The sequence below is a fragment of the Neoarius graeffei genome, chromosome 27 (genome assembly GCF_027579695.1).
Source record: "Neoarius graeffei isolate fNeoGra1 chromosome 27, fNeoGra1.pri, whole genome shotgun sequence".
NCBI lineage: Eukaryota > Metazoa > Chordata > Actinopteri > Siluriformes > Ariidae > Neoarius > Neoarius graeffei.
Genome location: NC_083595.1, coordinates 50,081,904 through 50,224,681, shown reverse-complemented (window position 1 = coordinate 50,224,681; position 142,778 = coordinate 50,081,904). Strand labels below are relative to the sequence as shown.

At 41.5% G+C, this 142,778-nt stretch overlaps 1 protein-coding gene across 13 annotated transcripts; it reads right to left on the bottom strand.

The window, feature by feature from the left end:
* Positions 1-22,944: 22,944 nt before the first annotated feature.
* Positions 22,945-115,747, bottom strand: tjp1a (tight junction protein 1a). 13 transcript variants are annotated; one of them, XM_060911075.1, is made up of 29 exons: positions 115,263-115,747; positions 74,433-74,489; positions 67,182-67,306; positions 66,992-67,094; positions 65,758-66,028; positions 64,936-65,039; positions 64,322-64,508; positions 64,074-64,209; positions 61,767-61,894; positions 61,504-61,612; positions 59,485-59,635; positions 55,971-56,079; positions 45,877-46,096; positions 45,514-45,698; positions 44,696-44,791; positions 44,417-44,443; positions 40,646-40,728; positions 39,900-40,110; positions 38,267-38,367; positions 37,376-37,702; positions 36,624-36,764; positions 35,197-35,832; positions 33,548-33,633; positions 33,062-33,271; positions 32,508-32,587; positions 31,636-32,032; positions 31,292-31,509; positions 26,627-26,770; positions 22,945-23,785 (listed from the first exon to the last, which is right to left on the bottom strand). In XM_060911075.1, exons 1-29 carry the CDS (start codon positions 115,287-115,289, stop codon positions 23,691-23,693), a joined length of 4,764 nt encoding a protein of 1,587 aa, XP_060767058.1. In that variant the 5' UTR covers positions 115,290-115,747; the 3' UTR covers positions 22,945-23,690. The 13 variants fall into 13 exon arrangements, with proteins under 13 accessions (XP_060767058.1, XP_060767064.1, XP_060767066.1 ...); XM_060911081.1 differs by having other exon boundaries at positions 26,666-26,770; XM_060911083.1 differs by having other exon boundaries at positions 26,687-26,770.
* Positions 115,748-142,778: the final 27,031 nt, after the last annotated feature.

Genomic DNA, 142,778 nt, shown 5'->3' with positions numbered 1-142,778 from the left:
TTTGCCCCCTTTACAGAGAGGGCAGACTGACAGAAAGAAGTCCTGCATCTTGGAACTAAACAATCACCACTAGTGACAGCTCTCGTAACTCTGTGAGAACTCTGGCACCTAATGGCCAACTCAGAGAACAGTGTTGGCATATGATTATTTAAGCATTTGAAGAAGAATGTAAGAATATTAAAATTAATAAAATTATCAAAGGTAAAAAGCTTATGTTTCTTTAATATGTGGCAATGATGCCATTTCACTTGTTTCTGGTCCATGATTTTAATTGTTTGCTTAAATATTGAGACTATGGGTTTTATAGTGGTAGAGGACGCCTGTGACCATGAGGTAATACAGTATGATAAATGAGAGAAAATCCTTGCATGCATGTATAGCTTTGCAGCTTTCATTGACAGGTTTCTTCTAATAAGGCGGAAACAGTTCAGATTTGGTTTGACCTTATCACAAATGTGTTTAACCTGACTATCAAATTTTAAATATTTGTCCAGGATAATACCTAGATACCTCACCTCATTTACAGCATCAATGATTTCTCCCTTAATCATGACCTTAAATGCATCATGGTTAGAGGGGTTATTATGGATGGAAAAACATATGGTCACAGTTTTTTTAACATTAAGGGTTAAATGAGATAGCTCAAGCCACTCAGATATATGAACCAAAGCCTGCGTCAGGCGTTCGCTAGCCAGACTGGGTGTTTTGGCAGACACATAGATAATTGTGTCATCAGCATACATCTGGCAGTTAACACCTGGGCAGCAGCTTGGTAGGTCATTGATATACATGGAAAACAGCAATGGGCCCAGCACTGATCCCTGTGGTACAGCCATGCTGCTTCCATGTACATCAGACTTTACCCCATTAATCCTAACACACTGCTGTCTTCCCTCCAGATATGATTTAAACCACTTTATGGCGTCAGCTGACATTTTGAACTGATTTAATTTGTTCAGTAGAACTTTGTGATTCACAGTGTCAAAAGCTTTTTTTAAATCCAGGAACACTGCCCCTACAACATTTCCTTTGTCAAGTGAAGTTTTGATCTTCTCAATTAGATAAACATTTGCTGATTCTGTAGAATGTTTCTGTCTAAATCCAAACTGCTGTGAATAAAGCAGTTGGTTAGACTCCAGATGCTCCATTAATTGTTCAGCTACAATTTTTTCTAGAACTTTAGATACTACAGGAAGAATGGCAATAGGCCTGTAGTTGCTTACTAAGTCCTTTTCTCCTGATTTGTAGACTGGAGTGATTGTTGCCATTTTCCAGCTCTCAGGGAAAGTGTAAGTTTGAATTGACAAATTCACTAAATAAGTAATTGGTTCCACCAGACAACTGTGATATTTCTTTATAAAAGCAGTGTTTAAATTCTGGTTGTCCTTTGCCATAGAGTTTCTCAGGTTTGCAATCACCTTTTTAACTTTGTCCTGAGATATTTCTTTTATGCGAAAGGAGTCTGTGTCGTCGTAGTCAAACTGGACAGGAGGCGGACCAGTATATTTGAAATGTTTTGCTAATTCTCTTACAGATTCAATAAAAAAAATATTAAAATCATTTGCAATTGATTCATTGCTATCAGTAGGTTTATTGAATATTTTGTTCATGTTTAAATGTTTGTGCTTACTTGTATTAGTTAATCTATTTATCTGTTGCCACAATTTAGAGCTGTTTCCATTGGCCTCTTCAATAAGTTTGTGAAAATAATTGGTCTTTGCTTTGCGCAGCTCAGACACTACTTTGTTTCTTAAACTGGTGTAAGTAAGGTGGTCAGTGTTAGTTTTAGTAATCAATGACCTTTTGAGAGCAAGGTCACGCTCTTTGGTGAGCTTTAAAATATCACTGTTAAACCATGGGAGAGAGTTTTTCTTTGGTTTACTTTTCCAGGATTTTGTATGCCTGGTTATTATGTCGTTAAGGGTAGATGCAAAAATGTCCGCACTATGATCTATATTTGACTCTTTCATTGTCATCTCCCAGTTGACTTCTTTCAGATCATGTTCAAAATCAGCCATTTTTGACTTGGGGATTCCAGTTGTTGAAATTCGATTTTGTATTTTGTTGTGATGGACTAGACGCTTTTTGGTTAATTTCCTTATAATCAGTGTCATGTTGTGATCTGAAAGACCAGTAATGAGATTATACAGCTTTATTATTCTCTCTGGTCTATTTGTAAAAATCAGGTCAATAAGTGTTTCACTCTTTCTAGTAATCCGTGTAGGTCTATCAATCAGCTGTTTGTATTTAAATTTGTCCATCGTTGATTTGAGTTTTGTTTTCCCCTTTTTGTCTATCCAATTAATATTAAAATCTCCAAACAACATACATTCACAAGAGGTATCAACAACATTCAAAAGATTTTTCAGATCATTGTAAAAATATACACCGCAGGATGGAGGATTATACAGTGCAATTATGTTGAATTTCATGTTTGGTGAAAGTATTACATTTAGTCCCAGGCACTCCAAGTTCACATTCAGGTCAACCTGTAGGACCTTAAACTGTTCTCTTATGTAGATCAAAACACCCCCTCCCCTTCCCTTGTGCCTATCTCTCCTGTAACATGTATATCCTGGTACATTGACCAGGTCAGTAGAAATGTTACTGGATAACCAAGTCTCAGATATGCACAAAAAATCCAAATTTGACTCTATAAGTAAATTTTGTATCTGATCTATTTTTGGTAAAAGGCTTCTTATGTTTATATGCCCTCCCATAATTCCGTTCGGTTTTTTATCTGGATTCCAAATGATTTGGGCATGATTCACAGTTTGTAAAAGTCTCGACTGTCTCTGTTTCAAGGCTGCACGATTTGTGAGATGTTTTTTGGCACTCACAGCATGCCGTAAGTCTATTTGACATTCATTCGTTTCAGTCGGTTCATCCGCATTCATTTGGACATGATTCCCAGTTTGGAAAAGTCTGAACTGTCCTTGTTTCCGCACGGCGCGATTAATAAAATGTTTTTGGGCACTCACTTGTTGCCGTCTTAGATGACATTCGTCCGCTGTTGCAGTCGGTTCCTCCCGAGGATGATATTCCATGGCTGGGGAGATGTCACGTAATGTTAAGTCCATACGGGTCACCGAATCCAACATTGGCTCGCCGTTTCCGATGCCAGCTGGCGAATTCACCAGCCTCTCCGCCCTGGACTCGGCAAGAGAGCCCCGCCAACCGGCATTCCACTCGGTCAGATGACCTCCAAGCGCCGCAGGCCCACACGCCACTCTTCCCCCATGATAGACGCTCTCCAACACCGGAGCCAGGGTGAGTTGCGTGTGTGTAGTATCTGGAGCAGGTGTAGTCGCTACCGATGGTTCTGACCGGGATGGGGTGATATTATGCGCTGTTGGGTCAGGCTCTGGATGGCAAAGAGGGCCTGGATTTAGATGGACATCTCCTGATATTAACAGCAACATTAGTAGCAGCATTTTGGCTGATGACTGGTTGGCCTTCTTCCCGGTGTTGATTTTGCTGCTTTGCGTAAAGACCCGACCATTCTTCGAAAATCGTATGAAAACGGTATGATATCCTAATCCAAGAAAGTTCAGTTGTGTTTTCTCTGTCAGAATGCCCAGAGGATCAGCGGTATTATTATGAGCATGATGCGTACTCACAAGAAGCTTTGATTTGTTGCAGATAGAGAACGTTGGCGTTAGTAGGCCTAATAAAAGACCGCAGGTGAGCAGGTAGAGGCCAGCATTGGTTTGTTCAAGGTTGTCTTTGTTTTGACGACACCGTTTGATGGACCTATGCAATAACATTAACTTCCTGAACAACCAAAGAGAGATATTTAAAAATAAATATGAGAGATTAAAAACGGCGATGTTAAAATGTTCCTGCTCATGAGTGGAGCCTTCCAAACCACCCAGAGCTGCCGCCATCATTGCAACTCAGCGGAGCTCAGATATCAATGCGCTGCCGAAGCACCGAAGTTGGTGGTGCAACTGTAAACCAGCTCCTTGCATTTGCCACTGAGTGGTCTGTGACCACACACCCCACTCGCCGAGTGTCCGCGCCCCCCAGTTTGAGAACCGCTGTTGTCTTGGGTGACTACATAAAACGTCTCCAAAATAATTGCCATGTATAGTCTGTTCACTTTTATTTAAGACCTGTGTACTATCGAGGAAGCCAAACTCAATTAAAGAAAGAACCAAATTGTCTCTTTGTGTCTATTTCAGAGCTCCAAAGGGAGACTGAAGAACTAAAACTAAACGTTCTTATCGTCTCCGTCTCCAGTGCCTCACTCATTCATTTGCAATGTGAAGGGACTCGGTTCAGTCCCATTAAAGTCATCCATCTTGGCTATATCACTTAAAGCAGCCGTAATCGCTCAGCCGGGGCGAAGAAGCAAAGCTCGTCCGTCTGAATTAAGCACTCTGTCTATTATTTCCCGCGATGTTCAGCTTCTCCAGTAACCCAGCTAACGTTGCTAGCGGGAAAGACGTTAATTTATATACGTTTTAGATGAGCATGACTTCCATCAGAGTATGGCAGTGAGCTCATTGGACTTCCTGCTCCATCTACATCATTGATACACAGTGCTTCATGAAACGCTGTGTAAAATAATCTTTCACGTCGTGTGTGTGTGTGTGTTTTCCCAGTGAGACTAGCTGCAAGAATTACTTACCTTCATTTCAAATAATGTAGCTTGTCAAGGAGGACTGGAAAACCTCAGTCATTTCATTTTGCTCGATGAGCGCTCGAGTTAACGTTCAAGATGCTTCAGATCTCAACTTGGCTCAAGAGCCGTCTCTGAAGGACACTTCATGCTCACCTGCAGCTTGTGATTTTTGGTCGTACGACACAACTAACTTCAGTCGTGTTCAGAGGCGGCGACTTCAATCCAAAAGTTGAGTGAATATTTACTCTGGAGGGGAAATTCCTCGTATATAGAGTCAAGCTGCTTAATTCAGATTGTTCAAATCACCTGTGTGTCGGTCATGACTCAGAAATTTCCAGATTTTTTTTTTTTTTTTTTGAGTAAAAGCATCTGAGACAGGAATTTTCACTCATGTCTCCATCACCACTGACTTTAAACACAAGAAAGTGCCTTTAAACTCTTGGGAGAGAAAATGATCATGATGGATTCCGTCCATTCGCTGTGAAATGTAATGATGCAATAATTTTTTTTTTAAAAAAGGCAAGAGACTATTTAAAAATGAAAATTAAATCTAAAAAGAGCAACATAGTGCTGTGTGTGTATACACACAACAATAAATCGTTGTACACTTTTAGAAAATAAGGCACATTATCATCCATACAGGACACTTTTTCGATGGAATAAAAACACGCGTCCTAGCGGGTTTCAATCATTTGGTTTGATAGCATGCAATATTGTTAGCATATCGCTTATCCTACGTGTATTACGTCACTCTACCCAATGGAGAATGAGCATTGAATATGGTTTATTATCTTGCATGGTTGTCAAGACAACGACATCACACGTCGGAGACGTAAAACTTCCGTGCTAGTGAGAGCGCGACTGGGACAATTTGTAAACAAACATGGCCGCCAGGTTTGCTTTGTTAAATACAGAAGATTTTGAGAGAATTTTGAACGAGAAAGATGCGTTGAACACCCGAAAGGAATGTGTATGTATAATAATTAGTGCTGTCAAGCGATTAAAATATTTAATCGCGATTAATGTAGCAACTGTCATAGTTAACTCACGATTAATCGCAATTTAATCGCACATTTTTGTCACATGAAAAACCATTGTAATTCTCTTATCAGCATAAAAAAGTGAATGGGCTTGCTCACCGTTCGAACTACGGGGGTACTCGGGGGATCCGAGATCCCCTGAAACAGACATGAGATCCCTTGAAAACATGATTTGGGAAATGTTGGGGGGTCTCTAAAATATTGGCAAAATTATGTTTATTGACATAGCAATCGTGTGTAACGGGAAGTATTTGCATATCCGAACTGAGCGCGTGATGGAGAGCCGCGCTCTGAGACAAGCGCAAGCACCCCCCCAAGGGAAAATAAGGGACCCCCCCGAAAATATCGGCATAGTTCGAACACTGGTTGTACCAATGTTTTTTTTTTTTATTGCAGAGCATAACACGTCTTGTCACAGCCACTGCAAAGTGGGGCTGGAGCCGCCGATGGGAAAACGAAACCTAAGCCGAGCACCGTGGCTCTTCGGGGGAGGGCAGAGGACTCTGGCTGTGCGGGGCGTGGCATCATGTCACAGAGCGTTAATCTCGCGATAAAAAAATTATCGCCGTTAAAATTGAGTCAAGTTAACGCGTTAATAACGCGACATTTTTGACAGCACTAATAATAATAATAAAAATAATAAGCTTTTTTTTCATGGTATATCAGATATATTCCATTCAGCTACTCGTCTTTGACTTGATCAGTATCATGCTCGCTGAATGGAATATATCTGAATGACCACGAAACATGCCAGCCAATGTTATTTAAATATATGTCACTCAGATCCGTCATGAGTTTTTCAACACAAGAAGATAAACTTCATATCTTCAAGCCAATGTGTGATTTTCTTTTTATTATAATATCGACACAAACAAAAAGTCCCCAAATTTTTCAAAACAACTCGCTCACTGATTTCCTCACGAGTGACATACAGAGATTTATGTCCCGGTTTTGGTTCTCCATGTCCCGGATGGAGTTCGGATGAAAAATACACGAGTGGTGTATTGCCCAATAAAACACTCGGGCCTATATAATATTTTAATGTTACTGCAGCGTGAAAGGAAAATATATTGTGAGAGGGCGTAGAAAAATAATTCTGAAATGAACTGCACAAGCATGGGAATATTTCAGTGCTGCACCTTAAACGTAACCCATGAACCCATTCTGTACGGTAGGTCACGCCCCTGTGCTGAGAATTCACTTCTATACTTTGACATTTGTGAGATTCTTAGCTGTTAATGTGCTCTGAACCTCCAGCAGCCAGCTGGCGTCTTTATTACCATCAAGCGATCATGATGGGAAAGTGCTGTGTTGGGGTTCTTCGATGAGGAATCAATAACGGTGCCAAGCTCGAACCTCATTTATGCGTCCATCCTTTATTCCGCATGGCAGAGAGTCAATCAGTCTCTGTCTCAGATCTTGACTTTGTTGTGATGCAAAAACCTAGATGAGAGTTTTATTCATCTGAATAAATGTCTCAAACAAACAAGCAAATCACACACAGGCCCTGACGCACCTTTAATCCGGGAAATGTTTTCATTCATGTGGGTTTTCTGAGTGATTTTCTGGACTTTGACTAAATTATCCAGTCAAAGGAGGTTCAGATCATCGCGCAAAATCGCATTTAAGATTAATTGTCTGAGTCAGGCGTGGAAAAAACAAAACCAGGTGTCTTGGGATGCCACACACGGTAGAGATTTAACCCCCCTCCCCTTTTTTTTTTACTCCTCACCACCAGAAAGACAGACCTTTTTCCATGATACGACTCCAAATCAGACCTGACAGCAGCACCTGCTGCTAATTGACTTGATTAGAACTCTGGTGACACTGATGGAAATGTCACACAAAACCTTTCCTCTTTGTGCATTGCTATATAAATATTTCAAGATTTAAAAGAAAAAAAAAAAAAAAGCATTTCTTGCTAAAAGTAGCAGTAACCTGCCCGCAACCACCAGGGGGCAATGTAGATACAAATTGGGGAGAATGTTGTACATTTCAGACATACAAAAGGTTTATTTATGAAATAAATAAATGAATTTTGCGATAAGGAGAACTGTGTTCTTCAAGAAATGGTTTAAAATGCTCTGGAATTGGAAAATCTATTCAGAAACAGGTTACCTGCTGATTCTCTCTCATCATACAACAGCAACCAATCAGCGAGGGTGAAAGAGAACCAACCAACCACCTCTGTTCGAACTGCTGCCCGGCTGCATCACAGGGCTGTGTAACAGAGTCGGCGGAAAGCGCTATCTGCCCTCTTCCTCATACATGAGCTCAGAAATGCGCACGATTGGCTCATCAAATTGTGATTAACAGGCCAGAGAGCGAAATACCATCCCTCCCGCAGAGGCAGCTTTTATTTTGTCGGGAAAAAGTTTTAAACGTAATTGGAAGACACTGATCTGGCTCACCCTAATTAGGCACACAACAGTTGCTTCTTCTTCCTTGAGGGTTTGGACTGTCAGTAGACCAGCTTAAGATATATTAGCGCCACCTACTGACCCAGAGTGTGTGCAGTGGAGAATTTTAGAAATCAAGTTTTCTTTATATTGTCAAATTATCCTGTAAATTAAAGGGTAGCATGGTGGTGTAGTGGTTAGCACTGTCACCTCACAGCAAGAAGGTTCTAGGTTCAAGCCCAGTGGCTAACGGGGGCCTTTCTGTATGGAGTTTGCATGTTCTCCCGGTATCTCTGCGGTTTCCCCCACAGTCCAAAGACGTGCAGTTAGGTTAACTGCCTACTCTAAGTTGTCCATAAGTGTGAATGATTGTTTCCCAAGCCCAGAAATGGGAGGGTTGTGGCAGGAAGGGCATCCGGCATAGAACTATGCTCCAATTAATGTGACATGTGGAACAATAGTATCCACATGGACACCGACCTGGCAACAGTGCTGGACAAGGGAGATGATGATCCCATAAATTCCAGATTCTTTCAAGAACTTGAAGACAATTTTATGAATTCATGATTCCTCCATTCTACTTTACTGTACACCAGTATCTTCAGTATGAACTCAATCTCATCTTATGGTGTGTTCACATCAAAACGCCAAGAAGTTGTTCATTTTCTCCATGAGCCAGCATCTTTGAGTGGCGAGCAGCAGCATCAAGGTTGGCGCTACATCTTGAGTGAATGGGCATCAGAATAAAGTTGAAGCCTGGGCAAATTTATGGTAATGAGTGATGACCTGTTTCAGCACTAACCAATCAGAATTTAGAAGAAGTGCTCATCTGTAGAGGAGACTAGAGAACTCAGCCATGGAAATTTTGGTGAGATTCCCCCACTTATTTTTAACGTATCCCTGTTTGACATAGCCCTTCCCATGGCACAAGGCATGTCAGGCGTCGATCTCCGTTTCAGTAGCCTTCGACCTCTCAGCTATTACATAGCAAGGGTTACAGTGGGGGGGGGGGGGGGGGGGGGGGGGGTCGGGGGTCCTCTTGTAACGGCAAGAGTTTGACTCCCTACTCACATCTGTATTGTGGCTTGTCTTGCCAGATGATAGTTACCATTTTTATGACGGTCTTTGGTACAACCCAACCGCGAGTAGAACTCATGATCTCCCGGTCGAGAGGCGGACACACTAACCACAAGGCCAGCTCACGGTCGGTTTGAAAAACACCAGTGTCAGTGATGCAGTAGCTCACGTGGCCGTACCATGAGAAACCAGATGTGTTTATATATTAGCGAAGCTGTTCATGAGAACAATTTGAAACAAAAACAGTCAGAATCAAAATCCATTGAAAACTCAGGGAGGAGTAGCGATTTTTGTGAATTGTGGACAGACGGACGGCGGATGCCGCGTGATGGCGATAGTTCATTGGCCTACAGCCAGCGAGCTAATAAACTGCATGTTGAAATTCAACTTTGCACAGACACAAAAGTCACACCACACAAAGGGCTTTTAATTAGATTATGTATTAGTTTATTTTCTTCCTAACAGGCTTGTCGTACTCGAGTCCAACTCATGCCCCAATTTTACGGGCTTGTGACTTGACTTGGACTTGAGCGCTGATGACTCGGACTTTAGTGTTGTGACGTTCGCGAACGAACCGATTCTTTTGAACGGCTCCTAGGCATGAACGATGAGAACCGAGTCTCGAGCTGGGGGAGCCGTTCTTTCGGTCGTTCTTTTTCTGTACTGTGTTTCAGATAGTTTATAATGTTGTTGTGTGATATTAATGATAATATTGTGGGAAAACTACTTTGCACGGACGTTCATTTAATTTATTCTATCGTCATTTTGTTTGTTCTATTTTTGTGTATTTTATTTATTTATTTATCTTTTTGTCTAGTTGTATCTATTTTGTATCTCAGACTTAAATATTTTTGTAAAACAAGTGTTTTTCTATAAAATATTCTTGCGTTCTTGATAACTATGTTCTTGAGTGGGTACTTTTTTTTTTTCAGAAAAGCCGTTCTGCATGGACATTCATTGAAGCCCTCATTGTTTTTTAATGGTTATTTATGAGCGTTTAGGGGTTACAATAATGCAAGTCTAGGTTGCTTTATATAAAAGGTATGTCCAGAAATATCGATGTCACTGTCTAAGCAGAGGGATCTGGCTTCTTTAGACACTGTCTTCTTAAAACTGAATAAATATTTTTAAAAAGAGCCAAATGAGCCAGTCTTCTGAACGGCTCTTTTCAAAGAACGGATCACAAAGAAGCGGATCCCATCAAAGAGCCATAAATCCCATCTCTATCGGACTTGTGTGCAACGGGACGGGGACAACCTCGAACTTCATTCGTCATTTGGCGAGACTCCACCCAGAGAAGGAAGTGATACGCTATGTTAATTGCTCTGTTGATAGTGGGCGGGGCTTGCTGAGTGATGAACTAGCTAGTGTTAACCCTCTCTCATGTTATTTGCCCTGTTGATAGTGGGCGGGGCTTGCTGAGCGATGAACAAGCTTTTTATCTGTAGCCTGTTAACTAAAATGGAGCAGTCGAGCAGGAACGTTAGTCCAACACAGCAGCAGAGATGCTTTCACATAAAGGCAGCAACAGCCACCGTCAGATGGTGCAATAGGAGTCTTGTTCTCGGACTCGACTTGGACTTGAACACTGGGGACTCGAGACTAGACACGGATTTGAGGTTCAGTGACTCGACTACAACACTGCTTCCCAAACATGCACCATAATTGTTTGTCATTTTCCTTCATCAATCGATTTCTCACTTTCACATCGTGAACTTGCACTCCTTGTGGTCAGTCAACACAAAGATCCTGGTTGATGTGCATTTGCTTTGCAGCCCCTTCAAATTACATTTACAAGATGAAGTGTTCCGAAGGAAGTTGTATTTCATCTACATCACAGAACATCCATGACCTTCAACAGTGTCATCGTCAGGGCAACCACAGCGAATTTCAACACTCCTGTTATGTTTGGTGTGAACGTACCATTACACTAACAGCTTCACCATACAAGTGTGAACAATGTGTGATGTGATTTAAGGATATAGTGGAACACATGCTTGATTTTTCCTGATTATCTACATATTATAAATCATGTGATCGCTAATCCGTTACCTTTCTGTGCAGCAAAATCTCTAAATTCACTTAACGATTTCTTCAAAATCCATCTCGAATGTTTTCTTCATCGACCTGTCAGACATGAAAGTTTGGAACAGAACGCCTGATATTTCCTTTCCTTCGTCATCACCTGTGAGACGGCCAACGCCAGCTCCGGTCCGTGACACCAGAATAACGACATGAAAACTGATAAATTTAAAACAGATACATTGACAAAATATCTTCAATTTCCCGTTCCAGTTTATGAACTGTAGTTTCGGATGTTGTCGGATTGTTGGCTGTTCAAAACAGTGGAATATCCACGGACATGAAAATGGTGACTCGCACAGAGGCTTCTGAGAAACATGAACTGCTCCTTTAACAGGCTAAAAACATGCAACCTAAAAAGCACATCTGTTCAAAAAACATCCAACTGTCAATGTATTAAAAATACACTGATTATTTAATATGCAACATTCACAAGTGTAATATTCATCCATTCCAGAGTGTCTGTCTTACAATCAGCTACAGATCTGACAGTGTGGTGTTTATCGCTGTTTTCCTGCACAGCACACTGAGGATCCTGGAGATGAGAAACAGACAAACAAACAAACAAACTGATTTCACTGATAATCTGACGTGAGAATCTTCGTGCAACAGGCAGGAATGACCTGGTGTCCTCAAAAGGGAGAGGATTTTTCTTCTGCTTTTGTGAATTATTCTGCTGCAGTGGAAAGAAAGAAAGGAGAGTAAGAGAAAGTGTGTGTGTGTAGTGTGTGTGTGTGAAAAGAATGAAAGAACAAAAGGGAGAGGGAAAAAAAGAATGGGGGAGAGAGAGACCAAAAGAAGGAGAGAAAAAGACCAAAAGAAAGAAAGGAGAGAAAAAGAACAAAAAGAAAGAGAAAGAACAAAAGAAAGGAGAAAGTGAGAAAATTTACAAAAGACCGACCAAAAGAAAGGAGAGAGGGAAAAAAAAGAATGAAAGAACAAAAGAAAGAAAGGAGAGAGAAAAAGACCAAAAGAAAGAAAGGAGAGAAAAAGAGGAAAAAAAAGAAAGGAGAGAAAGAAAGAAAGGGATGAGCACACACTGTTCCTAATAGTAACTGCTCCCTGAAGATGTTCCCAGAGCCAGTCCGACTTCGCCTCTTATTATTCACCGATATTCACTTCACCTTCAGCAAATAATTGTGAAATAACACTAACACACACATAATAATAATAATAATAATAATAATAATCTGTCAATACACACATTTATATATAAAGTCAGGACAGTCACATCTATCCACATGATTTTGGCCTGTGGGAGGAAACTGGAGCACCCAGAGGAAACCCATGCAGGCACAAGAACTCACTCTCCACACAGAAAAGCCCCAGTTCACTGTGGGGATCGAACCCTGAACCGCAGTGTGAACCACCGCGTCGCCACATAAAGAGATACAAATACAAACGAGTGAGTGTTCACTCAAAGTCCTGAGAATAAAGTGATGGCTGATGGATATAAACCGTTGTGGATGTGGTGCGTTTCTGAGCAGATGACGGTCCAGGCCTGAACGTGGAAGTCTCGGCTCTTTAATGATGATCAGAGGAGAAGCAGAGAGCACGGAGAGGAGCTCATCAGATCTGCAGCACAAAGAGGAAAGAAAACAAATCAAACTCTCCTGAAGCTGGTGCACACAAACAACCAGCAGAGACACTTCAACCGTGTGGTTACGGTTTAAGATTTTATTTAACATTTTACAGTTTGTAATTGCGTGTGGATATTTATTCTACAGACGTGAGTGTTTTACTGGGAAATACACCACTCGAATTTCTCATCCAAACTACAGCCAGGACATTGAGGAACATTTTTCAATAATTTCACTCGTGAACATATCGCTGCATGTTTTTTCATTAATTTGGAGACTTTGTGTTTGTGAATGTGTCGATATAATAAAAAGAAAAATCACACACTGGCTTGAAGTTATGAAGTTTATCTTCTCGTGTTGAAAAACTCACATTTTTCATACAAAATGCATCACGGATCTGAGTGACATATTTAAATAACATTGGCTGGCTTGTTCTTTTTTTTTTGTGGTCTATCAGATATATTCCATTCAGCGAGTATAATACTGAACGAGGTGAAGACAAGTGGCTGAATGGAATACATCTGATGTATGACAAAAAAAAGCCAGCCAATATTATTATTCATCCACATTCCTTTCAGGTGTTCAACACGTCTTTCTCTTTCTAAATCGTCTCAAAATCTTCCGTATTTAACAAAGCAAACCTGGCGGCCATGTTTGTTTACAAATTGTCCCAGTCGCTCACTCATTTGTGCAGAAATTTTACGTCTCAGACATGTGACGTCATGTTGTCTTGACAACCGTGCAATATCATAAACCATATTCAACGCTCATTCTCCGTTGAGTAGAGTGACGTAATACACGTAGGATAAGCGATACGCTAACAATATTGCATGCTATTGAACCAAATGAATGAAACCCACTAGAAGGGAATAGAACACGTGTTTTTATTCCATCGAAAACGTGTCCTGTATGGATAATAATTCCTGATATTTCACTCTGATGACGTCACTTTCAGTGTTTTCAAAATGGTGAACTGGTTCATCTCATCTCATTATCTCTAGCCGCTTTATCCTGTTCTACAGGGTCGCAGGCAAGCTGGAGCCTATCCCAGCTGACTACGGGCGAAAGGCGGGGTACACCCTGGACAAGTCGCCAGGTCATCACAGGGCTGACATATAGACACAGACAACCATTCACACTCACATTCACACCTACGCTCAATTTAGAGTCACCAGTTAACCTAACCTGCATGTCTTTGGACTGTGGGGGAAACCGGAGCACCCGGAGGAAACCCACGCGGACACGGGGAGAACATGCAAACTCCGCACAGAAAGGCCCTCACCGGCCACAGGGCTCGAACCCGGACCTTCTTGCTGTGAGGCGACAGCGCTAACCACTACACCACCGTGCCGCCCGGTGAACTGGTTCAAAATTAAAATTCTTTTGATTAACTTGCGGGTTTTTTTTTTTGTGTGTGTGTCCATATAATATAAAGAACATTACACAGTGAGGCAAAGATATGAAGTTTATCTTCTCGTGCTGAAAATATTTTCCCTCATTCATGTCACTCACTCGTGATATATCCATTCACCATGCGAAGATAAACTTCATATCTTTACTCAACCGTAGAATATCCTCTATAACATTCATAAATGTACATAATTATTTCTAATTTAAAAGATTAAAAATGATTTTAAATTGTAATGCCCATTTCTAATAATCATATTTCAGTTTAACAAGATTATTATTATTATTTTTTATTATTATTACGGCATGTTTATCGGACAAAACTAATATAGTTAAACAGAAAAGTATTCCTGCTGCCCACATGGACAGATTTTTATTCACTTCAGACAATAAACGATGGTTAAAATAGGAAATGAACAGGAAATTTCATTTCAGTTTCATCTTTATTCTGGAAAACGATGATAATCTAAAGGCTGGAGCATGTGGCCTCTATCGCTGTATCTTTAAATAAAGCCATCTGAATTCATTTCCTCTCTTATCTTCCTGCCCAGACTGCACACGAATATATCGATGAGGAAAGATGGACTATCTGTAGAAGATAAGGGAAAAACGAGTGTGTGAAAGAGGCAGATGTCTCTCTCAGGTCTGCACACATTTTTGAAAGGATGCTGCTGCTGCATTTTATAAAGTTACTTTCATACACAGGGTTTTTTCCTTTAAAAAAAAAAGCTCAGAGTGACATTACAAGCTTCATTTTTACTTTCACAAGCTGGAGACAAGTCAGAAACACACACACACACGCGGTGTTCCTGACAGTGTTGTTCTTATCTACAGTTAATTAGGATGGAGGGCATGTAGGGAAGAAGGAAGAAAAAGAAGATAAATGAAAAGAAAAAATAAAAAGGGTAGAAAGGAGATAGGAAAAAACAGGCAGAAAGAAATCAAGAAAGGGGAGAAAAAGAAATTAATGAAGAAAAGAAGAGAGATAGGAAAAACCAACATGGGGAGGGAGGAAAGAAAGAAAAAGAAGAGGATATACATTAATGAAGAGAAAAAAGAAAGGAGATAGGAAAACATGGAGGACAAAGAAAAAGAAGAAAAGAAGGTTGAGAAAGGAAGACAAATTACCGTATTTAATTCATGAAGAAAACAGAAGAAAGTGGACAGGAAAAGCCAAGGAAGGAATAAATTAATGAATAAAAGAAAAGAAAAGGGTAGAAAGGAGATGGGGAAAGAACATGAAGGAAAAAAGAAAGAAGGGTGGGAGAAAAGAAGGAATAAAATCAAATTAATGAAGGAAAGAAAAAAGAAGGATAGAATGGAGATTGGGAAAAACCAACATGGAGGACAGAAAGAAAAAGAAAAACGGTGGAGAAAGGAAGAAATAAATTCATAAAGAAAACAGAGAAGAAAGAAAGTGGATAGGAAAAGCCAACATGGACAAAAAAGGATGGAAGGAAGGAACAAATTAATGAATGAAGGATAGAAAAGAGATGGGGAAAAACCAACATGGAGGAGGAAGTAAGGAAGGAATAAATGAAAAGAAGGGTAGAAAGGAGATGGGAAAAAACTACGAATGAAGGAAGGAAATAAACAAATTAATAATGAGAAAAGAAGGAAAGATAGAAAGGAGATCAGAAAAAAAACAACATGGAGGAGGAATAAATGACCTTCTGGCTCTTCCTGTGCTTGAAGTGTGCATGTGACAAAGGTTTCTTCTTCTTCTATTTTATCGAGGTCAAAGCGCTGCATCTCTGAAAACTGATCCTCAAACTGCTTCACTCATCCTCAGCACCAGTTCTGGTCTGAATCTAACCCCAGGGACTCGCACCACACCGCTGTGTCGTGGACATTCTGGCGGCTATGTCCGTGTGAGAACCTCTAAACCACACACACTCCTCCTTTACACCTTCACACAGCGACACAAAGCCCTTCTAGTAAAGTCTGTCCACTCGGCCCCATCTTCGTGTCTCAGTCAGTCATCGCCAGTCATCCAGGACAGGGCTGGGATTTACTGGAACACTGAGAAACCCACAGAGTATATTTTAAAAGTGGACCATTTCGACTCATTCTGCAGAAGAATTCATCATCCCGAGAAAATGCAAAATAAAGACAGGAGTAAACTTGGAGAAACGCACACAAAACCACGAGGAGGGACGAGTCATAAAACCTACAGGTTTCTTTTCTAACTGCGTGTTTAAAAAAAAAAAAAACCTTCAGGTTCAGAACATTTTACAGGAAACGGCACACACTCGACCTGAGCAAACTGAACACAGCAGTGTGACCTGAAATTCATCTCATCTCATTATCTGTAGCCGCTTTATCCTGTTCTACAGGGTCGCAGGCGAGCTGGAGCCTATCCCAGCTGACTACGGGCGAAAGGTGGGGTACACCCTGGACAAGTCGCCAGGTCATCACAGGGCTGACACATAGACACAGACAACCATTCACACTCACATTCACACCTACGCTCAATTTAGAGTCACCAGTTAACCTAACCTGCATGTCTTTGGACTGTGGGGGAAACCGGAGCACCCGGAGGAAACCCACGCGGACACGGGGAGAACATGCAAACTCCGCACAGAAAGGCCCTCGCCGGCCACGGGGCTCGAACCCGGACCTTCTTGCTGTGAGGCGACAGCGCTAACCACTACACCACTGTGCCGCCCTGACCTGAAATTATTTCACTCAAAATTAAGTATTTTATTCCCTCTCCCCCCCGTGCACACACGTTTCACCATCCCTGTGAGGACCTTCCATTGACAATTATTGCAGTTAATTAATACCGTGCCTACATCTCAACCCAAACCCAACCTCAGTAATGAAAACGAAACTGTTTGGCTCTGGGTTTTTTGTTTGTTTTAAAAACAGCAGCAATTTCCTTACAGAGACCATCCAAATGTCCCCACAAGGTTGAAATTCTCAGATTTTACTCTCCTTGAGGGGACATTTGGTCCCCAGTAGTATATAAACACACACACACTTGTGTTGAAAGTTTTAGAAATGCTATATCATGACAGTGAAAGCACCAGAAAAAGGTGATTTTTCAAGAATAGTGAAAGCGTGTCAGGATTTTTACATCCTTTCTTTCCATGAGGAGTCTGTTGTGTCATTCAATGACAAAAGGTGCTGTGATGACTCAACCTCCGCCTCCGGAACAGCGTCAACAGTACAGAGCCTTCAGAGAGAGAGAGAGAGAGAGAGAGAGAGATTTATTCATTCAATTATGTCTATGTACAATTTCAGCTTTTAAAGAAACCTGTGTGTGTGTTGAGACACCTAAACTAAGACATGACTATGCTCATCCAAACCTTTCCTGAAAAGCTGTGAAGGTTTACATCAAATTAAATAAAATCAGAAAAAAAGTAAGGCGGCAACAATGTCAAAGTTGATACCGGTGGAAACGCCATCGCTACTGGACTTCATCAACCTTCAACATGATTATATGGACTTATTACATCTCTAAAGCACCACCACCACCACCACCACCTCCCCCTTTCCTTTAAGTGACTCTTCCTGCCATGAAGGGTTGAAGTTTTATGGATGAACGTTGATGTTGGCTTGATAAACCACTAAACTCACCAACAGAGCTAAATGATATTAGCGTTTTGTCATCAATTTTATCCTCAATGTTCAATCTTTTAGCAGTTGTGCGTGTGTGTAGGTCAAAAGCTAAAAGCCGGGTTATGACATTAAAATGCTAAAACATTGCAGGCATGTGCAAGATGGTCACTAGGGTGTTGCTAGCACATTTTATTTGGTTGCTATGATGTTCCATTTGGTTGCTAAGGTGTTGCAGAGTGGTTGATCTGTCTAGTAGCTAGGGGATCACTATCCTAACCCAGTTGCTGCTGGGGTGTTCTTTGATGGCTGCTCGCACATTTAAGTTGGTTAACAAGGATGTTGCGATGATATTCCATCTTGACTAATCCAGCTGTTTGCTTGTTCAGGTATTGCTATGTAGCTATGCTAACCCATCTGGTTACTGCAGTATAGCTAAGTGGTTGCGATGCTAATCTAGCTGGTTGCTAGGGCATTGCAAGATGGTTGCTATGACGTTTCATCTAATCATTAAAGTGTTTAGGTAGATGACATGACGAACTGAAGTTCACACTCCCTCAATCAGCTCGTCTTCTACCAACAGTGCATCCTGGTGTTGTCACTTCTCCGGTAAACCACACACACACACACTCCCCCGGACATCCACGCGATGTAAAAGAAAACGGGACTCATCAGACCAGGGGACCTTTCGATGTTGGACACGGGTTAGCATGGACACACTGATCTGTCTGTGATGCACCGGGTGTTGCGACACGTTCCTCCTGGAACCACCATCAGAAAATTCTGTGATCAGAGTTCTTCTGTCAGTTCGGATCAGACGGGATAGACTTTGTGCTCCTCGTGCATCACTGAGCCTTAAACACACAACAGCCTGTTGCCAGGTGATTGTTCGGTTCCTCCAAAGACCAGGCTGACGGCCCGCTCCCCCCCAGACCAGGCTGACGGCCCGCTCCCCCCCAGACCAGGCTGACGGCCCGCTCCCCCCCAGACCAGGCTGACGGCCCGCTCCCCCCCAGACCAGGCTGACGGCCCGCTCCCCCCCAGACCAGGCTGACGGCCCGCTCCCCCCCAGACCAGGCTGACGGCCCGCTCCCCCCCAGACCAGGCTGACGGCCCGCTCCCCCCCAGACCAGGCTGACGGCCCGCTCCCCCCCAGACCAGGCTGACGGCCCGCTCCCCCCCAGACCGGTCAGTGTGTCCAGACCACTGCTGACTGTGAGCATCCTGCATGTGTTACTGTTTCAGAGACGCTCTGAGCCCGTTGTCTGGCCTTCACGATTTGTCCCTTGTTGATGTCCAACACCATAGAGACATATCTCTCTCTCTCTCTCTCTCTCACACACACACACACACACACACACACAGGTACAGTTTAAACCCCAAACACACTTCAGTACAGAAGTATAAACTCTAAGGCTGAGACTGAAACACAAAGCCAAAACACTAACTCCAAACTAAACTATAAAACTTGATAACCAGCAAATAATGAGCATGTACTCGTACCTCACTTTGCCATCCTCAGACAAACAAAACCCACACATTAACAATTACATTTAGATTTATTCATTTGGCAGATGATTTTATGCAAAGCGTCAGTTCAAGTTAAAGTAAGTGACATTCCATCATTCACTGCTGCAGAAAATACAGCATCTTTCATCTGTGACGCACAGATCTCTCTCTCTCTCTCTCACACACACACAGACAGGGTAGGACAGACATACAGATAGACAGGAGAGGGAGAAAAAAAAGAGAGAGAGAGAGAGAGAGAGAGAGAAAGGAAGACAAGATGATGGATAGAGAAACCGATAGGGTAGGACCGACAGACAGACAGGTGAGAGAGAGAGAGAAAGGAAGACAAGATGATGATGATAGATACCGATAGGGTAGGACAGACAGACAGATGATGATGGATAGAGAGACCGATAGGGTAGGACAGACACACAGACAGGAGAGGAGAGAGAAAGGAAGACAAGATGATGGATAGAGAGGATAGGACAGACACAGACATGGATAGACAGGAGAGAGAGAGGAAGGAGAGAGGAAGACAACCCTGATAGGGTAGGATGGATGGACAGACAGATAGAGGAGAGAGAGAGAAGCTGATGGATAGAGAGACCGATAGGGTAGGACAGACACATACGGATAGACAGGAGAGGGAGATGGAGAAAAAGAGACAGGAAGGGGAGGGGGAGAGAGAGAGGGGAAGACAAGATGATTGATAGAGAGACTGATAGGGTAGGACAGACACACAGACAGGAGAGGGAGAGAGGAAGACAAGATGATGGATAGATGATGTCTGTCTGTCCTACCGATAGGGTAGGACAGACAGACATGGATAGACAGGAGAGGGAGATGGCGAAACAGTGACGGGGGGGAGAAAGGAAGACAAGATGATGGATAGAGTGAGTGATAGGGTAGGACAGACAGACATACAGGAGAGAGAGAGAGAGAGATAGGGAAGAGAAAGAAAGCATACCTATATGAGACATGGAGAGAGTTAAATAATTTTCTCTCTCTCTCAGGATGAGGCCGTGCTGTTGGTGGGAAGGAGGGATGAATAACTGAAACAGTGCAGCAAGTCAGCATTGAGCTCGGGCCTGTACACACACACACACACACACACACACACACACACCAGCATAATAAGTGGCTCAAGTTTAAATCATGTACACAACAGACAAGTCCAAAATTACTGACACCCTCCAAAAGCAATCCCATAAACTCAACATTACACAATGAGAGAGCTCCACAGTTAAACAACTGCTTCTTCACTTTGACGAAAGGCAGACATGACTAAATTAATGGCACCCTCTTTAAATAAATCACATCCATATAATCCAGTGAGGTAATGGATATAAAACAAAACAAAGAGGCGCCTCATCAGGTGAGAATCAGCACCGTCAGTGAATTACTCATCATGTTCGCTTTGACTGGGATTCTGTGTATGGATGCATTACACCCATCTGGTTTACTACACCAGCAGAGTGGCACAAGAGTGCCCCCTGTCTGTAGATACATGAAACTTATTGGGATTTTCTCTCCAAGCCTGACAGTGTGTAAGGGAACGAGATAGAAAATTCGAGCTCGAGGATGACCCAGTGATGGTGAGGAGGTATGAAAAATCTGCAAACCTGGACAAGCAGTGGACAAATTTGGAGGGGAAAAAAGCAGACCTGTCCATGTCATCGTAAGCCGGCTACGTTCCTGGATAAACAGCAGGGTGGCTGCAGGGATCATCAGGATAAACAGAATACATTTTATTTTTGGATACACTGTAATTTTAAGATGTTTTACTTCAACAGCACAACATCTACAATCATGCAGACAAGTCAGGTGCTTCAGTGAAGGTTCACATCAAACATCAGAACGAGAACATGATCTCAGGGAGTTCGTCGGTGCCAGATGGGATAGTCTGACTGTTTCAGAAATGCCTGGGATTCCTAGAATGATGCAAAAGAACATCCAGCAAGCAGAAGATCTGTGGGCAGCTTTTTCATCATGACAGAACTCAAACGAGACTGGTTCGAGGTGACAGTAACTCAAATAACCACTCTGTACAACCGTGGTGAACAGAAAAGCATCACAACATGTAGAACCTTGTGGTGGATGAGTTACAACAGGAGAGGATCACATCAGGTTCCACTCCTGTTAATCAAGAGCTACCATACAGCAGGTGGAGGATCACCTACATGGGGCAGGTGAAGATCAGCTGGATGTTCTCCAGTTTGTTATTCCTCGGGAACCCGTAAACATTCTAGAACCGTGTTTCCACATAGAAACCGGTGATGAAGGTAAGAACCCTGAACCCTCAGGAGTCTATGGAGGGCGCTATTCAGGCAGCACAAAAATGATTATGAAAAAAAAATACAATCTTGAATATATTGCTGGTCGTGTAATTTTTCTCGTGAATCAAATATACTGTACATAAGAAAATATACACAAATAATCTAAATGCATTTCTAAATAAAGTTCTCATTTTAAAGTAAAAAGATCTTGTCCCATGGACAACTTTGCTTCATTTTATAAATATGCAAAAAAATATGCAAAAGGAAAAATCTCAGGCTTCAAGATCCTTTCTACTCAACAAGAATATTACACAAGCAGGTCCATAAATATTTGGACAGTGAGAGTTTTGGTAATTTGGCTTCCGCCCACCAAAAAACGACGGATTTTAAATAAAGCCATCGGGACGCAATCAAAGTGCAGACTCTCAGCTTTAATTCAAGGCTATTAACACAAATATAGCATTGATTAATTACAGAAATCATTTTAAAACCATAGCGCCGCTGTCCAAATACTTATGGACCTGGTTGTGGTGTTTGAGTCTTTAATAAAATCAAACATGACCTAGTCCATAAACAAACAAAACAAAAACAACGTTTATTTTAAAAATGATTTTATTAATTGATATAGTGGCATACCTGTATGGAAAAGAAGGAAAAAAAGTCACATGTGTGGAGATCTAATATTCAACAGAAGCAGTGTTATTTAAAATAGCGAGGAGAATTTTTTTTTTTTTTTTTTAAATCTTACTGGTGTGCCATAATAATAATAATAATAATAATAATAATAATAATAATAAATCATCTATTAGTAAAAAAATACATTTCAGGGCATGTAAACTGCATTACAAATAAACAAGCAGAAGCAGAGAAACACTTATCCAAAGAGCGTTTAACTCGAGCTGAGCACTTTCCTCTTGGCTTCAAAATAAAGCATTTAAAAAAATTGCAGTAAAAAAAAAATTTTTTAGACATTAGTGTGGATAAATTGACTTAAAAAAAATTTGTTAACATTGATATTAATATTACTATCAAGTCATGTTTGCAAGGCTCGAGATATAACCGGAATATAAAGTTCATCTTTGCTGCATGTATTTATTTTAATTTATTTTTTTGCCTTCATAAGTTTTTATTTTCTTACAAAATCATAAAGACGTCAAAAAAAGTCATTTACAAACCAACAACAAAGGCCATGGTTAGCTTTATATACAGTTGAAATTTTTGTGTGTGTGTTGTGTTGGAATCGTGTGCATAGCAGGTACACTGAGCCGTGTGTGTGTGTGTGTGTGTTTTTCAGGTTTAGACACACTGGCAGAACTTCATTTTGTAACTTTTATCGTTATATAACTTAGAACAAAAAGACAAACACGAAGTTGAAAAAAGTTGAATAAGGCATCGGTGTTTGAGTAGGAGTGAGTGAGAGAGAGAAAGCGAGAAAGAAAGAAAGCAGGAGTCCTGAGTCTGACATGCATAGCTCTTCACAGCGTAGGGAAGTTTGTGCTACACGTTGTGACCGGTAAAGGTGTAACGTTACGGTTATTGTGTGTGAGGAGGTTTATGAGGAACAGCAGCACCACCGGGTCACGCTAACGTCCTGTACTCCGTTTCACCTACGATTTCTTTCCTTATTTATCACGCCTGTGTCACAGTCCTTCACCTCTGTTAGACACTCTTTCTATTTCTACACTTCCTCTCATCCCTCTACACCTACTCTCTCTGTGTGTGTGTGTGTGTGTGTGTGTGTGTGTGTGTGTGTGTGTGTGTGTGTGTGTGTGTGTCTTCACTGAAATGGAATAAAGCTTGCTCTTTATATATTGCAGTCACTCTACATACAGTAGTGCGCAGACTGGAGAGTTCATATCAGCAGTTGTGGTCAATCCTGGGAAAGGTGTGTGTTGTATGCAGTCCAACGAGGAGAGAAACGAGAAAGGAGGAGGAGGAGGAGGAGAAAATAAAGAGAAACAGTACTCCAGATTATGTCGTCTTGTCTCCTGTCTCCATATCTAAAAATAATTTTTAAAAAAGCACAGACATCCTTCATTTTCTTCCAAAATGTTAAAGCGCTCACTTCTCTAATGGCAGTGCGTGTATGTGTGTGCGTGCGTGCGTGTGTGTATAAAAAAGTAACAGGCTCCTCAGAAGTGATCGATGAGCACAGACACGCAGTTCGCTCCAACCAAGTAGTTTGGATCCCCGGGAAGAGATTTATTCTGCCAGTTCTTGGGATCACCTGTGAGAGAGAGAGAGAGAGAGAGAGAGAGAGAGAGAGAGAGAGAGAGAGAGAGAGCAATAGATACATAGATAAGGAAACAGATGCAGACACAAAGAATAGAGAAAGGAAGACAGGGAAGGAGGAGAAAGAGTATTAGACAAACAGACAGACAGATAGATAAACCGATGCAGAGGAACAGGAAAGGAAGACAAGGAAATGGATGCAGAGACAAAGGATAGAGAAAGGAAGACAGGGAAGGAGGAGAGAGTATTAGACAGACACAGACAGACAGACAGACAGACAGACAGATAGATAGATAGATAGATAGATAGATAGATAGATAGATAGATAGATAGATAGATAGATAGATAGGATAGATAAGGAAACCGATGCAGACCCACAGGAAAGGAAGACAAGGAAATGGATGCAGAGACAAAAGAATAGAGAAAGGAAGACAGGGAAGGAGGAGAGTGTGTATTAGACAGACACAGAAAGAAAGAAAGAAAGAAAGAAAGAAAGAAAGAAAGAAAGAAAGAAAGAAAGAAAGAAAGAAAGAAAGAAAGAAAGAAAAGAAAAACAGATGCAGAGACAGGAAAGGAAGATAAGGGGGAGAAAGAGCAATGGATGGATGGGACCAAGCAACAAAGACAAAGGCAGTCAGAGACAGACAGAATGATAGAGGAAAAAAGTGATAGATAGATAGATAGATAGATAGATAGATAGATAGATAGATAGATAGATAGATAGATAGATAGATAGATAGATAGATAGATAGAGGAAGACAGAAGGAGAGAGAGAGGAGATTTAAACATAGCTCCACCCTGCAATAGTTTATGGGTCATGGATTTATGAAATTCACCTGGACTCTAACAAATCCTCATAAAACACAACTGATTAGCATACTCATTTGCATATTAAAATTACCTAAATACTGAGATAATGATTTATAAACTACACACAGTATCACAAACCACACGGCGTCTACACAAACATCCTTATTTTAATAAAACCCTGTGGATTTTAATCAGCAGCTGCTTTAACTGCTACTGATGAGGTACTGACAGGAAGAGAGATTTATGAGATCATCATCATCATCATCTCACAAACTTTATATTCACTCACACACACACACACGTGCGTTCCTACCACACTGAACCCCTCCGACTGAAAGCAAACCATGTTCTTAATCATGTTCTAATCATCATGATTATGATCGTGATTTGTAAAAAAAAAAAAAAAAAAAGTGTTAAACGTGACGTTGCTGTTGGCCCTTTCTCAGTCCCTTGTTAGGATCGCTCTTTCAGCTGCAACAGTACAACAGTTCTGTTTTATTCCTCCAGGATTTCCACAAAAACGTTTCCTTCGCTTCTAAGAAACAGAGTTAACTGATGTTAATTATAAAACTCGTCTAACGTTAGCAGAGTTGAATACACAGTGGGCGGGGTTTCCATTAACCTGCTTAATGCACAATTTTGGGGGAAAAATAAACGCGCAATGGAAAGACGTTAATTAAAATTGGTTTCCCAGAGGATTCAGAAATCACCGTGCCAACACTGATCAGGTCTTGGAGATCCATCTTAGAGCCATGTATAACTGGAATGACGACTGAGAGGAGAAAACCCAGCTTTACTCGCAGAACGGAAACACGGACCATTCGCAATCGTGTTTTATTGACTTAAAAAAATAATAATTACGCCAAAACTGCAATGGAAACCTGCCTACCGATGGATTTTATTCCAGATTAACCTTGTCCATTTTAACTTCAGCGCATTTGTTCAAGCAGGAAAATATATAGACGAGAGAATGGAGGGGAAGTGGGCGGAGCTTCGATAGTGTCTGCTAATAATATTGGAAAGTTTACCCATGTGTCGTCAATTAGCTTATATATTTTTATGTCATGAATAAAAATGCAGAAATGTGTAAAACTGTCAGATTTTTAGAGAAGATTCAAAAGGACAAAATAAAACAAGGACATGAATGTTCTCGAGGCTGTAAGGAAATGCAAGTTTTTTTTGTTTGGACATTCCCGTTAAAAGTATAAGCGCTCTGGGAACGCTGCTCGGCCAATCGGATTAGTGGATCAGAGCTCACCATAAGATAAAAATTCAATCCAATACAGCGTTCAAGCGCTACTGCGAACAGTAAAGAATTAGCAATGATCATCACTAATGTGCTAACAGTTCTAGTGGGTTCCCTCCAGAAGGTTATTGGAGCTCTGAGAGGAAGATGAGTGTCTCCAGCTGGGCCTCGTGGTGCCTCAAATCTCCGTTACATTTTCTAAATGAGGGATAATTAGCAGCTAATGCACAACTGGCAGATATTTCACAGGACAGTCTGGAGTACTGTGTGTGTGTGTGTGTGTGTGTGTGTGTGTGTGTGTGTGTGTGTGTGAGTGAGTGAGAGAGAGAGAGAGAGTGAGAGAATATATATATATATATATATATATATATATATATATATATATATATATATATATGAGAGGGAGGGGATGGAAGAAATCAGGTAAAAGAAGAAGAGACACCCCCTTTCTGCAGGCACCTGCTGAAAAAAAAGAAAGAAAAGGAAGCAAGAAAGCCAGAGAATTCCCAACAAAAAGCAGATGGCAGCGTACAAACATCCAGTGGAATGCAGGATGATGTGAAAAGGTGAACGTGCACAGACCTAAAGCTGTGAAAATGTAAAATAAAAAAAGAAGAAAAATCATAGATACGAAATTAACCACCAGCAAGAAAATGAACCCGTGAAAACAGCAGCTGCACAAATGGGAAAAAAAATCAACGTGATGAAACAGATTTTGCCCCGTGACCCGAGCAGAGCCACCCCGAGCCCCAAAAGCAGAGAGATTAGAGAGCGGCGTACCCGACGAGGAGTCGGAGGATTTTAGAGCAAAAGACCAACCATCAGGAGTCATAGACGCACAGTGAGGAAGACGCAGCTCCACCGGCTTCAGGAACTTCAGACCATGTGGACCACACATCACCAGGGGGCTCAGCAGGGTTTCACCTACACACACACACACAGTATTTAACACAAGCCCACTCTCTTCTCCGATCTTCATTTTAACGTCTTCATGTCTTGTACAGCCTCAGAACTACTTTTTTTAATTAAAACAATTTCTACACTTCATTATATTATAATAAATCACTATTATTAGTAATGTGCTATTATATTAACAAATATAATAAAATCAAGAATAGTCGAGTCATAAGACTGATACTTGGTTTTAAAGCAACAATAATAAAGTTCTGTAAAAATAAATAAAATATTGCTTTGAAAAACTAACAGTATTAAATTGTTTGTTATAACCTCATTATTAAAAATAAGATACCAACAATACAAAAATAATTAACTAATAAAATATATAAAATCGTTCTGGAAACTACACCAATGATACAAATAATAGCAATAAAATATTTTTGTTTAAAAACACTCAATGACGTTCATCATAGGGCTGGGCGATTTTACGATTACGATGTTATTCACGATATAAAATCTCTACGATTAGAAATTAGACACGTACGATATGCCTACGATAAGCCTACGCCTTCAATAAAATTACTTCATCCGAAGTTTTGACAGACACGCGAATAGCCAATCATAACTAAACAGTACCGCACGTAACCAATCAGTTGGAAGAGAGCCACGTCTTTTAGGTTGCGTGCACACACAAACACACACACACACGTGTAGCAGCAACGCACAGCATGGCTGTGGTGAAGTTTGCAGGAGCGCGGCATTTCTCCAACAAAGCGTGAAACAAAGCGATTATAACGGGGTTCCCGCGGGGTTTTAAAAGGTAGTTAATTAAAATAGGCTAAATTATGGCCAGTAAAAGGTAGTAAACGTAATCTGACGTGGTAGTAAATTTTTTTGACCCCCATCCAACTGGGCCTATATGTTTTCTAATTCGTTTAATTAACCTGCATGCCATAATATCCATAAATTACTACATTTGGGCGAATTTATTTTTATGTATCGAGGAGGACCGCAGTGAGGAGTTGGTGGCGCATGCGCATTGAATTCCAATAACGGTCGAATCCAGTATAAATTTATACCAGAGATTGTTTAGTACGAGACTGACTTTGTTTATACGGCTCTAGTCGAATCTATCTGTTAACCCGACTGGCGACATCTGCACGAGAATTAAACAATGGGGAAATGCAAATTTTCAGACCTCTGGCTGGAGGAACCTGATTTTAAAGACTGGCTAAAGGCGGTAGATGGCAATCGGCGAGAGGTGTTCACTGAAAAGTTGATCGAGGCACATGTAATGCGTTGTGTGTGCGCGCGCGCCTGGTGCGTTTTGTTGTGTGTGCGCGCGCGCGCCTGGTGCGTTTTGTTGTGTGTGCGCGCGCGCGCCTGGTGCGTTGTGTTGTGTGTGCGCGCGCCATTTGAGGCATCCAGAATGTGATGAGCAAATCTGTTGAACTGTTGAAATGATTAAGATTAACCCTCTAAAACACTGATCTCTGGGAGGAAGGTGTTGACTCTGCCCACGGGCCTTCACCACTACAGGACTGCTGCAAACTTGGCAATGTGTTGAGAGACTGCCAAAATAGGGCTTGGATTATGTGTGTTTTGTATCTTTAGGGTGTGTGTCTTGTCTTTGTCATGTGTGTGTGCGCTGTGTGTGTGGGTTCGTGTTTGCCATTTGACCTGATCTAAATGTAATGAGTTGATGTACCTAAGCACATAAGATTTTTTGTGCAAATCTGTTCACCTGTTCAAAAGATTATTCCACAAACAAAAGGTTGGCCATCTTGAAAGTGTTGGCCGACAAAATGTAATCAGATCTTGTACCTAATGTGAAGTGTTGACACACAAGGTTTAGTGCAAATCTGTGTACCCGTTAAGAGGTTATGGGCCACAGTTTCACAGTTCAATAAAATTATAACTTGTATGTGGAAGTTTGTTTTCTTTTATGCAAATATGCATTACTCCATGTGTAGCCCTAGCAATGGGAGGTTCTATTATGCATCCAAAGGGAAAGAGTTACACTACCGGTACGTTCAGATTTTCTTTCTATCTTGTCTCATCAATCCAGCTCTTTGGGTAGAGTTGTCACTAACTTATATGTAGCACATTCACTTGGACTAACACATACACTCAAAGATTACCTTGTTAAATTGTGAGAAAATGTCCAAATCCAAATTGTCGCTGTGGTAGTAAAAAAAATTGTGAAGGTAGTAAAAAGGTAGTAAATTCAACATAAAATATCTGTAGGAACCCTGTATAAAAATGAGCGAGAAGCCGACTGACCGGAGTTCTGAACAGGAAAGTCAGAGCACTGCCCTGGAGGACATCGTTGAAAAGAAGGGCCAGAGATCTTCGGTTGTGTGGAGGTATTTTGGATATTTAAAATCGGACATACAACAAAGTGTTACACAAAACCTTAAACACACTGACGTACAAGATTGCACTTTTTTTCTCCTTGCAGCATAAGGTTTACACGTCAATATGTCTTTTATGTTTATTTGAAAGCTGCTAGAATTTGCACAAATGATTAACAATGGTATATAGTTTTTATTTTTCAGTTTCAATTTATTAATTTGAACAAAAAGAACAAAAGAATGTGCATCCAGTTTGTTTTGGTTCTGTGAAACTTGAAGGCTTGTTAAGCTATTTTTGTTAATTAGGAAGGAACTACTAATTTGTAATGTTCATATTTTGAGCAGAAAATTAAAGAAAATACAAAAATGGTGATTTGATTTATATCGTGATATATATCGTTATCGAAAATTTTGGAAAAATATATCGTGATATAATTTTCTCTCATATCGCCCAGCCCTAGTTCATCATTCTTAATATTTTTCTTCTTCCTGCTGCAGTTTATTATAATACATAGGGCCAAATTACTCAATTCTGATTGGTCAATCAAGGAGGGATTTTTTTTTTCCTGAACACGGGGCCGTATTTCTGAAATGCTATTGGCTAGTTCGTTGCTTGGTTACGGTTACAAAAATTAGCAAATTTTGTGAACAAAATGGCTTTTGCAAAGAAGTTCCAATAAAATTTTGTAAACTACTTTCAAAATCCTCGTGTCGTGTCGCCGTGTCACGATGAAAGACGCTTTAGAAACTAATCCAAACGTGCAAGATAGTCTCGCGCCCTGATTGGTTCAGAAAACGTGAATGACAAATGTTGTGAACTTGAACGGCTTCCGAAGTATGAATTTGGCCCTGTATATTATAAACAAGTCATCGTATGGTTCCTCGTAAAATTAAGGATCAATTTCACTCGTGATTTCAAAGTTTTGAAATTGCGCGAGTTGCGAATTTTCAAGACTTCGAAATCACTCGTGAAATTAAGCCTTAATTTTATTCAGCCCCATACGATTACCTATTATTATTATTACTACTACAGTATAAAATTACTGACACTGATATATTTCTACTGAAACTGATCGGATACCCAGAATCGGAATTGAGCAGATACCAGCAAAAAAAAAAAAAATTGAATCGTGTATGGGGGTGTAAAAAAAATTATGGGATCCTGTCACGAATGGAAGAGACTCAAACTGGCTTTGTAAAATTGTGAAAGCTAGTTTTGTGCAAGTTGTGATTTTTTTCTGTAAGTGCTTTAGCTGAAATAAATCAATCATTCTGAAATAAATCAATATTCTGTAGATTTTAAAGGAAAAAAAACACATCAGGAGTATCACCATATCAAGGTTTTGATTTTGGGATTGTTATTGGAAAAGAAAGAGTGAAGTGGTCTCATGCCAGAGAGTGTCAGCGTGCTAACCTTAGCATGTTTGTATGCTAGCTGTTAGCCAATTAGCCTCAGCATGTTGGCATACTCACAATCAACATATCCATAAGTATGTTAACATGCTCACTGTTAGCATGCTAGCTGTTAACATGTTTGCCATTAGCAGATTAACATGCGAGCTGATAACATACGTATTAACTTTAAAATGTTCACATGCTAACAGTTAGCACTAGCATGTTAGCATTAATATTTTAGTGTTAACATGCTCCCTGTTAGCATGTTAACCATTAACATATTAGAATGCTAGCTGTTCACATGTTAGCCTTAGCATGTTAACATGATTGTTGTTTTGCTACAGCTCGGCAAGCACACCGCGTTTTCTCTGCGGAAATGCAGTCTAGTCTAATCCTATTATTTAACGAGAAAGGGAATCATTAATATTATCAAAGTTGCTTGTTTATTAATAATTTCTCTACACTAACACAATGCTAAAATATTGTTGGCTCCATTTATTATTATAATTATTATTATTATATCCGCTGGCACCCACTAGGGGGAGCCACAACATAACGAGCTGTAATAATGAGTGGATTTCACCATTTTGCTCCATGTCAATGTTGAAATAAATAAAGGGGGCAAAACATTAGATGGACTCAAGTCAAGACTGAGGCAGCTAACTCCGAGACTAGGACTAAAGGCTAGAGGTAGTCGAGTGAAGACTCATTCTTGCTAGCTACTTCAAAATGAACAATAATAATAAAAAAATTACCCATGTGTGTAGTAGACACTGATTCTATTATTATGACTAGTCACCTTTCTCCTTGTCGAGTGGTGGCAGGATGCTGTTGTCCCGACACACTTTGAAATAGATCTCCTGTTCAACACCCTCAGGAATTGCCCCCTGGGGTATAATGATGCTCACACCCGTCTCTATGGAGCTCAAAACGCCGCCGTTTGAGTTGAAGATACCTCGTGCCGTGGCGACGACCGTGTGCATATCTTCATCGTCATCATCCTCCAGAGCACTGGGGCTGAGAGAGAGAGAGAGAGAGAGAGAGAGAGAGAGAGCGCGTGCATGCGGGTGGGAAGAAGTTTAGAAAACACACTATGTATGATTTAACACAGATTTACACCTGACTCTCGTCTGTGTGTCAGACCTGACAGGGATGGCCTTGGGTACGGCGTTGATGTTGTTGTTCTGGTATTTTGGCACTCTGGTCAATCCTGTGTCAATTCCACCGTCCTGATCCGTAGGCTGCACTTGCGTTTTCGCCAGGCTGCTTGATGGCGCTTTGACCGTCGTGTCGTTAGGCAGGAGGTTGTGGTTGAACTTAGGGCTGTCGAATTTGCGCTCAAAGGGTCGTGCCGAGGCTGTGTAAGGTTTGGGGATGTTGTAGCGGGTGTAGCTGGAGGAGGGTGGAGGAGCGCCCGTGCCGTTCACAGGGGATTTCTCGGGGAAACTCTTCTGGGGGAGGTAGGAGCTTTGCACCGTGTCCTCACGACCCAGGGGCTTGACTTTGGGAGAGCTGAGGGATTCTGGAGGAGGAGTGGGAGCTAGAGTGTGTGAAAGAGAAGCAGTAAATCAGCTATTCCAATAGAGTTGCAAAACAGACAACATTCTGCAAAAAAGTGGAAGTACTACTTATTTTTTCATCTAATAAAATAAACACCATCCTTAGAATTATTCATTCTGAGTGTGCCAATAATTTTGAAACAAGTATTAAGCAGCAATGAAAAAAAAAGAAAAAAACCCCACCATTTTAGAAAAAGTATGTTTAAAAAATGCATACACACAATCAGCACCAAAAATAAATAAATAAATGAAATAAATCTCAGTCCATCCCGATGTGTTTGAGCTTAAACACTACCTCCATTCGAGGCACATGCAGTATTTTTTTTTTTAGCTCATGAATGGTGGCAATAATTTTACATCATGTGCTGATCTCTGATCAGTTCTTACTTTTCATATCCTAAACATATGAAGAGCTGAATAAGAAGGGAACTGGTTGTAGTTCAGTACAACTCTTACCAGTAGGTTTGGGTAGAGTAGGGGGCGGAGCCACTGGGGTTACCTGGGGAACAGGACTGACTTTCTCCACTGACTCAGTCCTGATAAAACCAAACACACACACACACACCGGGGGAGAAAAAGTGAAACACAGACACGGGTTATAAGATCAAACAGCTGTGAGGATGCAACGCTACCTGCTGCACCACTGTGATGTTTAAAAAAAAATTAAATTAAATTTGTGTTCAGTGTAAAGATGTGAGCGAGTCCTTCGAAAGGAAAAATCAAAACAAACATTATCCTCAGCATCGACAGTGATGATGAAATGCATGCATTTGCTTCAAAATTATGAGTTTGTGTCAGAAAAAAAAGTTTATTTTTCCATAATTTTGACAGCAGTATACTGGATGATACGGCGAACTTTAAATTCAATTTTTAAAAATAAAATAATTGTTCATGCTGGTCGAGCTTTCACAGATTTTCTGGCTTGATCTTCATTTTGAAAACTTTGGCTCGTATTACAGCTCTATACAATGATTTTTAGTGAAAGAGTGAGTTGTGTGTGTTTTGGTTACCTGGGATAGCTGTTCGCCGGCTGGCTCTGTGGTTGTGTTGGTTTGCTCACAGTTTGTGGTTGAGTTTGTGCAGGAGGTTTGGTGTCAAAGTTGCGGCGATCGAAATAGGACAACTGCTTCCTGTAGTACTCATCATCCTCGTCGGGGTCGTAGTGATTCGCCCGAATGATGTCGCTGGGTCTCGACTGAGGCTGCTGGGGCTCGGGGGCTCTGTGTTGTGTGTGTGTGAGAGAGTGAGTGAGAGAGAGACACTTCTAAGTGAAAGCAGAATTCAGAAGCAGTAATACAAAAAAGATTAACTGTTCATAAAACACCACAAGGTGGCGCTCTATAACAGTACTTTTCAATTTCTGAGTTAATTAAAACCAGCCTGAGGCATTAATTTTGCATCAGAATGAATGTAATATAATGATAATTACATGGCATTAATCTGAATTTATAATAAAGCCTAACTACAACTTTAAAGCTGCTTTCGTTTCTCTTTACCTGAAAGTTTTCTCTTGATCGAGGCTGTTCAGAGAGTTGGCTTTGGGCACAGAGGCTGCTCCTGGTTTCGGGACCATATCCACCGACTGACGGAGAGAGACAGAGAGGGTGTAAAAAAAAACAAGGATAGATAAGGGGGTAAAAAGGGAAGTGAGGCATTCTTGAGCAATAACTAAGAAAATTTTAAATGATTTCCTTTAAATAAATGCAAAATAATACAAACTTTTTTTTTTTACGTTTCTGCGATCATGTCCCAAGTATTTTAAAGTATTTTAAAGCTGCCCACTGCTTGACTAAATTGTTTGTAGCTTGAGAAGTCAACAAGAACAAAAACAGCATTCACACATCAGGATGAGCAAAATGACGGGAAAAATAAATAAATAAAATCTCATCACGACTCTTAGACATTTTTACAAAACACGATATATTGTTGCTCACAGACTGCCAAAGAAAATTAAAAATACTATTCAATGATGCTTTATTTACTGCCTAATTTATTTATTTTTTTTAATAGGTGCATGAATGACAAAGGGGGAAAAAATACTGAAAACAAAAAACATTTACATTAAAATCAGCTGCATACGGAGCCGTAGAGGGGACATGGTGAATAAAAAAATAAAGCGTGGGAACGACTTATAAGGCGTGTGCACGAGATATTAATGCGCGCGCACGAGTTATAACCCGTGCGCACGCTTTGCGTTAAGGCGTGTGCTCGGGTAGTTAAAAGTGAGGGGACGAGTTACAAATCATTCCCTAGCTTTCATTAAGGCGTGTGTATGAGATATTAATACGTGCGCTCGAGTTATAAAGGCGTGCGCACGGGTTATTAAAAAGTGAGGGAACGTCTTAAAACGCCTTCCCTCGGTTTATATCCAAGGCGTGGGAATGATATCCTATGTCGTTCCCTGGACTTATTAAAATATTCCCACAATATCCTTGTTTTCGTTGATCTCGTTGCCTACACACACATGTACACACAGGCTGTAGCTCACCATGGTAGCTCCGGAAATACTAGACGCTATTTTATTATATTTTAATATTGGACTCAGATACACAGAAATCCTCGATGCACCTGCATCCCAACATGGCTTTATTATAAGTCTGAGACACCTCAAGAGAGTTCTGAGAGAGAATGGGCTTCGCCGGGAGGTGTCTCAGACTTATAATAAAGCCATGTTGGGATGCAAGTGCATCGAGGATTTCTGTGTATCTGAGTCCTTTATTTCTTAGTCAGGGATTTTTTTTTTAATTCACTTGAGTTAAAGGTTACATTTTTCTACAATTTTCAGCGTGAGATTATGCTTCTACAATAAAAATTGGGGGTGCCAATAATTGTGGAGGATGCTGTATATATGTGCACACAGATTTATTAGTCTTTTTTGATTAACTGTAAACCTAATCAGAGGAAATACTAGATAAATATCCATATTTAATATTTTAGTTGTTAAAATAAAATTTTTTGTTTAAAAAAAAAAAGTCAGCTGTTTTTTCCTCCCTTGTCATCATGAAATGTCTTTAAAAAAAAAAATTAAATGTACTGCTGGTTTCATCGTTTCAAAGTGGGGCACACAAACTTTCGCACTCACGTCATAGTAATTATATTATAAAGAGTACTCTAGTAGCAGTAGTAGTGTTGGTAACGCGCTCACCCTTAGCGTGGTGTCGGCGTTCTCTTTGGCACGGTCTACTGACACCGAGCGCTTGTTCTCGAACATCTTGACCCGAGTCAGCACCGACTGCGGCTTCATCGCCGGGTCTTCCCCTGCCTCTGGTGGTGGAGGTGGGAGGGGCATGTTTACTGTTTCCACCTCTGCTGGGAGCGTCTCGACTTTGGGAGGGGGCGGGGTGTCTGAGTTCGCGTATCCTCTAGGCTGGGTGGGCCTCAGGGAAGGCGCTGCCTCGTAATACTGTTTCGGCGGCTCCGGAGAGCGAGACGCTGGCGGAGAGAGGGGTTCCTGGTCATAACGTGTGGGTGCAATACTGGGTGGGGCTTCATCGTGACGGACAGGCGAGGGGGCTGGCTTCCCGTAGCGTGGTCGTGCCAGGCTGTAGTCGCTTTGTCGCTCGTATCCAGGCCACTGCTCGTGCAAGTTCGAGTCGTAGTTACGAGACTTCGCTTCGGCGTAAGGACCTTCGTAACGGTACAGCTGGTGATCGTAATCTCTGTACGCCGCCTCTTCCTGGTAAAAAGGCTGCTGGGAGGAGTTGTAAACCGACGGCTGCTTTAACCCAGGGCTCGAGCGTGCTGCCAGGTTGTCGCTGTAGATCTCAGTCTGGTACATCTGCTGATAAAAAAATAATAAATAAATAAATAAAAACACTACGAATGACTGATCTTGAAAATATGACAAATATTGTAAAAATAAATAAATTTCAGGATTTGAATTGAGCACGTCAGAAATCGAAGGCGGTTAATACGCATTTATGGCTGAAGGATGAAGCTTTAGAGTCAGAGGAAGGAAAGACCTGCAATAGAGGAGACTAAGAGGGGCCGTTATTATAATAAACACATTAAAAAACCTGAAGCAAGAAAGAAAATATAAATATTTCACGAATACAAAAAGAAAGATTAGACCAAAAACTACTCTACAATACTGATCCAGGCCACGACAGAGCATCAGGCGAAATTAAAAAGATTATAAGGTAAGAAAAAAAAAAAGCTTTTGACAAGTAGCCTTCAAGCGTTAATATCGCAGAATCTGCACCAGGAACCTTTGAAAGCTACCTTTCAAAAAAAAAAAAATCAAAAATCAAATCATTACACGAGGAGAAAATATAAACAGAAAGAAACGAGTCAAATTAATTACTAGGTAAAAATAAATAAATTCACAGCGTTTGAGACACTGTTGTTTAAATCACAGACAATAACAAGGCGGCCATGCATGGGAGTCATGCAAAAGTGTGCAAGCTTTTAAAAAGCCTCATACACTACTGTTTACACTAAAACACACACATGAGCACGGACAGAGATGATTCAAATGCAGTGCACATGCAAGAAAAGCGCTCAAGAGGAAAGCACCGAGGGCATTCAGGGTGTAACGGCGCCCGAATCTGCGGCCCGGTGACTTAAAGGTACCTTGGGCTCTGATTGGCTGGGCTCAGGAGCCGGGGGCAAGATGACCGCCCCCGGTCCGGCGCTGCCCTCCAGCGAACTCAGAAGCGCTACATTAAGGTGGGCAGCAGGGGGCGCTGGCTCAGGATGAGTGGGCTCTGCTTTCTGTGAAGGTGGTCACAAACGTTTAATACAGCATGCGCACGTTAACTCCCACACAGCCGCATTCCTCATTTATTATTCATTAAAACAAAACAAAAAAAAATCTATAATTTAATCAGTGCTTTTTTTTCCCCCCAAGGGCGAAGTGAATGAAACCAGTCATGCACTGATGGCAAAATCTCCGAATGAACAATAGATGTCTGTTTATTTATATAGATTTACTGATCTGAGTTTAATTCTAGCACGTGGTACATTTCTGTATTTCATAAGACACTCTGGAAATTAGACACACACCATGCTATATATTTATCACAGGTTCATCAGTCATGCGCATTAAATTGACATCGTTTGAATAATTATGGCTCAGATACAGCGAGGAGGAGCAACAACGTCGATTCATTCCACCACAGAAGACCACGACGAAGACAACGACATCGATGAGAAAAAAAAACAAACAGAAGTTACAATTAAACATTCAGAAAGAAAAAAAAAATCTCAATGTCAGATACTGATTTTATATTTTTCTGGGTTCATAATCGCCTCCACATGCCTTTCCTGAGGCACAGCATGGCCTCCAGGCTGCAGGGGAAGTGTGCGGCTCTGAGAAACGCTACCTGGTGTGGCATGGGCGTGTTTTTGAAGGAGGCTGGTTCGATGTGTGTGAGCGCATCATAGCTGGGTGGAGGCTGTTCCACGACGGGCTCCGACGAGCGGCTGATGGCCGGAGCGTGGTGCAGCAAGCCGTCGTCGTTCAGCGGCTCGTCGTTCAGCGGCTCGTCCAGCTCGTGGTCGGTGTAGGTTCCGCCCTCGGTGTCCGTGTCCTCGTAGTCGGAGGTGTGGCGGCTGTCTGTGCTGTACATGCTGTACTCGCTGCCTGGGGCCGACAGGTACGACAGGCGGTCGTCATGAAGGTCCAGATCGTCTTCAGACGCACCGTCCGCCTTAAAGAAGGGAGGAGAGATGAGAGGGAGGCAGAGAGAGAAAGAAAGTGATAAAGAAAGCAAGGCAGAAACAAGGAAGCAGAGAAAAGCAAAGAAAAATGAACAGAGGAAAATAAACGAAGCAGAGAAAAGCATAGTCAAATAAAAGTGAGGAAGAAACAAAATGAACAAAGGAAAAGAAAGAACAAGGGAGAAGAAGTGTGAGGTAAAGAGGGGAAAAATACAGGGAGGAAATAAAAATGAGGAAAAGTGGATGTAAAGGGTGGCAGAGCAGGAGAAGTAGAAGGGAGACAAACGAAGAGAAAGGAAGTAAGGAGAGAAAAGAAAAAAAAAAGTGAAAAAATAATCAAAAAAGTGATAGAAGTTAAGGAGGGAAAGCAAAAATAATTTTGGGTTAAATTTGATTATATAAAAATCATAAGAAGGTGAGTAAACAATGTTCAAAATGGTGGTCAAGCTGACTTCATGATGTAATCAAACAAACATCGCTGTACATGACCATGTGTCAATAAATAAAAAATAAAACCCGTAACGTAGGGCCGAGCAGTTCTTCAGGAGCCTCACCTTGCCCTCAGAAACCCAGACCAGCTGATTCTGCTGCTGCTCGATCGTCTCCTTCAGCGCCCCGTACCAACCATCGTTCATGTTGTTCATGTTTATGGTGGCTGAGCGAGAGAGAGAGAGAGCGAGAGATGAAATGAAATCAGATGTGTGCACTAGGGGGCAGTGTTGCACTGACCACAATGAAACGTTTAAAATAATTAAGAGCTAAAACTGGACATGAGGAATTAAACACTATTTTTGCAGAGACATGCTGCATTTTTATTATAACTATTTATTTATGAAATAATTACACCTACTGGAAGCATCTTATTTCATGTTAAGTATTTAAATTCTGCAAGTTTTTTTTTTTTAACCCAGCTTGCACGTGTACAGATTACTTCATCTTTTTTCCCCCTCAATTTTTTTTTAAGTGTTACATTTTCATTTTTCCTCTTTTTTCCTTTCTTTCTTCACTTTCATTCTTTCAGTAGAGGATTTAACAGTCCAAGAAAATGGAACTGAAAAAGTAAATAATAAATAAAACACCCTTCACACACAATATTAAAAATGTATATTACCGTATTTTTCAGACTATAAGTCGCACTTTTTTTTCTGATTTGATGAAATAAAATTCAACAAAAATGAAGAATGACACTCCTCGATGATGACTACAGCTTTAATAACAAAGATGAAAGAGCCATGGGGCGATGATAAGCCCTACCGGTAAAAATATTCTAAAAGCAAACTGATTAATGCATCAGTAATAGGCTACTAATATTAGTTATAATAATAATATAGACTATTAGTCATAACGATAGTGATAGTATTAAAGATAGTAGTAGATATTTAAAATAATCAGACTAGGCTACTTACAGGGCAAAGGGCGCGTTATCACTGCTCAGCTGTTCGTTTATTAAATAAACAATGCAGTCGCGCAGTAACCACACGCCGCTTATCAGATACAATCACAGATTCTATGGATAGAATAACCCTTAGTCCGGTGCGACGTATATATGTTTTTTCGTCTTCATAATGCATTTTTTGGCTGATGCGACTTAAACTCCGGAGCAACGTATAGTCTGGAAAATACGGTAAATATGTATATATTTTGTTTTCAAAAATATTGGAAGCATCTTTAGCTTTAACCATGGCTTAAAAATCACACCGTCCGAACCACGCTCTCTCTCCTGATTGGTGGAAAAAAATCCAGCCTGAGCAGAGACAAAGGAAGTACTTAACTAAATAATTTTATCTTTGTGCCATTATCATTTAACTGAATGACATTAAAATGTTCTCAGCTGTAGATTAGGTAAGGATTCAGTTCTACACTTTGGAACAACTAAATTCCCTAAAAGAAAGAAAATTATATACATATAGCCTACTTTTTTTTTTTTAATTGTGAATATATGATCACTTAACGAGGATTTTGTTTACTCTGCCTTTGCTGTATTCAGTAGAGATAACTCAGTATTTTTAGTCAACTGCTATTACTAAGTTATAATTAAGTTATATAACAATTATAAGCAATGTCAAATGTAAATTAGGTTAACGTCATTTCAATATTTTTCATCTTGTTTCATTTCACAAAATGCTGATTCTGCATCAGTCAGTCATCACTGATTACATCACACACACACACGTCTCCTGTGCTCACCAGTGAAGAGGTGGTGGTTGTTCTTCCTCAGTTTGAGGGCGCGTTCGTACAGCTTCCTCGCACTCTTCCTGGACTCGGGACACAGCCTCGTCCTCATGTTCTTCACACCTTGTTTACTGTCAGGGTTCAGGAACACCACAATGGGGTACCACTGCGCATAGTTCAGCCTGTCCACTGCGTTGGGAGTGATGTCCAACACAGCGTGTTTATCCTGCACACAACACACATTACTAAAGTATGAAGTGCTTGGTGATTTAAAAAAAAAAAAAAAAAACCCGCAACAGCCCAACACCTGCACAATCATGCCTTATTTAATGCCTAAAAATACTGACTATAAAAATTTCTTCCAGTCATTTTGCTATCAAAATCTATTTTTTAATCATATATTTAAAAAAAAAAGAAAAAATATCCACGAAATCCCAAACGCAGACTGTGACAATATGTATCAAAAATATTAAGTCATATTGCCCAGCCTTATAGAGTTTCAAAACATTTTTAATGCGCTAGATTATAGCTTATAACCTTACTGAGATCACAGAAAGCTCCGCCCCCAAATCTGCATGACCAAAAGTCCAGGGGGTGGAGTCAACTCTGGATAAGTTCTGTGTTATCGTGGGTTAGGGTTAAGCTTTTCGAGGAGGAGCTGGATTAATGATCAGGGATCAGCTCCACCTGCTGGACTTCTGGTTCTGCAGTGAGGATCATCTCCACCACAGCACAGAGATCTGTCGTGCCCATGCACTCACCTTATCGATGATCTGCTTAATGGTGTGAAGGCGGATAATTCCGGAGCTGCGCTGATCTGTTCCTGCGTCTCGGGGCTCGCTTCCTAGAGCATGCAGCAGAAAGAATACACACACACACACACACTTAGACACTAAACACCCACAAACGCTGGCCTCATGCTTTGGCTTGGCATCCTCAGAGAGACTCCGTCCTCTCACACTGCTCTATGATCTTTAAAAAAAAAATCGATCATCTTTAATGTTCAGGCGTGAGAGAAACAACAGAACCGGTCTGGGATCAGCCGAATAGGGGCGGCTTCCACAAATCCCCACCCACACACACACACACCCATAGACACACCCACCTACAGCAAGATGAAAATGCACATGCGGAAGCATACACGATCTGGATGCATCCAGACCTCTTTTTAGACCAAGTTCATGCTCCCTAAGTGTTCATGTACATGTTAATTGTATCACTTGTAGTGTGTGCGCGTGCGCTTAATATTTGGAAAAACAGTTTAGCTGAAGCAGCCTAGCTCAGATTGTTAACATCTCATCCTTAGTTTGTTGGTTGAAAAGGAATCGGACTGAAATTGACTCTTTTTATTCGTTCACAATTGGCTTACGTTCACATTGTACAACCCCGATTCCAAAAAAGTTGGGACAAAAGTACAAATTGTAAATAAAAACGGAATGCAATAATTTACAAATCTCAAAAACTGATATTGTATTCACAATAGAACATAGACAACATATCAAATGTCGAAAGTGAGACATTTTGAAATTTCATGCCAAATATTGGCTCATTTGAAATTTCATGACAGCAACACATCTCAAAAAAGTTGGGACAGGGGCAATAAGAGGCTGGAAAAGTTAAAGGTACAAAAAAGGAACAGCTGGAGGACCAAATTGCAACTCATTAGGTCAATTGGCAATAGGTCATTAACATGACTGGGTATAAAAAGAGCATCTTGGAGTGGCAGCGGCTCTCAGAAGTAAAGATGGGAAGAGGATCACCAATCCCCCTAATTCTGCACCGACAAATAGTGGAGCAATATCAGAAAGGAGTTCGACAGTGTAAAATTGCAGAGAGTTTGAACATATCATCATCTACAGTGCATAATATCATCAAAAGATTCAGAGAATCTGGAAGAATCTCTGTGCGTAAGGGTCAAGGCCGGAAAACCATACCGGGTGCCCGTGATCTTCGGGCCCTTAGACGGCACTGCATCACATACAGGCATGCTTCTGTATTGGAAATCACAAAATGGGCTCAGGAATATTTCCAGAGAACATTATCTGTGAACACAATTCACCGTGCCATCCGCCGTTGCCAGCTAAAACTCTATGGTTCAAAGAAGCAGCCGTATCTAAACACGATCCAGAAGCGCAGACGTCTTCTCTGGGCCAAGGCTCATTTAAAATGGACTGTGGCAAAGTGGAAAACTGTTCTGTGGTCAGACGAATCAAAATTTGAAGTTCTTTATGGAAATCAGGGACGCCGTGTCATTCGGACTAAAGAGGAGAAGGACGACCCGAGTTGTTATCGGCGCTCAGTTCAGAAGCCTGCATCTCTGATGGTATGGGGTTGCATTAGTGCGTGTGGCATGGGCAGCTTACACATCTGGAAAGACACCATCAATGCTGAAAGGTATATCCAGGTTCTAGAGCAACATATGCTCCCATCCAGACGACGTCTCTTTCAGGGAAGACCTTGCATTTTCCAACATGACAATGCCAAACCACATACTGCATCAATTACAGCATCATGGCTGCGTAGAAGAAGGGTCCGGGTACTGAACTGGCCAGCCTGCAGTCCAGATCTTTCACCCATAGAAAACATTTGGCGCATCATAAAACGGAAGATACGACAAAAAAGACCTAAGACAGTTGAGCAACTAGAATCCTACATTAGACAAGAATGGGTTAACATTCCTATCCCTAAACTTGAGCAGCTTGTCTCCTCAGTCCCCAGACGTTTACAGACTGTTGTAAAGAGAAAAGGGGATGTCTCACAGTGGGAAACATGGCCTTGTCCCAACTTTGAGATGTGCTGTTGTCATGAAATTTAAAATCACCTAATTTTTCTCTTTAAATGATACATTTTCTCAGTTTAAACATTTGATATGTCATCTATGTTCTATTCTGAAGAAAATATGGAATTTTGAAACTTCCACATCATTGCATTCCGTTTTTATTTACAATTTGTACTTTGTCCCAACTTTTTTGGAATCGGGGTTGTACATAAAGAAAAGGGAAAAAAATAGCTAAGGAGTGTGTCAGGCTGAAAACTGAAAACTCATTTCACTAGTCATAAAGTACCTGATAAATTTAAACAAACCTTTCTCGAGTGCACGTACTAATCACAAAAATAACTCTAGCAGAGTGAACACCGAGTCGGTACCATATAACAAATGATTCGATCACTATATGAACAGTTTGGATATCCAGTGTTCAAAAACGCACTGAATTTCTGCAGCGTTCCAAGACTGTGCTTTCAGTTTAGCAGCTCAGACCTCAAAAAAAAATAAAAATAAATAAATGCTGCAACCCAAAACACACAGCATGCTCGATTCACTTCATATCATGAGTCGATTCAGAGTCGAATCACTTTCTCTACTAGAACAGGATTTAAAACCTTAGGCATCCTAAAAAGACCTTAAGATGAATGTTCACCGATTCCTCAAAACAGCAAATGTGATATTGATGCTGATATTTCCACATGCAGGAAAAACAGCTTTTAATTTATCAAGGTCAGGTTCTGTTCCTGTTGGACCCAACAATTAATTACGATTCGACTGATTCATGAGCGAACCTCTTTACCCAATCATTACACACCTTTTTAAACAAAAACATGCAATCCTTTATAAGCCAAGCTGTATTCAACTGCAGAATTATTGGCACCCTTAAACTGACCAGACTATTATGGTCTAAATATAAACCTGGGACTCGCATGGTGATAGACAGCATTTCTGATTCATATTCTAGGAGGTTTTAACCTGGGTGCCTCTGCCAAGACGTTAAGACTCGGCCATAGATTAATCTTGTTTTATAAAAAATATTATACAAAATAAATATCGTTCCATCGAATTGGTCACCTTATGAAGATTCGTGCCATGGTAAATTTTGCCAAGTAACAGGAATTTTTTTTTTTTTTCCCAGCCAAAACTTGTTTGCTTCTGCCAGAAAGTTAAGACTTGGCCATGGATAAAACTTTTAAACTACATTATAATCTAAAAGAATTTGAAATGGTGTGCATGATCCATTTCTAGAATCCAAGATCATCTAAAAGACTCCAACATTGTGAGACATTAAGGGAAGTGACTCTGTGCTGTTACTCTCAATGAAATTTTGATTGCATTGGGGTGCCAATAATTTTGAAACCAGTGTACAAAAATAAATACATAAATAAATAAAAAGAAACTAATGATATAAGCCTATACATCATCCAAGCTGAAAAAAATGAACTTGTGCAATATATTGATTTTCTTTTCCTTTAATCAACAGCGCTAATAATTTTGGCGCCATCTTGCCTTCATACACACTTGTAGATACTGGCGTATATGAAGTTATTTCCAGGGTTTTTTTTTTTTTGTATGGTTTCTTGCTATGGGAGGGTTGGTGCTGTGTGACAGCATGGTATAGAGGGATAATTACAACCAGGAGGAAAAAAAATAACTAAAAAAAATTTAAAAAAAATAAACAAAACCACATTCTTAAAGCCATAAAGAACAGCCGCTGTTCAGTGAGCGCTAATGATCAAGCAAGCTGATGCAGCAAGTGACATACTTTCCCCGTCTCCAGGGCGCTGTGTTTCTGCAAGGCAAAGTACAGTCATAAAGCAACAGTGTTATGCAAACCCCGCCCCTCCAAAAAAAAAATCTTTAAAATCAATCAATTTCCATGTGGTGATGCACATTTCAGATCCTGAGAGCACTTAGAGTAATGAAAGCCCAGAGACAGCATGGTGTGTTTTACAAGAGCACTAAGCGTGTAAAGTGATACAGATATTCACAGGAGTGCGTGCGTGCGTGTGAGTGTGTGTGTGTGTGGTAAACTGATACTCACTGGCGAGCTCAAACAGATCAGGCACCTCTCTGGCCAGTTTCTCTCGGGCGATGTCGGCGATGGGCCCGAAGATCACCACGGGCCTCAGGAACCCGGCTTGGGAAAGAAAGAGGAAAAATAAACAAACAGAGCGAGCTTGTGTATGCAGAAGAGGGCAGATACAGCCTTCTTCGGGGTTTGAACAGACGCAGAGATTAACACAGGATGCACGTGTTTGCCCCACCCTTCTCAACTTCCAAGTGCTAGCGTTAGCAAGTGGGTGGGAAGGGAATTGGCAAGACCAAATCCGGGAGAAAATGGGGAAAAGAAAAAAAAAAAAGCTGGAACAAAATGCTATGATTAAAAATTGAATATTGTAATAAAGTCGCTAGCACGTTTAGCATCTCATCTCTCATCTCATTATCTCTAGCCGCTTTATCCTTCTACAGGGTCGCAGGCAAGCTGGAGCCTATCCCAGCTGACTACGGGCGAAAGGCGGGGTACACCCTGGACAAGTCGCCAGGTCATCACAGGGCTGACACATAGACACAGACAACCATTCACACTCACATTCACACCTACGCTCAATTTAGAGTCACCAGTTAACCTAACCTGCATGTCTTTGGACTGTGGGGGAAACCGGAGCACCCGGAGGAAACCCACGCGGAGAACATGCAAACTCCGCACAGAAAGGCCCTCGCCGGCCACGGGGCTCGAACCCGGACCTTCTTGCTGTGAGGAGACAGTGCTAACCACTACACCACCGTGCCGCCCCACGTTTAGCATGCTAATCATAATCATAAAGGAGTCGCTGGAGTCTACAGAAAGCATCCACACACCTTCCCTCAGGACGACCCTTTCATACGCAGGGAACTTGGTTTGCACCGGCTGAGCAGAAAGATCCTCCCGGCTCTTCCTCAGGTTCCTCTTGGAGCTTCGGAGTCCGCGGAACCTCCAGAAATCAGCGCGGTCTCCACCAGGGGTTTTGGGTAAAGTGTACTGGACGCTGGACAACTGCTCCGCCCTGGAGACGAAACGAGAATTACTTTCATGGACTCATGACAGGACACCACCCGGTGTTGCACGTCACATATACAACATGCATCACAGTGTTAGATGTGTGTGGGAGAACTGGGAGACGCTGAACAGAACGAGAACACCGTCACAGACTGTGATCCGTAAACTGAGCTGAGGTTTAGAACCTGTTCTTGTTTGGGATGATGCCCCTCTCCACCTCCTGGTGGTTCTTGCCGATGCGGATGGCGAGCCAGGAGCCCAGCTTGCCGTTGTAGAGCGTGTCCACCACCCGGAAAACCTCGCCCTTGTTGAAGCTCAGGCCATACGGAGACTCCTTCTCGTACTCGAAATGGGTGCGGATGTAGAAGGAGTCGCCCACGTCAGACTCCACGATCCGCCGATACACTGTCAGAAAAACCAAACAACAAAAATGAGACTACCATGTTGTTGCGAGACATTGGGGTATTTATGGATGAACCGCATCACATGCTGCGTAACCAAGATCACGACGATGACGACAACAACAACGTCGTCTCCATCTGTAGTTTCACTGATCGGTGTCAATAGGTGGGTTTCCATTAACTTGCTTAATGTGCAATTTGAATTTTCAAACTTAAAAAAAAAAAAAAAAAAAAAGAGTAATGGAAGAAAATTTTAAAAAACCCAAACAAAAAAAAAAAAACCAATTAATTCAAATATCTCAGAAGAAGTTTATACACCAACATGAGGTGGTTTTTCAGATGATTCAACAAAGCAACATTTACTAAAACTGAAATTTAAGGTCACATGACATGACATGACATGACATGAAGAGGAACAAACCATCAAAATAAATAAATAAATCGTGCCAACACTCATCACCACTACGTTCAGACTGCAACCTGAAACGACCCATATCCGATTTGTTGTGAAATCCGATTTTTTTGTTAGGCCGTTCACATTACCAATTATATGAGACTTGTATGCGATCTCCAATATGAACGGAAAACGACCCAAAAAAGTGTCCCGCATGCGCAAATTGACACGTAATAAGCACATCTACGTAATACGTAAACAAACAAAAAAAAAAGCGCACTCTTCAAGTTTGCAAGTAAAGCATGGAGATGAGGCGAGACCTGGCGATGTGGTTTTTGTGGCGTTGGCGGAACTCACACAATAATCTGATTAATGTGGGCAGCAGACTAATGAGACCGAAGGTGTCAAATTACTGGAAATTTCCAGAACAATCTTATAATTTTGTAATACAGGATGGTTTAAGTTATAAATCAGTTATAGAAACTGTTTTATTTAATCAGGCTAACAGATCAACATCCAGGTCCCTACCAAATCCACCATTAGCTTGATCAATTCTATAAAAGTCTATTCAAGTTCTGAAAACTGTACAAATGTTGTTGTTTTCCACCAAAGAGGCGGGATTAGCCAACGCAGAATAGTGACGTTTGTCTCTTGTTGATGACGTGTAGGTCGCATGAATGCGACCTGTCCAGTCAGACTGCAGTCGCATGTGAAAATAATGGATATGCATCGGAATTAGGACCACATATCCAAGCGGCCTGGGTCGCATGTGAAAAAAAAAAAATCGGATCTGTGTCGTTCAGATTGTCAATAACAAATCGGATACAGGTCGCATATGGGCAAAAAAAAAAAAAAAAAAAAAAATCGGATATGGGTCGTTTCAGGGTGCAGTCTGAACGTAGTCCATGTCTTGGCGATCCGTCACCATGTTTAATTGTAACGACTATCATGAGAACAGAAACCCAGCTTTAATTAAATAACATCACTCAATGGAAAGGCCATTTGCAACTGTGGTGTTTTTTTTCCTCTTCCTGACCTGGCGTTCATGGGACCGGAATTACTCTTGCCATGTCTCCATTGCTCCATTGACTACCCTGACGCCCGACAGCCCAGTTCGATCGAGGACACGTTCTATGCTCGACAGCTCTGCTCGAGCGAGGCCACGCATCCGCCGTGGCGGGGTAAATCCCCGGAACATTCGTAAATTGGAATACTCTCGTTGTCTTCAGGGCGTGGCTCATTCTGTGGCTAGGATGGCGCTAGTCAACAGCAGGTCGGTGGTGAACAAAACTTTTATACTGAATGACTTTTTCTCCTGTCATGATCTGGACTTACTGTTCTTAACTGAGACCTGGATCGCTGCTGGAGTTGGTGAGTCTTCTGCCTTTGGTGAACTGTGCCTGACAAACTGTTCCTTCATTAGCACTCCAAGGTGCATAGAGATCTTGCAGTCACGTGACCGGAAAGTACACAGCCACCATCTTGTCGGTAAAAAACACCGCTGAATACTGCTGCACTCGTGTACAGAATGGATCAATTTCAACCGACGGACTACACGGCTCATTTTTCTAATGAACAGATAACTAGATATATGTCTAAAATAAACGATCTACAGATTAGTGACCCTTATGGCTTACCGGACGGAGTTTTCACGACCGGATTTTGAACTGCCAGCAGAATACCCAGACGTGTATAATTACCTCATTAACTTTCCCTCGCTGTTCAGTGGTGAAGCACTGCGTGCTTATAAATCTCTGGACAGTTATCTCTACAGAAATTCAGGATTTGTCAGTGACTCAGATGTGGCATCTTGTAAACAAGAATCCTCATTGGATGGGTAAGTCACTTAAGTATTGAGTATAGCACTGACCAGCCGATTATAGAATAGAATAAGGTAATTCCAGCTGTAATTCCAAATCGTCTGTCTTGTTTACATGGATCTGGCGTTGGAGAGGTAGAGGCTTAGCAGTGGAGGTTTGAGTGGCTGTTTTCTGAGCTTAGTCAACAGGCCGGCTCTGCCTGCAGCCTCGCTTTTGCTTCCGCTCCCGGCGCCGCCTCCTTCGCTTCCGATAACAATCCACGGAGACCCCGCTGGTCTCGCTATCTCGTCCGGAATGTTGTGCATGCGATGGAAATCGCTACAAACTGTCATTTTCTGCTGGAAACCAACGTCCAGTAAGTCCATACGGTTGTAGTGGATATTGAAGTCCGGTACAGATGAACAGGTAGAAGAAAAGGTAGAAGTAAAAGCAGAAGTAGAAGGCGGAAATATGGCGTTTGACCGACAAGATGGCGTCTGTCACAATCTGGATCGGCTGTGACGTCACATGCAAGTGCTCCACTGGAAGAGGAGGCGGAGTTGCTCTTGTTTACAAAAATGTCTTCAAAATACAGGCACTTCCTGTAGAGACATTTTCTACTTTTGAACTTCAGTGCATAACAGTGGAATCTAAAACCAACCCGTTGGCGTGTGTATTGATATACAGACCCTCAAAGCCAGATAAAGATTTTATTGCTGAATTCTCAGGCTCTCTTTCTTATGCATCAGTGTATGACCGGTTATTAAGATTGGGTGATTTTAATATTCATGTTTGCTGCCCAGACAAACCCTTAGTAAGGGAATTCTGTGATGTATTGGACTCTTTTGGCTTCACTCAACACATAGATCAACCCACCCATACACTGGGCCACACCCTTGACCTCATTTTGTCATATGGTTTCACTGTAGATAATATTATTATTGAGGAGGCTACTTTCTTTGACCACACACCTATCCTATTCAACAATCCTTCCCAATCCTGCGCAGACCGTCAGAGCTCTTGGTCACTATTCTAGACGCATAAACTCACTCACTACAGCTCAGTTCTCAGATTGTTTTCTCAGTAAGGCTGTTGCTACTACTTTGTCTACAGCTGCATCTGCCTCATCTTGCCCAGATGAACTGATTACTTTATTCCATTCCTCCTGCACATCTATTCTCGATTTAGTGGCTCATCTAATACCCTGTCCACACTAGGGATTTTGTACAGATACGATACTACTTTCATACTGCAACACCTGTCCACACTAGCAACTATACCGGTACAGTAGCGGTATAACTATCGGTACGAAACCCACAAATGTATGGGTTTCGTACCGGTACAGTATCGGTACTGTAGCGCTTCGCTGTAGTGTGGACAGATGAAGCGGCTCTGTCTCATCTCATCTCATTATCTCTAGCCGCTTTATCCTTCTACAGGGTCGCAGGCAAGCTGGAGCCTATCCCAGCTGACTACGGGCGAAAGGCGGGGTACACCCTGGACAAGTCGCCAGGTCATCACAGGGCTGACACATAGACACAGACAACCATTCACACTCACATTCACACCTACGCTCAATTTAGAGTCACCAGTTAACCTAACCTGCATGTCTTTGGACTGTGGGGGAAACCGGAGCACCCAGAGGAAACCCACGCGGACACGGGGAGAACATGCAAACTCCACACAGAAAGGCCCTCGCCGGCCCCGGGGCTCGAACCCGGACCTTCTTACTGTGAGGCGACAGCGCTAACCACTACACCACCGTGAAGCGGCTCTGTATCGATACAAATATAATGTGCATGCGCAAAGTCACACACCTCAATCGATGTCTTCGCTGAATAAAATAGTGAAGAACGGAGATTCATTTTCTTTGTTTCTTTCTCAACTGCCTCGCGCGTTTTATACGATTCGACTGAATAAATGAACACCAGAAATACAGACTGTACACTGACAACAAAAAGCACACACATGCTGTTTCATCCGCCATATTCTCGGAAGGAAGTTACTCGGTAACCACGGAAACATTTTGCGCACGCGCATTTCAACTACCGTGAAAGAAAACCGCAAACATTTCTCGCTAGTGTGGACAGATGCACTAAACTGTACCGGTATACTTTGTATCGACACAGTTATACCACTATCGTCCGGGTATATATGTGTGTGTGAACACAGCTTTAGTTATAGACGACCACATTTCAAATCTCAGGTCAGATTAGATGAAGCTACCCGCTCTCTTAGGCAGGCCTGCCGGAGAGCTGAAAGAAAATGGAGGAAAGATGGTCTTACTATCTCCTTTGAAATCTTTAAATCTTCATTAAAATCCTTTCAGGCAGCTGCTAAAGCTGCCAGACAGCGCTAAGTATTTCTCTAATACTATTAATCAGCACTCTAACAGACCTAAAATTCTGTTTAACACTATAAACTCAATCATAAACCCAGCACTCTTACCAGTTCCTATCACCAATACTGATGCTTGTGAGAAATTCTTGGAATTTTTCATTGACAAAACTAAGAATCTTAGAGCTCAGTTCCCCCTCTCACCGCCAACCCCCCTTTACGTCTCCCCTGGCCCTATACCTAGTTTCAGTCAATTTCATAATATTCCCCTTGCAGATTTGAATGACCTAGTCCTACGCATGAAACCAACCTCCTCTCCTGGTGATGCTGTCCCCTCTTATATTATTAAAGAAGCTTTTGATGTAGTTGGTCCCTCCATACAGGTAATTATTAATTCGTGTCTGTCTTCTGGTGTTGTTCCTGCGGGTTTTAAGCATGCGGTTGTCCAACCCCTGATTAAAAAGCATAACCTGGATGGTAAATGCTTGAGTAATTACCGCCCTATCTCTAAGCTCCCTTTCATTTCCAAGGTGCTGGAGAAAGTCGTGCTGTCCCAGCTGCTTCCCTTCCTGTCTGAGCAAAACATTCTAGAGCCGTTCCAGTCAGGTTTTAGAGCACTCCACAGTACTGAAACAGCTCTGCTCAAAGTGATTAACGATCTACTGCTCACTCTAGACTCAGGCGAGAATGCAATCTTGGTCCTATTGGACCTTAGTGCGGCCTTTGATACTGTGGACCATGACATCCTCCTCTCTCGTCTTGAGGAGTGGGTAGGCATTAACGGGACAGCACTGCTTTGGTTCAGATCTTATCTAAAACGCAGAACCTTTTCTGTATCTCTCGGTCATTTCTCCTCTTCCTCAGCCCCAGTCTCCTATGGGGTCCCACATGGCTCTATTTTGGGTCCAGTACTTTTCTGTTTGTATATGCTCCCCCTAGGTAACATTATTAGAAAGTATGATATCTCCTTTCACTTCTATGCAGATGATACACAACTGTACTTGCCCTTTAAATCTAGGGATTCCATACAGCCACTATTGGATTGTCTTGAGGACATTAAGTGCTGGATGACCAACAACTTCCTCCAGCGATAAAACTGAGGTTACCATTTTTGGTCCTCCCAAATCTAGATCCTCAGCAGCTGACAAGCTTGCCCATCTCTCTCCATACGTTAAGTCATATGCTAATAACCTAGGTCTCACTCTTGATTCAGAACTCTGCTTTAAAAAGCAGATTAGTACTGTTGTTAAGAATAGCTTTTTCCAGTTGAGAATGATTTCCCGTCTCAAACTTTTTTTTATCCTTTGAAGACCTAGAAAAAGTCATCCATGCCTTTATTACATCCTGGCTAGATTACTGCAATTCCCTCTATCTTGGTCTCCCCCAGTCTCATTTAATGAGTTTACAGCTGGTGCAAAATGCAGCTGCTAGACTGCTGACAGGTACCAAGAAGAGAGAGCACATTACCCCTGTCCTGGCTTCTTTACACTGGCTTCCCATTAGTTTTAGGATCCAATTTAAAGTCCTACTATTAGTCTACAAGGCGCTGCATGGTCAAGCCTGTACTTACATCTCAGATCTCCTGAAACCACCCCCTGCACCTAGGTCCCTTAGATCTGCTGATAAAGGTCTCCTCTATGTGGCCCAGACTCGCCTTTAACAAAATAGGGCTGTGAAATAGAAATGACAAAATCCGAGGAAACAATTTTAGCAGGGGGTCTGGGGGGAGCAGCCCCCCAGGAGCTGGGGGCCTGGGGCCCGCAGGGCCCCAGAAGCTGAACAGATTTTGTGTATATTGATAGATTTGAAGCATCTCCTGAAAGCAAATATTTTCTCAACCATGCCATTTAATTTGAACTGTTTATTATTATTATTATTATTATAATAAATTGAATATATAAATGTGAACAAGATGGTCTACCTGGTAATCTATAGTTCGGCAGCTTCAATTTCACCAATTCCGCATGTTTTTTTCCTTTAACATGGTCAACCAAACGCGTTCTTCCACCAGAACTGTACTTCACATCCTGATGGCACAAGATGCAGTAAGCTTTCCCCGGTTCTTTTATCTTCCATATGTGCTCATTCACTACCGACTTTAAACTCCAGCCATCGCCAATTCCATGGATTTTTGATGCCGTTTTCCTTGTCAAATGTGTTTGACATCGTTGGTTTCACCGTCCTCCCTCGGAACGATGTCCCTCCGTGACACGGACATACCGCGAAATTCTCCTTTTCAAAACCGTTGATATCGAAAGCGTGTTTAAAGAGCACAAGATTCACGCCGTGGTTTGTAAGCATGGCGCAAATGCCGTAAACTGGTCTGTCATTGTCGCAAAAGAAACCTCCCCCCCCCCCATTTTTATTGCAAAATTTGATGATTTACTAAAATGATATTTTTGGCGGCCAAATTCGCAGAATTCCGCGGATTTTTCACAGCCCTGACAAAAAGGTGACAGGGCATTTGCAGTAGCGGCTCCAAGTCTGTGGAACTGTTTGCCCCCAGACATTAAATTCGCCCCCTCTATCTCCTCTTTTAAATCCAGACTCAAAACTCATCTCTACTCACTGGCTTTTGCGACCTCTTAGCTGTCCATTCCCTAGTTCTTTTTGTAGTGGGTGTTATTCAGTGTTGTTTGTGTAATTTTGGCCTCTTTATCTGTCAGTCTTTTGTGCTTGTAATGTGTATTTTTGTTGCAGCTATTAATGTATCTTTTCTTTTGTGTTGTGTGTGTTTGTGCATTTTACTTCTGATTTCCTAGCCACCCTATGTACAGCACTTTGGTCAGTGTAAACTATTTTAAATGTGCTTTATAAATTAAATTTACTTACTTTTTTCCAACTTTATTTTATTTAAAAAAAAAAAAGCTTCCATTTGCACAAATGGAAACTCGCCTGTTTTTCCATGTACATAGATGTCACATGCACGGCTCCAACACGGTCTTTAAAACATTCTTTTAAATCAGTCCAAAGTGGGATATAAAACAGGGAGGGGGAAAAAAAAAATTATATTATATATACACACACAACAGTCTGTGAAAACACTTCCCTTTCTCAACGAGATGCCTTCAGACAAATAATTTATATCCAGTAAATAAACATAAATCAGCCACAGGAGAGGATCTGCTACAGAAGCCCAACTGGTTTGCATTTAAAAAAAAAAAAACCCTGCTGTTTAATAAATAAAGTCAGCCAGCTTTGTTCAGGGTGCTGTGAAACTTTACTGGGTCCAAATCTGTACCACAGTCAGGCAGGCAGTGGACAACCTCTCATACACAGGAGGAGAGATTTGGGAAGAAATGCACTTAAATAGATGGTTTACACACACACACCTCAGATACTGCAGTGGCAAGAAACAGAATTAAAGCCGCAAGCGGCCTCGACGGGCCCTCGCGCCAGCGGCCAAGGGGGGCGGGGGCATGCGTCCCCGCGAAATAACTTCCACAGCTTCTTCGGCAAGAGACATTACTCCCACAATGGCGACAAAGCACAGAATTGAACACATGGTAACAATAGGGTCTCGCACTGTACGGTGCTCGGGGGGCGCTATAGAGGCCCTGAGGCCCGCCTGGATCTGGGCTTCTGGTTCTCAGTAGCGGTGGCAGTCTAAGAAAAAGGAGCCAAATTTCGTGCGTTGTCGACCATGGCAAGCGCCCCAATAAGGGTCTTGTAAAGAGTTTGCTTGCCAAGTTTGACAAATCAGAAGCTGCAATATCATTTTTGCCATAACCAGCACCCCCAGGGGCGAAAGTGCACAAAATTTGGCGTATATGTCAGGTGAGCTATGAAGAGTTAGCGTATGAAGTTTGATGACAATTGAGTAAATAGAAGATGAGATATAGATTTTTGAAGAATAAATTTTTTGGTTTTTCCCATGTCAGAAGGTGGCGCTATGCTGTACATGAGCGATTATGAGTTGGAAAAATAAGTGTCTACAACAGCAACGTACTATCACAAGGTAGTGGTGTGAAGGAAAAGCATTATGGAATTATTTACCAAAAACCCGTTTTGGAGCAATTGCGTCGGCCAAAAACAGCGCCCCCCATGGACGAAAATTCCCAAAATGTGGTATACATGACATGGGAGGTAGTAAGAGGGTGGCCGTGAAGTTTGACCAAATTTGAGGAAAGATTGGATTTTTTGCCCAAAAATAGCGCCCCCAGTGGCGAAAGTGCACAAAATTTGGCGTATATGTCAGGTGAGCTATGAAGAGTCTGCGTATGAAGTTTGATGACAATTGAGTAAATAGAAGATGAGATATAGATTTTTGAAGAATAAATTTTTTGGTTTTTCCCATGTCAGTAGGTGGCGCTATGCTGTAAATGAGCGATTATGAGTTGGAAAAATAAGTGTCTACAACAGCAACGTACTATCACAAGGTAGTGGTGTGAAGGAAAAACATTATGGAATTATTTACCAAAAACCCGTTTTGGAGCAATTGCGTCGGCCAAAAACAGCGCCCCCCATGGACGAAAATTTCCAAAATGTGGTATACATGACATGGGAGGTAGTAAGAGGGTGGCCGTGAAGTTTGACCAAATTTGAGGAAAGATTGGAATTTTTGCCCAAAAATAGCGCCCCCAGTGGCGAAATATCACAGAAATTGGGTAACATGTCAGAAGACCAATGAGTGATTAGCGTGTGAAGTATGAGCAGTTTTGAGCAATCAGAAGATTTGTTATGAATTTTTAAGCATGTAAAATTTTGCATCGAAAATTGATTGACGTATAACTTCGGAACGGTTGATCCTACGTGAAACGTATTTAGTAACTTTTGTCAGCCATGTCTGTAGATGATGTGCATCAATTTTGGTGACATTCCTATGAACGGTCTAGGAGGAGTTGCGCCGGCTTTGTGGCCATGCATTTCGCACAAAAGTGAAATTACCTCACTTCCTGTTGGGCGTGGCTAATGCATTGGCATTACATTTTTGTCCGGCTTAGTGAGATACATATGCGTACCAAATGGCATGCCACTACTACAAACTACATGGCACCCAGGCACCTTAATGCGGGAGGCCAAAATCACAATGACTTAGGGGGCGCTATAGAGGCCCGGAGCCCCGGCCAAGTTTGGGCTTCTGGTTGTGAGTAGCGGTGGCAATTCTCGGAACTGGTGCCAAATTTCGTGCGTTTTCGCCCATGGCAAGCGCCCCGAAAATGGCCCAACAGCGGAGAAAAATAAAGAAGAAGAAGACGGAGGAAGAAGAAGAAGAAGAAGACGGAAGAAGAATAATAATAGTGAACTCTTACAAGAACAATAGGGCCTTCGCCCATAGGGCTCGGGCCCTAACTACTTACTGAACCCAGAGACAGACATCTAAGAGTTTACTAGAACAATCAACTCACCGTCCTTCTTCCTCTGGGCCAGGATGGTGACCTCATCTCCTCGGGGCAGGTCCAGCAGAAACAGCACTGCTTCCTCACGGATGATGTTCGCAAAGTCAACATTGTTTACCTGGGGGGGGGGGGCAGAGACAGACAAAGAGACAGATGGACAGAGTCAGGAGAGAGACACAGACAGAAAGACAGATGGACACGGTCAGGAAGACAGATGGACAGAGAGTCAGGAAAGAGACAGATGGACACCATCAGGGGAGAGAGAGAGACAGACAGACACAGTCGAGAGAGAGAGAGAGACAGAGAGAGAGAGAGAGGGACACAGTCAGGAAAGAGAGACAGACAGATGGACACAGTCAGGGGAGAGTGAGAGACAGACAGAGAGACAGTCATGAGAGAGAGGGGGGCAGAGACACAGACACAGTCAGGAGAGAGAGAGAGAGAGACACAGAGACAGACAGATGGAAACCGTCGGGGGGAGGGAGGGAGGGAGGGAGAGAGAGAGAGAAACAATTCTGTTTAATGAATTTCTCTTGTTACATCTGATGAAAGTGAGGTGTGTGTTCTAACTTTATATTCATCATTTCACACTCGGAGATCATCAAAACAACCAGAAAGGTCATTTTTAGGACAAACCTTTTATTTTCATGAACATCTACTGCCTTCGTTTCAAATACGAACTGCAAAATCCTCAAATCAGCTCGAGTGAAACGCTGACATACATGAAGATTGTTTTTCAGTAAATGATCACTACGAGATTAAACAAATTGCAAAAATGCTTGTTTCAGGCAAGTCTTATGGATCATCTAAAAGCACAACACGTAATAGTTTTACAACCCCGATTCCAAAAAAGTTGGGACAAAGTACCAATTGTAAATAAAAACGGAATGCAATAATTTACAAATCTCAAAAACTGATATTGTATTCACAATAGAACATAGACAACATATCAAATGTCGAAAGTGAAACATTTTGAAATTTCATGCCAAATATTGGCTCATTTGAAATTTCATGACAGCAACACATCTCAAAAAAGTTGGGACAGGGGCAATAAGAGGCTGGAAAAGTTAAAGGTACAAAAAAGGAACAGCTGGAGGACCAAATTGCAACTCATTAGGTCAATTGGCAATAGGTCATTAACATGACTGGGTATAAAAAGAGCATCTTGGAGTGGCAGCGACTCTCAGAAGTAAAGATGGGAAGAGGATCACCAATCCCCCTAATTCTGCGCCGACAAATAGTGGAGCAATATCAGAAAGGAGTTCGACAGTGTAAAATTGCAAAGAGTTTGAACATATCATCACCTACAGTGCATATCATCATCAAAAGATTCAGAGAATCTGGAAGAATCTCTGTGCGTAAGGGTCAAGGCCGGAAAACCATACTGGGTGCCCGTGATCTTCGGGCCCTTAGACGGCACTGCATCACATACAGGCATGCTTCTGTATTGGAAATCACAAAATGGGCTCAGGAATATTTCCAGAGAACATTATCTGTGAACACAATTCACCGTGCCATCCGCCGTTGCCAGCTAAAACTCTATAGTTCAAAGAAGCAGCCGTATCTAAACATGATCCAGAAGCGCAGACGTCTTCTCTGGGCCAAGGCTCATTTAAAATGGACTGTGGCAAAGTGGAAAACTCTTCTGTGGTCAGACGAATCAAAATTTGAAGTTCTTTATGGAAATCAGGGACGCTGTGTCATTCGGACTAAAGAGGAGAAGGACAGCCCGAGTTGTTATCAGCGCTCAGTTCAGAAGCCTGCATCTCTGATGGTATGGGGTTGCATTAGTGCGTGTGGCATGGGCAGCTTACACATCTGGAAAGACACCATCAATGCTGAAAGGTATATCCAGGTTCTAGAGCAACATATGCTCCCATCCAGACGACGTCTCTTTCAGGGAAGACCTTGCATTTTCCAACATGACAATGCCAAACCACATACTGCATCAATTACAGCATCATGGCTGCGTAGAAGAAGGGTCCGGGTACTGAACTGGCCAGCCTGCAGTCCAGATCTTTCACCCATAGAAAACATTTGGCGCATCATAAAACGGAAGATACGACAAAAAAGACCTAAGACAGTTGAGCAACTAGAATCCTACATTAGACAAGAATGGGTTAACATTTCTATCCCTAAACTTGAGCAACTTGTCTCCTCAGTCCCCAGACGTTTACAGACTGTTGTAAAGAGAAAAGGGGATGTCTCACAGTGGGAAACATGGCCTTGTCCCAACTTTTTTGAGATGTGTTGTTGTCATGAAATTTAAAATCACCTAATTTTTCTCTTTAAATGATACATTTTCTCAGTTTAAACATTTGATGTCATCTATGTTCTATTCTGAATAAAATATGGAATTTTGAAACTTCCACATCATTGCATTCTGTTTTTATTTACAATTTGTACTTTGTCCCAACTTTTTTGGAACCGGGGTTGTACATTTTACTTTTTTTTACTGTATTTTTTGGATTCACGACTGAAAAGGACTGACTTGAAAAAGTTAATTTACCTTGTAGTATTTCTAATAACACGAAAAGATTTACTTTTTCCATTTTCAAAAGCAAAGAATAGTAAAATATATATTTTTCCTTCATGTAACTCAACAATAACTACTACTAATATTATTGGAAAAAGTGGAAAAAAAAAAAGGCACCGTGCACTTGGTTTCAGACAAAAACTACAAAGGAAAAATAAATAAAAGCATCCTACCCTTTTCACTTTTAATTTTAGAAAAAAGCTACATTTAAAAAAAAATTCAATCCACCACTACGCGACAAAATATTTTTTCAGTTCATCCAAATGTTTTTATTTCAGTGCATCACAAAGAGAAGTGTTTTGTTAAAAAGGAGAAAAACAGACTGAGTAAATAAAAAAGGAATGAAGGAGTAGAAGTTTTTCACCCCTCACACACTCAGACAGAAGTGTGTGTGGATGGAAGTGCTGGAAGCCTCACTGGTGCTTGTATAGCGAGGAGGAGTGCTGTGTACAGGGATCTTTTGTGTATAGGACGCGCTGTGACTGGATAGAGGAGGCTCTCACTCTCTCCATGTTTTATTAAAAGGTTTTCAGAGATAAACAAGACTTCAATCAATCAATCTTATTCACAGCTAGTGACATCAGTGAGACACCACGGCATGTCTCGAGCTGAACAATAAGCGCTGGTGTGTGTGTGTCTGTATATAACAAAAGAAGTTCCAGGGCTGAAGGGAGTCGGGCGTCGGGTCAGAGCTGCAGTGTGTAACTTACTTCTGTACAGAGTCACACAATGGGTTAATATAGTTCCAGTAAAGTGTGGGAGGGATGACGCCCCCCCCCCCACACACACACACAATTCATTACAGAGGTTTCCAAGTAATGTTACTACTCATAACTGAGGAAAAAAAATAATTTCATATGAAAGCAAACCATACACACAAAGTCAAATGCTGGGGGGGGGGTATTTTAATCCAAAGTGTTAGTGTTTTACAACATGGAGTGTTTATGGACGGCGTTATAGATGCGTAAAGCTGGTCACTGTGCTCACCCTGAGTATCTGATCTCCCTCTTCCAGACCCTCTTTAGCAGCAGGACTGTCCTCCAAAACTCCAGCCACGAAGATCCCCACATCGTTTCCTCCTGCCAGGCGCAGACCCACGCTCTCTCCTTTCCTAAACTTCACCAGCTTCATACTGGGTCTGTACATGTCGGTCACACACACACACACACACACACACACACACACACACTTATCTTAGTGATTTAAAAACTTTCAGCAAGATTAATCAGGAACACTGTTTCAGGCTGAAGGACACAGTGAGGGACAGACAGTAACTGATCAAAGGTAACTTCAGATCATTTTAGGGCACTCCGTTCCCAAGAAACTGAAAAACCTAAAGATCATTAAGGGAAGTTGAAACAGGTTAATCAATCAACCAATCAATCAAGTTCGAGTTCCATGTGGTTTGCGATCACACTGTGCACGGACCAACTGAACCACGCCTGACCGCACCTCTTCCAAGTGGTCCAAATGAACCGCACCTGAATGCAGTGATCACAATAATCAAACAAACAGGACTCCGGGAGTCAAACGAGCTTGGGTTGCCAAGTGCAAATACACCTGAAGAAAAAACGGATGATCAACAATAAGAAAAAGAAATGAAACAGAAGAGGAATGGAGAATAAAGAAAATAATAATAATAATAATAATAATAATAAAAAATGAAGAAAGAAGGAAAAAGAAGGAAAAGGCAGAAAAGAGACAAAAAGAACAGAAAGAAAAAACAAACAGATTAATAATAAAAAAGAAATGAAGATTAACTATAAAAAAGAAATTAAGTTGAAGCAGATGAAAAAGAAAAGAAGGAAATACAGCACAAAGAAGGAAATAATACTAAGAAGCAGGTGAAGTAGAAGAAAAAGTGGAAGAAAAATGAAGACAGACAACAAAGGTGAAGAGGAAAAGAAGCAGACGAAAGAAGCCGCCACAAGTGATTAAGGGACCGTGTAAAAAGTGCATGACGTTGTAAAAGTCCCACAGATGTGGTTTTATGGCTGAAACTGGTGCTGAAAGGGTTTTATTCACGCTAAAGGATTTGGTGCGGGTTTCGTCTCACTTATGCTGCGTTCATGTGCTATGGGAATTATGGTAAATACCAAACGCCGACATGGAAAACACACATGAACGCCCCCTCTTGTGGTATTTTCCACTGGGCAACTCGTAGAAAATTTTGATACACGAGTTGCCGAGATGAGATGAACTTTAACCTTTTCAACATGGCGGCGAGCGGTACAAGACACTTGAATGCTAAGCATTGTACGCTACTAAAGTTTTTTTTTTACTAGTACTAGTGGGTAGTTTTTGGTGTCTATGCAATGTTGCGTCATTAACAAGTGTAATATAATACATTAGAAATCCGTTTCCTTTAAAAATGCGTTGTTATGGTTTGTTTTTACCTATCCAGAGCAGACGCTATTGCTAACGATAGCTAACTAACTATTGCTAACTTGAATCTGGTCCACCATCTTTAATTTGTCAACCACAACAAAAGCATGTGAACACAACACACTGGTAAATACCACTTCCCAACTGGAAAATATCATCTTCCCAGAGCACATGAATGCAGGGTAATAATCAAATCTGTAGGAAATCAATTTCACCACCTCATCCACTTCACACACTTTGTAGATGCTCCCTTAACATAATCCTTTACTATTAAAGTCACAGTCATTTGCATTTCCGGGGAAAATACTTCCAGAATATCAGAAATAAAGGTATTTGGTTGTGGTTTGCTCTTGGAAAAGAGGAGTTTGGTCATTTCTGGATGTTTTGTTCACAAGGAACCCAAGACAGAAAATCTAATGTCCAAATAAAAGCAAAGTGTCCTCTGTATCACGTGTGTGTTTTTTTTTTTACTTCATTGCCAAAGTTATTCTGAAACTTTTGTGAATCCAGGGTCAGGCTGTTGGTCCACTTTTCCATGTGTGTTAACTGACTCCTCCCACACGGAGTGTGACATCACAAGTAACATGGCCGACAGGTGAATATGGTTGGTAAATGACTTACCGCAGGATGCTGTCGTCATCATGTGCAGCGATGGGTACGGGGGCATCAGAAGGACTGACGGGCAGATCTACATCCGGCTGTCCGGGCTGAGCGTACACTGGCTTCGGCTCTGCACACACACGCCAAAAATAGAAGTGAAGGGTGTGAATGTGATCAGACTGACATGAGAACAGGCAAGTAAGGAAGACAGACAGAGAAAGAGGGGGGAGGGAGAGAGAGAGAGAGAGAGCGCGAGCGTGTGCGCGCATGCACGTGGTTCTAACCTGGCAGTGGAGGAATCTGTTTGTCTGTCTCCTCGTTACCAGGGACGAGCAGCGCGTCTTCCACCAGCTTCGCAGGACTGGACATGACCGGTGGCTTTGAGATCCGCTCCTCATCCCGACTCCTGTGGCTGAGAGAGACACACACACACCCTTTATGTAAACATTATTCATTACATAATCAATTTAAAAAAAAAAAAATTGTAGCAGTGGCACACGTGCTTGAGGAAGCATGTGTCTGGATCAGCTACTGCTACTGTTTACGACAACGACGACTACTACTACTACTACTAATAATAATAATAATAATAATATTTTTTAATTATCTAATGCATAAAACAGGCCTATTAAGAGCACCAAGAGTATGACAAAATACACCAAAACAAACAATAAAACCCTGCCTATTTAACTCAAACTCATGGTTTGTCATTAATTATTCATCAAAATAGATGTAATTAAGTGAGCAAACAAGGAGATAAAAGAAAATACAATAATTTGTAAGTAAAGAAGAAAAAAGTTGCTTTGCTGTGGAATACCGTATTTTACTAAAACCCACACAGGCGGTCAAAAATAACACCTGGGATGGAGCTGTGTGTGTGTGTGTGTGTGTGTGTGTGTGTGTGTGTGTGTGTGTGCGCGCGTGTGCGCACGCGTGAGAGAGAGAGCGAGCACGCATCCAGTTGTCTGGGATTTTTACACCACACACGGTCTGACAGTTCCACAGCAGTGTGTGACAGAAGTGCTTCCAGTGCAGAAAGTGAGTTTGACACATGCACGCACGCACACACTGGAAATGACACAAACAGGAATGTGGAGTTCACTGTGGTTCAGATTTATACATTTGTTTTAAGTCAATTTTATTATTTTAATCTGAGCTTGCTAACAGTTATTAACAGGCCAAAAAATTATAAAATGTATTATTATTAATAAATGTTGTTTGTTTGGTCATTCGGTGACCCCTGGAGAAAAAGAGACAAAGTGAAAGAAAATTAGATTGTGTGTGCACGAGAGAGAGAGACAGACAGACAGACAGAAACAGAGAGAGACAGACAGACACACACAGAGACTTCTGTCCTGCTGTATACAACAATAGCAGAGCTCTATGACACTTAAGACACCAGAGTTCACTTCTTGCTCCGGTTTCACCCCCCCCACCACACACGCCTGAATTGTTAATAAATGCAATCGATCTCCAAACAGCTGTTACACAGCACAGGCCTCATCAGTGTTAAACAAAACATCAGCCAATTCCCCCATTACGGTTTAAAAGAAAACGGTGAGTGCTGTAGATATCAGCTTGATTTATCTGATGTGTAGAAACAATCAATCACCAAAGGGCTTCCCGCCCCCAAGACATCCCGTCTCATGTTTCAGTCTCCATATCAGTCTCTTTAGAGGTGTCCAGTCACATGCCCTCGTGTGGAAATTGGCTGCTGTATCCTGTGGAGTGTCGCTGGTCCAATTCCAAGACAATCTGTCGCGGCTGTACGCGCACGCTGTGGTGCTTAAATACCCGAGTAACGAGCACTAAAGTGACATTACTGTGACATGAGTGAAGACAGTGTCTGCTTGGAGCGGAGGTGATGATCATCTTTAACAAACACTAAGGAACAAATACTACATCTAAAAATCACACTAACGGTCTAAAACCTACTGCAGGCACGACCCAGTACTTACAAGGAGAGGAGTTTCTGCAGAACCGATGGGCAAACGGGCCTGCAGTGAGACACCAGTCATTACAGACCAAGAAGATAAAGAAAGAAAAAAAGGTGATAATGCGAATGATGCACCGATGCTGACGTTGCCACGACAACAAATAATAAGTTGTACAAAAATCTAAAAACAATGCAAGTTCTGGCTGCAGGTGCGTTTCTGCTGCTGACTGCAATTCTGTTAAAAAGTTTTGTTTCCCTTTTGAGCCTGCTGCGTATCTGTGGAAATACTGATATGCAAATTAGCTAAACGATGGGCGGGGCAGGAACCGGTTCACGTGCAGCCAATTCTATGAAAATGTTTCATTTAGGATTTTCACACAGGGATACCGTGTGCACATATTCGGCAGTGTGTACGCCCGTGTTCATGCTGAGAACGTTTCTCAAGAACAAGACCTACAAAGAAAAAAAAATGCTAGTGTTTTATAACTACAATGTATTGAAAAGTGAAGCGTAAAGATACATACAGGAATGTCATGAAACGCAGCCCATGTTTAAATCATCAACTTGGACGAAGTCCGTCCCCCCTCCCCCGTGGTTCCAGTCAGTGACGTTATCTTCCCCCTCAGTGTACATGTTTTATAAGAGAAGTGTTTACCTTCCGTTGCTGATCTGTTGAGGCGACTGGCCGGAGATGTCGGATGGATCAGAGCGCTTGTCTGGAGAGCGAGAGCGACTGCCACGCAGAAGTTCATGGGAATGATCAGAGGTGAGGGAATGGATTTCTGAAATATCTGTTAAATAAATAAATAAATAAATAAAGCAAGGTTTACAAATTAACTTTATGAAATTCATGTGAAAAGGTGAGAAAAACAATTAACAAAAACAACAAGCATAAGAAATTACATTTTTCCAGAGCATCCTCACCGTCTCGTTCAGAGTTGCCGGAAGGAATGCTGTCGTCTACGTCGGGAACGTTGAGGAGCGTGGCTCTCTCGTCTCGCTGCACCACCATCTTCAGCTTGCCTTTCGAGCGCTCAATCAGTTTCTTAGCGTCTATCAGGGACAGGTTCTCTGTCACGGTGCCGTTAATCTAGGACAAGAGAGAGAGAGACACGGAGAAAGAGAATGACAGAGATACGCACAGAGAACGACAGAGAGAGAGAGAGAGACACAGAGAGAGAGAGAGAGCGCGCGAATTTTAAAAATGAGCCTTTCTTGGAACGAGGCAAGAAAAGCGGCACTGAACCTGTCGGTCTGTCTCCCGATCACGAAAATATCTAGAGATCTTGCATCTGCCTCATCCTTTATTTCTATATTTGCTTGTATTGGGAAAAGAATGTTATTTATTTTTAGCTTTTTTTTTCTCTCAAAGAAATATATAATATAAAACATAGGTCTTACAAATGCTCAGTCTGTCTCTCTCTCTCTCTCTCTGCCCCTTTCTTGCCCTCTCTGACTCTCTCCCTTTCGGTGTTTGTGCCTCTAGAAGTCTCTCCATCCCTCTCTCCTGACTGTACCTTCAGCACGACGTCTCCCTCCTGTATGTTTCCGTCTCGGGCTGCCAAGCTTTCAGGTGTGATGTCCTTCACGAAAATATGGCTGGCCAGTCTCAGGCCGTATTCTGTGATTTTCACACACACACACACACACACACACACACACACACACACACACACACACCAGCTGAGGTCTCAGAGACAGCAGCTTGTGTCCTCCTACTGCATGTAATCAAGTAAGCAAAACATTCCAGTCATAGCCGTTCCTCTATATAAACATGCATTTCAACTATACGCATACACATGCACGCGCACGCACACACACACACACACACACACACTATTTACTCTCTCTGGAAATGAAAGCCACCAAAAAGTGAAAAACCATTTCCAGTAGGAAAACTAACTAAATAATTACATAATACTTCATTATGAATTCATTATTAATAATTCATTAATTAGATTGATTTTGTTAATTGGTTAGTCAAAGTACGCATCAGCTTTTCATTTATTCGTCCACAAATATTTTAAAATATATTTAGTTGATAAGTGTAAATAAATCGAAACAACTAAAATATCAATACAGAGTATAAATAATAATTACATATCAGAAATATGATATTTAATCGTTTCTACCAGCTGATCTTTAGATATCACGTAGAACGAGAAAAAAAAAATCCCAGAAGGTAAAAATCATTTTATCAGGACGATCTGATGAAATTAAACATTTTTCCAAACATTGTTGTGTTTGATGGAATATTAAAGCAGTTTTCTGAAAGCTGTCACTGTTGTCTTTGTGTAATGAAGCTGTCGAGCTACACACAGCCTCAGGTCCTGACTCACCTTCGTTCTTGCGTGACTTGACCAGCGTGACTTTGGAGGGTCGTGGCGGGCCGGCGGAGGCCACAGAGCGTCTGTCGGACCGCGGGGACGCACTCCGTTCCCTCCGTCCCAGGCTGGCGCTCCGATCGTTGCGTCTGCCCGTCCCTGCGCTGGCACCGCCTCCCGGTCCGGCAAACTCCTCGTCCTCTGTATCCTCCTCACGCTCGGACATGGTTTCCCTGTCGCCCGCTCGAGACGCCGGGATCTGAACTTTGCGTTTACGCCGAATGGTCTGTCACAAAGATTAGTAACGGATTAAAAATAATCAGATACTGAAACCTATCTGATACCGCTCGCTTTACAAACTACTATTTTACATATAATAAAAGTATAAATTATAAAATCAATCATATATTTTTTTAAAAGCAAAAAAAGTGTCAAATCTCAAATTTCTTTTTGAAATCAAAATCCAATCTTCCAATCAAAATTTATTCCAACATCTGATATCCAATCTATCAATTTGTTCCATCTCGAACACGCAAAGCGTTTTTTTTTTTAATCTGTACGTCGGAGCGACGCACTTCCCACCACCTGCTACACTGATAACTATTTTTACTCGATAAACACGCAAACATGTACAGATAGCAACTTTTTCCTCCCCCCTCTTTCAAAATGAAAGAAGAATGAAAACAGTAACAAATCCGAAAAAGACAGTACAGTGTGATGTTCTTTCCCAGAAAAATAACGACAAAAAACAAACAGTCCATCTGAATGAACATTATAAACTCAATTTCCAGGTCAGAAAACCGAGAGAGAAATAAATAAATAAATAACTCCGAGCGGTCTTGTCAACCCTGAGTTCACCAAGTAACATCAAATCAAAATGGCGTCTCACAGCGTGAACAGTAAACACAGCAGCGCTTCTTAACTTTAAACGAGTTACGCTGAATATGCAAGGATTTAATTTACATCAAATCAGCATACAGATTGTTAATTCGATAACGCTGACTATACAGAGAAGGAAAATACACGTCACTCGTTATGGTTCTCGAGCACACACACGCACAGATGGTTCAAAATGGCGGGTTTTTGTTTTAAACTCATCTCGTAATTCCCTCTGTAGGATTTTGAGTGTTAAGGCGTTCAACTGAGCATCTACTGTGTCAAACTTGTAAGTTAAACCATCCTGGCTTCTATGTTTCCCACATTTTTATGATTCCTGTTCACAGTAACCCATCAGAGGGGTACGACTCACGATTTTGGCGTTTTTGCCGCTCTTCCTCAGCTGCTGAACGGCGTAGGCGTGTTCCACGTTATCCATGGAGACCGCATTCACCATCGCCACTCGGTCATTCTCACTGTGGAGCAGACACACGTAGAGAAATGATTTACAGCAGACTGTAGTGCTGAAGCTGGTGATTGTGCGGGATCGGTGAGTGACTCACTGTAGAAGCCCCTCCGCTGGTCCTCCTTTCAGAACATCGGAGATGACTATGGAGGTCTCGCCGCTCTGGAAATGAGGGTTGTCTCGTCCTCCTGAGATGGCGATCCCGAATCCGAATCCTGGAGCCTGCGAAGAACAATATGGGTCAAAAAACCAAGAACATTTTCGACATTTATTCACCGAAACCAGGACCGTTTATCACATCTTCAACCACCTTCTAATCATCATCACCAATGAAATTATTTCTAAAAATGTTAAAATTTCACATGTTTAGAGGCCTAGCTTTATTTATTTTCAGTCCCAAAAACAAAAATCATGCCATTTTTCCTTTTTTGAAACCTGAAAGCAACATTGACTATTTACAGCCATAAAAACGTCCGTTAATTAATTTTGTCCCATTTATAACACCACAAATGAATCTCTCAAGGACGCCAAGTATATATAAATGTATAACGATGGATTTTCTTTCTTTCTTGTTTTACTGACGATGTTTAAGTGCCATCTTTCAAGCATGGGGGGGATAAAAATAAAAAATAAACACCCAGCCACCATCTAAAAGATTACTAATGCAAAATATACAGAGAAGGGGCGGGGCTTCCACACTTCAACTAATCAATCGCTCCAGATGCAACTCATATGCAATTTACTCATATGCTAATTTTGTTTTGGTTTTTTTTGTTGAATTTTGAAGCACTCATCAGCGTTCTCAGATTTTGAAACACCGAGCTCCTGTGGAAAATGTGAGGAGGTTCATAAATACAAGTCTGTATTTAAGGCGTGTCTGATGATCGTGAACCTGATTTCACGCACACTCAATGTCCTCCATGGTGTGATGTCATCTCAACAAAGGAGGAGACGATCAACTGGCTGCAAACAAACGTATAGAAACATCGTAGACACGCCCACCTGGAGCTACACACCTATACATTAACCTGAAGGATGTTTTTTGCATGAGAACTATCAGAAGTTCACTTCCTTTTTTTTTTTTAAACTGAAATAAGTGGCTGATATGCAAAAAATAATAATATATAATATGACATGAAACACTGGCATTAAACAGCTCTGTTGCACGAGGAAAAATGGAAACCACAAATATTTAGTGTATGGAATTATTCAACACTGAGAAAGATGGGGAAAATAATCTGTTTTAAAAAAGTAAACATTTTAAAAATGGAAAATTCGGCTCAAAATTTGAAACTGGTATCCAAAACAAACAAAAAGTAACCATAGACCCCGTCCACACGTAGCCGGGTATCTGCTAAATCGAAGATATTTTTCTACGTTTTGGCCTGTCATCCACATGAAAACACATCAAAAACGAATATTTAAAAAAACTCCGGGCAAAGTGAAGATTTTTGAAAACTCCGTGTATGCCTTTTCGTGTGGACAGAGATAACCGGAGGTTTGCGTTTTAGAACGTCACAATCTGCGCCAAAAAAATGACAACAAATCTGCCCTGACGTCAAACGTGCGACCTTTGTTTACTGCAGAAGCCAGATAAAGCATGGACTTAAGCTAGCCGCACACTACGGCGATCCACGCGGTACCGAACCGACCCATTTCAGAGCCGACTCCCGACTGTTAACGAGTGCAGTCGCGATTGAAGCGACACGTGACAACTTAATAGCTTTGTGATTGGCTATTGGATATAGTTACTGTTAAATCCAACACTTGAAGATGCTACAGGCTGAATTACAAATGACACAACACGGAATATGTAGCGCACTATCTAGGCTGCATGAGCTATTATTCCCAACCTTAAATAGTGCACTTATATAGGGGAGTTAAAGCGATTTGGAATTCAGCCACACAACTTGAGCAGAGTGGCTTTCCAGCCCACTGTGTCTATGGATAAAGCTTCAGTCTATGGAATTACAGTATATACCTGCATTAGGTGCTACCAACACGTAGTTCTCGCGCTAGAAATTGTGTTTAATGATGTCACGTGTTATATGCGAAAGATATGATTGGCTATTGCTCGCGACTCTCGCCGATCAGTCTGGCTCCCGATTAGTTTTTTGAATCGGCTGTGAGATGAGTCGGTACCATCGAAAACTAGTCTTTACGCCTGACTCGCGACTTCAGTTGGCTCGGTACGCTGAAAATCGGCGTAGTGTGCGGCTAGCTAAAGAGTAATGGATCGGAGGAGTGCCTTGAAAGCGTTAATTATTGTGCAGGTGCTATTTACATGTTTAATTTTAGAAGCCCAACTACTGCTCCAAGAGCACAGGCGATGTGATTAGGGGGTAGGATTTGGGGAAATAACCATCTACAGGTTTGGAATGCTTATGAATGTGATTGAAAACGCAGATGTTCGGTTATGTGTGGAAGGGATTTTTTTTCGAAGACGAGGTGGTGTGGATAAAACATTTTTATAAACGGAGGGGGGGAAAATGTTCGGTTTTAAAAATACCCGGCTACGTGTGTACATGGCAATAGTAACACAAGTTCAAATTCCATCAGAAGGTGCAACTATATCTCTAATTTTTTTTTTAAGATTGTAAACTACGTCACACAGAGCTCCAATTACAATATTTACTTTCATCGTACGAGTTAGTGGATTTCTGCTCCGATTACAAAGCCAGCACAGACATTCAGCATGACCTAAGAGCACTTCCACTAGTGTTTACACACACACACACGGTACAGTAAGTTCCTGGCACTGATTAACAATCTCATAGCCGAGTAATTCTGTGACTAACACCATTACAAGTACAAAGTGTGAGGACACTGTTAATGTGTGTGATTTTTTTTTTTCATTTTTATTTAAATTTTTTTTTTCCAAATTGTCAGAAAGGAAATACTTCATCCATGTCAGATGAGAAGTGATAATTGAGTCGGAGTTAATAGCCGTGTTAATCAGTGCTGATGTTTCAAATTAACACTGAAAACGGAGACGTCACCATTTTCGCTCTGAGCTAATGAACAACCTTGCTATAAAAACACCACCACCTCCTCAGGCTTCTCGATCACATCCTCCACACCATGTGCCCTTGGGAGTCAAGTCTGAGATTCATTCCCAGTTTATTTATTTACAACTTGGCTGAAAACAATTCAAGACTGACAACAGAAGGACGCAGATCTACAGATTTTTGACTTTTTTTTTTTTTTTTAAAGTTTCATAGTAGGACACAACCTGGAAAAATCTACGGTCTCAGAATAAGTGGCTGAAAAACCTGTTTGAAAAACCCACCCTTTACCCTTGAGCACTTATTCATGTTTTATCATTTTACAGATGTTCCCCAACACTCAGCACCTCTTCACTCTTCCCCAAGTTTTGGTCTGAAATCGTCAAGCACCCAGCACCGTCAGATAATTCTCCTGTGACTAAAACAAAACTCACTCAATGCTTTAAAAAAGCTTGACAATAAACGCAGTAAACTCAAAATAAACCCTGTCCAAGTGTTCCTGACAGTGGGGATGTGACTGTGAGCATGCTGGTTCGAGTTCAACCGCAAAATCTCACATCAAGATTCTCAAAGACATTTCGATGATTCATATATAGGTCTGTAAATACTTAATTAGGGTTGGTTCAGGACCAAGTCATTGGGTTTGGTATGGGAGTCCCGGCATGGTAGACCGGTAACGATACTAGTTCAGCACTAACGAAATGGATAGATAAATAAATAAAAATACAAACTGATGAAATTAATAAACATCAAAAGTTGTATTGTTTAAACACTGAATTAAATGAGTGAAACCACCGTCTTCCTGTTTCCATCTGTCTGTGGATGATGGGTGCAGAAAGAAAGATTAGTCACTAATTTTCCAAACATCGGTCTCAGGTTATTTCTAGAAGCTCGTTATTCTTTTATTCATAAATTCATTCAGAAGTAGACTTAAGTAAACTAAAGGCGATGATACACGGGGCAACTTTTTGGGCAATGTGGCCACCAACGGGTAAATCAAGTGAGACACGGGGCAACAGACAACAACCAATCAGATACGAGCAAATCTGTTGCATCACTTCTGGAACAAAACTTAATAGATCCTCTGTCTGTGTATCAGATCAGATAAGTTAAACAATCTCTATTACAACTTTAAATAAATAAATCATGAACTGCCCATCACTTTTAACCAGGGCTTTGAACCGGTTCAAGGAACGAAAACCGGGAACTTTTTCTATTTCACATGGAACAGAAACGAAACCAGAAACTTTATTATTTTTTATGTTCCGGAACAGAAACGCTTATTAAAAATAATGGTAACCGGTTAATACCGATTTTTATTTCGTTCCTCAAAGTTTCCGTAGCCTACAAATAAAAAAGTCATTCTTCTCCTGCGCAAGTTTCTATGACCCGCTGGGGTTCACTTCCTGTGTGACGTTCGCTGACTGAATGGAGAGAGCGGGAAGGTGGACTACTATCACGTCTCCACGTGATAAGTGAGTAAGTGCATTACTGAGTGTCTGAGCAAAGAAGAGCCTGAACGTTGCAACCTCCCTATTGGCTGTTTGTAAAAATGTATCAATTGTTGCCCTTCCCACGGGAATCATCGCGGGCTCGAGAGACGAGACCTGACGAGTTAGTTCGTTGGTAGCAGAACAAAATGTCTGGACACAAATCGGGTTTTCAGAAAAGGAAAGAAAATAAACGGAGGGTCGAAAATACAAAAAAGGAGGCAGAAAATGCAAAACGAGTTTTAAGGTAGGACAAATGGTTAGTTTTCTGAGGCAGCCCGCCGTGGCTGCCTGCAGGCTTATTTATTATAGCCCATTTAGTTAAAATAGTTGATATAAAATGTTTATAGTTATAGTTATGTGATGGTTGTCCTGATTTAGACTGGGTTTTTTTTTTTTTTTTGGGGGGGGGTGCGCGATGTTGCACCCGGGTCCAGATTAGGGCAGAACCGGCCCTGGCTACATTTCAGGTGTAGTTTGTTTTATGTATGTATGTACTTGCATAGATGTGTACTTGGTCTTCCAATATGGCGCCTAACAAAATCTCGCGGCGCGGTGACGTCATGCGGTAGCCCTCTATAGGGCCTGACTAGCCTTTGGTAACACACTAAACGAATTCTCTTTCATTTTTGGCACTTTTTCTGTTTGTGTAGATGGGAAGACATACTGAGAATCCAAATTGCCAACATTTGAAATAATAATTGTTTTGAATTATTTCTTGTCTTATTTAATGAAGGTTGTAATAGAATTAGCCTACATTTGGCTTAAGCTGGATGAGACAGAGACATAATTTTATAGCCATTTGTTAAACAGCTGACAGGGAACGTAATTAACCGTTCCGGGAACGAAATTTTTTTGTTCTAACCGGTTCGGGAACGTCTATTTAATGGTGGAACCCAAAACCGGAAACGTTAAAATTCCGTTTCTGTTCGGAATGAACCAATAGGAAAAAAATTCTGGTTCAAAGCCCTGCTTTTAACTTGACTCAAGAGAGCTAACATTATCCCTGCATGGCTAGCAATAACTTTCAGCTAACTATGTTAGCAAAAACCACTGCTAGTTAGCCACATCCCATTCAGTCTCTATGGAGCAGTGGTTAGCAAGCAGCAATTTGCGCTTAATTCCAACCCAGGCTCTGCTGGTTTCCTAAACATTTAATGAGGTAAAATTCACCACTTTGGGTTTACACAGAACACAGGGGTTTTTCTAGAAAAACTTAGTATGAGGGCGCTCACCATGGCGAGGGAGCGAAGCGGGGGGGGGCCCAGTTGTCCCCCCCGCCGTGCAAAGCCTTTGAAAAATTGAGGCTACAATGGGACATTCTGAGGCTGAGAGGGAAATTGTAACACATTGCCAACATTGAAAAAGAAAAGTAATCATCTTCTGCTCCGGACAGTCTTTGGCTTTCTTCCGTTTCGTGCCGCGGGATGACATCTTTAAATGCCCAAGTGTCAACAAAAACAACTCGCGAACCACTTCTGTCAAAAACTCCCGCGCCGGTGGGCGAAAGGTCATTCAGTCTCGAGAAATCTCGCTCTACAAGTCAGCTGACCTTGTATGTAACCCATGTCAAATCTCGCGAGAGCAGCCGCAACAAGTAAACAACATGGCGCCTCAGTCTGGAAAACACCAATTCGGATTGTTTTTGCACCGTCTGGCGGTGTATCTACTATGACTGGAATATTTTTGGAGTAATTATAACGTATTTGATGATCAGACACATTGTCACGTGGTGTTGCTGGGATGTTTTCACAGAGAAAAGATCATTTTGAGAAAGATCGCATGTTGCGCAGTAACATATAAGTGCATGGCCTAAGTGTGACTTGGGGTTCAATCGGCATTTCGGTAAGAGGGCGCAGAGCCCCTGTTCCCCGGTTTAGACGAAAGCCTGGAACATAACATCACTTACCAGCATAAAAAGTCGTCTCTCTTTTTCCTTCACTCCACTGCCGTTGACACGCTGCCATCTTTGTTAATTTCAGAAGCTCTCACTCAAGTGGTCATGTGATTCACTGCTAGCACTCTGATTGGATGATTTTAAAAAGTTGGCCAAAACAATCAAAATCGTTCCGACTGCCCAAAAAGTTGCCCCGTGTATCATCACCTTAACAAGGCTACATCCGCACCAGTACGTTTTCGCTTTAAAATGAAAATGATCTCTGTCCAGACGAGCGTTTTAGCTCCGTATCAGAAATAATCTCAGTCCATACGAATTAAACACGCATCACGTGACTATTCACGTACCGGGATAAACATCTTGATGCCGTTTGTTTTCTTCCAAGAAAGGGCCATGTGACAGAAGCGTGATGAATCAGGGAAGGATTGTGAAGCTACAGCTGACAGACAGACATTCTACACAACTTCGTGGCTGCAGTTTGAGGAAGAACCACATACGAGTGTCACAGTCAGGTGTCCATGTACTTTTGGCTACGCTGTATACTGAACAGTTCGGAGACTCCCTGCTATGGAACAAGATTATCCAAACAGATTGGGTTGTTTTTTTTTCTGTCACAGCACATCCTGAAATGTTTGGTTCCTTACTTATTGATCCAGATGTTAGAGTTACACGGATTATTATTTTAACGAGTTGCTAGACATCAGAATCAGAGCACAGCCAGCAAAGAAAATGGTAGAGATAATGAACAGAGATGAGTGAGAATAATTTCATCTCTCTCTCTCTTTCTCTATACAGGAAGAGGAAAAGGAGCCCAGTGGTGTTTCCCCCCAACTTCCTGCCTTTCGAGACATGAGCGCTATTGTGACTCCATTCCCTGACTTCCTGCAGCTGGACTACAAAACACACACCCCATCATCATGCTAGGAGGGTTTAACAGATGATGTTCTTGCACTCACCCTGTGAAGAGTCACCGTGTGCTGCTCCCATATAACCGTTTCCTCCATCGCTGCACTCTGTAACACACACACACACACACACACACAGTCACTTTAAATGATATATAGCCAGTGTACACAATGAAAAAGTCAAGAGTGTGAACGCTGCCGTAAAGTTTAAGATCGTCACATCGCATCTTGTATCATTACTAGAAACCTGCCTTTGAAAAAAAATACATTTCTTCTCTGAAAGCACAGCTGGATTAGTGACTCACGGTCAGTAAAATCTGACATTTCCTTCCTCTAACTGCATTCTTCCACTACATTACACGATAAATAAATAAACCAACAATTTAAAGAAAAGTACAGAAAGAGACAGACACTTGGTACTAATCTTAATGCAGTTGCGTATTAAAGGTGGGGTATGAGAATTTTTTCAGGAGTATTTTTTACCATATTGCTTGAAAAGCTCCTCATACCCATGTTGCAAGCAGTACAATAGAAGGTTTGACCCAAAAACTAAATATTTTAATCCAGTCTACAGTGTAAAATAAAGGAAAAACGCCATCCAATCATATCGAAGTACCACCTCAAAATGATTGGATACTGACACGTCAATCAGACTGAAGCCTGCGAGCAGCCCGGCCCTTCTGTGTGTGTGTGTGTGTGTGTGAGAGAGAATGAGCAGAGTGTCATACAGAGCGCAGAATTTTCTCAGTGTGCTCCCTCCAAACAACGGGGATTTACATGAAAACGGAAGGAGATATTCACAAAATTCTTTCACATTGAGTGCCACAAGGATCTCCTGAACACACTGATGTAATTTTTTTGTCTGTAGTGTAAAAAATGAGTTCACTAGAGCGAGTTAAAAACGAGTGACTTTTCTGCCAAGTTTATAATGGCAGTCTATGTGGCTGCGCGGCTGTCCTCTCTTCACTTTCAGGCTTCTCATTCAAAAACTGCAAGTCCTATCATGTAGGTAGACACATTGTGTGAATCAGGACAAGTGTGGCTACTACTTTTGAGAAAATTGTGTGTGTGGAGTGAAAATTGGGGCTGAAAACACAGTTTAAATGAGAAAGTTTGAGCTATTTCTCCAAGCTCTCTACACTCTGCTCCACTGGTGTGTAACGCAATAGACACCCATTATAAAGGCTGATTTTCTCAGGCTTTATAAGGGGGAGGAGGGGTGGAGACGCAGGGGGTGGGAGCATGGCGAGGGCGGGCGGGTTTCTTTTCAAAATATGGCTTGCGGGAACCGTTATTCCAAAATCTCATACCCCACCTTTAAGGCAGTCTTGTTTAGATTAGGGATGGCGAAAACTAAAAAAAAAATCTTGACCGACCACCGAGCCTCATTAGCCGGTTAAAGTCGGTTAACCTATGAGTTTAAACAGGGATGCAAACGGCGCGCCTTTTTCATGGCTCGTGCAGATCCGTTTTTTTTGGGGGGAGGGGGGGGTGGCATTGAAGTGTCTGAATAATTTCATCAGAGTAAATTCTGTATTAAAATTACTACATAAGCAAATGCCGTTACAGTCCATGAAAAAGCCGTGAAAAAGTCGGCATCTGTGCCTTTAGTTTGTGTGGAGAGATATAATCTGCAATAACATGCATTGTTGGCTACAGACCGAAACATACTTTGAGAATGCACTGGCCAAGGCAGGACTAAATTCCATGTGCCTTCTAATAATAATTAAAAAAAAAAACCAGAATAGTAATTTGTAAGCTAAAAAGCCTGTGTCTACACTTTTTCTTTCGCCAAGTGGCAGCGGGAGGGCGGGACATGACTGAATGGGTGTTTCTGATTTGTCAGCTGTTGTCCTTACACCGCATGGCATGCCCAAGCGTTTACAAACACAGAATTCCAGGTTCTCCGTTCCAAAATCAGCAGCTTCAAAATGATTGATTTTTTTTTTTTTCACCAACAACCCCCCAAAAAAATTAACCGGTTGACGTTGATTCGGTCAACCAACGGTCATCGGTTAACATCCCTAGTTTAGATTTGAAAAATAAATTAAATATACAAAAGAAAATTCACACACATGGATGTTTCTATTATGATATTTACTATGTTTGCAATGGAAGTGATTTTTCTATGAAAGCTGTGCATGTTTTGTGCAAGCCATGCTTTTCGCCACATGTTTAATTTCAGTTTAAAGCTTAGCACTTTTTAAAGAAAAGAAAAAAAAAAAAGAATAAAAATCGGCTGATGCTCAAGGTTTCAGTAGCCATGTTTCCATTAACCCGCTTAATTACCTCGGCCAGGACGGAGTCCACCACCAGGGGGCGAGGTATTGTTTTCGGTGGGATGTGTGTTTGTTAGCAACATTATAGGAAAACGGCTGGACCAATTTTCATGAAACTTTCAGGATAGATGAGCATTGGTCTCAAACAGAACCTCCAACATTTTGAAGGTCATCTGGTCAAGGTCACCAAAAAGGTCAAAATTGTTTTTTCGCAATATTTTCCTTCATATTAATCATATTTACTTCAACCCAATTCCAAAATGTTCATCTTTCAATTCTGCTCCCATTGATGTGCTACATGACGGGTCTCTCATAGTTTTCTTAGCAGTTGGGGGTCAAGGTCATTGCTAAAATGTGCATACTTTCCATTATCATTTCAAAAACGGTTAGAGATAGAGAGATGTTTATCATTATTAACATACAGGAAGTCATATATGGGCTTTCATTTGGCACCATGACCTTTGACCTTGTTTGTTTCTCTGTTAACAATCTAGCATCTAGACGGATGGACTTCAAATTTTCAGGGTAGGTGGGCAATGGTCCGTAGATTACCTACTTAAATTTTGGGGATAAAAATCGGGTCAAGGTCACGGGAAAGGTCAACATTTTCCATTATAACTCAAAACGGTTGCCAATAGACAGATGCTTATGAGCATATAGGAACTCCCACATGGCCTTTCATTTGGCACCATGATCTTTGACCCCGAGTGACCTTGAAAGGTCAAACTCAAGGTCACAGCTTTTCAGAGAGCTGTAACTTGAAAACGGTTGATGGTAGACATTTACCATTATCAACTTATAGGAAGTGCCATATGGGCTTTCTTTTTTTTTTTTTTTAAAGACATTGCACAGTATATCTACCTCTATGTTTGCACATTGTTTGCCTCTTTTTTTTAAATGTTATCTTCATTTTTCACTCTACCTTTATATTTTGCATTCCATATGCACTTTATATTTTATATTCCATATATTATATATATTTCTTTTTATATTGGTAAGCGTAGTTTGGTCAGGCAGTTGCAAAATAAGAATTTCATTACCCAATAATAAACCGCTGTGTCTGTTATTGTGTATATGACAAATAAAAATCTTGAATCTTGAATTTGGCACCATGACCTTTGACCTTGAGTGATTCTGAAATGCCAAACTCAAGGTCATGGATTTTCATAGGACAGCTGATGATCGAGAAATATTACCCATCCATCCAACCATTATCTGTAGCCGCTTATCCTGTTCTACAGGGTCGCAGGCAAGCTGGAGCCTATCCCAGCTGACTATGGGCAAGAGGCAGGGCAGGAATTTCACGAGGGCCATGGCCCTCGTGCCCTCTCAATTTGGCCTTGTGCCCTTGGAAAAAAATATCTGCCGTAAGGCCACAGTGGCCTTGATGCCCTGTGGTTTTGCAGTCTGCCTCGTGACTGCCAATAGGCTTTAACATCACCTGCATTTATTGAGAAAAAAAATACGTCTTTTGATGACATTCTGGATTCTTATTGGGCAACTCATCATCGGACTCGAGCCTGGCATGAACCGCTCCGACATGCTATAATGACACCAATCTATCACCAGCCAACCAGGAGACTTAATCAAACGCATCCCCCGCCCACTTGTGTCTGCGTCTGAGAAGTTGAATTTTCACAGAAGCAGGGAAGAAGTTGACTGAGGTAAGACTGTGTGATAAATTAACGAACAAATAAGACAGGAATTTCAACATATAGGGCTCAAGTTTGTTACCGTTAAATAAGCATTGCTTGTACAGTAACGTTATGTCGTTACAACGTTGACCCACTTTTAACTTGCAGAGTACTGACTGTAGCCGCTAACAAATGCTAATTAGCTTGCTGTCAAAAGTGCAAAGACCTTAAATTGCTCTGTGTAAATTAGAAAATGGCGCAACTTCCTCTGTAGCCATCAACGGACAAGCACAGACTTGTCTTGAGTTTTGAGCCAATCACAACAGGGCAGCACTGTGGCCTGAGGTAAAACATGATAGTTTAAGGCCCTGTCCACATGGCAACGGATTCAGGTGAATCTGATAAAACTGTTTATCGTTTCGGCCTGGCGTCCACACGGCACCGGCGTTTTGGGTGCCCCAAAACGAAATCTTTTGAGAACGGGTTCCAGAGTGGAAAGATCTGGCAACGGCGCCGTTGCGAAGTCGTCTGGATGAGTAGAACAGATTTGTTTACGATGACGTCACAACCACATGTGCTTCACGCCGGGTAGAAGTGTAACGAACTCGATGCGAGTTGTCAACAAATCCTATAACTTGGTTCATGAAACGCGCTTACAAAATATTTTCACTGTGAATACTTATTGTGTAATGGTGCAAAGTGAGAGAGAGAGAGAGAGAGAGAGAGTCAATCCCGCCAGCAAAAATAGAGAAACAAAGGAGTGATCTCACCTCTTCAGATGTTGGTTTAAGTCCTACAATACATTCCTCAAAAAGGGCGTAGAAGAACAAATTAATCCATCAACGTGTAGCATTCAATTTATTCCGGACCATTAAAGACGCCGCCTTCCGCGTAGAATCATAAGTCATCCTCGCCACCATATTGGATGGGTCAAAGCGGAGAATAAAGATGCCTCATTCATGTGCTGCGTTTAACTGTACCAACAGGTTTGCTGTCCAAACGAGATCACATGGGATTACCTTTCACAGGTGAGACTGGAAAAATACTTTTCATTGTATTTGGTCATTATAACGTAATTTTACGAACAGATTTTTCTGACTTTGTGGCTAATATGAAGCCTCGCGCATAACAGTTTATGCGCATGCGTCCCTACTTCTTCTATTGTTGTGGTGTCTCCGATGGGACCGTCTTACAGCGCACCTAGAGGTGTGGCATGTGTATTGCATCGTTTTCAGCAAGCGTTGCCATATGTACCTGATATTTTACTGATCCGTTGCCCATGTGGATGCGATATTTTTTTTTTAAATCTCGTTGCCGTGTGGATGTAGCCCAAGTTTGTTTAAATTACAAAAATGAGTACACCCAATGACTGTCTCATATACTCTTCATATACTCATACTGTTTAAGTAATGCAATAAAACTAATCTTTAAAAGTGGAATTTACTCAAACTGTTTGCATAGAATGAACTTTGGGGTTAACAGTGTAATAGTGTTGCAGTGTTCTGCAAATTTGCAATTTAATATTTCAGATCATGAGACATGAAAGTGCTATTTTAAAAAATAAAAGGTCAGAAATGTTTTCTTTGTCATCTATTTAGTTCATTTTATTTCCTCAATAATTTTCCTTGATTGAGAAATCGGTCTGGGCTCTTATGGGTTAATCAGTAGCCTGCATGCTAGTATATGTTCCATTTACAGTCAAACATTTTGATGGACTCCAGGCTCAATTTTGATTAATCAAAAATCTGCGTAGTAGTACAGTCTGAAGATGCTCTTGCACATTCGGTGTCAATTGAACAAAAATTATGGGAGGATATAGGTTTAATAAGTTTTACAATTTTTGAAGGTGAGTGATGGATTGACAAGTTTAGATGTGTTCAATATTTTCTTATCTTCAGACATAACAGTGTAGGAGATGTTTCTTTACCTGCTTGACAGTTTCGACTGAGACTCCAATCTTCCTCAGAAGAGTCATTAGTCCTTAAATTAAATTCATTATAGACGTGAACTTAAAATCAATGTTTTATTTTATGGCCTTGATGCCCTGGCTTTTGGCCTTCGTGCCCTCAAAAAACTGACAGCACAAAAGGCCAAGTGGTCTTGCCCCTAAAATGACGAAATTCCAGGCCTGGGCGGGGTACACCCTGGACAAGTCGCCAGGTCATCACAGGGCTGACGCAGAGACCATTATCAACAGATAGGTATAAAATAAGTGCTGCCGAGTGAGGTTTGTTTTGCGTGGCAACACTTGTTTGAAATTACGAACTTAAAAATAAACAAACAAACAAATAAATGAAAAATAAAAAAAGGTCTCTCCATTTTCTTATCCTATAAGCACTTTTTTAAATCAAATGTAATAAAAAATGCTACTGATTTTGTTGTTCTGCAAATAAGTCAACCAACCATCGAACCATTAGAGATAAAACTCAAACTCTCCAGTTGCTCTTCTAAACTGCGCTGAAGTGTGAAAATGATAGCGTGTCATTGCCGAGCCCAAATCAGGAATGAGGTTCCAGTTTCAGATCTGATCTGATCTTTAATACGGGCAAAAACGATGAAATGAAGTGCGAAGAGGATCAGAGAGTATAAAATCCTTCTTTCGATATAATTTTGGATAAAATGTTAATCCATCATGTCCTTTGCAACACACCATCGCTTCTGTACTGAAACTCAAACACGTGATGTGTTTTACAGAGAACGCGCAGGCTGCTGTGAGAGCGGGGGGGGGAGGGTATATATGGAGGAGACTGGCGTTCCTGCTGTCAGTCTGGATTAGAGGGATTATAAACAAGGAGGAACGACTCTCACAAAGCCAGTAGTGCACGATTGAAAACCACAATGCAAAAAAAAAAAAAAGGAAGACACCTGAGCACATTTAACCGGATACTAAAATCCCTACACTGACCGTCAGTTAAGCCAGTATCTCACTCGGCTGCGACAGCTCGCGACCGTCATTCGCGAGAGAGTTTCAAAAGCGTCTTGAAACATTCGCGGGGCTTCTCAATTTCCTCGCTGAAATTTTGAACATGTTCAAAAAATTTGTGCGACAAAATTTCTCTCAAAATGGCCGCAAATGCGTCGCTGGTGTCGCAAAGCTGTCGCGAACCCTTCTCAAGTCAGTTTCCGTGAGGCTTTCTCTACTCCCCTGCCTGCCGAGGGAAAGCCGGGCTGCGACAGCCTGCGACTAGTTGGAGACACAATTACGGTAAAATATGCGAATATCAATTCAGTGTGATTCCAAGTGAAAATTGTTGCTAATTCGCATATTTTAACGCAACTGTGTCTCCAACTAGTCGCGGGCTGTTGCAGCCCAGTGAGATACTACCCTTACAGAAAGTGTTGTCACTTATCTATAAAATCACTGCCAGAATTATTCTCTCATCAGGCTGATTGTGTTCACCTGTATCATGTCTTGTCCTGGATGTCTGATTTCATGCATCAGTTCCTAAGTTGGGGATCAACGTCTTTTTCCATGCACTGCTAATTTCCAGACTGATTTTTTTCCCAGGGCGGCACAGTGGTGTAGTGGTTAGTGCTGTCGCCTCACAGCAAGAAGGTCCGGGTTCGAGCCCCGTGGCCGGCGGGGGCCTTTCTGTGTGGAGTTTGCATGTTCTCCCCGTGTCCGCGTGGGTTTCCTCCGGGTGCTCCGGTTTCCCCCACAGTCCAAAGACATGCAGGTTAGGTTAACTGGTGACTCTAAATTGACCGTAGGTGTGAATGTGAATGGTTGTCTGTGTCTGTGTGTCAGCCCTGTGATGACCTGGCGACTTGTCCAGGGTGTACCCCGCCTTTCGCCCGTAGTCAGCTGGGATAGGCTCCAGCTTGCCTGCGACCCTGTAGAACAGGATAAAGCGGCTAGAGATAATGAGATGAGATTTTTTCCCAATGACTATTGATCATCCATAATTTTCAAATGGAGCCTAAATACTAGCTGCATTAACAGGAAAACCCAAAAGATGGCGCTATAGAATGTCAGCGGCGTGGAGGAGATCACTTCTATCTACAGGATCTGTCCCTCCTTCTCCTCCTCCTCCATGTGGCCTCCCAAAGCTGTTACGCCAGAAGGGCAGTCCGATGGACAACGCAAAACAGCTAGCAAACAAATTCCTCAATTAAACGCAATTTTTGACAATTGATGATACTGAATAAATAACCCATCAATCAGTAATGGATATATCCATGTTTTATGACGTTATCAGTCTCCCACGAATATGAATCCTATGTCGTATGGTTTTAAATCCTTTGATCACACTTCCTGCTAACGAAACTTACAAATAAAACAGCAGATAAAAGTTGACGGAAGAAACAACGCAAAAGCAGCTGCTTTCATCTCTACTGGTATCACATCACCTTTATCGATTAGCCAAACAGCAGAGTGTGATTTCTCACAACGATTTTGTAGGCGCTCGTCCAGAAATTTTCATCATCGAGAAAATTAACAGTTATTTCATGAACTGGAGTCGTACATGAGCTGATAGCTATTATCCATGTATGACGAGATTGAGTGGATTTTGAGAAAGAGCTTTTTTTTTTGCACATTTCAATAAATAAAAACTTTATACAAAATGCCTGAGAAAATCATTTCCGCTTAGAACGTAAACAAACCAGTGAAATGACAGGAGCAATTTGTGAAAAATGCGCTATTCTTGGAAAAAAAAAAAGATACTTATCAAAAATACTTTCATTCCATATCTTGGGGTTTTGTTTTCAAGTCGAGTTTTTATTTCGCCCTCGGTTGTTTAATCAACACGTGCCGCCATTTTGTTTTTCCTCTACTCACGGTATATGAGCTAATAGCCTAGTCGTAGAGTAGCCAATCAGACCGCATGATTGATCATATCCAATGAAAGTGGATAGAATAAATAATTGTTGTACGAATGCAAAAGCAAAATGGTCATACACGTCCCAGATCACCTCCGACAATGGTTTAGCGTGTCTCCGAGACACGCTGTCCCACGTACGCACCCGTACTTGGCGTCATTCGCTTACGATCGCCTCACCTGAAGCCTAGGTCACAACCGGACATACGATTTTTTGGCCGTGCGATTTTTGGCGTTTCCCAAATCGCTGGGGTTTTTTTGTTCGTGGAGAAAGACACACGTTGGCTGTAAGTTTGTCTTGCAACCTGAAAAAAACGTAAGCGCCCGTAGAGTTTGTTTGACATGACAAAAAACCTCTGCGGCCGGTCTGCGGCTCGAAAATCAGCACGTTACACGCGCGCCCTCCGTGCGTTTCACGCACACCCTCAGTGCGTTTCTTGCGTTTTTTGCACGTCGACCTGCCGTAGGAGCACATACGGCCGGTTGTGACCTAGGCTTAACGCAAGGTATGAAAGAAATCATGTTCTATTTGAGTACTTTTGTGAAAAAGTAAAGCTCGCATAATTATTAGTCGTACTCTTTTGGCCTGATTATACTGAAAGAATTTGGTTGAAATAAACAAACATCAAGTAAGAGTTAAATCACCAGGCACTTCATTAACATACGACTATATTTAGATTCTTGGTACTCTCATACCCTGACCTACTTGCACTAGCATGAGGAAATGTGCATTAATTTAAAATTAAATGGTTATAGATGACAAATTGGAAGACAGAGAAGATATTGGCGCCCCATATAACGCTTCTGGTTTGTAATGCTGTTTGTCTGCACTGCCCCCCCCTCGATCTCTCACAAGCAGAATGACCCAGTTTATATCATCCATGTGGAAAAAATAAATAAATAAATAGCAGTGCTAGAGGCTTACACTTTCACCTGGGGGTGTGAGAGAGCAGAGACGACACTGTGACTCGACAGTTTACAACCGATTATAATCACGTCTGCAGAAGACGATTCAATACCACCATGACATTTTTAAATAAAAGTAAAGAGCGAAGGCTATGCTCAAGATATTTATTACATCAACTCGATTTTTTTTTTTTTTTTAAATCGACTGAAAGTAGACAAGATCAGACTCCGTTCTCGTCTGTCACATGGTCTTGCTCCTGAATGTTTACTTGAACTCGATCTCACAGGTCTCCTGGCTCTCATCTCTTCACTCGAATACTGGACTGGCACAGTCACAGGTGTTGCCTCAAGGGGAAATGGCGAAAGGAAGTCAACAAGGGCGTGTTAGAAAACAGCACTGGAAAGGAAAGCAGGGCAAAGATTAAAGTACCATGACTTGATCTTCAGAATTATGACTACTGACGCTGAAGTACAATACATGTACCAAAAGATAAATAAGGAAAAGGTGAAAGGTCAGTACATACTTCAAGTCCACAGCTTTCAAGTCTAAACACCAAAAAGACCAAAAAACATCTCGGATCTATTTGAGCATTAGAAAGCTCTCTGATCACAAAGGACGAGTCAGCTAACAATGCCTCGAGTCAGGACTAAACATGGTCACATTAATTTAGATTCTATGTTGTCCAAAGTTCAAACCAACTGAGAAAAGATCTTAGATTTGGCCATCCTTAAGTACCTGGAGCTAGACTCAAACATGGTGGCTTTGGTTTAGCTTTTCTGTTGCCCAAAGCTGGAAACAATCACCAGCTCTCAGAATTGGCCATCATTAAAGTACCTAAAGCTACACCTATGGATACTGGCTCTACTTCAATGCTGCCCAAAGCTGGAACCAACTGTTAGAAGATCTCAGACTTGGCCTTCTTCAAGTACCTAGAATCAACCATGGTGGCTCTGGTTTCATTTTTATGCTACTCAATGATGGAGCCAGCTATGAGAAGATCTCAGATTTGGGCACCTACAAGTCCTTAGATCTAGAACCAAGCACAAGGGCTTTCTATTAGCTTCTATGTTTCCCAAAGCTGGAACCAACTGACAGATGATCTCAGATTTGGCAACTTTAAAGTAGCTGGAGTTTGAACCAACCAAGTGGCTCTGGTTTAGCGTTTATGTTGCCCAAAGCTGGAGGCAGCAATTGCCCCTTTTCCACCAAAGCAGTTCCAGGGCCAGTGCTTAGTTTGGAACCGGGTTTTCTGTTTCCACTGACAAAGAACTGGCTCTGGGGCCAGAAAAACCGGTTCCAGGCTAGCACCAACTCTCTGCTGGGCCAGAGGAAAGAACCGCTTACGTCAGCGGGGGGGGCGGAGTTGTTAAGACCGACAACAATAACAAGACCGCGAAAGATCGCCATTTTTAAGCGACGAGAAGCAGTAGCTGTACAAACGCGAAGTCATCAATTATTATTATTGTTGCTGCTGCTTCTTCCGCGTTGTTTTTGCTTCGATATTCGCGCCAAGGTTTATGCAAACGTAGCGACGTAACTGACATATACAGCGACATAATGATGTATACAACGACGTAACTGACGTATACAGCGACGTAATGACGTGTCTTCTCTTAGCACCGCGAGCGATGGAAAAGCAAGCTGGTTCTCAGCTGGCTCGCAAGTTGAACGAGTTGTGAACCAGCACCAGCACTGGCCCCGAACCAGCCCTGGAACTGATTTGGTGGAAAAGGGGTAAATGAGAACATCTCAGATTTTGGTAATCCTTAAGTACCTGGAGCTAGACTCAAACATGGTGGCTTTGGTTTAGCTTTTTTGCTGCCCAAAGCTGGAAACAACCACCAGATCTCAGAATTAGCGATCATTAAAAATACCTAAAGCTACACCTATGGATACTGGCTCTACTTCAATGCTGCCCAAAGCTGGAACCAACTGTTAGATCTCACATTTAGCCATATTTAAAAGTACCTCAAGGTAGAACTATGGATCATGGCTCCGTTTTAGTTTCTATGCTAACCAAAGCTGGAACCAACAACTAGAAGATTGGATTTGGCTATCTATCTTCGAGTCCCTCGATCTAGAATCAAGCATGAGGGCTTTGTATTAGCTTCCATGTTTCCCAAAGCTGGAACCAACTGTGAGATGATCTCAGATTTGGCCTTCTTTAACTACCGAGATGGAGAACCAAGAGCATGGTGGCTCTGGTTTCATTTCCATGCTACCCAAAGATGGATCCAGCTATGAGAAGATCTCAGATTTGGGCATCTACAAGTTCCTGGATCTAAAACCAAGCATGAGGGCTTTGGTTTAGCTTCCCTGTTGCCCAAAGCTGGAACCAACTTCCAGATATCAGAACTAGCCTTCTTTAAAAGTACCCGAAACTAAAACTATGGATAGCGGCTCTAATTAAACTTCCAGCTTTGGGCAGCACTGAACCAACTGTGACAAGATCTCAGATTTGACCATCTTTGAGTACCTAGAGGTAGAATCAACCATGGTGGCTCTGGTTTCATTTCTGTGCTACTCACCAATGGAGCCAGCTATGAGAAGATCTCAGATTTGGGCATCTACAAGTCCTTAGATCTAGAACCAAGCACGAGGGCTTTGTATTAGCTTCTATGTTTCCCAAAGCTGGAACCAACAGACAGAAGATCTCAGATTTGGCAACTTTAAAGTAGCTGGAGTTTGAACCAACCAAGTGGCTCTGGTTTAGCCTTTCTGTCAGTGGTGGCTGGTAGTCTTTCAAATGGGGAGGCTGGTCGGTTACAATATTTCCAGATTTTAAAAGAAAAAAGAAAAAAAACATCAATTTTGCCCATACTCTTGCCTCTGATCTGGCTGATTGTTGGCAGGGTCACAAACTGTGAAATAACAGGTTCTTTTGGCCCATTAGCCTACTGTCCAATATACATGATGGTGGTGTTGGGGGGGAGGGGTATATTTTAACATTTTATATTTTAAAATTGTGGCATATTGTTTAAAAATTGATCATTATTGAAAGCAGCTCTTTGTCAGGAACCTCAGCAGTAACAGCAGAGTGTTCTGGAATAGGCACAAGCACTGACCTTGGGGAGCCAAACATAGAGCTGGGTGCCACACATTTCATTCAATGACACTTTCCCTATATTTTACTTATTTTGACTGAGAAATGTTTTATTGACAATTTTGATAACCCTTCACTTTTAATCCAGGTCTGTAGTGTGAAATGTTCTCGGCTGTGTTTTTGTTTAAAAATGTTTTCCAAATTGTAGCTGTGTTTAATTCATATCCAGAAAAATATATATTCCATTATAATATACTCAGCATAAACATTTTAAATAGATTCTATATTTTTGGTCCATCCATGACATATTACTAAAAAGTAGCCTATTTACTGTTGTTGATGTGGGTCACTTGCTATTAGCCAATTCACTTTCTCGTACCAGGAGAGCTGAAAGGAACGAGTATTATTCCCGACCTTTTTCACCAAGTCAATTTGAGGCGTTGGTCTACCCTGCTCTTTAATTTTAATTTTTTCCTCGAAAGGAAGACTGGCAAATGGCTTCGCCAAAATTAAATCAGCAATGCTTGGCATCCGTGCGCAGCTTTCTTGCTAGCTGACTAGCCCCCTCAAGTTCAAGTTCAGTCACTCAAACAAAATTTCTGGAACTAAGATAGCAAACTTGACAACACTATATTTACACTTTATTTACAATGAAAATATATACAAACTAAAAAAGCTGGTAGAAACCGTATGTAATGAATGAAATCGAAATGTAAGCTGATCTCTTACAATACACCACAGCACTTGCGAATCCGCATGGGACTGAACTGAGATTCACCGCTGCCTGTCTATATTTGAAACGAGCTGTCAAAGAAAATATCCGGCCGCTTTCACCAATCACCAGTCTCCTCGCGGAAACTGCCATGTCCCTCCCACTGTGAGGCTCGGAGTCCGTAGGCGGGCATTTTCGCAGTATTTGTCCAATAACCGTCTTGCATTTTGAGATTGAAAAGCGTATCGCTCCCAAATGCCACTGAAGTTCACTGAGGCTGGGAGTCCGTGGGACTCCGTGGGCGGGCGTTTTCGCAGTATTTGTCCAGTAATCGTCTTGCATTTTGATACTGAAAAGCGCAGAGCTCCCAAATTCCATTGAAGTCCACTGAGGCTGGGCTGCATCGCGCTGTCACGAGGGGGAAAAACTCACGCACACATTAGGCGAACTGGGGAAAGTTATAACGGAATGATTTCGCACTGTAGTTGGGTTGAGCACATATATTTCTATGATTCTGGATCTGAAATAGCAATGTTATAAGGTCGGCTATAACATAAGCCTAGCGCAATTCATCCTACAGGATGTTCGTCATTTTTAGAGGAGGCTGAGCCTCCCTCGTTGTCTTAGAGCAATCGCCCGTGCTTTCTGTTGCCCAAAGCTGGAGGCAGCAATGAGAACATCTCTGACTTTGGCCAGCTTTACGTATGTAGAGTTCAAGCCAAGTATGAGAGCTTTAATTTAGCTTCTCTGTTGGAACCAATGGTCAGAAGATCTCAGATTATATTGTATATATGAAAAACTATTTGAAAACAGTTTCTGATGTTGCTTTTATTTGATTTATTCATTACATCACCTGGACCCACTACAAAGAACACGTGTGAAAAACAGTCTCCGGTCACGGATCTGAACCTCACTCCCTGTGATGCAGGTCCAAACTGAATCCAGTGTGGCAAACAGTGCGATTTGCTGTTCGGAGCAGATAAAGCAACGCAGCTTGAAAAGTTTCCAAGTATGAACACAATACCCGCCATTGTTCATCAAACTGGCCATAATCTCCACAAAGCTCAAATAAAACACTGAGAGGAACAAAACAAAAACAGTGTCAGGAAAAAGAAACAAATGAGAAACAGGCATCTGGAGAAACCTGTGGTTCCACACACACCTGAACAATGAGGCTCTTCATGCAGCCAGGCTGTTGTGTATTTATATATTAAACTTTTTTTTTTTTTCAGGCCCAAACAGAGACCAGAGTCAAAAGCAGAATTCAGCACTGGGGTCAAAGGTCAGACGTAGGAGTCCCTTTTAAAACCCAGAACCTTCATCTTGTACTGAAGAGTCTTTGTGTCTCAGTGAGATTCTCAACCGACACTCAGGTGAAGCTTTCGGTTCGTAAACAGGCGTCCTGCTTCAAGCTTGCACAGCGCTGCTGAGTTCTGGATCCTGATTGGTCAGGAGGTGTTGATTAATGTTCTAGAGCAGCTCGGACAGTAACGCAGCTCCAAATTACAGGTCGATATTGATATTAATGCACTTGTTCTAATGTGTTTTTGTTTCTATGGTAACAGCTCAATCACAGAGACTGATTAAAAGAAATGTTTATTAAAGTGACACAAATCGATGTGCTGGTTCGGGAATCATTTAATCCACTCCCCTTTCTGAACTGTTTGAGCCGATACACATCCCCATAGCTGCATAGGCTTAGCTAGCGAGCCGTGATTTACACGCCCAATTCTCAAAAAACATTGCCATACATCCCCAAAAATGGCCTATAAATTTTATACTAACCCATGCTAACCAAAATTTTGCAAAATAATTCTGCGCATTTCTGTCGATGGTCAGCGGTTTCCTGGAGTATGCCTGGCACGCACGCTTTCCATATATGGAAGTTAAATCAAGAAAATCAAGTTTACAACCAAAAATGTAGCGTTCTTATTGGTCAGACTCCGAAACGAGGCTTGAATGGAAGCCAAATGCTACGAGTTTTGAGAGCTTCTCTGGCGAAGCTCAGCAGGTTTAGAATGAGTCGGTCATGTATTTAGATAAATATCTTCGTGAGTTTATCATACAGGCATGATAAACATATTGATAAAATTTATACTTTACACTTTATGTGCCCGCTGCCAAATATTACAGTTTTTAAAATTACCTAAATTAGAAGAAACATAAAACTTGTCCCCTTCGTCAGTCACACCGGACTCGGCGTGCTGAGAGCCCGCTTCCGCATTTATAAAACACTGTTCCCATGGTAACAGCACGATAAAATCACTTTCACTCTTTCAATTGGTTTCTCTTTCGCCAAGATTTACAGTATCTTAAATAGTACTTTCATAAACTACCATTATTGAATTTTTTGTATTGTTTACAGTATTTACATTAAGTAACTACAGGAAGATTTCCTTTCATTTGTAACTTAATTTCACTTATTTTTAACTCCCGTTTATTGCACTTAACAAATCAAAATGATTCCTAACATTGTGATGTAACATTATGTATATTTCGTAAAAATCAAAACACGTTAAAAGGTATCTATTATTTTCAGTCGTATATAGTTCATAATATTAATCTTCAGAGTCGGCTGAACCTCGTTATCTTTGTTGTTTATAGTAAAGATGTATCCTGTGTAATCGGACTCGATTGCAGCAATTTGTATTTTGTTTTTTGTCTCAACTCCACTCAAAATTGTAATTTAAAGGATAAGGCAACTTTTGTACAGTGTGTGTAATAGGAGAAAAACATAGGTAATCAATTCCGTTAATTATTTCCATTATATATCGAACATGAAAAAATATTTTTAACTTTGAAATCATGAATTGACAAAGCCGAAGTTGGAGGAGTCAGCCATTTTGAGATTGTGGGCAACTATAAACCAATCAGAATCTTTCGTTAATGCGCCTCCCTCTGATCTGTGATGTCACTGGGCCCATGAAAAGAGTGTTTACAGACAGATCACTGTGATGACAGTAAGGAGTCCCGGCGGGTGGCTTGTATTCAATTCGTTTATATCCCGACCTTGTCAGCTGTCAGATTTATGTTCATGGACCCGGTAAGCTGGTAAATAATATTTATTTATTTTTTTCTTTACCAAATTCTAACAGAAAACGAGAGCACCCGAAAGGGAAAACCGAGCCGAGCCGCTTCACGCATGCGCAGTAGGCTTGGTAGGACAAATCCAAATAGGAGTCATTCAGGATTCAGCCATGTTTTTGCTCCGTGTTTTTACTCGACCAAAGTTATACAGTATTATGAGCTTTAAGTTGCATAAATAAAACCATTTGGTGAAACTTTGAAGAAGCGATTGTACTGGTTTTTTACCTTATTACCATGAAGCACTGAAGAGTTCTTTTCAGTGGTGGGCCGCATGACGTCACGCAGTAGATCAATATGGCGGAACGCATCTTCGCTGAGCTCAGCGCAAGCCCATATTATTAAAAGTTAAAAGATACTGTTATGCGGTCTGTTCTTTCTCTATAAATTCCATGATCGATTACTTTATATATTTATCTATTTGTGGTGATTTTGTACAAAAGTTGCCTTATCCTTTAAGGTTTCTGCTTTTATTGCAGGAATTTGTAGAAGATTTTATTGATAATTACAGTGATTTGTAAAGTTCTGGTCAATGAATAAGAAACTAAATTTAAACAGTGCTTCATTTCTTTTTAAGGCTCAATTTCAGCTCCAGAAGTCACCAGATCGCACCAAAAAAAAAAAAGATGAAGAAAGTCACGTGTGGGTCAGAGGTCACGGCCGCAGAGCCACAGCAAACATGGTGGATCGCCCAGATTGAATGAAGGCTCCTAAATTGAGACCCATGTGGTTTGGACCACGGCAGACAAGCGGAGTAACTACTGCTGGCCAGATTTCCCGATGGAGGGCTGAAAAGGTTAAAACAAAAATGAAGCACCTTATGCCAACTTATGCTGCTGGACAGGTGAGTGACAAGCAATGACCGCTTACAAAAATAACGCTAACTGGTATCTTTACTTAAAATCAACTTTTATACAGGTTACAACTGAAATATTCCAAATCCAAAACATCCCTGTGAGCTTGAAGGCTCCTGAGCGTTCGCTTCTGTGTCGGAGGCCGCCGGTTCCGCCATGTTTGTTGCGATCTCGCTCGTCATAACGAGGATAAACTTCGGCCGTTTCCGTACCCAAGTGTAAACGTTAGCGTGAGGCGTTTTTCCAGCTCGTTCTCCTTCACAGGCACAAGGCAATACAGCATGTGATTCAAGTACCTATTCAGGGCTATTCTAGCTCCACAGGGTACTATTCTTTTTTTTTTTTTTTAAATACATCGACCTGTGTCACTTTAAGCATTTCTGGAAGGAGTCTTTGTAACCTTCAGGTGTAAATTTCCCCAACATCTTCAGGACGGCGTCGTTTACGCTTTGTCTGTAAAATGACAAACTGCAAACTATTTTCCCCCCTTATGGGAAAGGGCTGGTGAGGGAACATCCATTTATAGCTGTTATAACACAAGTGATTAACTAACTTGGTTCATAGATGTTCCTTTACATTAAGTACAACTATAAAAATAAATACCAGTAAGCACCGGTAATGGTACTTGAGAACCAAAAATAAGCCGGAGTTTTTTGGTTTTCAATAGCAAGAGCAAAAATTAGCCATGCTCTCAGGATGGGACGGACACACTCAGCTGGTCCACAATAACATGAACCAATTATGGGCAGCTGTGGGATCAGGTATGCAGAAGATGGCGAATAGCGCTTCCCCTCCCTCCGTGATGGCACTTGAGGAGCAGTTTGTCGAAGATGAGGTTCATGTATTTCAGGAGGAAGCAGATGCTAGTTTTGATGCTCCCTGATCGGCAACCGTCATGTGACGGGAAAAACTTACCGTCGTCGTAATGTCCAAGTCCAAATGTTCATTTACACACAAATCTATTAAAAGTTCAAGATGTTCGATTTGATTTTTGTACTTCCGTTCAGGACAATCAAAAGATTTTTTTAGATTGGGGGAAAATCAATTTCGCACAAAGCCAATCTTATCACGTCCACACGGCTGCAGAGACACAAACGCGTGTCCCAGAATAGCTTTCCAGGTCAACTTGGAAACTCGACGGACAAAACTTTCAGCTCTGACCTGCCCCGATTATTATTTTTCCCCCCAGACTGTATTAACACCCCATGGATCTTGCTTCACAGGAGAAGAGATGTGTTGCAGTGTGAAACAGCTGAGGTGTGCGAGTTATTAGTCTGAACGTTTGCGCCCAAGGGGAACATCAGGCAGCTGAATGCGGATATTCTACCTGCAATGCCAATCAATTATTGACAGCGCTAATGTAATCTTGCCAACCCCCCCCACACCTACCAAAAAAAAAAAAAAAGGCAACACAATTCCAAGCTGATGCGATTTCAGTCCCAGCGATCTTTGATCCAGGTTCCTCGGGTGTTGAAAGTCCTGATGTTCTGAGCGCTGACCCTTCTTCATTGTTCCGGTGAACAGGAAACGACTCAACTTCCTCTCACACACGAGAACAAAACACTCACCGTGTTTTCTAGTTTGAGGTTTTGAAAACCTTTTCAAGCCAGAAACTCCTTTGTTTCGAAGGCTCGTTACTATTTACTCGAGTCATGGAGTTTTTAAATGACTGAAATATCTCCTGATTAGGTTCTTCGAGAACCACTGGCCTAGATCAAGTGTTCTCTTCAAGGAACCTAAACACTGGACAGTAAAACCTTTGACTGAAACTGAACATTTTATTGACAGGACTACAAATCTCCATTCATCATGCATGAGTTGCAGTTTGTCTATAAAGCTGCTGATTACACGAGACAGGAAGCTGCTACAAGACGTGACTCAGCACAGAAAGGGCATTTCCTGTTTGCAAAGATTTTTTTTTTTTTTTAAAACACGAAGATCATTAAAGAAATCTGTATTAAACAACTCGGGCTGTTCTTTGGAGAAACAAAGCGTAACCTTTGTACAAAACTTGACAAACACACAAACGTCTCCTTCTTACAGCTTGATATAATAAGGCCGAATCCCATTTCACCCCTTGGACCAACCCCTTGGCCCTTCCCCTCCATTTTGCGCGTTCACGTGAAGGGGTAGGGGTATCCCAATCCCAGTTAACGTGGAGGGGTAGGGGAAGGGGGAGGGCTTCTGTACCCTTCCAAACGGAGATTTTCCTGGAGCAGACTCCGAACGAAGGGGTTTGAGTGATTTCCCACAATGCCATGCGGATTTCATAAAGATGGCGGTTCCCGCGGCGAAAGATTGTCATAAATGTATTTTCTCCATTATTTACGTGTTTTAAGTTGTTATCCAGAGGAAACACGCCGCTTGATTCGCTTTCGAGCTGAGAATGAGCAGCGATTTCTGAAATCCAAGCTGCTGCTAAAAAGCTTTGGGAGTGAGTATTGTTTTCGGTTGCTTTACTGCGTACGTTTCTGTTATTCTCGCTTTTATTGTTTACATGAGTGTTCTGACACCTCATTCTGTCGGATGTGGTGCACGAAGCGCCAAAGATATCCCATTCAGTGGTGTTAGTTAACAAATCACACCCTGCCAGCAGAGATTTCTGGCTCTGACTGTAGCGGCTGGTCGCAGCCAATGACGCATTTGGTTGCGTTTTGCTAACGTAAACGCTGACGGAGGTACGCGATGACGTATGCGATCGTTGAAGGGCTATCCCAATACGTAAGGGTTGAATTTCAAGCCCTATCCCTTGTAGCTCAGTTTCAAGGGGAAGGGCCAAGGGGAAGGCGGAGGGGAAGGGGGAGGGGTAGAAATTAGAATTGGGATTGGGCCTAAGAGTCTGAGTCTGGACAATACTTCGGAGACCAAGAATGTAAGTTCTTTGATCTAATCTCGGGATAATGTAGCATGAAAAAGTATTTTCTGTAAACATGGAATAAAAAGTGGAATATACTATAACTGAAGACTTTTACACAACACATGATGCGTATGAAGTCATTTAAGGTTAGTGTTTGCAAAATCATGCTTGGACCCCCCAGATCGCTCCTTACAGGTCTGTTGACATTTATTGCTTGTGTTGTGTTTCACTATGGATTTTTACTGCAGTGGTTCAATTAAAAGTCATTTAAAAGCCGAGGTGCTCGGGGTCTCGGCGCCAGAGGAGAAATAGCGGCATCGTACCATCGCCATGACCGTTTTGAACATTATCTTCTGCTTATTTGCGTGTGTATCAAAACACTCGGATTTCGCGAAAGGGCTTTAATTTACGTGTACGTAGTTGTGCAAAAACTTTGGCATTATCTCGTCAGGTATAATAAACATTTAAACTTAAAATCAAGCTCACATTCTCTTCCTCTTTATCTCCAATCGGGAGAGGCAGAAACACACTTTCACTGAAGTGCATGTTTTCCTGAGATAAAACACTAGTGTAGTGAAAAAATTCAATTCATCACCCGGCACCTAACATACAGTCAGTCAGTGAGAGAGAGAGAGAGAGAGAGAGAGAGAGAGAGCGATTGAACCTGGATGACTTGCTGATCATTTCCCACAGCAGAGAGAACGGATCTCGTCCTGAACCAATGATGTTCTGGAATACGTTTGGAGTCTCTAGGAGTTACATCACTCTGTTACATAACTCCTCACTTTCTGTTTCCTTTAAACACCTCTCACAACCGAGCGACGTTCTAAAACACACTTCATATAAAATCAACACACCCACACTGTATGTGGAAAGATCTCTCTCTCTCTCACACACACACACACCACGATGTTTGATCAGATCAGCGCGTGACCGTGTTTATGACACAAACATGCGCTATAGCGTTTTTCCTCATGTCTCTGTCTGGAAGTGCAGCGATAAAGACGGAGTAAACCTACTTACAGCTCAGCGTTTGAAGAGGTAGATTACTCAGCACTGAGCGACGGCAGCTCTCCAGACACACTTATTACATTCCACTCCGTTACATCGAGAGAGAGAGAGACTGGGGTGGGGGGTGGAGGAGAGACAAGTGTCCCATACAGATCCGTCGTTAGAACGATGGCAGATGCGTCCACGTGCTTCCCGAAAAAAAGAGGAGGAGATACATCTTGCAGATAAACTTTGATGCAAACACACACGAGAGGCTATGCTGTCGCACTTGAGCATGCACACACACCGGCCTTGAGAATCCTAGCAGGTCCATAAAGATAGATTCGTGCAGGTGCACACGCGTGCGAATCTGTCTCTCTGACAACACGACACAATCCAATACTGCAACACACACGCCCGCACACACACACACACACCCCTCCCTTGAACATGTGCGCGCGCGCACACACACACACACACACACACACTTGCAACTGCAGCAATGCAGCCCTCACTCACTCACACTCTCAAAGTTGCAGTTGGGACATTCTGCACCACACCAAAAAGTAAGATCTGATAAACAATGTTACGGATCTGACAGCAGAACGAATTTCAGGAAGAAAGAGAATTTAATTGTACAAACATTATTTCAAATTTGCATATTATTTGCATATTTCTTCCATTTTTACATGCTTAAAAAATATAAATAAATAAAAACCTTTCAGCTTCTGGATAAAATAAATATACCGGAAAAGACGGACATAATTTTCGCCATACTGTGTTTTTATGACGATGTGTTTGTCTTAATCTCCACAGTTACTTAGTTAATAATTAATTTCCAACACACTGAGGTTTTACGCCGTCATTCCGTTCTGTGAGACGTAGTGAGTGTATACAGTACACGAGAGCGTGTGTGGCATAAGTGTCTTATCGGGTCATCAAACCACAGCTGACTGCCGACATATCGCTCAGGGGAATGAGGGGGCGTGGCCAGTGTGGCATGTCATTAAGAAAAACCCCCACACCAAGTTGTTTTCACACACACACAAAGAAAGACAGATAGTAAGAAAAAGGAGTGAGTCAGAGAGAGAGAGAGTCAAAGAAAAACAGTAAGAAAAAGGAGCGAGTCAGAAAGAGAGATAGTCAAAGAGACAGATAGTAAGAAAAAGGAGCGAGTCAGAGAGAGAGATAGTCAAAGATAGACGGTAAGAAAAAGGAGTGAGTCAGAGAGCGAGCGTTGGAGAGATAGTCAAAGAAAGACAGTAAGAAAAAGGAGTGAGTCAGAGAGAGAGAGATGGAGATGGTGCTGCAGACATCGTTTTACACAGGGACACAGATGAAATCCTGGAAGAGCATGGAGGCCTACAACTTTTTATATGGCTGGGTTAAAGATCTGGGGATCAAGACACGACAAAATAGACAATGGTAGATGGCTCTAAGTGCAGGAAGGGTGTTTATTAGCAGGTGTTATATTTACAAAAGCAAAACAGAAAGCAGAGTCAAAGAAAGACAGATAGTATGAAAAAGGAGCAAGTCAGAGAGAGAGTCAAAGAAAAACAGATAGTAAGAAAAAGGAGAGAGAAAAAAATAATGGTTTCTGACCCTACAAATCAACAAACTGAACTGATGATGCATCCCGTGTTGGTGATTTTCTGCACGTTAGCGTGTGTTGGGAGACGGACGTGCATCAGTGACTCTCCTCCACAGACTCAACACTTCCTGAATCCTGAAATGAAAAATGGATGCTTCTCGTACATACTTTGCGATTTCGGTTTTATTTTGTTTTTAAACGATTGAACTTTGGTTCTCCACAAACTGAATTAAGAGCCGACATCCCTCCCCTCCGGTGCCCCTCCCCACTCCAGCTTGGACACTATATTGAGAATGGAACATGATCACGTGACAAACCTCCGGGTTGGGAGAAAATAAAACCTCGGAACCCAGTCCACCTGTGGGAACGTCACTGCTATCAGACCTCGAACTAATCCAATCTGAAAAGGCCTTAAAACCACGGAGTGGCAAAAAACAGAATGTAATTTTCTCACAGTAGAATGGAGGCAGTGAAGAAGAGAAAAAAATAAAAATAAATAAAAAACCCAGATGCTGCCGATCCGGATGGAAGTAAAGGTCACACGAGAGCTCGGGTAAAATAAGAAATAACCCCAGGATCTGGTATAAATTTACAGTCGAATCCTCCGGCAGAACTCAGCTGGTCTGAAAATTGAGTCAAATTTAAAGTTGAGGAAAAGCGTGAAGCTGGCGGACGTTAATCTGTCCTTCCTCGTGCCCTTCACCTTCAGCGTCTACACACTCGATAAAAATCTCATCAGCTACATAAGTAGTGCAGTGTATGAGCGTGTGATTATCAGTGTAGACTGCAGTTATGTAAAAACACCACCTTCTTCTCTCTCTCTCTCTCTCACACACACACACACACACACACAGGTTTATGTGGAGTGTGTGGTGGCAGGTCAGGGACAATAAGCAGATCCTGAGGCCACAGGAGCCTTAAAATCAGTGCCACAGTGACCCAATGAGCATCCAGAGCCTTATCTACACCACTACTTCCCCCCCCCCCCCCCCCCCAACACACACTTTTCCAGATGGCAGGAATGTGCTGATAAGCAGCTGAGGCCCTGAATATGTTTCTCTCTCTGATAACAGCTGAGCCACAGCCCTCACTACCGAACACCGCACTGTCGACTCTTAAAAAAATAAATAATAATAAAAAAATCTAGCATCATTTTATACCATTTACATACTTTATAATCTTAAAAATACTAATTTTACAGGATTCTAGGCTTCAAAATAGGAACGGAGACACACCGTATGCTTGCTTTCAAGTGGTTCAACTTGAGAAAACACTGCTGCTAGGTGGGTGGGGTGTGGATACTTTAGCTAGCTAGCCACTAAGGGGCTGTTAAAGTCATCAGTTTGAGTGTCGCGATTCGATTCCGTGTGCTGATGGATTTCCTTTTGAAACAGGAAGTCCTGCAAGAGCGAGTATGTGAAAGTTCTTGACTGATTCATACAACAGCCAATAGCGTTCGAGAATGCTAATGGCTTCTCGAACGCTATTGGCTGTTGTATAAACAGCCAATAGCGTTTAGACAGACAGACAGTGTTTTAACTCCACTGTCATGTTTGTTTAATTGGGTGGGGGCGGGGTCTGGAGTCGTTTGAACTCCAGTCCCTACTCCCACCCAAATTAAACAAACATGACAGTGGGGTTAAGTTAGCTGAATAAGGAGTTTAAAGGAATTCCACCCCAACAGTGATGAATTTTCAAAACACCTGCATGTTTTTAGAGAGAAGGAAGAAACCGGAGAACCCTGAGGAAACCAAAACAGACAACTCCGGACGTATGGTTATCTGAGCGCCTTGGAATATCAACATTTCCATCACTCACATGTATTAATCAAAAGTACAAAAGAAGAACTGAAATCACGTGCTGCTTTACTCCACTGAGAAACACCGGCACTGTGCCACAAGTCGTAAATACCAGAGTGAGCTGTTTCACGTGGAAAACTCACAAACACGGAGAAATGTAGAATGTTGAGCAACAGGAGAATTCCTCGTGTTAATATCACCATCGCACAACCCTATCTGAGCCACGGCATTCCATTCCCGGAATTAACACACCACTGTGACTGGAATGTCATGAAAGCGAGAGTTCGTTTTTATTCCTCGCACAAGCTCCGTGCAGACCCTGACGAGCCGTATGAACAGAAGGGGGGAAAAAAAACTCCTTAAGTAAAAATAAATATTTAATAATTATACAGCGCTTTCTGTATTGAGGAATGTTCTTTTTTTTTATCTGTATCACTAGATAGATAACTATTGTTAGACACAAGCTGTAAAAATAACACTGTGAAAGAATTCCCAGTTCGGAATTCTTTCCAAGCATGACGATAAAAACACACACACACTAAATCACAATAGTATTTAACTGTACAACAATGAGACCTTTCATCAGGAGGTCCTGTTGTGGGAAGGGGTGAGTGAGAGAGAGAGAGAGAGAGAGGGGGGGGTGCGAGAGTGAAGACTGAGTCATGCTTCCCAAAATCATGGTCCTCCAAAATAAATTCAAGGACATACTAATGAAGGGAAACACTTCCAGGCCTGGAAAACCACACACATTCTCTCTCTCTCTCCCTCCCCCCCTTTAGCGAACCATCACATGACTCAGCTGAAAGAAATTCCCGAGCTTTCACACGCTGTTGAGGTTTACAACGAGCTGAGCGATTAATGAGCCGTTACTACAAACTGCAGAATTCCAGCACTAAAACATCATCTAATTACCACACACACACACACACACACACACTCAGCAGTCCAGCCAACACTGAAAGTTAATATTGATGCAAATGAGTAACATATGAATAATTCATAAGACCAGGTACAACACGCTTTACAGACTTTTTCCCCCCTTTCTTTCTCTCTTACTTGGTATAAAAACGTAAAAAAAAAATCAAATTTTGTTTAAAAATGTATTACAATATGCAAATGAGGAAACTAATTAAATATTTGGCAATTTGCATATCAGGAAGAAGCAGGTCTTACTTAGAATTTACTTTTGTCTTATGAACAATTTAGTAACAGTTTATTAAAATATTTGAAACACTAATTACAAATCTCATGTGAATACGAGTTTGTATCTATTTACAGATAAACACTCAAAGATAAAATTATGCCAAATGTCAAGACGTGAGCAGTGATGTTTCCACAAATGAGTGGCCATCGTTTCTAATTTTTTGACAAAGCGACAGCAACAAAGTGACATTTGAACTGAATTTTTTTTTTAATTCTATGCAAACGTGTCATGACACAAGACAGAACAAATCCAAACGTGTTTCCCACAGACCAGGTAGCAATTTGTGGTGCTCCACTGTGCCGATGAGGGAATCGTGCGCGGTGGTGTCGTGGCGGTCGGTGGAGTCGGTCATTGGGGTGTATGCAAAGTGTTTACAGTGGGCGGTGTTCAAACACAGTATTTTTCTTCAGAGTCACCTGCTGGGACTATTTTAAAGCTACAAGAAGCATTTGAGATTATTCAGTTCAATCTAAATTCTTTTAGATTGAGAGAAGACAGCTAAAACAATTTTTACCAGAACCCTGCCTGGTTTCATCCCTCGACCCAACTTTACATTACAGGGCAGGCCATTAGTTTGCTGGGCTTGATGTTGGTGGAAAACCTGTCTTTTAAATTTATGAAAATTACTCACCAAAATTGAAGTTAAAGTTTAGTTTTTACCTTAGTTTTTTGCCTTTTTGGTGGCAATATTTCAATCCTTCTTTAGTTGACATTCAAGGAATAAATTGCAAAAAACAAGCTGGAGGTTTTTATTTTAAATATTGAACTCAACACTTACCTCAACCAATACTAAAATGAAATAAATAGTATAATGTAACAACAAAATAATAATAAAATATCATAATTAGATGTAAGAAACCACTTAAGGCAGGGGTCACCAAACTTTTCTCTGGGGGCCACATTGTCGTTCCTGACTGTGATGGGGGCCGGGGTTGGGTCAGCTATATAACGTAGAATTGTATGACCCAGACAAATATGACCACTAGCAGGCCTCACTGTGTAGTAGAGATTACTAGCTTGGCACAGCCATCCCCACTACTCTATCCCCACACCACTCTATCCCCACTTGATTCCTGGCACATATTTGTTTATCTTTACTAGTGGTTTGCAAAAGTAGTAATCGAGTCTTCACACTTTGTTTTAATTTAAAATACCACAGATATTCCATTTATTTATTTTCTAATAAAAATAACATCAAAGCTGTCAAGGTAAGAAACATCTGCCTAGCTGAGGTGATTGACACTGGCAAAGGTGAGTGGAAAATTATAAATTGTAGGTAGGCCTGTTGATATTAATTATAATTGTGTGCAGCACTTAATAAAAGGTCAAATAAATAGGCCTATAAAATAAATACATTTAAAAAAACAGTGAAATTATAATATGAGCAATAGATCACAGCAGTTGTGCTGTGTCCTGCATGTCATTGCTCTCATCCATGGCCAAAGCAAAAAACTCGAATTCTGACGCTTTCTCATTCAGCTGGTCATACACGTTGTCCCCCAAATCTTCGGTTCGCCTGGTCATAGTAGGTGCGGAGAGACTCACCGCGTTGAGCGCATCCTTCTTGTCGGGACACACCTCCTCGGCCACAGCAAGCATGCATACTTTAACAAAGTCCCCATCAGTAAACGGCTTTCCATGGGTAGCTAGTAGGTGAGCTACCTTATAGCTAGCTCGGACAGCAGCCTGGTTGATCTGGGTTTGGCGAAGGAATACATTCTGTTGTGCAGCCAGTCCGCATTTCATCCTCCGAATCCTGTCTTCTGTTGTTTGCCCTCGCAAACTAGCATACTCTTTGTGGCGGGTTTCGCAGTGACGAAGCAGATTATATTCTTTGAAAATCAACACACTTTACATACAAGACAAACTGCACGGTCCTTACACTGAACGAAAAAATAAATCGGTGGTCCACTGTTCTTTAAAAACTCTGCACTCTCTGTCAGCTTTTCGCTGACCGCTCGCCATTTTGCTGTCCTGAACACTGACAGTTCTCTGCACGTGCGCTGCCTGTCACTGCTTGATCGCGAGCATATGACGAAAATTCGGAAAATATGAATAGTTCATTTTATAACTATCAATTTTAATTGATAAAATCAACAAAATACAAGATGCAGACATGTCATTATTTGCCAAAAAGCAATTTAAAAAAATAGGCCATGACCACTTTTGGGGATTGCCTCATAGGGCCGGAGTCGGCCCGCGGGCCATAGTTTGACTTAAGGTAACACCAAGGCAACTAACAATCATGAAAAAGCATTACCCTAATTGGTGCAAAGCCTGCATGCCCTATCATAGAGCCTCCTATTTTCCGTTTCAAAAAACATTAAATTCCGTTTCAGAGAATGGCTAATTCCGTTTCAGACAATTTGTTTCAGTTAATATATGTTCAAATGACAACTAAATTGGCATTTTTAGATTTTCAACATATAAAATACATAATTCAGAATCAGAATTCTTAAGTACATGTAATAAATGCATGAAATTTTATATGTTTCAGGTAAATGGTGTTGGGAGGCATCTGCATGTTTGTTGTCCTTGTGCATCTATCCCTGTAATCCTGCTTTACTGGCCTGCTGTCGTACAACTTCATATAAAGCTTTAAACTTTCTGTACACAGTCTACACTAAATTTCACTTCACTGAAAATGTGTTTCTTTCATTTATTTAAGACTGTAGTTAATTAGTGCTGTTAACTTGATTGTTGACTGGCTCCTGCCATTTTCTTTAAAACTTTATATTGTATATTAATACTTATATGGTTATCCTTATTCTTTATACATGTACATTTAAATAAAATAATCTCAGTTATCATTTTATCCATGTTTTTCAAACTTTTATTCGTTATGCTGACAATGTTTTCAGTGCAACGACAGGTCTAACAAAGTGTGTGACAGTGTCCATTTAATATATACTTTAAATGATTCAAATTATTTAACAGTTAACTCTATTAGTAGTTTAATTTACATTTTGCCTGTAAATTATTTATTTAATAATGCACAAGTCTTCAAACTAGCCCTGTGATGACCTGGCGACTTGTCCAGGGTGTACCCCGCCTTTCGCTCGTAGTCAGCTGGGATAGGCTCCAGCTTGCCTGCGACCCTGTAGAAGGATAAAGCGGCTAGAGATAATGAGATGAGAATGAAGTCTTCAAACTCTTTATATAGAAAATCATTCTTTGGAAAATCATTCTTTGGAAAAAACTTCTTATTTAAGAACATAAACCATTAAATCATGAAAATAATCAGTTGCTATTATATAATGTTAAACTGAAAAGCCTTGGTGCAAACTACTAATGGAAATCTGACTGTTCAAAATCTGCCTTCAAGATCACCATTATAATATAGCATTAGGAGTCCCTTTGTGCTTGAAAATATTCCGTGGCCACGCATTAATAACGCATGAGAACGAGATCCTATTCCGTGGCCACGACTTGTTTAATGTGTGGGAATGAGATGATGATTATTAGGTGGCCACGAATTAATAACACGTGGCCACGAGAAGTGTTAGTCATTTCATCACTGAGACTGTTGACTTTCTGGCATCAGTAGCTTCAGCCACAAATATGGACAAGTTTGATCTGATTTCGTTTTATTTTAATCTAGGAATGAAATGATATCTTTAAATCACTTGCAGTTAGACATGGAGTAATTCTGAGCAAAAGACACTTAATTCGGCTGCTCAAAAAGCACGGGCTCAAACGTAGACAATATGCTGACCTCGGGGAAGTTATAGATTTCATCATACAGGATAAATCCTGTATTTATTGCACAACTGATGGCCGCTCAAAAACTGGACATCATCCCATCAGGCTGGAACTTGAATCATCTCGTGGCCACGTGTTATTAATTCGTGGCCACCCAATAATCATCTCATTCCCACGCATTAAGCAAGTCGTGGCCACGGAATAGGATTTCGTTCCCACGCGTTATTAACTCCTTTTTTCACCCATGTCACCAGAGGGGCTCCATAGATTCCGTTTCTGAGCACTAATTCCGTTTCTGACCCCAATTTCCGCGATTTCCGTCCGTTTTCCGCGACCGCGGAAAATCGAAGGCCCTACTATCAGAACATTTAATTCAGCTGCCAGTGTGTGTGCGCATCAGTGATGCAGTGATGGTTTATCTACTTCGCTAATAAAGATGTTTCTTAAAATATTCAGATTGCAATTTTTTGGGCCGATTCCGATTTCCAATTTTCCATGGAGTGTGACCTGCCGATACCGAGTTTGGCCGATTCCGATTTCATTTTTTCAAACCACTTCAGAGCACACACAAAGACTATTTTCTTTTTATCTTTTCTTTAATAGAACATTCTGCCAGATTTTCAGGAATACATTTTCAACACCTCAAAGGTTGAAAACAAACAAAAAGACATTGTTCTTTGTAAAATCTTTCTTCATGTTTGGTATGAACACATTAATTCCTGAAATAGGAAATTCACACAAACATTTTTTCTTTTCCCATCCAATATCTGGCACAAAAACAACTTCCCCCTCATATATTATTTGCCTACTGCTATGGAACACACTTTCATAAGCCTATTTAGATCTGAAAACTTATGCCTTATAGAACAACCCATTTCTTCATTCAGTAACAAAATACAAAAATTATTTCCAGTCATACTTATACCATAGCCATTCTATCATCTTTGTCAGATGTGTATTTGTAGAGTAATTTCCAATGGAATCAAGTGCAACCAAGATTGTAAAACAAACAAATAGACATTTTTTTTCCTTTCTCTCTTTGTACAAATCTAACTAGATGTTTGGTAATAGGCTAACGTATGAATTCCTGTAATGGGAAATTCACACAACCACAAACATTTTCTTCTTTTCACATCCAATATCTGGCACAAAAAAAAAAAATTCACTATATTTGGATATATAATATATCCAAATAGTGAATTTTTTTTTTTTTGTTAACGGCATGCGCGCTGGAGCCAGTTAGGTGCGCAGGACTGAGACTGTTCTGCGCAAGCGCAACACAATCGCACTAGAAAGCATGTTCAAGCTGCCAGTGTAGCTGCAGTCTTTTTAGTTGCGAATTACGAGTATTTCCACTTTCATCTCTATGTGATACACAAGTTTTGATCGGCAGAAAATCGGCATATTTTAATTTTGACCGGCCGGTCGCCGGTCATGGCCGATCACGTGAAAATCGGTCAATTCCGATCGGCAGCCGGTCAATCGGTGCATCTCCGATTCAGATTTTATGCTTCAGATAGCATCAACTAGGCATCCCCGCGAGCAGCGCTCGAAACTAACGGTGTCCCGACGTCCCGGGGACCATAAAAAATGTCATCGGGACACAAAATTATCATATCTGGGACAATCCCGGAACAATGGAAAAAAATAGATCTAGAAAAAAGTTCTACATTAATATTATTTACAAAGCCGTAACACATACGTAGACATTCACCTAATTTGTCAATTTTAATTTTAAAACGTTAACAGCGAAAAATACATAGTAGCTACACTTTCGATGCACCTGCATCCGTAGGCTACAGAGCAGCGCATTCTGTTCTAGAATCTTCGGCCGGTGTCCGCATTATATGGACTTGGAATGGAATTGCTAGCGCACACGCTGCGCCGACTCTTGCCAGAACAAAAATGCTTAAGTGGTTGAAGCGGACCGACCGCGGGGAAGAAACTGAAAGCCCAGACATAACGTCTCCGGGACCTTCAGGATCCAAAGTGTCCTCGCCTGGTCTGCAGGCAACGCTAGCAACTGAATGAACTTAATGAACACTGTTAGACACGTTATAAAATACAACAGGAATGATGTGGATGATATTGACGGAAGATACCGTTCAACAGAATAAGTGAGTTTTCTTGGTGTCTTTCTAGTTCAGAAAGTTTAGTCAGTCAGCAGCACAACTAGGCTCGGACCTGCCACTATGCTGATGTTGCTAACATTTGCACCCACGTTTCGGCAGCGAAAGTTCATAAAAATGGATAACGAAAAGTTCATAAAAATGGATAACGGAAAGTTCATAAAAATGGATAACGGAAAGTTCATAAAAATGGATAACGGAAAGTTCATAAAAATGGATAACAGAAAGTTCATAAAAATGGATAACGGAAAGTTCATAAAAATGGATAACGGTAATGGATAACGGAAAGTTCATAAAAATGGATAACGGTAATGGTGAAAATTATAAGTTGGCCTTATAAGTGCCAACAGATATTCAAGGTATAAGTAGATGAAATGAACATAAAAGGGGTCTTATTTTCAGCTAAAGTGTACTGCAGATGTAGGGAGTTGAAACATTTTCTGAATGAGCTAGTTGGCCCCTTTAAATAAACGGGTATCTATTCATACAGTGAGATCACCAAAGTTTAATAAACTGAAAATGCAATAACTGTAATTTTGAAGTAGATGATGTATAGGACATGTGTCGCTTGTGTCTTGTGACTTATTGTAAAAATGATATAAAAGGTTCAAAATCGCATAGTTACAAATATAATAGTAACTTCATATGATAATATTAACAACTGGTTATTTCAGAGAGGAAAAAAAATGGGGACACTATTGCTTCCATTCGGGACAATACAACACAGAATTCGGGACCACTGGGGGACACAAAGAAAAAAAGGTAATTTCGAGCCCTGCCCGCGAGTATAACATTTTATTTAGGCTAGTGGGAAATCCTTATTTATTGTGAATGTCAAGCCATTATTAATAACTTGCATGAATGCTGAAGCGGGATAAACGGATTTTTTTTTTTCAAAATCGCGAGTCTGATTGTGTGGCAATAGGAATTCATTGTGTGGCGCTGCGCCACACAATGGTCTATGTACGGGAAACCCTGCAATTAGTGAAAACGGTTCCTCGGACCAACCTGATGGCGCATGTGCGCTGACGTTTTCCACACAAACTACTTCAGTCCCCGTGACTGGCTCTGATTTACTTTTCAAACCACAAAAACGTAAATGTGGTTTCTGGTCAGATACGAGTTCTTGTTAAACATGTAGCCTACAGAGACATTACAAAGAAAAAATACGGCTTGGAATAAAGTTGCAGAGAGAGAGAGAGAGAGAGAGAGAGAGAGAGAGAGAGAGAGAGAGAGAGCGCTGCTTGAAAGTTAGCATGCACTGCTAATATCTGTAGTTTTTGACTCCAAATATATTCATGCCTAAGAATCAAGACTAAAGATTTCCCAATTTTACTTATGATAAATTCAGCAGCACTGGGTTTTTTTTTTTAGCTGCTGCATTTCAAGACAAACTGTTGACGTGACGTGTGTCAAGGAGGGGTCAGAAAAATTTTTTAGCTTTACTTTCAATGCAAAGCTTCCAAATGTAGCTTTACATTTATTCTGACACTAACAAAGGATGCACTCATATGCTCATGAATTGTATTTTTAGCAAAACAATGTATTTGGTTACAAATCAGACTGTTTTATTTACGTTCTGGCGCCATCAGCTTGGTGAAACCATGGCAATAGCAAGTTAACTAAATACAGGACACACCCACAAGCAAGAAGTGCAGAATAATGTGAGCGCAGAATGAGACTCACTAGAGAGCGCGCGCATGAAATTATGGAAGCGGATGAAAAACAAGTCAGAAGTGTTTTTGTTTTTTTTGAGGAAATGGGCAATAATGGCATAATGTCGAGAAGCAATAAAAAAAATAAAAAATAGCACAGGACATGATAAATCTTTCGAATCATTACATCAGTTAAGGAAATGTTTATTCATGGACTATAAAGGATTTCCTTAGAAACGTGACTCATGAACAGCTGGAGAAATTCTACCTGGAAAATAGTATTTTAAAAAAATGTTCATGTAAAATACACTCACGAGGTCAAGGAGGACTTTTACACAACAGTGTGACGATCCGTACTGAATCCGGGCTCAATAAATAAACAAACACACACCTGAATTAATGAACACTTTATGGATCCAGTTCAGAAATCAAAATAACCCAAAGTTACATTGCGAATAAAGACGAGAAACCAGCTGAGACCCGTCCTGAACATCCACACATCGCTGCTGCTGATTACCGTCATTATCACACACAGAAATAACGCACAGTCACCACAGAACCCGACCCAACACCACCATCCTGCCAGTAATCACCATCATTAACTCGCCAAATACACTAATAACACCCTGTTATTAACCGTAACCATAAACACACCAACGATGGTAATGACACACTGGACTGGTGCTCGGGAGTCACTTCAGACTGTCTGGATGCGGGTTAAATAATATCCATGTGGGGTCCATAATCTCCTCCAGCTCATCTCAGGTCTGTATTTACACCATCGTTTTGTTACTGCCCTTCTCGAATCTCTCGGCACACACACACACCAGACAATCATCAATAAAAACACTGATACAAAACTGTTTTTGTCCAATCTGTGATGAACCAATCTTCTTCCTGATGAACCTGATCTGAAAACACGACAGCGGGTGAAAGGTCGGAGCCCTGATCAATCTGGTAAGAAACGTTCAAAAAGTCCAGCTCCACACACTGATTGATAAATCTGATTGTTCCAAACTCTCAGGAACAAACTGGACCCGCTATTAAAACCTCATCACTTTGAGCGAGCAGTGGTTTGGTCAGTCATCAGCTGTGAAGATCAGAGGAGTTGCATAGAATGAGCAGGTAACGAGTGATTGTCTGCACCTTTTTTCCAACTCTTGCCAGATCCGATTGTCTCAGAGAGCTGAGCGTACCTGCCCTGAGCATACCTGAGCCCGTAATGAGCCAAACACTGAGACGCTGTGATAATTTAACTTTTTGATGAAAGGTGCAGTACCAGTAGCTCCAGTCTCTCCATTTCCAGCCTCCTGTGTCCTCCGTCTCCATTCCAAAGACCAGTGTCATAACACTCAGCACTGCAGGACTCAAGTTCCGAGATCACGATATTTTCTTTATGCTTTTTTTTCCCTCTTTTCCAAGATTAGCTTGCACTAATCTCACACTGGGCCCTCTATCCAGGCTTGGGACCGGCACCAAGTATGCACTATCCTGTACAAACCCAATGGTTGGGTATTTTACCTAATCTGCATGTCCTTGAACTGTGGAGGAAACCCACGCAGACACAGGGAGAACATACAAACTCCACACAGAAAGGCCCCCGTCAGCCATGAGGTTTGAACCTGTAACATTCTTGCTGTAAGGCGACAGTGTTGACCACTACACCATCATGCCACCCACTGACTGAAGCCAACTCACTGAAGTAAAGGCTTGGTGTTGAAAAGGATTTGATAGATTACAAGACTCAGTCTTACTTTATTTGGTCTCGACCCCCTTAAGATGCCTTGATCTTGATTAATCCTGGTCTGGGACTTGAAAATGGCAGTTGACTAAACTAGTCAGCGACCTGATTATCTTTTCCCTGGTCACTTTTGAATGCCATGTTCAATTCGCGGTCACAAGTTGCTATAATTCCAAACCTCCAACGATGCCCCTTTTCAACCAACAGGGAATGGGTTCTCGAACCCGTTCCATTCAGGATTCTTTGAGCTTTGGTGCTAGCTAGCAAGTCAGCCCACGTTTTCACCAGAACCGTTGTAATCAAGGATGCATCACGAGCAGAGGACGACACACAATTCACAACGGGACTAAAAAGTCGTAGCAAGATGATGGAGCGTATTGACTACCTGTGAGATTTTGTTCCGTTTCTGCAGATATTCGTTTTCGGTCCAATTTTTCTCAAGATGTATCCTGTTCCGTTGCGTTCTCCACTTCTGCTTCCTCTTCAAACTAATGACATCACGGTTCACTCCAGAAAAACCAGCTATATTTTGCTTCCAACTCTTAACCAACCTCTCAGGTCCGGAACCAATTTATTTTTGGTTGAAATGATCTGAATGGTGCAAAATTTAGTGCATGAACCAGAACGGAACCTGTTCCCCATTGGTGGAAAAGGGGTATTGGGGAAAGCCAAAGAAAACAGCCCCTCAACCTGAACTTTCTATGAGTTCCTTCACTGTTAACAAAGTGATGTCAAATCAACATGGCTGCTCAGAGCATCAAAAGTACATAAAGTCACACTTCATACCTTTAAATATGAGTTATACTGTATATAAACACTGATCAATCAGCATACAGATATATTTGATCATTAAATCTGTAACACGGACTATACAGGTCGCTGTTTAAGGAAGAAAAATGTACATCACTCAGTGTAAGCTGGCTAGATTCATCTTTGCCTAAAAGACCAAAGATGAACATGGAAGCGTCCATGGTTTTGCCCAAAGACACCTTTTTACCACTGAGGTAAATAAAAAAAAAAAAAAAACGTCATTCCAACCTGCGAATCAGCTCTAACGAGGCAAGTTGGACACAATATCCATCAGGTCACAACACAGCACCACTGCATAGAGCCAGTCACGGAGCTGCACCCTGAGGCCCATCACCCCAGAGCAGTCTGTGCCCTCTGCTCACCATGGGAACCGATGGAGTGTCCTTGGCACAGGGCCACTTGAGCTGCTTTTCTACATCATCTCTACTCTTCACAAAGGCGTCTCAGAGACAGACGAGACGGGACACAAACAGTCTGCGCTGTAAAGCAGAAATGGTGTATATATACTTACAGAAATTAAAAAAAAAAAACCTTACGCTGAGAGAAGTCTCTCAAAAGCCTGAAAATTATTCCTTCACCTGTCCCCTCTCGTCATGAATATGAGCACTCCAGACCCATTTAGAGCGCAAATACATATGTGCTCGCTTTTGTTTTCCGTACAAAGAGAGGAAGGGAGGGAGAGGGGAGGACGATGCCACTGAATACACTCCTCCATATTAAAACATTCATTTTTATGCAGCACGAAATGAATCAACTCGCTGCTTCTTTTTTCCTTCAAAGCAAAATGACCCCACATGACCACGAGTCCAACATTACACGTGTTTGTTCTGCGATGTTTACCTATACAAACTTTTCCTTTTCCCAAAAAACACACAGATACAAACACGCACTTCCTTTACAGCAGGATGCAGGCGCTTTTGGGGGGGGGGCACATTAGGAGGATTATTTTCCTGAAATAATCGACTCCTAAAATTAACTGCATTTTATCCTGAGTATAAAAAAAAAAAGTGAAAGATTCTTCCGCGTGAGGTCGTGGTGGACTCTGCGTCTATCTGTTCTACTTATTTTCAGGAGAGATTTTGTGGATGTCTGTGTGAGACTGATAAGAGAAATCTGCAACCGAGACAAGTGTGGAATGTGGAGATAAATGCCTGAGTAGCTGATCATTAGGGGTGGGGCGATGATTTAAAAAAAAAAGAATCACGATATTTCGAGATATTTCTGCAAAGCACAAAATGCATCACGATATCTATGCTAACAAACTGCTTGCAAAATGGTTTTACGTTTTTAAAAAATAGGTTTGGTGGTCATTTATTTTCCAATATGTTAAACAAAAAAGTAACACTGACAAGAGAAAATATTTTTATTCTGTAAACAATTTACACTTCAGATTCAGACAGTAGAAAAAGCTTTAAAAATCATTTTTATTTTAAAAAATAAAAATCACGATACAACGACATCTCAGAAGGCTAATTAGATTATTCAGGCTAGTTATGAGATCCAAGATTTGTACACTTTTTTAAACAAAAATATGCACAATTACTAAATTCTGACGACTCAACAGCTACATTTTCCAATCAGACGTTTGTTAACGATGACGTTGAACATTCAAAGCGTGTAAACACTGATCTATTGGTGTGTAAGGAGACGTTTATTTAATGTTTATGGAAGGAGTCTCTAGTATCAGGGTTTGTAAAAGTCAGAGGTAAAGCTGGAAGTTTAAGTTTCCAAACACAGAGGAAGTTCTTCAGGACATCGGACATATTGAGGGGTTTTTTAAAGCTCAAAAGAGAGAGGGAAAAAAATAAAAAGAGGCAAATGAGGGAATGAAATGGTCATGTAGTGTAGCTGCTTAAACGCAAGTAAGAACAGGAGCAAACTTGTTTCAGGGATGTTCCACAGCGTTAAACGGATTAACAAACATGACTTGTAAGGTTTTAAAAAAAAAAGAAAAGAAAAAACATTACTGTGGTACAAGAGGAATAAAACACTTCAGGACATCAAATGATTGATCTTTATCACAATATCCTACAACATTTTCTGGGTTTTTTTTTTTGTTCTTGTTTGTTTGTATTTTCTAGCTCGAGAGCAACATCTGTGAAAGTGATCGATGCAAGAAGCCTAAAGTTATTGTTTAAAAATTAAGAAACTGATAATGTCCCAGGTCTGGCGTCCCCAACACACCTGTAATGAATCAGTCCACACGTCCTGCCTGGAATAACGATAACGTAAAAAATATTAGGTATTACATAACTTTCGCTGAAGGATCCAACATTTGCCTCGACTGAACCAAAGGAGCTCATGACGTCATTAAAGACTAGCAAAGCACGTTTCAGATCAGAGTTAAAGCCGGAAGGGGTGTAGCTCGGCTCACACGCTGACACCTGGAACACCATCGGTAATGAATCAGTGATTCCTGAATGACCTACTGAGCGACTCTCAGTGCAGGGTTTAACCCTTTACGGCTCAGTTCAAGACGTTATCATGAAAACGCGATCATGCAACAAGAACCTGCACGTTTTAAACGGAAGCGACTGTCAAAGCCATGACAGACAGTACACAGGACAACTTAAGTGTTAGTTTAGGGTCCCCCCCCCCTTCCATTCGGGTTGCTGTATGGACCAAGGTCTTCAAAAAATCATCAAGTAGCAATGTAACGACTGGATTTTAGATCTATTTAAGAAATAACTAAAATTAATCGAGGCAACAATCATGAAATGATTAATGTTGAAAAAGGGACAAACAACTGATGTGTTTATTATTGGTGATAATGTAACTACAGTGTAATTAAGGAGTAAAGTTGTAGTAATAAATGTTAAACCTTGAGACCAGTTCACTCCAATAACCCCAGGTGGAATTTGCAGGTGTGTTTGAACGCACCTCGCATAATAATACTGATATAAGAGTGTACTTAAGGAATGTAGACTGATAGTAGTGAAGGAAACCCACCAAAACCCTGAAACTCAGTTCTATCTGATAACCCTGGGTTGAATTTGTGGGTGGGTGTGAACGCACCACGTAGTAGTAGTAGTAGTAGTAGTAGTAATAATAATAATAATAATAATATATATGAAGAACTACTAAAGTAAGCGATGTAAACTTCTTACACAAAATGAAACCCACCAAAACCCTGAAACTCAGTTCTATCTGATAACCCCGAGTTGAATTTGTGGGTGGGTGTGAACGCACCACATAGTAGTAGTAATAATAATAATAAAAATTTTTTATATTATATATATATATATATATATATATATATATATATATGAACTACTAAAGTAAGCAATGTAGACTTCTCACACTAAATGAAACCCACCAAAACCCTGAAACACAGTTCTATCTGATAACCCTGGGTTGAATTTGTGGGTGGGTGTGAACGCACCACATAGTAATAATAATAATTATTATTATTACTACATGAAGAACTACTAAAGTAAGCGATGTAAACTTCTCACACTAAATGAAACCCACCAAAACCCTGAAACTCAGTTCTATCTGATAACCCCGAGTTGAATTTGTGGGTGGGTGTGAACGCACCACGTAGTAGTGTTTATTATTATTAAATGAAGAACTACTAAAGTAAGCAATGTAGACTTCTCACACTAAATGAAACCCACCAAAACTCAGTTCTATCTGATAACCCTGGGTTGAATTTGTGGGTGGGTGTGAACGCACCACATAGTAGTAGTAGTAATAATAATAATAATAATAATAATATGAAAAACTACTAAAGTAAGCGATGTAAACTTCTCACACTAAATGAAACCCACCAAAACCCTGAAACACAGTTCTATCTGATAACCCCGAGTTGAATTTGTGGGTGGGTGTGAACGCACCACATAGTAGTAGTAATAATAATAATAATAATAAATTATTATTACATGAAAAACTACTAAAGTAAGCGATGTAGACTTCTCACACTAAATGAAACCCACCAAAACCCTGAAACTCAGTTCTATCTGATAACCCCGGGTTGAATTTGTGGGTGGGTGTGAACGCACCACATAGTAGTAGTAATAATAATAATAATAATAAATTATTATTACATGAAAAACTACTAAAGTAAGCGATGTAGACTTCTCACACTAAATGAAACGCACCAAAACCCTGAAACTCAGTTCTATCTGATAACCCCGGGTTGAATTTGAGGGTGTGTGTGTGTGTGTGTGTGTGTGTGTCATCACCACAAATGTTTTGCTTCCACAAGACAAACTAACCAAACCTGAAGAGCCAAGTTTTGCACAGCTCAAATTCTTCCACCGCTCTCCACATAACACACATACTTCACCTCCTCCTAGCTCGGGTTATAAACTCCGGAATTAAATCAATTAATCAATAAAGAGTCAATCGCGCGCGCGCTCCCTCCCTCCCGCCCTCACTCACTCACTCAAAACCTGAACGCATGAACGCGCAGGAGGCCGTGAACGCGCACACTTCAACTCCAACTGTGTGTCGAGAGAGAAAGAAATGAAATAATTTTCTAAATCATTCATTCGAAATATATTAGTCTATATCGATTAAAAAATGGCAATTTTGTCAGAGAGCTACATTTATAAGAGCACTCACAAATCGAGTTTGGGTTTAAAAAATAAAAAACGAAAAGGAAATATGACGTTAGCATTTCACAGGTGTTAAATTAGTATAAAATTAGATGTTTTCACTCCAGGTATGAGGATTAATGGAGCAGTGACACTTAACGAGCTGCCCAGAGCCACTAAAATTTACCTCAGACAAGTTTGACCTGTGTTACACTCACTCACTCTCTCTCACGCTTACAATTCACCTTTCCTGGTGACAAAAAAAAAGTCGAAAAGTAAATAAATATCGAAATATTCCAGAAAGTTCTTCAATAAAAATAAAAAAAAAATGACAAACATGAACACAAACCCTGACACAGATCTGGCAGTGAAACAAAACAGGCAGCGAACTTTAACTCCAACTTTACACTGATGTCAAGTCTTTTCTTTTTTCCCCCTGAGGTAAAATCGTCGGATTTTTTCCCCATGAAATTAACAAAACACAGTTCGAGACATTAATCTCTTCTCGAACTCGTGTAAATATGTGTCCTACCTTATTTGAAGCAGCTTTGGCCGACATTTTGGTCCCCCAGAGTAAAATATCACTGCTGACAGAAAGCCAGTGCTGGCTGGAAAACTTCCTCCACTTTCCTGTGTCCTGCCCAGCAGCCCTCAGCTCCGGGCAAACGACTCTCTATTTCTCTGCTCCTTCTTCCTTGGACATGTTAGCGGAACCGAACGGAAATAAATAAATAAAAGACAAGTCCAAAGTTCACCATCAGCCTCTCTCTCCCTCTCCCTCCGGGGCGGCGCGTTTTAATAAACACACAAACTTCTTTCTGTTTCCCAAACAGGTAATATTACACTGTTAATCCCCTTACAGGATAATCAGAAAGAAGTAACTACAAAATCAACAATATTTAAACGTTTTAAGAAGCGCAGGAGTGACGCGTTCACGAGTGTTTCTCTCCCGAGACTCTCGACTCCTCTCGCTCGCTCTCTCTCTCTCTCTCCTTCACCTCTCCGAGCAACAGCCATGACATGTCTGCCTGCCCGCCTGCCTGCCTGGAATGGACCATTCCATTCCACCCAGAGAACAGGGGGGAGCTTGGAAATCAGACCAGCGCTAACCACAATTAAAACCAATCCCAAAGTTGATATTTTTAAATCATAAATGTTCTAAAAGACACTTAAAATCTTATTCGTTTTCCAAAGATATATTTTATGGATTTTTCTTTCGAAATGATCAACCAGGTAAAACCTAAATCCCCCTTCCTTCCTTCTCAGTGGGCACGTCCTGTGGACATGATCAACATGGGATAGAGATTGAGGAGGATGGGAAGAAGAGGAGGAATAAGTTCCTGTTGTTTTACTCTGTGTTCAGACATTATTTCTGTTCGTTTTCACAATTTAGTATCTATTTTAAAGTTATTTCCAATCACAAGGAGCAACGTCTTGGCAAGACGTTCTCCAATTTAGAGACAAACCCCCTTATATAATATCCCCCCCCCCCACTTCACTAAGAAACCCAAATCAATTAGACTACGTTCAGACTGCACCCTGAAACGACCCATATCCGATTTTTTTGCCCATATGCGACCTGTATCCGATTTGTTATTGACAATCTGAACGACACAGATCCGATTTTTTTCACATGCGACCCAGGCCGCTTGGATATGTGGTCCTAATTCCGATGCATATCCGTTATTTTCACATGCGACTGCAGTCTGACCGGACAGGTCGCATTCATGCGACCTACACGTCATCAACAAGAGACAAACGTCACTATTCTGCATTGGCTAATCCCACCTCTTTGGTGGAAAACAACATTTGTACAGTTTTCAGAATTTAAATAGACTTTTATAGAATTGATCAAGCTAATGGTGGATTTGGTAGGGACCTGGATGTTGATCTGTTAGCCTGATTAAATAAAACAGTTTCAATTTGCACATGCGGGACACTTTGGGGTCGTTTTCCGTTCATATTGGAGATCACATACAAGTCTCATATAATTGGTAATGTGAACGGCCTAACAAAAAAATCGGATTTCACAACAAATCGGATATGGGTCGTTTCAGGTTGCAGTCTGAACGTAGTGCAAGTGTTCAAATTGATCCACATTGTTCCGTTTGAGATTCAGCAATGGACAAGACGTTAGGATGCAGATTAGTAACCTAGCCACATGTCTTTGAAACATGGAAACAGAGGAAACCCACACAGACACGGGGAGGCCCCCGTCAGCCACGGGGCTCGAACCCAGAACCTTCTTGCTGTGAGGCGACAGTGCTAACTACTACACCGCCTTGTGTTCAAATTGATCCACATTGTTCAGTTTCAGATTCAGCAATGGACAAGTCGTTAGGATGCAGATTAGTAACCTAGCCACATGTCTTTGAAACATGGAAACAGAGGAAACCCACACAGACACAGGGAGGCCCCCGTCAGCCACGGGGCTCGAACCCAGAACCTTCTTGCTGTGAGGCGACAGTGCTAATCACTACACCGCCTTGTGTTCAAATTGATCCACATTGTTCCATTCAGATTTGGCAATGGACAAGTCGTTAGGATGCAGATTAGTAACCTAGCCACATGTCTTTGGCCAAGTTTACATTAGACCGTATCTGTCTCGTTTTCTTCGCGGATGCACTGTCCGTTTACATTAAAACGCCTGGAAACACCGGGAAACGGGAATCCGCCAGGGTCCACGTATTCAATCCAGATCGTGTCTGGTCCAGTGCTGTGTAAACATTGAGAATACGCGGATACGCTGTGCTGAGCTCTAGCTGGCGTCATCATTGGACAACGTCACTGTGACATCCACCTTCCTGATTCGCTGGCGTTGGTCATGTGACGCGACTGCTGAAAAACGGCGCGGACTTCCGCCTTGTATCACCTTTCATTAAAGAGTATAAAAGTATGAAAATACTGCAAATACTGATGCAAATACTGCCCATTGTGTAGTTATAATTGTCTTTAGGCTTGCCATCCTTCCACTTGCAAGTGGTAAGTGACTTGCGCACAGCGGCTCAGTCCCGAATCATTGCTCGTGTGCTTCACTCGCGCGCTCTGTGAGCTGTGCAGGGCCGGAGTGCGCACCCTCCAGAGGGCACTCGCTGTTCAGGGCGGAGTGATTTGGAGCGCAGCCGCTGAGGAGGAAGCGATGAGGGTTATGTGCCGAATTAGTCATGTGATTAGCGTATCCGTGTATTGGCGTTGCTGTGTGCACGCGAATCGTGTATTGGCGTTGCTGTGTGCACGCTAATCGTTTTTAAAAACGTTAATCTGATGATCCGCTGATACGGTCTAATGTAAACCCCACCTTTGAAACATGGAAAGAGAGTGTAACGGCCAAAGTAGAATTCATATAGATGTGAATTACAATTTATGTTACATGGTATATATAATTTCATTTGAGTGTGTAATTTCATATAAGTAGTTTATTTCATGATTAAGATGATGAATAATATGTGGCAAGGTTAAAAGAATCAGAATTCGTATGTGAAGAATTAGAACAAGAATTAGAACTGTCTTACACTTCTCAAGAATTAGAATTAGAAGTCATTCAGCTATATAAGAATGGTCTCGCGCTTCTCAGGGTAGATCTCGAGAAGCCGTGGAAGCGAACAGTTTTTCTTACCTGACACTCTGACACTCTGACACTCTGACTCTCTGATATTGACTCACCGACTCTCTGTATCTTAGAACCTTTGTAATAGTTAAACGAGGATTAAAGTTCAACTTTCAAGACGTTTCAAGTGGATTTATTGCAAGGCACAGAGACACTGAGAGTGGAAACAGTTACTTTGGGACAGAGACTTCGTCAGCGTAAGCTATAGCACTTTTCTCAAGGTCTCACTACGAACGAGCCTCTACATTAGTAAGAAAAACTCGCTTGACATCGGATTACAAAACGCTGGAGAGGTTCGCTGAAACTGGAAAGAAGATTCATCGAGGGATTTACCGAGGGACTTCTGAACTTTCGCGATCGCGCGCTACACTCGTGGCTGGTGATTGACAAGTGGACGTGGCTGCAACGTGACTGTCGCAAGTGGAATCGGAACGAAAAACCGGACCGACGTTCAAAGCAACCATGACGGATGAAGAAGAAAAGACGGTAAGCCTTCCGAGGGAAAAACGTCAGCGTAAACCAACACCACGGTCATTGGAAAATAGTCTGCAGACAAGAATTGACTCCAGAAGAGCAAAGCTAAAGAAACTGACTGAGAAAAAAAATGAATTGCGTGAGTTAATGTATGATGATGCAAACGTGGAAAAAATAACAAAGGAATTGTTAACCGAGTATGAAGAGCTGATAGAAGAATTCAGTAAGATAAATGCTGATGTCAAAGACCTGTACAGTCAACTTGGATACGTAGAAAATATGAATACAGATCAAAGTAAGTGGTTTCAGCCAAGATATGATAAGCAGTGCAATTTTGTGCAAGAGGTTAGATCATGGATACAGGATGCAACGCATCGCATAGAAGAGTCTGAAAGAGTGAACAATGAGGTAAATCCTGAAGATAGCATTTCAGTTACATCCAGAAAGAGTAAAAAGACCAAGTCTGTCTCTTCTGCTTCTGTAGCATCATCGGTTCGCTCTGAGCGCGTAAAAGTTGAAATGGAGAAAGCCGCTTTGTTAACCGAGACAGCTGTGTTGAAACAGAAAAGGGCTTTGGAAAAGCAGGAGCTACGGCTCAAAGCTGAAAAGGAAGAACAGGAGCTACAGCTCAAAGCTGAAAAGGAAGAGTTGGAGTTACAAGCAAAGCTCGCTGCATCGAATGCAAGATTAGCTGTGTTAAGAAAATATGGAGGCTCAGATGTGTCAAGCGGCTCTAAAGGCAGTAGGGTGGATTCACTGAGGGCTACTCGGAAACAACATGTCAGCTGCAATAGGAGCAGTGGGGCTAGTAATGTATCTCAGCATAGCCATAGTAGTGGAATAGCTGCCGATGCAACGCCTGTTGTGCGACAAGAGCCTGTTACTTCAAAGGGCAATTCTGCAAACACAGACAACCTGGCTTCTGTCATGCAACGCCAAAATGAGATAACTGAGAGTCTAATAAAGCAACAAAAGCTATCTACATTGCCTTCGCCGAATATTCCAGTTTTTAAAGGAGATCCAATGGAATACCATCTATTCATGAGAGCTTTCGAGCATCGCATAGAAAGCAAGACTGAAAACAGCAAAGATCGGCTTTATTATTTGGAACAGCACACATGTGGTCAGCCTAATGACTTAGTGCGCAGCTGTCTTCATATGGATCCTGAACGGGGCTACCCTCAAGCCAAGAAATTATTAAAGGAGCGCTTTGGTGACAAATATAAGATCTCGATGGCATACCTGGACAAGGCTTTAAATTGGCCTACTATCAAGTCGGACGACGCTAAGGCACTTGAAGCATATGCTCTGTTTCTGATCAACTGTAACAATGCAATGTCGGATCTAGAGTACTTGGATGAGATGGAGAATGCTGCTAACATGCGCACAGTCATCTCCAAGCTCCCATACAGGCTGAGGGAGAAATTCAGGAGTGTCGCCATTGACATTCAGAAGAAAGATCGGCGAACAAAGTTCCAAGACGTGGTGTCATTTGTAACCAAACAGGCTGAAATGGCAGCACACCCTGTGTTTGGTGAAATCTCAGGTCAAACAAAGCGCCAACCTGAAAAACCAGCTGGCAAGAAAACCATCATAACGCTAGCCACTGAAGCTAAAGAGCAGAGGGTAGTGAAAGATGTTGCTGGTGCCGAGAACAAGAAAGCTAAAGAGAAGAAACCAAACATGAACATGGCTTTCGTGAAACCATGCATCTTCTGTCAGGGAGAGCATACCATGGAACAGTGCAAGAAACTTCAAAAAAAGCTGCACAAAGAAAAATTGGAATTCCTTAAAAGTAAAGGACTCTGCTTCAGCTGTCTTATAGGAGGACACATGAGCAGTGCCTGTGAAGAAAAGAAGAGCTGTGAGATGTGTTCAGCTAAACACCCTACACTGTTACACATAAAGCAGAAACCTAAAGACATAACAAAAGAAGACACTTCAAGGGAGGAACCAAAAAAGGAGTCTTTACAGGAAGAACAAACTGTGGTCAGTGGATTCGTGGATGCAGGGGAAACTTGCTCTCAGATGGGGGCCGGGGGTGCAGGAACCGTCCTCGCCATTGTTCCAGTGAGAGTGAAGGCAAAGAAAGGCAACAAGGTGCTGACCTGTTATGCGTTCCTGGATCCAGGGAGCAATGCCTCCTTTTGCACTAACAAGCTAGCCAACAACCTTAACCTGCAAGGAAAAAATGTGAACATCCTACTTACTACTATGGGAGACCAAAAGACCGTCTCGTGCAAGGTGTTGCCAGACCTAGAAGTCAGCAGTCTGGAGGGGGATGACTTTGTCGGGCTCACTGGTGTGTTTACACAAAGGGCCATACCTGCTAGTCAGGAGAATATCCCAACCCAAGAGGACGTGGATAGGTGGCCACACTTACGAGGTGTACGAATTCCATTGGTCAAGGCAGATATCGATCTTCTTATTGGGACTGATGTCGCAAAGGCTTTAGAGCCAAAAGAGGTAATCTGCAGCGTGAAAGATGGACCGTATGCAGTACGTACAGTCTTGGGATGGACAGTGAACGGGCCGCTGCGTGAGAACATCGGAAGCTGGTCAAAAGACGGATACCCACAGATCCAAATGAATCGGATATCGGTGGCTCGACTTGAAGAATTGTGGACCCAGCAATTCAAGTATGACTTTCCCGAGAATGCTCAAGGAGAGCAGCTTGAGATGTCAAAGGAAGATCAACTGTTTATGGACAGAGTCACCACATCCACAAAACTGGTTGACGGTCACTACTCTATCGGACTGCCATTGAAGAACAAAGATGTGAAAATGCCTAACAATAGAGCAATGACAGAGCAACGAGCGCTCAACATGAAAAAGAAGCTTCAGAGAAACCAGACGTTCCGAGAGGAATACGTCAGCTTCATGAACCAGGTCATAACCAAGGGATACGCCGTCAAGGTCCCAGACGAAGAGCTTTACAGGAGTGATGGAAAGGTGTGGTTTATTCCACATCATGCTGTCTACCACCCCAAGAAGCATAAACTTCGAGTGGTATTCGACTGCGGTGCTTCATATCAGGGAACCACACTTAACGAGCAACTACTGCAAGGGCCTGACATGACAAGCAGTCTGGTTGGAGTCTTAACACGATTTCGTCAGGAGCCAATCGCAGTTATGGCAGATGTGGAGGCCATGTTCCACCAGGTCAAGGTCCCATCTGAAGACGCAGACCTTCTCAGGTTTTTATGGTGGCCTGACGGGGATATCTCAAAGGAGCTGCAGGAGTACAGAATGGAGGTACACTTGTTCGGAGCCACCTCTTCACCCAGCTGTGCGAACTATGCGCTGAGAAGATGTGCCGAGGACAACAGGAGTACTTTTGATGCAGCAGCTGTGGAGACAGTGTTGAACAATTTTTACGTCGACGATTGTCTAAAATCAGTTAACTCAGAACAGGAAGCGATCAAGCTACTCCACGACTTGACGGCCATTTGTCAAACAGGAGGCTTTAGACTGACAAAATGGACGACCAACAGTCGAAACGTGTTGTTAACCATTCCGCTTGAGGACCGAGCAACAGAAGTCAAAGATCTTGATCTCGACCAGGACTCACTCACCATCAAGACAGCCTTGGGAGTACAATGGTGCATCCGGTCAGATCAGTTCAAGTTTCAGGTGAACATCGAGCAGAAGCCTCTCACCAGGAGAGGAATCCTGTCTACAATGAGCTCTGTCTATGATCCGCTAGGAATGTTGTTACCAGTCATACTACCTGCTAGAAACATCCTGCAAGAATTGTGTAGACTAAGAACAGCCTGGGACGACACTGTGCCAGAACACCTCGCACAACAATGGACCAAGTGGACCGAAGAACTCCAACAGCTCACTGATTTTGGAGTAACTCAATGCTTTAAGCCACCTGAATTTGGCAAAACTTCATCGATGAATCAGCCCCCAGAGGATCATGGCTAATGGGAAGAATCGTGAAGACTGTGGAAGACGAACATGGAGTCGTCCGCAAGGTTCGAGTCAAGACGAAGACAAACGAACTTGAGCGGCCGATCACCAAACTCTGCCTGCTTCAAGAAGCAGAATGAAAAGGACTGTTAAGTACATTCAATGTTGTAATTGTTTCTAGGATAGAAAGCAATTAGGGGCCGGGTATGTAACGGCCAAAGTAGAATTCATATAGATGTGAATTACAATTTATGTTACATGGTATATATAATTTCATTTGAGTGTGTAATTTCATATAAGTAGTTTATTTCATGATTAAGATGATGAATAATATGTGGCAAGGTTAAAAGAATCAGAATTCGTATGTGAAGAATTAGAACAAGAATTAGAACTGTCTTACACTTCTCAAGAATTAGAATTAGAAGTCATTCAGCTATATAAGAATGGTCTCGCGCTTCTCAGGGTAGATCTCGAGAAGCCGTGGAAGCGAACAGTTTTTCTTACCTGACACTCTGACACTCTGACACTCTGACTCTCTGATATTGACTCACCGACTCTCTGTATCTTAGAACCTTTGTAATAGTTAAACGAGGATTAAAGTTCAACTTTCAAGACGTTTCAAGTGGATTTATTGCAAGGCACAGAGACACTGAGAGTGGAAACAGTTACTTTGGGACAGAGACTTCGTCAGCGTAAGCTATAGCACTTTTCTCAAGGTCTCACTACGAACGAGCCTCTACAGAGAGGAAACCCACACAGACACGGGGAGGCCCCCGTCAGCCACGGGGCTCGAACCCAGAACCTTCGTGCTGTGAGGCAACAGTGCGAACCACTACACCGCCTTGTGTTCAAATTTATCCACATTGTTCCGTTCAGATTTGGCAATGGACAAGTTAGGATGCAGATTAGTATCAGTCGTCGTCGTCTTCTTTTGGGTGCACCCGATTGGGAGTCGCCACAGCGGATCTTTCGTCTCCATTGCTCCCTGTCTTCCGCATCCTACTCTGCCACACCTGACACTTTCATCTCCTCTTTGGCCTTCCTCGTTTTCGTTTGCCTGGCAGCTCCATCCTCAACATTCTCCTTCCAAGAGAAGGGTTAGGGCATGTTGGAAGGAGAATGTTGCAGATTAGTATCAGTAAGGTTTAAAATACTGTTTGTAATTAAACAAGAACATTAAAAACTAAAACAAGATAGCTGCAAGCAGCGATCACCGGGGCCCAAGCACCGAAGTGTTCATGAGGCGCTGCACATTTTGACTCCGTCTACACTTGGTTTTATAAATGAATCTTGGGTGATCGGATCACAAGTAGACAGCGACCACTAAGACACATTGTGATCCGATCACTCAAACCACTTCCTGAGGTTTTCTGGGTCACATTTAACCACACATTTTTTTTTTTTTTTTTATAGTGGAAACATTAATGTGTCCTGATGTGTTTCAAAAACAAGAAGCCTTTATTTATCACACATACTCAAGCACAGTGAAATTCCTCCTCGACATTTAAAGGGCATATTCTGGACCAATTTCGGGTTTTTTATATGAAAGTATGTCCCTTTACACACTCATCCATTAGGGTAATTTTGCACACGGCCATCTGTCTACAGCAGAAAAAAATAAAATAACAAAACGCATCTGGAAAAATCCCAAGGGAGTCTGGAGCCAGATTCGTGACGTTACCTGCGGAAGCGCCAGCAGGCTGCGCGAGCTTTGCACAGTTTCAGTGCACAGCCTGTGTAGACCAAGCGCTCCCATTTCTCTCTCATTGTCCGGTCTTTTGGAAAACGATGAGTACTAATCCCATCAAGATTGGTGTTGCTACACGCTCCTACGATACATCTGTTAACCATTTTAATAATTACGTGATAACGTTGAAGAAATTTGCAGAAACCCACCAGATCGTTTTCTCATAACCAAACCAGCGCTGACGTAGTATTCAGAAGGAGGCGTCCTGCACGCGACGTCATGAAAATCAATGTTTCCCGGGAAATCCAAATGGCAAGTTTTTTCAGAGGCGGACCAATTCGCCTCAAATGGCTTGATTTCAACTGAATTTTTCTGGTATTGCGCAAGGTAAAAAAAAAATTGCAGAGAATGCAGAATGTTACAGATATTTGATCAAAGTTTAATATAAAATAGGAGAATTACATTGATCTTGCTCCTGAATTTACCCGTGATATGCCCTTTAACCCATCTGAAGCGGTGAACACACACTTACGCGCACACAAATACCCAGAGCAGTGGGAAGCTATGCTACAGCACCCGGGAAGCAGCTGGTGGTTAGGTGCCTTGCTCAAGGGCATTTCAGCCCATGGCTGCCCCATGATAACCTAACCACATGTCTTTGAACCATGGGGGAAACTGGAGCACACAGAGGAAACCTACACAGACACACGGAGAACATGCAAACTCCACACAGAAAGGCCCCCGTCAGCCACTGGGCTCGAACCCAGAACCTTCTTGCTGTGAGGCGACAGTGCCAACCACTACACCACCTTGTGTTCAAATTAATCCACATTGTTCCGTTTCAGATTCGGCAATGTTCGAGTTGTTAAGATGCACATTAGTATCAGTAAGTTTTAAAATATTATTAATAATTAAACAAGAATATTAAACACTATAACAAGATGGTTGCAAGCTGCGATCACCGGGGCCCAAGCACCAAGGTATTGATGAGGCGTTGCACATTTTGACTCTGTTTACACTCGATGTTATAAATGAATCTTGGGTGATCGGATCACAAGTGGACAGCGACCGTTAAGATGCTAGGTCGTATTTGACCACGTATCTTTTGGTACTGTACAGTAAACGCTAATGCATCCTGATGCTTCCCCAAGAAGAACCTAACAGGAAAATGTGTCATCAATGCAGGACGTGGTGGTTGTTTTAGTAACAGCGTGCCAACTTCTCGTCTCTTGATTTTGTCATGTCATGCCGATCTCAATCACAACAGATGGAACAGCATTTACACGTAGCCGTATATTTCCTCAGCTCGCCCGTGCTACACAAGTCTGGCACTTGTCTGGTGACAGACTGACATCATAATTGTGCCCGGGGTCCTTTGATCTTCTAGTGGAAGTAATGCAGGCAATAAGGCAGCTGGGCCATAGAAGGTTCACGCTGCATGCTGCACGCTACACGTTCACGTGAAGAACCGGACCCTGGGCCATTAAACTTCATGCTTGGATGTTCACGTGTTGCGTCTGTTCTACTTTGACCGAGTAACCAACAATATGGACTCTTCGGATGACGACGATTGCCTCATTCTGCTTTTACTGAGACAGAGGAAGAGAAAAAGGAACAGAATTTGGAGCCGAGAACACTTCCTTCTGAGAGAAACCCGTGGTGAATTTCACCGAACATTCTATAATCTGCTTGACAATCCCGATGAAGAACTATTTTTCAATTATACCATTCAATTATATTTTTTCTGAAGTTTTCCCCTGAAAGCATAGAGTTATCTCCCTAGACCCGTTCTGATTGGCTGGCGCGGCGGTGACCGCATGCATTGACTGGAATTTCCATCTTCACGCCTAGAAAAAAGTGTGCATGTTCATTTCTCGCTTCACGCGTGAAGTGTGCAGCGTGCAGCGTGAACGCCGTTCTATGGCCCAGAGCAAGTCATGCTACGTTTGTCCACTTTTCTTTACACGCGTGTAGCGTGTAGCGTGCAGCATGCAGCGTGCAGCGTGAACCTTCTATGGCCCAGCTGCCTAAAGAAATCTAAACACAAGTGGTCACCTGGATACCTTGAAGATGGATGATAAACACAGGTGTCTCAGCTGTTCACTTGTGACCCAATCGCCCAAAACACATAAACAGAGCCTTTGTCAAGTGTCTGTCCAACTCAGAAATGCTAAGTTGTTTGTGGTATGCTGTAGATGTAAACACTACAATTCTGAAAGGTTAAGCACTTCCATTAAACCCAAAAGAAGTTTTAGAGTTTGGGTAGGTCTTGCGTAGCGCCTGAATTATTTCAAAATTTAAGTAGGTGTAGTGAAACGGTCCAAATGGCAGATTACGTGTGGCTTTATCAAAGAAATCAGGTTTGAGATATTCGTGAAAAGGTAAAATACTCCACTTTTACACCTCCATAACCAGTGTTGGGAGTAACGCGTTACAAAAGTAACGAATTACTGTAATGCATTGCTTTTTGCAGTAACGCGGTAATGTAAGGCATTACAGAAAAAATCTGGTAATATTTTACTTGGTACAAATGTCAGTAACGCGCGTTACAATGCATTTTAACCTGGAATGAAGTGGTGGTTTTTTTTCCTTCATACAAATTCGCCAAAATCACCACGAGATCAGCAGAGGTGAAACGTCCGCGCAAAATGTTTCGCTTCCTTTTCCTTTAGGGTAGTCAGACAGGAGAGAGAGATGACTGAACTTACAGCTGATCTAACGTCGGATAGCACATTCTCCAGATGGGCACACGCCCGTTACTTTAAGTTTGTGAAAAATAAGGATGTGAAGAACATCGTAGTCAGATGCACTTTGTGTGCTAAACCTGAAGAACTGTCCACTTTCCGAAATAGCACCAGTAATTTAACTAAACATTTCCAGAGGTGCCACAGTAACATGAAGTTAGCAAGGAAGCAAGCGGAGGATGAGAGTGGCGATAAAATCACAAAGCGGCCAAAATTAACGTTCTGCCGCTCTGAGATGCTCCTTCAGCCTCAGGAGGTTAGGAGACTTGTGGCGGAGTATGTTGTTGAAGATATGCTGACAGTTAGTTTACATTTTTGTCCTGTATAACTGAGTTTTTTTTCCGGTCGGAAGTCAGACTAAAGTGATTGAGCTGCCTTTCCTTCGAGGGCTAATAGGCCGAAGCACTTCAATATCATTAAAAGCACTTTGATTTTGTTATTTCTAATTCTGTTTTTCGAAATGTGACTGGGTCGCCTCATATAGCTAATAGTCATTGTCTAGCTGTGATTTAAAAGATTTGTGGGGGGTTTTCAGGCCAGTTTTATTGTAGGCTACGATTTGCCATAATATGTTCATTTTTGTGAAATTTCTGAAATGGAGTCATATCCCTTAGGGCTAATCTTTTTTTTATTTTATGAAGCATAAACTATGCTTAATGCTGTAAACTTGAAAACAATAACGGCATAGAAATGCTAATTTTGTATCCGGTCATATCTTTAGACATTACAGTTCAATTAATGTTAATATGAATAGGCCTAAAGTTACAATATTTCTATCACAATTTGCCAGACTTTCACCTTTTGTCTGTTCTTGCGATGATTGTTCCTTGTATTGTGCCATGAGCCGTCACTGTGCCTATTATATTCTAGTGTTTTTAACCATAAGCCGAGCTCAGTCAGATACCACATCACCTTCCACTGGATGTGTGATGAGCTAATTGAGCGTCTTGAGCTACATTTAGATTGCCAAATCCATACTTCCAGTTATTTTGGTGAGAGTAACTTAAAAGTAATGCAATAGTAGTGTAATGCCGTACATTTTAAATACAGTAATATTGTAATGTAAATAATTACTTTAAAATGACAGTAACAAGTAATAAATAATGCAAAACAGTTTTGAAGTAACTTGCCCAACACTGTCCATAACCAAACCAATTCAGGTGTCCTGACGCATCTCGGTCGCAGTCAGGAAACTTCACTCTCCTGTCAGATTTACTGTTGAAACATGTTGGTTTTTGGTCCTGGTTAAAGCAAGAAAATTTGTAATAAAACCCCTGTTACCATTGGCGCTTTTGGACCCTTAAATGGCAAGTGTTAAGATTTAAAATATACTCCAGATGTCATGAAGGTACGTCACAGATCCTGGCCTTTCTTCAGACCGTATTTTAAGAACCATGGCTCTAGTCAGTGTTGTAGTCGAGTCACTAAACTTCGAGTCCGAGTCCAGTCTCAAGTCCAAGTCATTAAAGAAAATTTCGAGTCGAGTCCACCACAAGCCCCACTATCAACAGGGCAAATAGCATGAGAGAGGGTTAACCCTAGCTAGTTCATCGCTCAGCAAGCCCTGCTATCAACAGAGCAATGAACATAGCGTGTCACTTCCTTCTCTGGGTGTGGTCTTGCCAAATGACGATTGAAGTTCAAGGTTGTCCCCGTCGTCTCCTCGATAGTTCTTCTACATATGGAAAACATTACAGTGCGTTTTTTCCCCACTGCACAAGAAGTCTGTATAAGCAAAGCAGACAATCCTAGCGGCGTTCTCTCCAGGCATTTTAGCGCCATTAACGTCGGTTTGTTCCTGAACATGCCGTATGAACAGGTGAATGTGCATTCTCTTGCACAAAATTAGCATGAAAATTAATCTAGATATAAATATCTTATGCCAAATTATTATGGCATGTTGCAAAAAATAAAAAAAAAATCCGAGTCCTCGTCTCCAATTTATGAGTCCGAGTCATCAGTGCTCAAGTCCAAGTCAAATCTCATCTCATCTCATTACCTCTAGCCGCTTTATCCTGTTCTACAGGGTCGCAGGCAAGCTGGAGCCTATCCCAGCTGACTACGGGCGAAAGGCGGGGTACACCCTGGACAAGTCGCCAGGTCATCACAGGGCTGACACATAGACACAGACAACCATTCACACTCACATTCACACCTACGGTCAATTTAGAGTCACCAGTTAACCTAACCTGCATGTCTTTGGACTGTGGGGGAAACCGGAGCACCCGGAGGAAACCCACGCGGACACGGGGAGAACATGCAAACTCCGCACAGAAAGGCCCTCGCCGGCCACGGGGCTCGAACCCGGACCTTCTTGCTGTGAGGCGACAGCGCTAACCACTACACCACCGTGCCGCCCCAAGTCAAATCACGAGTCCTTAAAATTAGGGCACGAGTATGACTCGAGTACTACAAGCCTGGCTCTAATTCATGGTTTTAAATTATAAACGACCTTTATCTATCTACAACATGGAGAACTTGATATTTATCCAACCAACATTTACAGCTCAAGGAAAAAGATTTGATTTGACATCCAAGCTGAAGATTTTCGGCTTGTAACTGACCACATGGGAAACTTCACGGCCCATCGCTGCCTTACAGACAACTTCCTATGGTTTTCCGGACCCCCACCCACAGGATGAAACGGAGCTCAGAGTGTAGCTCGTATTGTTTTAAACTCAACAACATGGCCGGACTATAAAATATCACCTTGTAAGACAACGTAGCATAAAAAGCATAAAATATAACAAGACGCCTCCAGGGACAACCATCAATTAGTCACCGAGACACTCGAGCTCCTTATATAGGCTTTTATTATTTGTTCGGTGCACAAAACAGAAGCACAAAATAGCAGCATTTCCTTTCTACAAACAAATACGCCGTCTCCAGGGGTACACAAACTGCAGAGAGATGTCCAAGATAAGCTTGGTGTCAAGGAGGAAAACGTTTCTCTTCTCTCTGTGTAGCTCTACAGTAAGTTAGTTGAAGGCATGGATAAAAAATAAGAAAATAAGAAACCGTCCCACTTTCTGATGACCAAGAAGAACCCAAAGAACATGCTGTGCTTCTTGAAATGGTGCACAAATGTACAGCGAATGCTGAAGGATACAATTTATCAAATCCAGCGATTCTCCTCCGTCTGAACTCAATAAATATTTCAAGGCTGTTTCAATTGCTCTAAACCTCATGTTCTCTGATTAAAGTCGCAATTTGAGTCGTATTTGATACGCAACGTTAACCTGAACAAAGATCATCTCTGAAAGCGAGGATACCAAACCCAAATACCTAGCTAAGATTTGAGGAGATTTCAAATATTTTATGATCATTACAAATATACGGGGCGGCACGGTGGTGTAGCGGTTAGCGCTGTCGCCTCACAGCAAGAAGGTCCGGGTTCGAGCCCCGGGGCCGGCGAGGGCCTTTCTGTGTGGAGTTTGCATGTTCTCCCCGTGTCCGCGTGGGTTTCCTCCGGGTGCTCCGGTTTCCCCCACAGTCCAAAGACATGCAGGTTAGGTTAACTGGTGACTCTAAATTGAGCGTAGGTGTGAATGTGAGTGTGAATGGTTGTCTGTGTCTATGTGTCAGCCCTGTGATGACCTGGCAACTTGTCCAGGGTGTACCCCGCCTTTCGCCCGTAGTCAGCTGGGATAGGCTCCAGCTTGCCTGCGACCCTGTAGAAGGATAAAGCGGCTAGAGATAATGAGATGAGATGAGACAAATATACGGCTAATCATGGAATATATTCCAGTGAGTAAAAGTCCAAAAGTCACATGAACAAATCCATATTTAAAATGTCAAATAAAATTTTACTTCAGTTTGAATAATCACATTTTATTGGCTGGTGAGTAACCGGATAAACCAATCAGAGTTGTGCATTTCCCCCATTTCTGTTTGAAAATGACTCACCAGCTCACTACAGTCCGAGCTCAGGGATAATCGACCGAGGTGATGAAGTTCTTTACAAGAGAAAAAGATGAGTTTTTAGACTCAAAAATGTTATTTCCTGTGAGTACTCACAGTGGAACAGTCATGAAGGTGTCTTATTACAAGCTACTGTTCTGCTAAAGAGACACTTAAAGCTAGACGGCCTTTCGATTTCATAAAATCGGTGAAATTTAGTTCCGTCTGAAATGTGGTCATTGTGATATATGTTTATTTCTGTAATATCTCACAAAATATCAGGCCATTCTGTGGCTGGGAAGTTATTTAATTAATTTGAGGGGATTAAAGCAAATAATGTGCATGAAATCGCTCGCTTCGTGCAGTCAAGCAGACAGAGGAAGTCCGTGTGTGTGCGCATGCGCAGGTTTCCCTTTGAGCGTGCACTGACAGTTCCATCATTCTGTCGCTAAACGAACAGCTGATCACACCGAGGTGCTCGCTGAGCGCCCATATTTATTAGTTTGGCCCTGCGTTTCCTTTCCTTCATATAGAACATAACGCCTTTTCTTCTCGCTTTCTTTCCGTTACTGTAGTCGGTCTTTCACGTTTCATTCCCACACTCGCGTCCTCCATTTTTCTCTCCTGTTTCAAATTCGTATCCCACAATGCCTTGCGTGAACAGGGAAAGCCCACCACGTGATGCATGATGTAGTATCTTGAATTGGGTCATGGTGAAGCAGGAAAAAATAGCGGAGAATTTATGGCCATGTGGAGATAAATTCATTAATTGTTCTATTTAAAAAAAACTAATCGGCTTTCTGGGTACAAAGATGTATTAGCCTTTTCAACTTTGATTGCCAGACGGCAAATTCTTTTAAATTGGAAATCCCCATACCCACCAAAGGTATCAGTATGGCTGACTGATCTTATGATGTATCTGAAATTAGAAAAGATTAAGTATGCACTTAGAGGGTTTGTTGACCTTTTTTATGGTATCTGGAACCCTGTAATAACATATTTTGAAAAACTTAAGACCCTTCCTGTGTCTCTGTAATGACATGTAAAGTACCAAGATAGTCTGATGGCAGGCCTAAAGAAGTCTGCAATATTTTTTGATGTACCACTGGTATGGTTTGGTATTACTGGATAATGTATATATGTTTTTTTTGTTTTGTTTTTGTATAAGAATTGTACAAGTGACTTACTGTCTTTTGTTTGACTGGTGACATACGAAAACGCACAGGTTCTGTTGGGGGTGGGGGGTGGAAGGGTGGGCAGGGGGTTGTAGTTTGGAAATGTAAGTGAAAAACGAATGTCTTTCATCTAAGTTTGTAACTTTGTATCTTTCATTAATAAAAAAAAAACTAATAAAATTGGAAGTATGTGATTCGAATTCAGTAGCTTTTGGTCACTAAACAAAAATAACTGGGTGTCGGGAAAATTCTTTTTATGACCGACACTTGAAAAATCTGAAAGGCCGTCTAGCTTTCAGGATGCCACAGACAATCCACATTGTTCTTAATGAAAAGACGAGCTCAGCATTCAGCATCTGCTTTTGTGACGGTGCTCTCTGTGAAGGTGTAATAAGGCAGGAAGCTGACCCTAAACCCTAAATCAGCACTTCTGAAAAAATTCACAGAAACAGGAAGGAGCTGCGCTCAGGATCACAGCTCACAGGAGGAGGTCAGATACTGTCATCAGGGTCAGAGAGAGAGAGAGAGAGAGAGAGAGAGAGAGAGAGAGAGAGAGAGTGGGGGGGTTGGACAGAGACAGATGACTCAATTTTCAACTGCAAAGTTTCCAGTTGCAAAAAAGCACAAAAACATCTTGAATTGATTTCACTAATGTCACACTTAAATGAATCGCATCTTTTTAAAACCTTGTTCTGTCTTTCTTAGGATTTTTTTTTTCTTACACATTTACTATCTATTCTTTTTTCTTTTAAAATCTTTTTCTTTTTTAATTTTCTTTCAATTTATTGTAAAATCTTTTTCATTTTCTTTGTTTTTCTTTCCTTCCTTCTTTTTTGTTCCTTCACACTTTTACTATCTTTTTCACTCTCAAAATTTCTTCTTCCTTTCATTGCTTTTTTAAAATCTTTCTTTTAAAACGTGTCTGTCTGTCTATCAAAATCTCTCCTTTCTTTCTTTGTTTTTCTCTTTAAATACATTTCTTTTAAAATCTTTTTCTTTCGATTTTTTCTTTAAATTTATTGTGAAATCTTATTTTTCTTTTTCCATTTTTGTTTTTCTCTTTCGCCCTTTCACACTTGCTCTCTATCCTGCTTTCTTGCACTCTTAAAATATCTTTCTTCCTTTTTAAAATCTTAAGTCTTGTAAAATTTTTTATCTATCTATGGATCTATCTAAATCTTTTTTAATTTTCTTTTCTTTTTTTAAATTTTTTGAAATTTTCATTTTTTCCATTTTCTTTCTTCTTTCACAATTCAGTTTTTTCTTTTAAAATATTTTTTCTTCTTCCTTCCTTGACTGTGTAAATGTAATCATGTTACTCCACATAATAATAATAATAATAATAATAATAATAATAATAATAATAAAATTAAAAAAACAATAAAACCTCAGACTTGATGTGTTTATAAATATGTTCAATCACAATTTTATAATAATCTCATAACGAAACCTAAACTTCCCAACAATACAATCTACATGTTTTCACTTGGTGTAATATTTTACAGTTCCGACTTTCCAGATTGAAAAGTTACTCGTGTTATATAAATCACGGCTCCTGCTCATTTATCATTTGACCTTCATGAAAAATGTTCGAAATACGAGAGTAATTTATGAAACAGTTATAAAGTAGCAGTATTAGCACGAATATTCCACAGATGTGTATAATTTCTCATTTATAAATTCAGACTTTTATTTATGGAATAAAACCCACATCCAGGTAAAGGGCTGATTAAAGCTTTGTGAAATTTACTCAGCTTGTGTGAGTGGAAGTGAGTTCTCTGTCCCTGCTGCTTCCATCATTCAGCTCCATTTGAATTAAAAGTCAAACAGAATAAAGGCTGTAGGACAGAAACCACAGGACTGCAGCATCCCTGGTACAAGAAACAGGAGTGAGAACTTTACCAGCGAGGCGAGGCGTTCCTTCATCTTCCAGCGCAGTTTCCGATCTGCATCCACCAGCGAAGAAATCAGGATGTTCAGCATCTTGTGTGTTTGCTCACCAAGAAGATTAGACTTTAGTTAATTCTCTCTTAACCCTTGAAACCTAAGAAACGTGTGTAAATCTACAGGATGCGTCCGGCAGGGCTGAGAACAGAGAGACAGAATGACGGAGTGATGCGAGTCGGGGACAGCGGAATCGGATCAAAAGCAGCTTTGTCCTGTTTCTCAGTAAACAACACGCAAACACACTGGGAGTCGAACGTCAGGCCAGGGAGCTCAGGTGTGCACATGGAAAACATCATACACACACACACACACACACACACACACACACACACACACACACACACTCAAATGGAGCGTGATGAATAGTGAAAAGTGCAGAGATCACATGATGCCCTCTCCCTTCAGTGTGAACCATTTTTCGTCCAAAACAAGAACAAAAATTCTGCATCGGATCCAATCTGGTTATGATTCATCCGTTCATCTTCAGTATCCACTTTATCCTGCTCAGGGTCACTGCGTATCCAGAGTTTATCTCCAGAACACTGAGAGTGAAATGAATACACCCTGGACGAGATGCCAGTCCATCACAAACCACCACACACACATACGGTACTCATTCACACCTAGAAGGCAGTTCAGATGCGGCAAGCAAACGACGGCAAGTGCAGAGGTGGACAAAGTACCCAACTTCATTACTTCAGTCAAAGTACAGATCCCACTGTTCAAATGTTACTCCGATACAAGTGAAAGTTCTCTCTCATCTCATTATCTCTAGCCGCTTTATCCTGTTCTACAGGGTCGCAGGCGAGCTGGAGCCTATCCCAGCTGACTACGGGCGAAAGGCGGGGTACACCCTGGACAAGTCGCCAGGTCATCACAGGGCTGCACACATAGACACAGACAACCATTCACACTCACATTCACACCTACGCTCAATTTAGAGTCACCAGTTAACCTAACCTGCATGTCTTTGGACTGTGGGGGAAACCGGAGCACCCGGAGGAAACCCACGCGGACACGGGGAGAACATGCAAACTCCGCACAGAAAGGCCCTCGCCGGCCACGGGGCTCGAACCCGGACCTTCTTGCTGTGAGGCGACAGCGCTAACCACTACACCACCGTGCCGCCCACAAGTGAAAGTTGTCCAGTCAAATTTTCACTGAAGTACAAAAAGTGAGCACTACCTAAATTTAATACAGGAAAACCTAAATGACCCCAAAACATTCTGGAAACTAGTTAAATCTACCTCGGGGGGATGTGCCACTCCCCACCATTCCTGAAGCTATTATAACAGAACAAGGAGAAGTGAGGGGTAAACTAAATTTAGTAGAGGTTTTTAATAAATATTTTATCAATGCAGGAATGGTGACACAGTCGGTCCTCCCAACCTCCAATGCGGACAGTGAACCTCCTTCAGTCTCTTCTAGCTTTCTGAATGTGTTTAACTTTTCTTATATATCTGCAGATGATATACAAAAGGCACTTATAAATTTGAATTGTAAAAAAAGTCTGCTGGTTCAGATCAGATTGAACCATACTTTCTTAAGCTGGCTGCAAGATTGATAGCTGATCCTGTTTCTGCTATTTTTAATCTAAGTTTAAACAGCGGCGCTATTCCAAATTCTTGGAAATCTGCACTTGTCCTCCCACTGTTAAAGGGTGGTGACCCTACTAATTTGGACAATTATCGTCCTATTTCCAGACTATCCGTCATGGCTAAATTATTTGAATCACTTATAAATGAACAAATAAAACATTTCTTAGCTGATCACAGTGTTTTAAGCCCCATGCAGTCTGGTTTTAGACAAGGGCACAGTACTATTACTGCCGTAACGTCAGTCACGAATGATATTATTACTGCTTTAGACAACAAAAAATCGTGTGCTGCTTTATTCATCGATTTGTCTAAAGCGTTTGATACGGTTTGTCATGATCTTCTTTTGAACAGATTGAAAAGTATAGGTTTCAGCCCTTCTGTTATTAAGTGGTTCTCTAACTATTTGAGTGGTAGAACTCAGTGTGTAACTGAGTTACACACTGCACCTCATCCTCTCAAGAGGTAAAAATGGGTGTGCCCCAAGGATCAATTCTAGGCCCCATTTTGTTTTCTATCTATATAAATAACTTGGGTGCGGGACTAAGTCCCACAAAAGTACATCTTTATGCAGACGACACAATATTATACACTTTTGCTTCATCAGTGCAGGAGGCTGTGAACTACTTATAGTCTGCTTTTAACATGGTACAAAATTCCCTTGTAGGACTTAAGTTGGTGCTAAAAAAACTCAATTCATGGTCTTCACACGTTCACACACATCTTGTAATGACACTATTTGTACTACGAATGGAACACAGTTAGAAAAAGTATCCTCCTATAAATACCTAGGAATATGGTTGGATGATAAACTGTCGTTTAGTACACATATTGAGTGTCTCTTAAAAAAAACTCAGACCCAAATTAGGATTTTATTTTAGACAAAGAAAGTGTTTTCCATACAAAGCAAGAAAAAGGTTGGTAGAGAGCACCTTCTTATTAGTATTAGACTATGGTGATATGATTTATATGCATTCCTCACAATTGCCATTGAAAAAATTGGATGTTTTATATCATTCTGCCTTGCGTTTTATCACAGGAACAGCAAATAGGACTCACCACTGCTTGCTATATGAAATGGTTCAATGGTCCTCTCTCTCTCTCAGGAGAAAGTTTCACTTGTTGATTTTTACTTTGAAAGCATTAATGGGTAAATTACCACAGTACATCTCAAATTTGCTTTCTTATCACACTAGTATTTATAGTACAAGGTCTACAAATAAGACATTATTAATCACACCCTGGGCGGCACGGTGGTGTAGCGGTTAGCGCTGTCGCCTTACAGCAAGATGGTCCGGGTTCGAGCCCCGTGGCCGGCGAGGGCCTTTCTGTGCGGAGTTTGCATGTTCTCCCCGTGTCCGCGTGGGTTTCCTCCGGGTGCTCCGGTTTCCCCCACAGTCCAAAGACATGCAGGTTAGGTTAACTGGTGACTCTAAATTGACCGTAGGTGTGAATGTGAGTGTGAATGGTTGTCTGTGTCTATGTGTCGGCCCTGTGATGACCTGGCGACTTGTCCAGGGTGAACCCCGCCTTTCGCCCGTAGTCAGCTGGGATAGGCTCCAGCTTGCCTGCGGCCCTGTAGAACAGGATAAAGCGGCTAGAGATAATGAGATGAGATGAGATAATCACACCCTCAATAAGGACTGAACTGGGCAAGACCTCTTTTTCCTTCTATGCACCATACGTTTGGAATGAACTTCAGAACACACTACACCTAGAGACACTTCCTTCTGTTAATACTTTTAAAAATCTTTTAAAATCAGCTCTTACAGAGCAGTGCCATTGCTTTTAAATATGGTGCCCATGTGTCTATGTTTTTTTTTAATCCTTTTATTGTTGTTTAGTTTGTGTTTTATCTTAGAATTTATGTGAGTCTTGTCTTCTTGCAGTCTCTTGTCTTTAGTGTTCTTGGCTGTACTGTCAATTGTTTTTATTATGTTTATGAGATTTGTCTTGTTTTAGTTGTGTTCCTTTGACTTGGTGTATTTAGTGTATGTTACATGTTTAGTTACAGCACATATTCCACTGTTTTGTGTGCTTTGTAGTCTGATTTAGTCTTTAGTGTTTTGGTAGTGTTGTCCTCTGTCTTTGTGTTTTTTTTTTTAACTTTTAACTTGCTGCCACTTGGCCAGGACTCCGTGGAAAAAGAGTCACTGTGACTCAACGGGACCTTTCCTGGTTAAACAAGGGTTAAATTAAAAAAGTACTTAAGTATTAAAAGTACATTTGCTGTCAATGCATTGTTGTATTATTGCCACAACACTTACAAAACCTAATGCCTCTGAAGCAACCGACTGGATTTACTGACTAACTTGTAGAACTTGTAGAGCTGAAGCTCCACCTGACATGCTAGCAAACTCTTTTCAAACTCAAAATCATACTGGGTAGCTAACATTTCTAGAAAAGAAAGATTTCTACATTCTGTTTATTTGGCAAGATTATGCTAAAACATTTCTGAAAGGACTTCAGATAAGTTAACGTTATTCATGTTAGCGTAACTCTGGTTTTACATGCTAACTAACAGTGTCCAAGTTAACTAGCTATGTTTTAACGTTAGCTGTGGACAAGGCTATGGCAACTTGGCGGGCAAATCCATAGAAAGTCATTTGACTAACCAGACTACATAGCTATTGCAACGTTATCGCTAGCTCTAAAAGCACAGACAACTTCAATGCAAGCTTTCTCTTGGAATAAAACGTTTACATCCCTCAATATGCTTCCGCAGGTTGGACGGCAAGTTTTTTTAGGCTGTGATGAGGTTCGTTTTGGACAAACAAAGCAAAAATTTAAAAAGTGAAACAAATCTTCAGTCCTTTCAGAAAACTGAAGCGTGGGTTCTAGTGATAGCCACGGGTGTGTGTGCATTCCCCAGAAGAACCGCCTCCTTCCATTCTGCCATCAACTGATCGTGTTAAATAACGCTGCGGAAAAATCACTGAGCTTGATTTTATCCAGTCTATGGACGTGACGTGACCCCAGTGATCACTGATCGGCTGTCTCGGTGTCGCCTGCGAAAAAACCATCACATTTTAGAAAAGAAAAGAAAAAACATCCACTTTCAAAGCTGCTTCATAGTAACGAGGACCTTGATAGAAATGTAGCGGAGTGAAAAGTACGATATTTGTCTTTCAAATGTAGTGAAGTTAAGGTCATAAGTTTCCAAAAAATACTCAAGTAAAGTACAGATACTCAAAAAATTTCCTTAAGTACAGTACTTAAGTAAATGCACTTCGTTACTGTCCACCTCTGGACGAGTGTGATTTATGATGACATAAATGAAACAGTTGCTCTTGTTTTTACGTAAGAGTGAGTGTTTAGTGTGACAAATAACTCCATTTCAGTATTATGAACTTTTCGGTATAACAAACTATTTGGACGTCCACCAAGGAGTTCATTATCGTGGGGTTGCAATGTGAAGTCAAACTTTATGAATTCTGGGTCGCTGAGAACGAAAACGAAGCTTAAAACAGTTCACTGGCTCTAGCATGTACGAACCTTGACATGGGAATGGCAGGATTCTCAATTTAAACCAGAAATGGCTAAAAATACATATTTTACTCATTTCATAAATACATACAGTAGTGTGCAAAAGTCTTAGTCCCCCTATGTTTTTTTTTCATACAAAATTTGTTCTAGATTTCTGTTTTATGACTTCTACACTGGGGCGGCACGGTGGTGTAGTGGTTAGCGCTGTCGCCTCACAGCAAGAAGGTCCGGGTTCGAGCCCCGTGGCCGGCGAGGGCCTTTCTGTGCGGAGTTTGCATGTTCTCCGTGTCCGCGTGGGTTTCCTCCGGGTGCTCCGGTTTCCCCCACAGTCCAAAGACATGCAGGTTAGGTTAACTGGTGACTCTAAATTGACCGTAGGTGTGAATGTGAGTGTGAATGGGTGTCTGTGTCTATGTGTCAGCCCTGTGATGACCTGGCGACTTGTCCAGGGTGTACCCTGCCTTTCGCCCGTAGTCAGCTGGGATAGGCTCCAGCTTGCCTGCAACCCTGTAGAACAGGATAAAGCAGCTAGAGATAATGAGATGTGATCATCATCATCAACAAATGTTAAAATTAAAAAAATCCAATAAAATCTCAGCCTTGATCTGAGAAAAAGTCACCAGATGCCACCAAATGGGCCCCGTTTCAAAATTTTCCGGGGGAGGGCCCCCGAACCCCCGTACCTTTGGGCTTTATTTTAATCCTGGGGAGAATGCTGGACCAGTGGAATTAAAAGAGTCCTGTTACAATGAACACATCCTTATTGTAAAGATTTAGGGATTTTTGATTTCTTGGAACATTCGTTTAATTTTTCTCTCATTTATTCTCCCAACAGCGATGAAACTCTGATTAAATAATCTGAAAAAAATCTTTGACTTTAATACATTTTGTAAAACATGTTTTGTATTAAATCATTAAATCTATTCGATTGTGCTGGCAGTATTGCATTAAACTGCAGCACCTTATTTGTTACTAATGGGCGTGTTTATATTACTGTAGCATTCCAGGTCTTTCTTTTTAAAAAAAAAAAAAAATCCATGCCTTCATCGGCTAAATACGTATAAAGAAAGGAAACAAACAAACACGTTTGTGGTTATGGCCATGCACGTCAAAGGAAGTGTTTGATTTGGAGCCAGCGTTCGTTGAGATCGCATAGTTGCTGTATGAGATCAGCGTGTGGAGCCAATAACAGGAGAGAAAAGCGTGACGGAGAACAGTAAACACACCGAGAGCTGAGCTCTGACCTGAGATCTGATCCTTATTAAAGAGGTTAGAGTGAGAGAAATGTCACAAGGTGTCGATTCATTTTCTACAACAGCAGACAGCAGTTCTGACGGTAGTGCAGCCGCAAATCACAGGTTTACGGTACATTAACGCCCTCGTTCTGATACGTTATTGTTTCTACAGCAACAACTCACTCACAGGGAGTGCTTAATATTAATTATAAACATGTATAATCATGCAGAAACGTGTACAGTCATTGTTATGGTGAAGATTTCTGTGACGAGACGTTATTTATTTCACATTTATGGAAGGAGTCGACAGTGTCAGAGGAGTTTAGGCTTCACAGTAACATGACAAGCTGCAGTTGTTGTTTTTTTTTCTGTCTTATGATATGCAAGAGAGAAAAAGAGAGCTTGGTGAGGGAATGATAATATTTATAATGTTTCTACTGAAGTAATAACATGAATTATTATACATACAACACAGCTGGAAAACACGGAGTGACGTCATCGGAGTGAAATATCAGGAATTATTTTCCATACAGGACACTTTTTTGATGGAATAAAAACATGTGTTCTATTCCCTTATAGTGGGTTTCATTAATTTGGTTTGATAGCATGCAATATTGTTAGCGTATCGCTTATCCTACGTGTATTACGTCACTCTTCCCAATGGAGAATGAGCGTTGAATATGGTTTACGATATTGCACGGTTGTCAAGACAACATGACGTCACACATCGGAGACGTAAAGCTTCCGCGCTAGCGAGTGAGCAACTGTGACAATTTGTAAACAAACATGGCCGCCAGGTTCGCTTCGTTAAATACAGAAGATTTTGAGAGCATTTTGAAAGAGAAAGACGCGTTGAACACCCGAAAAGGATATGTATACTACTACTACTACTAATAATAATAATAATAATAATATTGGCTGGCTTTTTTTCATGGTCTATCAGATATATTCCATTCAGCGACTCATCTTCGACTCGTTCAGTATCATGCTAGCTGAATGGAATATATCTGATAGACCATGAAAAAAAGCCAGCCAATATTATTTCATTCATTCATTCATTCATTCATTCATTATCTCTAGCCGCTTTATCCTTCTACAGGGTCGCAGGCAAGCTGGAGCCTATCCCAGCTGACTACGGGCGAAAGGCGGGGTACACCCTGGACAAGTCGCCAGGTCATCACAGGGCTGACACATAGACACAGACAACCATTCACACTCACATTCACACCTACGCTCAATTTAGAGTCACCAGTTAACCTAACCTGCATGTCTTTGGACTGTGGGGGAAACCGGAGCACCCGGAGGAAACCCACGCGGACACGGGGAGAACATGCAAACTCCGCACAGAAAGGCCCTCGCCGGCCCCGGGGCTCGAACCCAGGACCTTCTTGCTGTGAGGCGACAGCGCTAACCACTACACCACCGTGCCGCCCCCCCAATATTATTTCACTAACTTATTTCAAGGACGTTACTTGTTAAATATTAAACGTAACTTATTTAAAACTGATGAAAAACAGAACGATGTGCCTTTTTTTAATAAATAAAAATCACAGCTGTTGGCAAATATAAAAGGCAGTATAAAAGGAATTTAAAAAAAGCACTGCAGGATGTGCTGTTATAGGAAAATATTCAACTTTGGTCTCGTAACAGTATCTCAGCCTCATCACCCCAACCTGTCTTTGATTACTTTTCTTTAACAGCAAGACAGAATGTATTATTCCTCACTTATACAGTGGATATAAAAAGTGTACACACTTTGTTAAAATGAAAAGTTTTTCTGATGAGACCATGATAAATAATTTCAAAACTTTTCCCACCTTTAATGTGATCTATAACCTGTACAACTCAATTGAAAAACAAGCAAATCTGTTCGGGGGAAAAACAAATAAAAAACGTACAATAAGCTGGTTGCATAAGTGTGCACACCCTTAAACTAATACTTTCTTGAAGCACCTTTTGATTTAATTACAACATTCAGTCTTTTTGGTTTCACACCTGCCATCAATTAAAATGACTCTGATTAATCCCAAATAAAGTTCAGACGTTTACTCAGTTGCCTCCTCCAGCAAAAGCCAGGGTTCACCGAGAGCTTACAAAGCGTCAAAGGGATCTCACTGTTGAAAGGTATCAGTCAGGAGAAGGGGACAAAAACATTTCCACACCATTAGATATACCATGGAGCACAGTGAAGACAGTCATCAAGAAGTGGAGAAAATATGGGACAACAGTGACATTACCGAGAATTGGACGTCCCTCCAAAATTGATGAAAAAACAAGACAAAA

Bases quoted from the DNA above. Each gene is read 5' to 3' on its own strand.
- tjp1a (XM_060911075.1), bottom strand. From the start codon at position 115,289: ATGTCGGCCAAAGCTGCTTCAAATAAG. The intron at 46,097-55,970 runs GTGAGTTGATTG...TTTTTCTGACAG, and splicing joins GGCCCAGAGGAAGAAGGACG to TGTATCGGCGGATCGTGGAG. The intron at 45,699-45,876 runs GTTCTAAACCTC...TTTCGTCTCCAG, and splicing joins ATCATCCCAAACAAGAACAG to GGCGGAGCAGTTGTCCAGCG.